Source organism: Aulostomus chinensis, chromosome 17 (genome assembly GCF_037954235.1).
Source record: "Aulostomus chinensis isolate RoL2024-O1b breed Wild chromosome 17, RoL_Achi_v1.0, whole genome shotgun sequence".
NCBI lineage: Eukaryota > Metazoa > Chordata > Actinopteri > Syngnathiformes > Aulostomidae > Aulostomus > Aulostomus chinensis.
The window spans coordinates 17,600,455-17,744,633 of record NC_141336.1 but is presented as its reverse complement, the minus strand read 5'-3'; the positions used below and the strand labels follow the sequence as shown (position 1 = coordinate 17,744,633).

Below are 144,179 nucleotides of genomic sequence, written 5' to 3'. Positions count from 1 at the left end.
TCAGTGTGGAAATTGCACACTTGGCTCTGGTCGATGCAATATTCAGAGTTTTCACAGTAGAAAAAATCCCCACAGTCCACATCAGGTTTGATAACCTGGTGTTCTGCATCTGTGCAACCACAAATCAAATATTCTTTAATTAATAGAGAGTAAAAGCTGTACAGGTTCTGACTCATGCAGAAAAGCACTATTGTATTGCTGTTTTATCCATAGAAAATTGATGTGAACTAAAACTACAAAAAACATTCAAATGACCAAGTCACACTGGTAAGTCTCCAAGAAGGAACAATTGCATTTATTCTGGTTACCGGTATTTCGATTCAAAGCATGTATTGTTTCCTAAAATGAATGAAAGCACAAGTTAAAATAGTAATTCATTTAAACTGATAGCATAGACTGTGGTATCTAGATATATTAAACATGCGTATAATTACATTAAAATAAATATTAAATTGCTGTAAATCTGATTTGAGTCCATTATTTGGTGTTCTTTGAAAAATCCACGTCCCTTGTAAAAACAAACTGACAAGGTTATTCTTCAACAATAGCAAACACCGAAAGCTAAAATGTCAAAAAAGTTAGGACGTCCATTATCAATACAGTGAGCGACATTTTCCTAACCGGGATTAAGGAACTTGGTACTGGAGGCATGGCACTCAGCTTGATCTGGTTCTACCTCCCCCACAGATCACATTCAATTTCCATTTCCAAACACTCTTCTGTCACATCCACCCTCAGACATGGTGTTCCTCAAGGTCCTGTATTTGGCCCACACCCTTGTGATTATCTACATCCACCCCCTTGGTTAGATTCTCATCCTTCTCATTTTATTTCAATTTTCATTGCTATGGATGAGATAAAACTGGAAGCACCAAATCCTTTCCCTGAAACGCAACAAAAAACAAAACTCCTCTTTCATCGGCTCTAAGTCCTCCCTAATATGTAACTCTCATCCTTGATCACACCCTCTCTTTTTAGCCTCCGAAGCACTTGGTATTCAAATCTTTTTTCACAAATTTTCACAATGTTGTTAAGGATCCTTTCCCATGTCCTGTTGTAAAAAATACTCATCCATGCCTTCATTTCCTCCTGTCTATTCCAATTCATTTTCTCTGGAAACTTTAAACCAGATGTGCCCTACCTTGGGCTTCAGAGTGGGGACTACATTTTTTAGTTGGATCATAAATATGTCAATCTCTATGAACTCACCTGATTCACAGTCCACAAGCTTTAGAGAGTCGAGGGCCAGAGTGGATCCACCTTCACTCACACAGGAAGTGTAAAGCAGAGTCACCTGAAAGGGCTCGTCCACCGGTCCAATAACAGTCTCCAGAACTTCCCACTCAGACCTACATGAACCGGAATGGAAAGAACTTCAGGAATTCATCCACTCCTCAGTCTGTGTGTGGTGTTTTTGGCTGGACTTGGTGACATTTTGCCTCTGTCATACACAGCTCCAACCATCTGTGAAGCAGCATTTAGAAATACTTAAAGGGAAGGCTCATAGTTGCTGCCACTGCTATTTTTAACAAAGTTTGCCAATATGATATTTAAAGTCTTATTTTTATGTAATTGACATGATTATGTTATTTAATGTATTCTAAACCTTTTACAATGGCAAACGATTTTGGCTTTTTGAGAATTTGAAACAGCACACCACTTCATATGGAGGAAATGTGTATCACTCCCATATGATACATGAATGTATGAATCCATGGGGTTTTTTTGGTTGTGTGTGTGTGTGTGTGGGGGGGGGGGGGTGTTGCATTGGATTTTGGACAGCACATAATAAACTCTGTGGCGCACAAACAGTGATGAGACATCCAGATTTTGTATCCCAAGATGATCTTCACAAGTGAATAACACTTTTATTCTTTTTGAGGCATGACTGCCATGGCTTGAAGTAGAAAGGCTACAAATGAACAACACAACAGATGCACCAAAAATAAGCCTCATGCATCCTCTGTATTCAGCACAAAGACTTCTAATGTTTGTGAAAACTATGTGGTCTTTTTTTTGCCCCTGTTAGCGAACACTATTTTCAGGAGAGAGAAAAACCCTGTCCATTCAATATGGTATTTACTGACATAGAACGAATTGTTAAAATACCATTAGCTTCTGTTTACCACAGACCCTATTTCAGGCTTTTAAGCAAAAACCCATTAAATTAGAGATCAGGGAAACAGATGCCAATCGGTGTTTGTCAAGAAAAAATGGTTTGTCTTTGATTAGTATGGCTGTTGGCTTCCAAGAAAAGTCAGAGCAGGGGAAACACGCACCGGCACTCCAGTAAAATCTGTGGGACGAGAAGTGTGCTTTAAATGGATAGCGCATCCAGATATTATTGCTACAGGTTAGCATGGGGCGAATAGTGGTTTGAACAAATGAAACCACTGTCTGTCTGTGGTGTATAATGGAATTGCTCAGTCCATTACTGCACGGACACTCACAAAGCCATTGTACAAACTTATTGCATATGCCCATCCATCCTTCTTCTGTCCTCAGTAATTATATTTAATTCATTTCCAGAGTCTGCATCTAGAGATATAAATGCTTTTAGCTGCTCTAAATCAGCATTAGATCAATAGGAAATACCTGTCCCAATTTCCCAAACAATTCTCGGGGGACAGGTATTCCCACGTGATTCCAGTTCTTTCATTCTGTCCAACATAGCAGCAAAGAACCTTTTTTTAAAAAAAAATATAACTTTAAGGTCACAGAAGTAAGACGTATTAGTCTCTATGCCCTTGTTCTGCCTGAAAGCCCCTGTCACCTTTCATTGCATCTGCACTTCATTCTTTTTTTTTTTTCAGCATGGACCTCAAATTGACAAGCGCTTCAGTCAGTAAAGATACAGGTCTTTGCTTTTTGACATGAATCGAATGGATGTGTTGCACTACACGAAATAAGGTAAACCATTAAATGCACAACTGTTCTGAAGCCACGGCCTCTTTGCTGACCTGAGCTCATCTCGTCTCCTGTGGTTGATGGCCGCAGAGTTAACAGATGAACTCGAGGAAACTGGCGTGATCAAGAAAGTGAGGTTGCCCACAGCTGGACCAGTCTCATACAGAGCCACATGCAAAACACAATGCCGCTCACTCCTTAGCAAAACCGGACTGGTTATGTGGTACTTGCATTTCCCAGAGGCCTCAGCGACAGGGGAGGAGGTAAGGAGAAGGAAGTGTCCTATGATAAACAGTGGAGATGTCAAGTTTGACAGTTTTATAGCACAATATTGTCTGCACCATGAATCATTCAGACAAATCTTAGCTTTGACATTGGTAGAAATCCAAAATAAACACTAATAAACAAGCACTATCTGTAAATAAGTCCCTTAAAAACTGATGTACGAGCAGAATCTTGAAGCACTGATTTATTTGATCTTCAGTGACAGTCTGGACTCTCACCATCAGAGCTTCCGACTGAGTGGTCAGTCCCAGGAATCATCCCACCCTGGGCCTTTTCTGGTTGCTGTGGAGACGCTACCGTCCAGTCATTTTGATGACTGTGATTTGATAAAGTCCAGAGGCAGAGAGACTCAAAATCACAAGCGGTTACTGCGGAAAATAAAGGGAAAAAGAAAAGAGAGAAGAGTATTTCAATTATCACAACCTAGAATAAAACACACGCAATAATCATTATGATAAATGAGTGTTTGTAGAAAGAAATTTCATATGACATACTTTCACATTTTGTCATCTGTTTAATTAAAAGAATAAATCTTAAATTTCCAAACACAATGTGGTTAAAGAAATTCTAGAGGGGGAAACAAAAAAAATCTACAGCTGGGATTCCTTACAAATGAACGCTAATGACTTGTGTTTTTTTGCTAAATGCATGATGTCATCCGCCAAGACTGCACAACCCTCAAACTATGTAGTTTATACAGACATCAATTTCCAGTCATGATAGATTTCTTATAGTTTACAACGTAAATGCTTAGACAGTCTTTCTGATCCTGCAAATTACTAAGACTAACTACCCGAACCCACCCCCCAGGCTTACTGCCTAAATTTCGTCCCAATATTATTGAAATGTAAAGCCGAACAGGCGGAGTCATTGTTAAGTCTGAGTGATTGTGTGTCTGTCACTGTCGGAAGGGATGGTGAGAAAAGGATGAGGCCTGCAAACCATCATGTGATGGTTGGACAGGAAACCACCACTAGTGCTAATATGGCAAACAGCCACAGGAATCCCTCTGGGGGATAAACGTCAGATATATGAGACATATCATTCAATTGTTATATCTTTGAATCCCCCTCTCATTTCCTTTGGTTATAAATCAACTAAAAATAGTTTCTTTTGATCACAAAAAAAAAAAGAAAGAAGTTGGGGTTTCTTATTCCACTGGGGCTGGAACTCTGCTGCTTGTGTTGTTACAACCAAAATTAATTTTGTGCAATTTTCCATTTTTGAAGGTCTAAATTGTCATGCATAATTAGCAACTTAGTCATTCTTAACCATGAGCCACGCTTAAAAACTTATTCTGTTCACTGCTCTCTTCAACCAGTGACATCAGAATGTATATGAAGACTACATTTGCACAACCAGAGGAAAAAGCTATTCTAATAAATCTACGCAAATTAAATAATTAGATTACTTTTTAATTTTGTGTCGACAAATGTTATTTATCCGTCTATTTTAATTGTGTCTTATATCTGACTCATGATCATTATAGCTCAAGATGATAATAATAATAACAATAACAATGATGCTAATTACATTATGATAATTTATGTTTGTGTGTAGTGCACAGCAGTGAAACCCTGATAACTCTTACTTGGGCTGTCATCGCCTACATCCGGGTGATGAGGAAACAGCTGATCTGAGATGGTCTCCTCCAGAAGTCTGTCCAACAGCGCGTGGCAAGTACTGCTAACTGAGAAGAGAGAGAGAAATAAAGAGAGAGTGGTTTCTCCTTTTTACTGAACACTGTATCTCACTTTCTTTGAGCAGCAGTTCTCAGAGCGCAAAAGCAACAGGGGGAGGTAGACATAACGCGATTGAAAATCACTTTGGCGTGGCAGAATCACACAGATTTTTTTTTTTTTAAGAGCAAATTGCTCACGTTACTGTTTAAATGTGCAGCAGATCTGAAAGCGAGTGAATGAATCATCGTTCACATGGTCCAAAAACCAGCACTGATTCTGATGTGATCGGTCAAGTAATGTAACACCAGTCTGATCCAAGCTGAGACCATCAGTTTAACACCGAGTTACCACTCACAAGCACATGAGGGCACGAGTTTGATTATCTGATAGACTACAGTCTACTAAACGTAAACTACATTACTATTTGTGGCAGCATTGTCAGATTAAGCTTTTCATTGCAAATTCTACAATCTTTGAAGCTATGTTCAAGAGAAAAAATGATCGTAAATGTTCTATGATATAATTATTCTAACACAATTTTCTTTCTTTTCTTTATACTGTCGGGCACAAGCGTTTTATTGTATTTACATACACATGACAATGATACCGACTTTGATAAATGTCTCTGTCTATCTAATTCAGCCTCTTTGGAATGTATCGCAAATGTAATTCTATCTGATTGTTAAACAGTTTATACGGACTTAATATGAAATGAATGAGAGAGTAACGGTGTTATGATTTGAACATGTGTAAATTGAGTTCTGACAGGCTCAGCCGAGATTTCAGGAACCACTGCCTCGGAGAGATCTTTGATGCAAGTACGTCTCGTGTCAAAATGCCACGATAGTGAGTTACTTGCACTTACAAGATACGGATACGTGACTTTATCAATTTTATTACTTTTTATAGAATCCCTTCTTGCATCAAACATGTACTGAATACATGAAACCTGATTTCAGAATCCCTCACAAGAAGAGAGACAAAAACACCAAATACTGGTTGTTACGCAAGATACTCAACTGAAAGTCTTTCAATGTGTTTTTCCTGATGGCACTTGGGGATCTGTGTCAACCAAACTATCAGTGCATTAGCGCTGCATGAAACAACATGGAGGCAATTTACAAGTTGTGAGCAGTGAGAACCTTTACTTGACCTTACTGCTGTCATCGTTATATATTTGGAAGAGTTTCATTTTTTGAGATCTCAACATCGTTTTGTTTTGGCCGTGATACACCTTCAGAAATGATCAACAACAGCAGATGGGTTGAAGGAAGTGTCATACAGTCGCCTGATGTGGTGATGGTGCTATAGGGGAACAGTAAGGCAAAAAAGTTCACACTGGGCAGGGTATGAATGTATGAATCTCATTTCATGGAACTTATTTTAAATTAAAGCGGTTGTAATCAATACTACCTCTCGTGTGCGTGCGCCGCAGGCAGGAAAGACATGAAGGACTTGAAGATTTATGAATAAAACGTAACCAAAACCTGCAAAGTCAATAGGCCAAACGCAAAGGCAGAGGCAGAGGCAGAGGCAGAGGCAGAGGCGGTCAAAATAAACAAAGAACAGCAGCAGCGACGACAAAACTGAACTGATGAAAATCGAGGAACTGAACTTAAATAGACCAGGAAGAGGTGAGCCAGCACGAAGCTGATTGGATGAGAAACACTGGGAACAGAGCTGTGGCTGATGAGGACTGATTAACTAACGAGACACAGGTGATCGGTCCAAAAAGGTGGGAGACAGACAGAGGCAGGAAGTAACGCAGTAAAAACACATGACGGAAGTATATTTCAGAATAAAACAGGTAGATACAGAAGGTAAAACAAAACTGAGTTTGATTAAAACAAATGAGAGCACAAATCTGAGACAGGCAAAGGAAAAGAAGATCAACAGGAGAGTCCATGATAATCAATCACAATCTAGAAACTACAAATCCAATTTAATGAGCATTAAGTCCTGTTTTAAGAGCTGGGATTGAGCATTGACTCTAAGTGCTCTCATAGCGTTTCTTTCATTCATTTGGACTGATTGACCACGTGGACACACGAGTATTTTAATTACAACTGCTGGAATGTGTAAATAAGCAACTATTTGCTGACAGCTTCACGGCATGATACAAAATTGCCTCCACACATCCAGCACAGGTGGACTACCGCGATTCAGGGATGGAGCTGTTGTCAAGCTTGTCATGCTTGTCAAGCCAACCAAACACTGTTAACAATCAACCCAGCAGAATTCCACAGGCACAGCTTCCACGAATCTCTGGTGCCGTACAAAACTTTCAAACAAAAACGCAACAATTTACTGGCATTTTTTTAACAGCCCAATTGTGCACTTGCTTTAGCCCCTCCACTTCCTCTCCTCCCTCACAGCGTTGTTACACACCTGATCCTGATTTAATGAACACTGTAGTGACCACTCATGTCCCAGTGACATTTCAGCACCCGTAGGAGCCAATTAAATGAACATTTCTGGTTCACTTCCTACATTTCTTTCCTTTCGCTCCTCAAGTGCACCAGACTGTAGTTCACAAGGAAGTAAACTGAGATCATCATTTCGAGGGTGATCCCTCCCTGAGCTTTCACATCAGCCCTAACAAACCAGACCGTCCTATACAACGGACCAGGGTTTGTTTGAAGTGGAGGATGATTGTTTCCGCTGCCCCCAAGTGGTCAGTCTTGCTATTCTCTCAGGTTTCAATATGTATTCAGTTCCATGCAAATGTGCTTATCATAATGTGTTTTATTACATTTAGTATAAGGATCATTTGAGCAACTATCCCTGACAGACTTACAATCAGCAAACGCACCTAAAACCACATTTTACAGACACGTTTTGACTACATCGCAAATCTGTTGCTGAGATGCTTACTGGGTGGGCATATCCTCTTTATTTCTTGTCATTCTGCCATTATTCTTATCATGAAACCGTTATAAATGTGTAACCATAATGTGCTGGGGTGATATATTAATGTGTTCTAAAAGCCCCTTTTGTTCTGTCTCCATGACTAAAACCAAACCTACCCCCGTGGTCGTCTGTCTCTATCCATGAAAGCAGCGTCTGAGCCCACTGCATACTGGGACTGAGGCCTCTCTCACCATTATGACAAATATTAAATGTTATTGAGATCTGATGGACGTCTGAACCGTGGGGTTAATCCAGAAATAGGGTTACTGCAGACTGACCAAACACTCGACAACTAACAAATATGTCTTTGTTCTCCAGACAGAAGTCGGACATGAGTGCACTAACACACTAAGGGAGGACTGACTGGGAGAGAGTGGACATGTGACATGACATTCAACATGCTAATTAGCACATCCAGTAGACAATGAAGAAGATGATCATATCTCAGCGGGTCATCGCAACTTAACCCCTGCTACGGCCTTCGGACAATGATACGACTGTGCTCAGATGCCTGTAAGGCAAGGTCAAACTAGGGCAAGCAGGACAAATCCAATTATTATAAAGGCAGTTTATTAAAAGCAGTCATGTAGTTAATGAGCCATCTATGCTATTCAATGGTAGTTACAGAATAAAAGGAGCTATGGATAGATTCCTGAATAAGGAAAGCGGAAAAATGTAACCGTCAAAGAGAGGGGGATTCAGACCACAGGAAAAGCATTAACAGGCTATTATTAACATGGCAGTTTTGGGGGGAATCCCCCTAAAATCTTATCAACCTCCCTCCACTGCCCCCCACTCATTTTGTCCACTTTGAATTTAAAATAGAAAAACAAAACAAAAGGAGGATCAACATGGTGACATTCTCTTTCATGAAAAAAAAAAGGAGGGGGTACAGATCCACCTCATCGTTCCCCATCAGTGCAGCATGAGGCTTTGATGACTATCAAAAATGTTGGCTGCACCGCTGGAACTCTGGCTTTAAACAAAATGCTTTTTTTCTAAATTCTGTCAGTTCTACAGCTATCAAATGTTGACTTTAGGATTTTTATCAGGATAAAGGTTGTATATAAGATGGTTAGAAACCTCAGACTTTTTTCTTGGGCTGAATGAGGCTGGTTGTTGTTCCCTTTAGCTCAAGGCTGGATCTCTGAAGTTGAAGCGGTGCAGGAAGCAGCTCATTGGCAGAGGATACTGATAGGCCTGGCCACCAGTAATTTTTATCCTCTCCTCAACATTTCAAACTACTCACTATCTTTTATTTTCTCTCAGACTATTAAGTTTACACCACAATGAAATGTGTGACATCTGGGCTAGTTTTTGAAGCTTTATGGAAAATATGGCATGTGAATACCAGCTGGTTGTCATGGAAAAAAAGGCTTAAAGCTATGTCGTGCTATGTTATATGCAGTGCATGCCGCTTTTACATCTGTTTCATCACCTCATAAAAGCGAAATCTTATAAATTGTATGTGACTGAAAACAAAACTTTGCAGCCAGGCTCATGGCTTTGAGAGGGTATATCTGCACGGCAGCATGTGTGAGTTGATGTCATGCCTATAGGTATCTATTTAAAACAAGTCAAAATCCATGTGATTAAATAAAACAAAAAACATTCATACAAGGTCAACACAAACATATTCAAGTCTCAACGAACAAACAATAAGACCAACATGGATGAAAAACAAGAAGGGAGACGTTTACAATTACTCCCATGTGGCATTTATTACACCTTAGAATGTCTAATGAATGTTGCCATGGGAAGGACCAGCATTGCGAAAGACAATTGCAACAATTGTCTCTTTAAGTCACTAAATGGCACAAACCAAACAAGCTACATGTGTGAATTCACCCCACGCTCTGTACTAGCATTTGGTTAGTAGCACAAAACATAAGGGACTGTGGGGATTGTGGCTAGTTGTTTGAAATGTTTATAAAATGTTCGTTTAACAGGTATCCAGGTGTTGAACAGTTTGATTTTTAGACTTACTGTGAGGGTTAATTCAGGGCAATTACGGTAGTCTGATACTTGCGGAGACAATTGTAGCAAAACCACAAATGACAACCTGATGTTGGTGCTAGAGAAGATGCGAAGGCATGACTCTAGTGAGCCCACAGTGTTCCCACTGGTAACCATGAGAGTCTGCACGAAAAGCTGTGACAACCACTTCAATTGTTGTTTAAGTGGGTGACATACTGTAGCTGCATTCACATGGAGTGACACTGCTCGCATGGCTACAGTAAAAGCATTCCTATGATTATCGTATCATTAACACTCAGTGAAATACATGCCTTTTCCCTTTACACCAACTCGCCAGGGTGTTACTTTTTACAGGCTTCTGCAACTGGTGTAAATAAAACATATTGCACATTTTTATATATATATATATATTCTATGAAGTGTAGCTGCCTAAAAAGCTTAGACTCTGTCTCTTGTGAGTCACCTTTTGCTGCATAATTTCTCTCCAACCGCTTCTCACCCTGATTCCCCAAAATCTATCAAATTCTCTCAGAGGACTTATCGCTTACACACTCAGGAGAGCCATCGCTGACTGGGACGCCATTATCTGAATCGTCAACTGACAACTCTATTGCCTCAAGTGTGCAGATGGACAAAAAAAACACGTCAGTGAAACCCATACACTCATACAAGTTATACAAGCCTTGCATTAAGGATAGTGTTCTTCAGAGAGACTTCAAAGGTGAGGCTTCGTGTGTTCAACTCGCATTATGGAATAACAAAGGACTCATTTGCTTATAATGGCAATACGTTTTTCCATTTCCTTGTTAACATCGCTGTCAAGTACATTTAAGCACTACAATTGCTTGCAAGTGTGCAATTACGAGCACAATAAAGTGTGTGAGACAACTATTTACTTCATTTATGAGGAAATCTAAGAAGGAAAAAAAACAAAACAAAACAAAACCAAAAAGAGGGATCCAGTCGTGTACTGACTTCCTTGCAGAGTATATGTTTGATCAAAGCAATGTTTCAACAACAACCACAAAAACTTTTATCTTTCAACAAACTAAATCCAGGAACTTAATGAGATGTCTACTGGGAGAAGCTGTGCTGGAACAAGAACTGGTTACAAAGGGTGAGGGCGATGTGTTGTTAGGAGACAGATGGTAAAATAGCGAGGTGACGTAAAACCGGCTGTAAAATTACAGCAGTGCATCGTTGCCATTTACCAAAGATATTGAGATAAGAGGTGTGCGTAGTCGGGGAGATGTTTTATATGCACTGAATCATTCGCGGTTTTCTGTACGCAAGTTGTAAAGAGAGATAATGAGAGAGAGAGAGAGAGAGAGAGAGAGAAAGAGAGAGAGAGAGAGAGACAGCCTGTTGGACTGGAAACCCAAAAGTTCTCTGCCAGTTTTGCCCACAGACAAAAGAGAATACGTGCTTAAAGCCCAAAATCTGTCTGTTTATTCACAGCTATTCGAATGGAAAGCCTCACCCTTCCCTTTTTAGACAAAAGTTATGTGTTCCAATGCAACAAATCTTCAGTTCTCAAATTTCTCATAACAGGAAATTACTGGCCACAGAAAGGAAGCACTTCAACTACAATTTAACACACACTGTAAACAACAACTACACAGGTATTTGGTGTCGGCAAACAGTTAAAAAGCTGGGCTGCAGGGTGGCACCATCTGTTTTTAATGTAACAAATGCCAAAGCCTCTGCCTCTTTCCTTCCCGTTCTCAGATTTATTTCTGTCTACCTGAAACATCTACAGCTGCAGCTTCGGTGTGTGCTCTGAGCTCCGGCGTTGGAGAATATGATGACGAGAAACCACTGACGAAATGCTGACTGGACATTGACCTATTGAGTTGAATTATATTATTTCAAAAGGTACTAACATGGATCTATAATGAGCATTTGAATTAAATTAAATTAAATTAACTGCGTGAAACACATCCTTGTACAATTCATAATGTTTTTCTGTGGGAAATGAATCACTTTCAGCCCCTGAACTGAGCATTAGCAACAGTTATATAGTTATTTCCTTTACTGCGGACGTAGCGTTTGTAAATAACCCCAATACACCTCACATATGTACAGTTTTGCATTCACATGATTATAATATTGCCCTAACTTTGTTATTTCTTGTGAAAACATCATCGCATTTATTTTGAAAGGAGACGGAAAGGAAGTGGTTAAACAGATGAAAACAAAGGCAGCAATAATCCTAACAAAGACTTGGAGGGAACAATATGAAAAAGGAAAGACATGGAGATTTCACAGGGAAATTCATTGCATATGTTATTGGTGTCAAATAATTTTTGACCTTGTGTAACTTTTCTAACTTTCAGGGGCAAACAGAAACTAAGGGAATGATATGATTTTTTTCCTTTTCTGTTTAATTCTGTGTAGTTCGTACGTTGATCTGTGTTGGTCCGTACACTTGAAATAAACCACACTGAACAATATTAGACTACAAGTCCAGACTGTTAGTTCTCAACCTGAAGCTACATCACAAAATGGTTCATCTGAAAAAATTTAAGCCATTCAGGTTGAGGTGATTACACATGAACGAAAACCTAATAAACCCTATAATAAAAAACTGTCCTTCCAAGGCTATTTGGATAATACACAAACTAACTATAAAAATGACAAGATTGTGGTTATACGCTCAACTAATTCATGGCTGAATTTTTTTCTTCTAAAATATGGTTCTTTACTGGTGCCAGTCTTTTTTTTTTTAACCTTAGGGTGGAGCCAGGGTGGCTCAGCTGAACTAAACAGCTGCAGACTTCTCATCTACCACACAGGCAGATATCCTTTGGCAGAGAGAACAAAATAAACACCATCACTCTTCATTTCCACAAAGAAAGCTTTTACTGCAAGAGCCAAGATTAATTAACTTCAGAAATGGATAATAACGCTTTCAGAAAATACAAACTGAAACTGCAACTTAGTAGATAAGTAAGTTGGTGTGTGTTTTCAGTTACTAAACAGGGTTCAGTTGATAAAAGGCAAATGTTGCATGAAAGTCTTGTTAATACTGGCACATTCACATAGAAATCTGTTAAAATATTTCTGCTTGAGGTAGTAGATAACTCAAAATGTGGGCAAGTACCTCACTAACTCTGACAGAGACAGAAATGATTTGGCTCTCTGTGGAGAGTTGGTTTCCACATCCATCAGGGGCGGCTATCACTATCCTCACTGAGAGGCCATGAAGGGTTGAGACACAAGTCGTACTGAGACAGCCACTTGCTGTCCTTTGAAGAAAAGACTCTTCAAGATTACTTGAAATCACAACAAATTTCTTAGTTCAGTGACTTGCGTGTGACAAGAGCCACTTTTACACGTAAGATTATGCCGCTTTGCTTTCTTCCACGCAACCAAACAAAGCTGGCGTCGCAGGGTTAGCGGCATGTGATCCCAGATACCATGTGGTCGTCTGTAATTAGAGGCCTGATATGTAATCTGACAACCTGTGTGTGGCTGCCCTGCTGTTATTTTGGCAATGTGACCACCTCCGCTGTCCTTTTAAGAGCCAACCGTTTCATCCCCCCCTACTCCAACTCTGTGAATTCAAAACACTACCTTGATGTTTAACAGTGACTCAATTTTCCCACCTTGAACCCACTGTGGAGACGAGGACACAGCTTTGCACCCTTTGTGGTAGAAAGTGCTTAAAGTCTATAACAAGGGCTGAATCAAGAAGATTAAATAACAACGAGAAAGTCAGCTGCAGTTGTCATTTCTACCTCCAAAATTAACTGCTGTTTGCTTGTAGAAAATATTTCACTACACTTCTGTGCACTGATTCAACACGACATTATTTATTCATCCTAAAACAGGAACCTGCTGCTTCTCAGTTAGCTCATTCTTCTTTGCTGCTGCTGACTTAACCTAAGCCTGCACAGGGAAGAATTTATGTTATGTAACATTAGTCAGATGGAGCTAGCAAAATGTGTGTGTGTGTGTACATATACACACACACACACACACACACACACACATATATATATATATATATTTTTTTTTTTTTTTTTGAGCATTTTTCTTTTAGTCTTTTTTTGGGTCCACTACACATTGCAACAGTAACGGGTGAACCGAAGCTCAGCATTTGTCAATTTTTACTCAGTTATTACGTGTAAGTTTCCCTCAGGTCATTTCAACCTACAAATTAAATCAAAATAACAGAGAAAATGTGTCCTAACTAGGCATGTTCTCACGGCAGATATGTTAGCTTGGCCCAGGTGTTCTTAATAATAGTACGACTTTCTAATTATGCCCCAGTAACAGCGAGCCAGCGTGGAGCAGGATGCTCAATCTAAGGCAGCTCAACTGAATTCATCCATCATTCGTTCCATCATTAACATATGTGTTTCTCCAAGTGTAACTGCAATATCTTCAGTATCAAATAACAATAGCTATGTTGTCTTACAGTGGGTACAATCTGTTCAAGGCTAAAAAAAAATAAACAAAAAAGAAACCATGAATTAATAAATCATTAGAATTATTTAGAGAAAACCTGCTTTTCATTTCATGCAAAACTAGCATCCTCAGTCTGGTGATGGAAATGCACAAATGTCTAGTCTGCAGCAACCATTTTGGCCTTTTAGACATTTGGTTCAAATGAAGATATATGACAATTAGTCAATGAACACAGATTTTGTGTTTGTGCAAAACGTGGCTAAAGTTATTCGCTCATGCGTCCGTCAACTCTGTCAGCCTTGTGTGCTACATGATATCCCACTTGACTAAAAGTGTGCATTCCCTTGTCAACTACTTTATATTCTTCTTGACCCCTGAATGGCTGTCTGTATCCAGACGCTTCTAAAGACCCATTCATGTTCAGTGAATCAGGCTTTTGGTATTTCTAAAAGAATTACGTCCCATAACTCAATTTATGATTTAATTGGTTGCAGCCCGGCTTCAGTTAGCTGTCATAGTGTACCGGTATGCAGTGCACACCCTCATTTTTAATCATGTCCTGTGTGCCCCCCCCCCCCCCCCCGCCACACACACACACACACACACACACACGCACACACACTCGCTGATGTTCTAGATATTTTGATTAGAGTCAGCATTACATAAGCTCATATGCATTTTAATGTAAGGTGACTTAGGACAAGTTGGCTCACGTGGATACAGCATGAAAAACCAAATGATTCGATGATCTGCATCGACCACAGGCCCAATGAGCGGAGCGAAGAGAATACGTGAGATATAATGGCTGTGGACTACACTCCGGTACAACACCACTATCCACCATAAGAAGCAGCAGTCATTACCCTTCTGACAACATCCACTACACTGAAATATAACGAGTTTCATAAAAAGTAGAATTCATGCTAAAGCGGATGTTGTCCAATCGCGTTCGGAAAATCGCCTGGGCTCAGTAAGTATACAGTGTGCCATTGAAACCTGTGCACGGTTTCTAGGCAACAGAGACACTCGCTCGGTATCTCACGTACAGCAGTGATGAATGATGTGCGTTGAAAGTGCAGCGCGCCAGCACAAACTGCTGCAAACTAATAGCGGACATTCCTTTTCTGCTGAGTGGAAAATGAATTATTCAAGATAGCTATGCAGTGGTTAAGGTCAGTTTAGGTTCAGACACAAAAAAGAAATCCTACTTGGTTAGGGGAAGAAAAATGATGGTTCGAGTTAAAATAAAAGTAAATAAATCAAAATGGCTACGAACGTTGAAACATCTTTCTTCTGCCTCCTTCTGACACTCAGTTAGACTGCAGAATCAGCTGTAGTTGTTGCGCTAAAGTGGCGCGTCTGCCTAAACAAGTTGGGCATCACCACTTTACAGGGCAGGGTCCTGTGTACGGTGTCAACTGCTTGACACTGATTGACTTTTTTTTTTTGTAGCCAGTTAGTTTAGAAATATAAAAAATAGTCATAAAAATCTGGCTGATCGGGGATAATTCAATTTTGCCACGTGCTCTGTTTAATCAAATGCAAAATCTATGATCCAGGAAAAAAATACATGCGTCACCTCGCTATAACAGGAAACAGTATCTGGTATCACGGGTCTTGCTTTCTTTCTTTCTTTTTCTGACGCTGTTTCTATTGGCGATAGTTTGGAAACATGAAATAATTAAGTGGCCTTCTGAAGGTTTATTTGGATAATGGCTGAATCTGGCTTTCACACAGCCCCCCCCCCCCTTTTTTTTTGACTTACTTACTTTGAACAAGCCTGATTGTGGTGACCGTCCTAACATGATGAATCATAACAAGCGTTGTTTGTTGAACCAGTTGAAACGCTTTCCTGCCAAGAAGGTCTTGTAGTTTTGCAAATTACGACCCGTAGTCTGGCTGGAGTGAAGGCGATGACGTTAACATTGATGAAAAAGACAGAACTAGATGGATGATTTTTATTTTTTTATTTTTTTTTTGCCTTAATTGTCTAAACCAGAGGTGAAGAATAAGAGCCTGGTCTCATTAAAAAAAAGTTGCAGGGGAGGCTCACATGCGAAAAGATCCGTCGGAAAAACTGAGACGAGGCACTGCTGGCCACTTACATCATCGTTTACTTCGATTCTTTGGATCTAGTGCAGTAAGGATCTATATCTTTAAACCCGTGTAATTCTATCCTTGTCACACACAGTACACTGTGAAGATGAGATGAGATAAGATAAGATACGTTTGGATAAGATATGACAAGACGGGACAAGATAAGAGAAAGCAGCGAAAGCACTTGGAGTTGCCTTTTTGGTGTGGAAATTTGTTGTATAAATCAACCTACTTTGTCTTTATTGATATAATTTGGTTAAATATATTGTGAAGCAGTTTCGGGACAAATTTAGAGTTTTTCTTAATAAATGCCTCAGGACAGGCAGTTTTTTTATGCAATATTAGGCTGAGGGGTGAGGAGCAGTAAGGGCGGGGGGGGTCACGTTATTCAAGGCTTTGTTTCTAAGGGTTGGTCTTGACTAAACCTTAAAAGAGCTCTTACCAATATCTGTACTTGTCCATATTTATCTACATTTGAAGCCATAGTCAGCCCTCTGTCACGCTCGTCTGCTCAGCTCTACATTGATTTGCTTACTGTCCGTTTTTTTGTTTTTACAGCCCCCAGATTAACTGCCTTGGTTGACTCACACGTTCTCATCAGCCGGATTTCCAGCAGCAGCTGTCTGTAACTCAGACGAATCAGCTACTGACTGACCAGGGAATGGCAGTGATTCCCTCCCCATGTTCCCAATAGGACTTGAATTATTCTGCCATCTAATACTACTTCCAGCACCCTGACATGTGCATGGATTAGAACCTGGGGAGCTCTTCTCATCTGAAAACACGCAGAGAATAAACCAGCTAGTTGACAAGAGATCAAACAGCAGTGTATGTGGAAAAGGGTGCACACATACTTTACTCATTAAGCACGTCTTTCAGTCCGGCACTGAAAAATAAATTAGGTCATAACATCACTGTGACCCAAGCAGTCCATGCCTGTATGACTCACTGCCTCGCCTCAGCAGGATGAATGAATATGCTTCCCACAGATTTAAGACATTCCTTCTGACAGCGTGCCGCAATACAGGAAAAAAAAAAATTAATTTAACACACAAGGTCAAATGTATTAAATTGTTGCCTGGTAACAAAATATTGTTTGCCCTTTTTTGAGCTTTTTGACCACCAGAATTGTAACCCGTTTTGGATTTCCTTATAATAGAAGACACAAGTATGAATGATGGCTCTGCGTGGCTGCTGTTTGTTTTCAGTCTTCACCAGGGGCCAGGGATCTCCTCTGGCACGGTATCTTTTCATTAACCTGCACCTCTGATGCTTTGCCAGGATTCACAACAACACTCTTCACAAGCAGTCACTGAGCTGATCAGCCCGCTTCCAAACCCTCCAAAAGTCTTGTGATAAGATAACATGTGACGCTTGAGTCTTTTGACGTCGGCCACTCGTTTATTCTGTGCGCTTCCTTCTGACAGCAGACTGTTTTCACCCCAAGCATGTCAAGTCACTCCTAAGTTGTTTGTCACCACATGGAATTTGGGATCCACGAAATGTGAAGCTTGTCATGCCTGTTTACCAACCTGCTTCAGGTCCATTGTGACATGTGCAAAAAGCAAGAAAAAAAGAGAGAGAGAAAACAGCTGCACAGATGTTGGAAAATGGACAAGACAAAGTCATTAAAAATAACAAGATCCACAGACTATTTCACCATATCGCTCATATCCTCCATCCCATTTTATTATTATGAAAAATAACACAGAAACTCACAGCAACCGCAAATAAATCTCACCTGCTTGTTTTTTTTTTTTAACTTTTATATGAGATATTTCAGCTATGATCTAATAACGTCTGGTGTTTACATACGTGGTTAACATCATAACGAGGAAGCCAAAATCTCTGGATGGGTGTATTCTTACCTCTGGTACTTAGCAAACAGGAAGAAACGCATAAAACTCCACAAGAGGATGTTCGTCTCCTGCAGAGCAAAGTTACAATGCTCCCCAATCATCAATTAGAGATGCACAAAACATCTCAAATTAAAAACTAAAATTAGAACCCATCCCAGTCAACTTTGGACAGCAATGCATGTTGAGAATGTCCACTTAAAGAGGGAGGGGTGGGGATGGGGGCACGGGCGAAGATGAAATATGGTTCATGCACAAAACAATAAAGCTTGGGTAAAGCTGTGAAATATGAACCTCTATTAACACGTTCTGCATATAAAAAAAAAAAAAAAAACGGAAGCTTCTGGATTCCGTTTGGGTAACTTTGACCGATCACGTTTCAGCGGGCCTCGGATGCGTCCTCGCTAACAGTCCATGTGGCGTTTAAAAGAGACTGAACGTGCTGGCCGAAGCACAAGATTGGAAAAATGGCTGTAGTCTGATGATTTAACCAGGCTGTTGCCATGGCTTTAGAGGAGTAAATGAGTGTGAACTGGCTGCTACCACTGGAAACAATCCACTCGTATTCTTTGTCTTTCAACTCCACACAATCACCTCTAGTTACTATACAGACGGTAAATAATGAGTGGTGGTTGTAAAAAGGTGTTTTGGATCAGTTATTCGCTGGCTACACTGGACACCCCTCACGCTGGCCCTTGTTCCCTGGCGCTGAGTCGCCAGACATAGCCGATGGGTTCAGAGAGTGGTAAAACACACTATTTGGTCCAGGTCATGCACGTGCTGTGGCCAGAGGAGTTGCCTGGAGGTCTCGTAGTGACACTGGCTGTCTCTCCTAAAGACACAAATGCCTTTTAAGTCATTATCTGATACCAGGGGCCTTGGAAAGCATTGCGAGGACCACGAATGGCAACTGTCTCCTTTTCTATGAGACAAAGACGTTCTAAATTTGATCATCTGTCAAAGGTTTCTTTCTTTTTGCATTGTTCTGATGTCTAGAATCAAATTTTTTAAACCGACAAGCTCGGCTGTGACCCGTTCTCGCCCTTAACCCTGAACGAAACACAGCTGCCCCCTCATCCGTCTGTCGCGGCAGCCAGCAGAGAGACGCCCCTCAGGCGCTGCTTTGATCTGCTGCCTCTCAACCCCCCCCCCCCCTTCACTTGCTGTGGCTATATCACGATATTCCAACTACACCTGAGCGACAAACACATCAGCATCAACTCTCTTAACCCTTCGTCTTGCCGGTTTAGGAGGCGTTTAAGTGCAAAAAGCTTAAAGAAACAACAAGGGAGAGAGAAAATAAGGTCATGTCTGCCAGGGAAATTCTGAAAGGAAGCAGAAAAACATGGATGCAAAGTGGGTGTGGTATTCTCTGAGAAATGGCTGAGCTGACTGATCTCTCTCTCTCTCTCTCTCACACACACACACACACACACACACGCACACACACTTGAGATACCTGGTGATGAAGCAACTCATATGTGAGGGATGGGATTTGTTGTTGTTGCTGGTTTACATATGTTCACGTACAAAACAAAACAAAAGGGCCCCTGGTGGAATTAAGTTTGTTGAGCAAATTAAAGTTTCTGTTATTTCGATTTCAACCAGCTCAACTGTTAGCGAAGGTAGTATCATCTTTTATGGTTCTACTTGAGCTCCAAAATCAGATCACACTGTTCAAATTATCGCAGGCTAAAAACAAACAAACAAACAAACAAACAACAAACAAACATGTTAAATGGCATTGACAGGATTAACTGAATTAAAAGGTTTCAGTGTGTTGAATTTTGGATGGATTATTTGCAGAAACTGAGTATAAAATCAACTGTGAAAAACTATGTTTTGTTTTGGTTTTTTTGCATCAGTTTTTTTTTCCCATTAGCACAGAATTAACCCTTTATCTACATAGGTGGCGGGTCCTCTTCCATGTAACGGGAAATGTTGGATCTACAGTAAACCAGAATGGACCTCAACAGCTTCTTTATTTTTTTCCCCTGCTTAAACTTTAGTCCTAACGACTTATTTAAGACGTGCGCTCTCAAAACATACTTATGGGGCCTTCTGCTCAAGCGCTCCAATGCTGCAGACAGTATGAAACCCCCAAGAAGAGTCAGACAGGAAAGAGAAGGGTGTTGTGACATCACTGCATGATGGACCATCTCCACGCATGAGAGAAATCGCCAAGGAAGATCCAACAGACCCCATCGCTGTCGAGTTTTCCTCAGATGAATCTGGATGAAAAAGACTTTGCTGGTGCTTAGGTGAGACGTTCGTGAACTCAAAGTGTGATCGTGCAGTGAGCCGCCGACTCTGAGAGTTTCAATTTATATCCTCACCACTAGATGTCACTAAATCACGCACAGTGGACATTTATCTAAAAATGAAACAAAACGTTGGTCTGTTTGTATTCGTCTCAAAACATACCAAAGCATGGAGCGTTCACACTGAAACTGAGTCATGGAAGAGATAAGCCGACTCGCTGCTAAGACGTCGTCGTGCGCTCTAATGAGATTCAAATGGTGATTAGGCACAGACTCTCTTTAACATCCACACAGGTGCAAAATAACCACAGATGATTTAGCTTGACAGGGATCATTAATGTTGAATGTTCGCTCTGCTCTTCAATCAGCAATCAAATAAAACCTGGGTTTCAGTAATTACCTGAGTGAGCGTGCTGTCTGAAGAACATTTTTTCATTGCAGTCATACAGAACACCCCCCCCCCCCCCCCCCCGTTATAAGCCCAGCTGATCAGTGTGAGATACTCCTATTCAAGTGCCATATTTAAGCAGTAATCGCTTACGGAAAATAACAACAGGCATTAACTCTCTAAAAGTTAAATACAATTACGTGATTCAGCAGTTTACATTGTTGTTTGAGGGGGAGGAACATGGCTGCATACTGAAAAGGTAATTCAGAACAGACTCAGAATGAGGTTTTGTGGTCTTACCATCTTATCCTCTTTGCAAGTTTTAAATTCATCAAGAGAACAGAACCAGGAACTGGGTTTTTTAAGGGAAGTGAGCAGGGCACTTTCTAGTAAGTGGGACGTGTTGAAGCACTTTCTCTTAAAGCCTAATGGAACAGACGCGTGTTTTGGACGTTCTCTTCTTTTTGACATTTTGAGAGATGCAACTTGGCATTTGGCAGAGGGTTCGTTTCTAATCAGGTTGCAGGAGGTGGGCAACGGCACATACAGAATTGGTTTCTTGAAGTTGTTCCCTGAGGTCTGGGCTGATCACTGACATTAAAAACGATTGTTATTTTTTTTGTTTTTTTTTTACCTCATCAGCATTGGCAAAATGAAGCTGATCAGAACAGTGTTCGTTAAATTTTCATTGAAGTTAAGTATTTCTGAGTCTGATTTTACTAAATTACGAAAAGAAAAAGAAAAAAGAAGTTCAACCTCTAATTTTTATGCAAAGTGAACTAATAGAGTGCAAACACTGACTTTCTAGGCATTTGGAATGGTTTTGGTCTGCCGACACATTTGTTTTTACAAGTTTTCCATTCCAGTCTGGGGCGAACTACAAAAGGAGCCACATGTTCAATATTTTTGTAAAACAAAGCAGAGCGCAGCCAGAACATTCCAGATATCAGGAGCGAGCATTGTGGGATATATGGATGTGTTATTTCATTACAGGATAATAACTTCATCTGGAAACGCTGTCTTATAAACAGGCAGTAAAACACCTCCATGAAAAAATGCCTCGTAGGGATTTATATGGTCAAGCTCTCCTTTAAGGCTCTCCGGTGATTCATTGTTGTGCTACATATTCAGACCTCGTGTTGCCCCTATTCAAGCCAACATTTGTTGATTAACCCTGAAAAGGTTTTTCGTTTGTTTTTGTTTTTTTAAGCAAAACTGATGAACATTTGTGTCATCTCAGTTTTTACACTCTAATAAACTCAAAACCTCCTGTTTTTTGATCGTTCGCCAGGCAGGAAAAAGAAAGAAAAAAAAAAGAAGCCATTTTTCACAAACTGTGTGATAAATTATCAAGTTTTACAACAATTAAATATTTCAACCTCCTGTTTTTGGTTGGAAAACACTAATTAAATCCTTGCTTTATTTTCAGACTTTTTCTGTCTTGTGTTTGTGTGTTCCGAAATGCTCGCTGTTTGAGGAAAAATGATCAAATCAGTCCATGAAATTTGCTCATGGAAAAGTACCACTCGGCTTACATGGCACTTTACCGCTAAGAGAGAATTCTTCCTCACTTTGTGCTAAACTCTGCTGGATCTGACTCCGGATAAGAGAGGGAGGGGAGGGGAATCTCACATAACGCTGTGAGTTTTGGCACTGCTCAACCCTGGGCACTCTCCTGTCACTGGATTGACTGCAGTGAGCGACTTACACCAGCCAAGACGCGGCGGCCACTGAGGCTTAAAGGGTCTCTCGTACGGAAAAAGAAAACAAAAGTGTTGATGGAGAAAAAGCTGATGACGCGAGACGGATCCGGATCCTTCCCTGAGAGGGGAAACCCTTCTCACGCTTAAAATGGGCTCATCCTGATTGTCTGATAGCATATTGTACATCAGCAGATAAAGACCACAAGCTTGCAGTGCCACATTTGTAGCCGAAGCATGCGTGAAATAGTGTGTGTGTGTGTGTGTGTGTGTGTGTGCGCGTGCGTGCATTGATTATAGGGCTGCAGAACAATTTCTCAAACACACACAAGTGCACACATCAGATTTGTTGCTAACATGCCAAAAGTGAGCAAACGCGCTCGGGGGGGAACATTTTGAAACGGATTAAGTCACAGTGATGCTAATAAATCTAATTAATACAAGTGAGATGATCTCAATTTCCATGCCCACTATGCCTCTACAGGACAGAAACACTCACTCCATTCTTATGAACTGAGGCCTGATCAAATATCGTCAGACTTGAATAAATTGCATTGCACTCTAAAACGCCACTAGATTTGACCCAGAAACCAGTCTTTATTAATGAATATTAAGTTGAGAAGAAGCAGCTGTTTTGATTTGCTGATGAACGCCTTCACACGCCGTCCTGTAACAAAGACCAAGCATTTCTGATTTCTCAGACAACCTTCTTCTCCCCCCCCCCCCCCCCCCCTAGATTTACTTAATCCACTCCAACACTCAGGACTCAGTTGCAGCGCTCATTTCTCGCCAAGTCGTTGTGCTGCAGTGTAAATTAATTGTAAATCAAATTCCTCCCAAGTGTTCCTCAAGGGAACCCGAATAATGTGAAAACATCCTGGATGTGTGTCTCTGCTTCCGAAAGGGATGCAATCAAACTGCAAGGGGCTCGGTCTTGGACCGGTCAACGAGTGATTCCTTCACTCGGTTCACAATGGAGCAGAGGGAGCTGACTGATACAAACTGAATGGTCCAAACACTTGGGGGGGGGGGGGGGGGGGGGGGTAAATTAGAGCCGCAGAGGGAGGTTTCACATTTTATCCAGCTTTGGGAAACAATTAAAAAAACAATAACTTCAGTAGTTACTTACTTATCAAAATGACGATAGAGAGAAAAGTGTTGTGGGTTTTTAAATTGTCCATGGTTCCCCTCTTCGGCAGGTCCTCAAAGAGTCCCGAATTGCTGGCACCTTTAGGTCCTCATTGAGACGTTCAGCTGAGCAAACAGTCGCACAGGCTGGAGAGGAAACGCGCGGGTCTATCCTCCGGATAGTATAGTTGTTGCGCCAAGTTGCGCACTGTTACTCATTCCAGTGATGCTGATGCTGATGCAGCTTCCAGTGACGACATCACTCTCTCTCTCTCTCTCTCTCTCTCGCCCCCCAGTCAGAGCAGCTCTTAGGGAGACGCTTGGTCCTAGACACACGCTGTTTCACAGGTTCAATACAAGCTCCTGTCAATGTATATAAAGTGTTCTTTGCTCAGCTGTCACAGTTTCATGTTGCAAAATCACAAATTAAGAATCACACTACACATAGCAGAGACAACTGGCAATGCCAACTATTAAGAGTGCCAAGGAAGCTAAGAACTAATAAGGTGCAGCAGAAATTCAGTTTCAGCAAATGTTAAAATCTAACAGCGATATGTACCCCAGCACAGCTTGTCTCTAAATTAAAGTGTTTATTGGTAACTTTCCTTATCAACAATCATATGAACAGTATTTTTATGTGTGTAAACATTGAACATACTAAAAAACACTGAAGTAATTAATAAGTAATCATAGTATTAAGATAACTCTTCAAAAGCATGTTTAACTCCCCCAAAGTACAGGCAGACACAAGTGGTGTTATGCTACTGGTTTATTTGAAGGCTTCTCTTCACATCCAGTGAAAACTAAACAGCTTCGCTACCTTTAGCCAAGAGCTAACGTTATTAGTTCATATTTTACGTTATGTGATAAGAATAGAGTTACGTTAATGTTATGTGATATTGTACTCGCACGAATATAATTTCTTGGGTTATGTTCACACAGATTTGCATCCAACACTTAAGTGAGTTTCCGGGATTTAAATGAGGATTTTTTTATTGTATGGAGAGGCTAGCAAAACACGCCTGCTTCTGTGGGCCACCACAATTCACGAGAGCTGTAATAATTTGGTTTGGGTGAAAATATTACAGAAATATGTCATGTTATCAGCAACCAGCAACATTAGCTAGGAAGTGGTTGAATGCTAACATTAGCCCTTTGCTAACGGTTGCTAATGAACGATCAAATATGTTGTCTTACCTACAAATATGGCTGGATGTCTCTCCAGATTTTGGCAGTCTATTGCTTTATAAATTGCTTATCAACCACTAAGTGATGAAACAATCATAATTTGTCAGATAGTCTAGTTTTTTTCCAAAGGCAGTGGGATATTACCCAGCATTCAAGCTTCCCATCCTGAGCCATTATATGTTTCCATGGCCTCCAAGTTGTGTATTGATCAGATATTTATAATATAATTATCAGAAAATTGAAAATTATACTGAGATGCCAGATCTTTCAGGAAAATAAATCAACCAACTTTAAGTTTCAGTAATTCAATCAATCAACATTTATTGTTGGACACATGGCCCCTTGAAAATATATTTAAACCACATGACAAGGGAAATACAATGCTTATGCTTAAGCAAATGTTATTTAGTTAGACTTTTTGGAGGGATGACAGTTTTGGCCTTTCAAATGTGACTTGGAGTTGAGTTTCACTTGGAAGGGGCAGCAGCAGATAAGGTTGTCCCTGGCTTGGACATATCTATCACTATATCAGCATAACTTGGGTTCAAAGTAATCAGTGTCTGATGGCAAGAAAGTCTCCATCATCTGTTATTTATACATTTGATTCAACCAGAAACTGTCGCTTACCACATGAAACTGTGATGGATCGGACCACCACCGTCTCTGAATCTCTGAGTCCACTTGTCCACCCTAAACACTGTCAAACATGAGGATGTAACAAGTGCACTGATTGTTTACTGTGTTGTCACCACCTTATCAAGGTCAATTTCCTGTCTTCTGAGCAATTTTGCCGAGAAAATAAATAAGGGGTAGTGTTGAGTTTTCAATTTGTGCGCTGCCAAAGCGGACCTGATTCCAACACATCCCTCATGCCGTCAGCTCTTAAGGATCGTCTGCCGTCATAACTCCGTCTAAAACGAGCAGCCAGAAGAAAATGTTTCTACTGGGAGGTTTCACAACAAAAATGATTTTGATGGTTTCATAGTGCTCATTGAGAAGTTCCTCAGCCTCAACCAAAACTCCCAGATGAACTATCTCAAATTTCTGTTCAAATCTGCCGCAAGCATAGGTGAAATCATTCAGCGTCTAGTGTCTCCACATCGTGTCTTTCAACTCTCCTCCAATATCAGCAGCTCTGGACACGCTCTCCTGCTGCTGCAGCCACACTGAGGAGGTTTCTTTGGGGAGTGGATTCTAACGAGAGCTGTCCAACGCTGACGGCTCCCACCTCTGCTTGTCAGTCTGTTATCATAATATCACCAGCAGTATTAAAAAAAAGAATTCCTTATATAATAGGAGATATTGAACACAATATTTGTCTTCATCGTGTTTTTTTTTTTCTGCTTTCCGGGAACAAATAATTCAGTTTAAAGGGCAAAAAATATTGAAAGAAACTAAACAGATTCAAACAGTTGATCTCTAAAACATGTTTGGACCTGTGGTCTTCTTTTTTCCCACAAAGGGGGGGTGGGGTGGCAATGTCGAAGTTATTTTTGTTGAAGGGAAAGAGCACTGCTGTCACTCTAACTGCAACCTTGCAGAATAACTACACAGGTTATAATCATACAAAAGTTGGATATGAATTTTTAAAAAAATAATTTGAAAGCCAGAATAGTAACGGCCATTCTTTTTTCTTCAGCTCCTTACATTTACCTTAAGTTTTTAACGTTGGACTAAACAAAGAGACAACATTTCTTTGTGTTTCAAACACAACGCAAGTGAACATTTCCTGATATTTGATGTATTTCCACATGGGTGTGATTCATAACACATATGGGGAGTGATTTGGACATTTGCTTCTTACTGCTGTATGGTTTTCACTTCAGTTCTGTTTCATTTCAACTGGATGAATACTGAATGGCCGCGATTGTTTTCTTAAAAAGATTCCGCCAAACAAAGGAAGTCGCTCGTTAAATCAAGAGTGAAGTCCAGAAGCCAGCAGGAGGTGAAATGGATCAGAACACTTCATCGTAAAATGATGGAAAACTCAGCGAACGCCACAAATACGGGGTTTGGGTTCAGTGAATCGCCAGCTGAGTAAACTGCATCTCAGGCTGATCTCATAGCAAATAATGTATGTGAAGGGACCCTCGAACAGCAAAACAATAGAAAGTCAGCAACGCTAACCCCATCCAACGCATGTCAAAAAATGTTATCATCCATCCATCCATTTTCTACCGGTTATCCTGTTAAGGTTGCGGGGGGAGGGATATCGTTAGTCCTGTTTTTATATATGAATGTAGCAAGTTTGGCTAAAAGAAAAATGAAATCTCAGTCCGACTCGCAACTCTAAACGGCTCTGCTATGAAAATGCAACTCTCTAAGCATTAACATGGAAGCACTTTATAACTACACATTTCTGCCCGACAACCAAACATAATTCACTGAAATTATGAGACAACACCACAAACTCAACGGCGTTTAAGCCAAAACGCTGACATAAATAGTTTTCGGAAATGCTGAGTACAAAATTACTAACTAAATTGTGAACCGATCTGCAAAGTTTGATGGATTACCCAAAAATAGAACTTTGAAAGCACATGCTGTTCAACAAGTTGCCAAAAAAAAAAAAAGAAATTTGGGCGCCTCACATACTTAACTAACCCATAAACTATGTCTGCAATATTTCCCCAACTCTTCACATATCAGAGAGCTGTTTCATGAGTTCTTCCTCTATCATCCTTCAGTACTCCGTTAATACACCGCGACGCCCCGCAGGGTTGGTTCCTTTGCCGATATGAGGTCATTTCACGGTGCTCCTCAAAAATCAACTCGCAGACCGTGGACAGTGACGAGCCTCTGGGGGCAACAGCCAGAGTTTTAAGGCGAGATCTCAATCTGCGTCTTGCCGGTTAATGTTCAGCAACTTGTGATGCAAACGACAGACTTTTTACAGGTTTAATCCGAAGTCAGATCAACTGAAAAATATCCCTCATCAGCTGATGGACTGCGAGGTTGCTCTTCAGCCAGTAACTTCTACTTCCTTTCTGCATTCTGTGCAGGTTATTTGGACTAGAACTCTTCCTGTCCCTCGCCCTAGAGAAATCCGTGTTCACATGAAGAGTGTTTGTCGAGATTAAACATCGTGTTAGTCGTCCTGCTTTATGTGTGACCGAGCTGGAGTCGTCCTGCACGTATGAAAGCACCTCGCTGTCGTCGCTCTCTCACCACGCTCACCGTGACCTTTATTTGACTAACATCTCTCAGGATCACCTCAAATCTAATCATGTAATTCGATTAGAAGAACCTCATTACTCTGAATAAAGGCTTTGTTTCAGGTCTCATCGCATGAAATTTGTGCTTGAATCTACAGAGTCTTGGTTCGCAGGCTGCAGGATGGGGATTGAGGGAGAAGTACAAATGCAGGGGGTCTTCATCTGGAGAGACCAGGAACAGGATCCAGCCATCAGGCATGTATCCTCTTGGAATTTCATAACTCAAAATGTAATAACTCATGAAGATTTTCTTAAAACTTGCTTGAAGAATCCCTTTGAAGATCAAATGTTGGATATTTGGTGGAACTGTGCAAGAAAGATGTACGTGCGTTTGTTTCAGAGGTTACTTCCAGGTTCTTTTTTTTTTCAACAAAATATGAAGAAAAACAACCATTTTTCTAAAAGACACTGAATATATATTGACTTAAAAAAAAAAACCAACAACATAATTTAAAAAGTCAGCACACTGATTAAAGCAAAGAATTTTTATTGACATCACATTGTCTGCTTTTGTTTAACGTCGTTACACAACAAAATTTCCACATCGGTTTCAACATTTTATTGCTCATCATTTTTATGATGCGCTCATATGAGGGAAGGTCAGATTTCTGGGGGTCACCGGCAGCTTTTTTGAAACTGTTTGAGAGTTAATGTATAAATATTAGATCTGATATGGATCCCTCAAATATTTAATATCAATTTTGGTGGTATTTCACTAGCGCTATTTTTTGGTTTTTTTTTTTTACGATTTGTGCTGTGCAGGAAATGTTCCCCACTTGGATTAATGATTCTGCAGATTACATCAACAGCTGCGATTTATTACGTTATTTACGAGGGAAAAGTCACGTTTAAGTCCTTCCCAGTTCCTCTTCAAGGGCTTCTAAAGGAGTCCATCATTCTCATGGATCTTATGTTCAAAATTACACTCAAGATGATTAATTTACCTGTGTGCAATCTGGGACTTGCATCTGATTGCGAAGTATTTCCCTTGAGATTTACTGGATTAACACCCTTCTTTTGCAAAAAGATCTGCAATGAATTATTGTTTTATTGTTCCACTGTGTTTCCCCCATTGATTGACTTCAAAAGTTTACAAAAAAGTGCAAAGTGTCTGTAAAACCATACTGATTAACTGTCTAACAGAGATGTACTGTCAGAGGTTGTAATGCAGTGGTGAACATGTTGTTTACCCCATCACACAGGAGGAAACGACTGGCTCTTGATGTCTAATCTAATAAAAGTGAAATACGAATACTGTCTGGGTTTGTCAAAATGGGTTTGCAGTGTGTGTGTGTGTGTGCGCGCGCGTGTGCATGTCTCGCATGACCCAACACAAAGTGTCTCCCCATTTATTGTGTTCCATTTACAGTCAGCAAGTCTCCATGACCCTAATAGAGTTATTTAAATCATGTTGCCTTTTAAAAATTAGTGGACAAAAAACGGGGCTGAATCATTAATTGGCTTTTATTTTTTCAATTACGATTTTGACTTTGAATAATCATCAAAGCATAAAACAATTATTGTGTTCTATTCCGTTTTGCAGTATCTTTTTTTTTCCCAGAATGACAAAGAGACAAAAAAAAAAAAAACTCCAAGAAGTGATCATTACAAAGTCAGTGAGTTATGTTTTTTTTTTTTTAAAGAAACATTATTATTGTTCCATAACCAAGTCTTACAAAAACACACATATTTCATCCAGTAACTCCCAAAGAGGTGGGAAAATCTTCCTCCTTCCCGTCTTGATCTGTGTTGCTGTCTCTTTGGTCCAAATGTTGGATTCGTTGACAGAGCAGTTAAGACCTTCCAGATCATCTTCCCCTCGGTGCAGGTTTGCACAGGAGCCAAATCCAGGCCCATAAACATCACATTTTCCACTTGATTTTGTGCACATTAGCTCAAAGCCAATTGAAACATCTTTGCAGACAAGCATGTGGAAATCTAGCTTTAAAACTGAAAATTCCCCCCAAAAAAACCACCACCCAAATACACACCCTGTATGTACATTTCTGAAACGTTCAAGTAATATCAAAAGAACTACTGTTGAGACTTTTCCCAAAAAAGTGTTGTCTGTTTCTGTTGCTGAATGGCCGCTTGATGGTGCAGAGGATCTTGGCACGGGCGGGAAAGAAAAAGCCTCTGACAGGATTTGATTTCCTACTGGCAAAACATCAAATCCTAAGGCAAATGTTGAAAGAGCGGTGGAGGACCTTGATTCTAGGCAAACAATGACAAATTAAACATTCCTGGACAGTAGGAGGCTTTTAAAAAAGTACTGTATAATAAAGGGAAATTAAGGACATGATAAAAGAAAGTAAAACTCTTTATAAACGTGCGCAGACCCTAACCTCAACTGCAAATCCATTTATCTTAAATGTGAATCTTAACCAGTGGAGCTGTTGTGGTGGATGGCGGGAGCAGGATCCAAATCCAGAGAGGGAAGCAAGGAGGGCTTCAACAAAAACACAAAATGTTCATTGTGCAGCATAAAAAAAAAATGAAGTAACTAAACATACTAAACTCAAACACTCTGGTAGGGAAAAAGGCTGGAGAACAGAGAGGCAGCAAGACAAAACAGACAATCTGTGACATCAGAAACTGGACTTTAATACAAACTCTACAAATCACACAACAAGAACCAGGTGGGAGACACTGAGCACAGCTGTGACTGATAAAGACTGATGAACTGACAAGTCACAGGTGTGGCTCAAAAAAAGGTGGGGAACAGACAATGGCGAGAATACCCGCGAGGGCAGTGCATTTCAAAATAAAACAGGAACTGATAAGTAGCACAAGAAAACAATGAGCAAAACTACAACAACAGAACTCAAGTCCAAACTCAGTCCGTAAGTCCATCCAAAACACAGTCACTTAAAGTGGAGATGGTCCACAAGGGACCATGAGAGGTGTAGCCACAGGTGCGCCAGGGTGTGGCGGTGCCACCAACAGAGGCAGCTGATTCTCCTAAAAATCAGACGCAGAATACATTTTTTTGAATAGACCTACTGCCATGTTTTTTTGTTTTTCTTAATGTAGATCAGAAATCAGCATCCACCATCATGCAACGCCTGCCAACCGATCTGCAAAGGCGGACCTGACTGTGACCCCAGTGAGCATCACGGGAGACTGCAATAAACTATTTTACAGGAACAGAACAGAGCTCCCTTCTCAGTCTTCTAAAGAAACTTCAGCTTTTACGTTCAGCCTGACACAAGGCCTGCGGTACAGCCGAGAAGGATTCCTCTCCCTTCCTGTCAATAATAGCGACTCCTCTGGCACAGCGCGGTACAGGGAGCATGATGCGGACATTACTGAACCAGACGACCCCGGTAACACCGCTTAAGAGGTTGCAGACCCTTTGGCAGTGGACCAGCCTGGACGCAAACCCAAAGTGTGCATTTTTCCAGCAACACTAGCAGTCAGTAAAAAGAGAAGGGCTTTTGCTGAATAGTATGACTGGTGCACTTTGCTAAAATACAGCATTGAAGTGGACATATTCTCATGTTGTTGAAAAAAAAGAAAAAGATTTAGCACACTGTGTTTTTACGGGTGCACACTCAGATTAATTCGTCTGACTAGGCTACTGCTCGAAAGAGACATTTTTAAGACAAATTATTCCTGTAAAAGTCTAAATGATTTCCTCAATGGGTCAAAGACTGTTTTCAACTGCACAATCATAGATATTTGATACTCTGGTGAGTGTGGGATTGTGCAATCAATAAAACTGCAATGTCCATCCCTCATCAAGAAGATGTTGAAAACTGGTGTTTTTAATTTAAGTGTTTGGCTACGCAGACCCTTGTAGACAGAATCAATGAAAAATACCATAATATTGTCCTTTAACCTAACATTTAACACCTCCAACTACAATCTGAAACATAAAAAAGCTTTCTGCTAAAATTAAACAGACAGATGAAAGAAGAGAAAACAAGAAGGGGGAAACACAAAGAGTGGCAATCTCTTAATCTATTGGCTACAGCCTCCTGTCTTCTAGCATACCGGTACTTATTAATTTTTTTAAGTTCCTGTCACAGAGAACAGCATTGTTTCAGTGTTGATTCATGGTCAAATCCAGGATGAAGGTACAGATCACCGCTTTCTGGAACAAAGCGCTTATCACACAACCTTTTGCAACTGTAAGAATCCTGAGCTGAACAGGCAATATTCCTCACAGAAGTCGTAATGTCAAGAAAATAAATGGGAGAAAATCCAACATCTGCAGCGGAAAACCCCACTAACACTCACAAACTCATACATGTTCTTTTCTGAGGGAATTACAGGATACTGCATGTTTGTTATTACCTGGAAATGCCTCCGCTATCAGAAGAGTGATATTCTGTGCAGAAATCAACTTACAAAGTTTTGTATTTTTATTTTCCGATAATGGAATTTGTGATTAATTAGCACTGCGGCAGAAAGTGATTTCTTTTTTACTTGAAACACTGCAAAATATTTCCTGGAGTTTTTACCGATAGTGTGTAGGTAAAGTGTGCAGATTAACAAATCAACGTTGACAATACACACACACACACACACACACACACACACAAACAGAATAAAAAAAAGTAAATGATCATTCAATGAATATAAACATAAGTAAATAATAGCAAATGGCCTTTTACTTCAATCAGTGTTGGTTGACTCTCCAAAAGCCTCCAGAGAATAACCTCCATTCCCCCCATTCAACATGAAACTTGTCAATCTTTTTGTCCTAAAAAAGTGATTTAATTGTTCCCTTCCTCACCATCCATCCATCCATCCATCCATTTTCTACCGCTTATCCTGTTAACCCTGTTAAGGGGGAGTGGGGGGGGGGGGGGGCTGGAGCCTGTCCCAGCACCCTTCAGGCGAGAGGTGGGGTTCACCCTGGACAGGTCACCAGTCCATCACAGGACCAACACATAGAGACAGACAACCATTCACACTCACAGCCACACCTACAGTCAATTTAGAGTATCAATCAGCCTCGTCCCCTCTTGATGTCTTTGGACTGTGGGAGGAAGCTGGAGTACCAGAGAGAACCCACGCAGGAACAGGGAGAACATGGAGACTCCACACAGAAAGACCCTGTGATGGAGCCGAGACTCAAACCCAGAATTCTTGCTGCGAGGCGACAGTGCTGACCACCGCACCACCGTGCCACCCTTCCCTTCCTCACATTGGTTAAAAATAAACCAAAATCAAATATTTGACTTCAGTTTTATTACAGAGGCAATTGCATTCATAAGCAAACATGAAATGCAACTCAGTGTCTCTTTCTTAATCATGATGATTTTCACCTTTTCTTCTTCCATTTTATCAGTAAGCCGTGACTTTGAGGGCGTGACCCAGCATGAGCACAGGGACCCTGAAACTGAGGCAACTAAATTGAATTCATCCATCATTAATTTCATTATTTTTCCTGTGCTTTTCATACTGTGACAAGTTAAAATAAAATCCTATTCATCATTAAATGAAAAGGTTTTTGTCTCCTTTGTAAAACGTCAGCAGAGAGGTAGACGTTCACACTCTAGAATTACGGGGACCAAAATCTAGATCCCGGGACGATAACGAGTAATTTACTGGAAGATCTAAGATCATGCACAGGCTCATATAATGATTGGAGGTCTATTTTATATTCTGGAACCAGTCCAAGATGGGCTTTAAAGCTAAGTAATGCAATTTTAAAATCAACTTTAGAACGTAAAGGGAGCCAGCAGAATGAGGGTAATATTCTTTAAACCTATTAAAATCCTGGCAGCCGAATTTTAAGCCAGTTGTAGGCATAGGTGAGCTCTAGGATCATTGATTGGGGATAAGGTTATTGTCATTTGTAAAGTAGAACTTGGTATCATCTGCATAACAGTGGTAGTTCACATTATGTTTTTGCATTACCTTACGGGAGCATGTACGGCAAGAGAAGGACTGGACCCAGAACAGAGTCTTGTGGCACCCCGCAGGTGATATGAGCAGGGGAAGATGAGGTGCTACCAAGCAGTGCTGAAAATGTTCAGTTAGAAAGAGAAAACTGAAAAGCAGTACAGAGATAACCTCAAGTGATTTAAAAAAAGATGTTTAGATTGCCAATGAAATAGTGAGACAGGAAGCTGTTAATACAGACATCTGCTTGTTAACTGAAAGCTCTGAGGTATGTCATCTAAAAATCAAGACAACTGATGAGGCAGTCTTTTGAATTAGAGTTTAGCCACCGATAAAACTGCCAACTTATAGGCCTGCTCTTGCCTGGATCAACAAGGTTATTTGTTTTCTACTGCATAAACAAACACGAACAAGGAAGTTGCAGTTCCATTCGTGCATGCAAAGCACTCTTTAGAATTGAATTTACTGAAGAACCATACCTCTTACAAGTAACAAGGTGGCCTTAACATTATCAATTCCAAAAGCTGAAAATCTGTCCATTCTTAAAACTCACTACCAGCAGGAGACAGCTGAGGAAAAACACCGCTCGGAGTAATTTTCCACTTCTCTTCACTTCAAACAATTGGCCCACTTTAACACGGCTTGTCTTACATGAAGCAGACTGCAGGATGACAGCGACCATGAGATAAGGACAGAGCTGAAGATCAAGGAGCAAGACACACAGAGGTGATACAGTCAGACTGATTAAAGCTGAGACTTGATCAGCTGATGACCCATCTGGGATTCTCCTCAATAATAGAAGAGTACTTTCTATGTGATTAAATCCCTGAGCAATCACTGCGTTTTTTCTTCATTAGTGTACTCCGACATTCTGTAACTTATACATACATCAGTAAAAAAAAGGTAAATGACACAACGCTTGATCTTCACACATTAAGCTCTGTTCAGTTTGTGTTTCATATATTAAAGGACTTGTAGAGGGGATGTTGGGTATCTTCTGTATTTGTACAAAGTTAAACTAATAAATGTTCCTATCAATTTTTTTTTTCCATTTATGGTTGATACCGTTAGAAATGCGTTTCTTTATCATTGACCTCCCTGCAGATTTGTATCTCCTGTTTGCAGAGCGACACTGGGCCTCGTGGTCAATAGGAAAGCTGTAATGAAAGCAGCCACTGACCTGTTAGGGACCCTGCAATTTTGAACAAACAACTCCATCAAACAATCAATGGGGAGCCATGGGAGCACTTCGTTTCATTGCTCAAACCATGCCACTTGTGCTGGAGCTGTGCAACATAACGCAAAATGCTTTTTAAATCAGCCTTTAACTGCAGTCGATTAGTGCCTTTTGTGCACAAAACAGACATTTCACGGGAATAAGCTATTGTTTTGTATGCGCTAGTTGTTTCCTTCTTTACGCAAGATTTTTTGTGCAGTCAGGATGTAAAAACCACAAAAAATGTACTTAATATTATCATCAGTATATAGTCATACAGTACATGCGCTAGCCCTGTGGATCTTTGATATGTTAGCCTGCCATCTGCTCCAAAGTGAAATCGAATGTTAATAATGTAAACGTTCATGGTACAGAGGATCAATCAGTCGAATTAAGTGATCCAAACAATTGACTCTGACAACATTCTCCATCAGCCTCTGCTGCATGCTGCTCATGCTAATTAGCAAATGTTGATGTGTTAATTGATGTTGTGACAGTAGCAATTACTTCAAAGGGCTGTTGTGTTTGTGATCACCTGTGTCTTTCTGTGTACCTATAAAATACGGTCTGTTCTGGTTTTACTGGTTCCTCTCACTGGTTTCGCACCATAGTCAGGTCCGCAGTACAAAACCCCTGCGTGGACGCTTCACGCACTTGTTGTGATTCTCCCTCCTCCGCATCTACCGTATCATCCTTGTCTCACTGTGGGGCCATCAAATTAACAGCCGGCATCCTCTTGGGATCTGTTCATCTGTACCACACTTGCTGCTACAATACTTTCTGTTAGTGTTTAGCACACTGAATACATGAGTCAGGCTCAACATCTGCCATGCCAGCAGAGGCTCACTTGCGTCAGTGAGCGTGAGTGAAGCCCCTCAGGAAGTTTGATCTCACTCAGCTGCAGTTTTATCTTCATCTCCGGCTCTCTCTCTCTCAGAGCGATGGCAGAGAAAAGCATCGTCTTGGTCTTTACCAATCCCTGGCATCCAATTTTATCTGGATGACGTATTTAGAGCCCCCCTTGACTCATGTGGGATAAATAACATATGACGCATCAGTCAGACCTGGCGTTACCCACGTAGCAGAGGGGTCACACTTAATTAAATCTTGACTCATTAGTGGGTACATGGGGGATTACTCTGTCCGTTATGTGTATACCTTTCACCTGAGTACAACAAAAGGCTGTGTGTCATTGTTTAGCTCTTTGTCTGGTTACACAGGCCTGGTTTGTCGTTTACCATGGCACAGAGATGTATGCCTTGGACACTTTATATCGAGGGGTTGTGACGTTTACTACATTTTTTAAACACTTCTTAAAGAGCGGAGCCGATACAAAATAGTTGAGATTTTCTGAGTATTGGTGTAACCCTCCGAGACTCCCTGCTCCACAGGAGTGTGCTGGAGAAAATACTTTTCTCGGGGAAGAATTCATGTTGGGTAATGGTGATTAACTGCAGGTGAGGGATGAGCACAGGTCTTTTGGGGCTAAGCGTATACTCATAGATCTATTTCAGTACATAATGTTGTAATTACTTGAATAACATGACTAATAAAATACTGGTTCATATTAAAATGAACACATAACTGGAAAAAAAAACTAAATATGTGTGCAGTGTAAGCCTATTTTTTCCTCACAAAAGATGCTGATATTTTATTAGAAACTATTAAAATGTAGACACTCAATGTATTTTAATGGCTGAAGATACACAGCCGAGAGGTAAAAGATGATATCAATTTGGCAACCGCCAGTAAAACTCAAAACAACGTGAACATATAATGAGAGCATTAGAGTCAGACCAGGAGGACAATTAGTATTTGAACAGTATCTGTGAAATCCTGTGAATGATATTCACCCGTACGCATTTATTCTACTTCATTCTTTCACATCTTTTCTGTAAAAACATGCGTTATTGCATAACTATATCTGGATTTCAGGACCCCAGGAGCCAAACAATACACTGTAACTGCTTCAGAAATATCTGTTTTCTATCATTAAAGGAAGCAATAAAGTAATGAGAACGATAATGAAAGTGTTGAATGCAACATAAAGGTTGACCTTCTTTTGGTAGACTTCTCATTCCTCTCCAGGATTTGGCTTCAGAACAGAAGCAACAAAAATATGACTGAATTGGTTGAAGATGTTGCTGGTGCTGCTGCTGATTCCTCCTTGTCAACACAAACTCTGCTCCTGGTGCGTTCGTGTGTGTGCGTGTGAGTGTGTGTGTGTGTGTGTGTGTGTGTGTGTGTGTGTGTGTGTGTACAGTATGTTTTCCTAAGGCAAACTGCAGGGTAAACACAAAATCACACTTTGAATTTGTTTTTCACAGTATGAGATCAATTCCTGGTGTATTTTGTACGATAGGGGTTGGTACATGACATCACGCCTGGTTGCTAGCTGGTGGTTTGTTTCTTTGTTTTTACTCTGCTTCTATTTAATGTGTGTAACAACTCTTTGTAACCAGAGGATGATTTAGATGATAAGCTAGGAGGTTGCAACAGTCAAATTAGAACATTTCTGGCACTGTGCCTCAAAAATCACAATAAAAAACAGAGATTGTAAAAAATGAAAAATGTTGAGAAAACTGGAAACAAAAAAGAGAAAATTTGTTTCAAGTTAATGTGCAAAGTTAAGTCTTTAAAATTGCTCAACACAGATCTGCCATTTTGTTCCAGAGCTGGGCATCATACCTCACCATTTTACTTTTAAACCTGAGGTCAGCGGCATTCATACTCAGGCTGTCAGGCGACCAGACTTGGTAGTTTGTACCTATAAGCCGTTCAGTTATTGATTGACAAGCGGTAGAATTGTCTTTCATATTCTAGCAGTAGAGCTGCTATTCCTTTACATCAATAAGAGCTCCCTGGGCATCTCCCAAGGGAGGAGGTCTATGAACCTCCAGTTGGAAGGAGTTCATGGCTCAGTCCGAGGGATTATATTTCCATGCTGTCCTGGGATCCCTGGTTCAGTTGAGCTGAACTGCCAGACTCTTAAACAACTTCATCCCAAAAATGATACATTTAGTAAAGATACCAAGAAATGTGAGCTTGTAGAGCCTGAACAATCTAGATCCTAGAATCAACCTTTGTGGGACTCCAAAAGTTGTTGGGAGACTCGTTAATGTACAACATAATCTGACTTAAACCAGTAAGGACCATGTCAGAGAGGCAAAAAAAAGGTGTTCCAGTCTATTGACAGTAGTATGTTGTGGTCAACCATCTAATTAGTTATACTCCCTATACTGAGGCACATAAACCCAATGTGGTATTGAAAGAACCTCTGAAACTGGACTCTAAAGTCGCTTTGCTATGAAAAATGCTAAACTTGCTTTGCCTTTATTGTATTTGATTCCATCTGTTTACTTTACTCATACTGAATCAAATCATCCTTCTAAAACCAAACAAGTGGTATGATCCATGACCTAGAAACCGTGTCGAACAGGACAAATGATCTGTGTTTGTTGAGTTTAGAGCAGTCAGCTGATGTTTTGTTTCTTATGTAGTTTGATTATGCTGTTAGCGAAGGGCAAATGCCTGGAATTAGTTTGCTTGACTGGTATGGAAGCTTTTTTCACATTTTTCTTTTCTCATCAGATTCTCCACACAACATGCTCCAGCTTAACTATTGGATCCAAGAGCGTCTGTCTTGACTTATAATGTTATATCATGTATGACTCAGTGGGTAATATTGCTTATTGGAAACAGCAGATTTGACTACTAGTTCTCTGGCGTTGTTGCTTTATAGGGTACCCCCCCCCCCCTGCGCGCGCACACACACACACACACACACATACACACACACACATGCATTTTTAATCTGACAGCTACTTGATGTTGTATGACCTGCATAAATCTCTGTATTTGAGCATCCATGAAAATCAGTAATTTCTCATAAGGAGCTGGACACAAAAAAGGGAATAAGCAGCAACTTTCTTACACAACGGACAAACAAGCTCTGATTAAACAACACTGAAATAGATCTGCTAAACACTGACAAGATACTATTTGGACAAACAGTTTTATTGTTGTTGTTAAATTCTTAGCTACAGTACGCAGAGCCTCATAAGAGGAGCTCGTAACAGGTACTCAAATCTTGGCTCTTCTAAATGTACTCTGAGCCTCCATAAAAATGAATATAGAAATTTCTGGAGCTTTAAGCTTTACAGCTGGTGTCCTCTGAGCATTTTACCTCCGACTCACAAAAATAGGTATTTAATGCTGACTTTCAAAAGGAGCCATTGCTATTTTTGGATGGATTAACACTTCAAATCATCCTTTTGCTTTGACTAAGGGAAGATGTGCCAACATGTGACATTGCCACGTAACATGGATGCCAGCCCGTAGCCTCAGACCAAATTTATGTCACGCAGACCTTCATGTATACAGAAAGTATAACACTAGTTTTAAGCTCCTTCAGTATTTCTCTAATTGTACCAATTCAGGGGCCACATCCTTTAAAGACTGATGTAGAGAAACCGATGCATCACAAGGCTGTCTTATTTCGAGGGTTCCTTGAAACAGGGATGAAATACATTGCCCTCCGTTCCCAAATTGTGAGGATCCAGCAGATGGACCGTTCACTTTTCCATGCTTGCATTGACTGGGTTTTAAAAAAAAGAAGAAGAAAAAAAAAAAGCAAACATGAATACTCCTCAAATGACATGAGTAGTTTTGAGTTTCAACTCATATAGTTCAGGATAATCATCATCAGTGTCCTTGAACCTTTTATTTTAAACCATCCTATTGATCATCCTTCACAGCCTTTCATGGGTTTTCTGGAATTCAACTAATAATGTTTTTATAACAGCTTGTCACTAAACCCCACCTCCGTGTCCAATGAAGTTAAGGCAAGTAAAATGAATTAATATTATTCATTATGTATTTCCAGGATGAACAAGCCTGACAGTGAATAACTTTTAAATTCATACCCAGAAACACAAACACACACGCGCGCGCACGCACGCACGCACGCACACTCTACTCAGTCCAATCGCTCATTCTATCTGACTCCAGGTCACATCTACAGCCCTTCACACAGAAAGTGGGACACCATACTGATTCCACAGAAAATGATGAAAGTCCACAAGAAACTGAGTCTCTGATGTGCAGCCAGGGGTGTCCAGAAACTATAAATTCCTGGGGGGGTTGATGATGTTGTTTTTACTCATGAGAGCAGCAAACATGCAGCAGCTTTGAGGAACAACCTCTAAATGTTTTCACCGACCTGAAATCCATACCTGGACCTCTTTATACACACGAACAGTATTTTCATCGCCATACTGAAGACAGGGTATTAATTCAGAGAAACTGATATGATGTCTCTATCATAGCTGGATAATCTGACAGGACGCGGTGCATAGACATCAAGTGTGGAGTGAGAAGCCATGTCTCTCTCTCTCTATGTCAGCTTCATGTCAGGAGGCAGGGGAAGAGGAGAGGAGGATTTCAGTCCTAAAGGAAACAAAGACGGATTTCACTGAGAATCCTCTGAAATGAGAACCTGTGGTTTGTCCATTGGCTGGGATTCTACATGGGTCTTACATGCTACAGCTTTTTATTACTGACATTTGCGGAGGATGATGGATGAGTAAGTGTCATAAATTTGTACAAGTATTATTCTTCAAGCGCATCGTCCCAGTTAAGTCAGGGTCTGGAGAGCACTTGTTCAGAGATTATTCATGAGCTTGTAGTTTCTGACTAAATCCAGCAATGAAGAATATCAAAGGGAAAAGAGGTCATCGTTGTTCAGAGGAACCTCTGCCATTTGAATGATCTCAGCCATTACAATTTTTCAGCCTGTTCATCCTCAGTTGTTGTATTTCAATATGCAGTTAGTTGACTCATATAACCCTGGAGCCTGGTATCAGATTACCAATCAGGGTCCAGAGCCCATGGAGAGGAATCAATGTCTCTGTGTGGAGTAGTTTAGTTCTATTACATATAGCAGATTATCAGAGAGATGGCTGAGGTGCCCAATGGACAAAATGAAGAACTATATTAAGAAGACCAGAACCAAAGGCCACAGAGTTTATCAGGCATAATGAACAAATGGATCCAACAATGAGAGAAACCAACGTGAAGACTTTTATTCAACTTAACTAATTTGACAATGAACAACAGGTGAAAAGGGCAGAGAAGGATAAGAAACACTGAGAACAGGGCCGTGATGCTGACTGACTGAAAAAATGGTGGAAAACACACAAAACACAGTAGGAACTGACTAGAAGACCTGAAAACAAGGAGCAATGTAAAACAACCCACAACTGAATGTCCAAACTGAGTGCTAAAGTCCACAACTAAAAGGGACACGGTCCAACTGGGACCACGACAGAGCACTTTTTCCTTAGTATTTGGACCTGTCAGATTAAATCCAATACACCACCTGCATCACCAATCAGTTTCCAGGATCAGACTGGTCGTCTGGCTGGATAGGTAAGGCTGCCACCAGGCCTCAGTCCCCAGTCCATTCAAATAATTATTGCAGTGAAATGAAACTATGATAATAGACAGTTTTATCCCACCTTTCTGGGTCATTCTGGGAAGTTTCTTTTATATTTCTGCATGTTTTTTATTTATTCCAGTGAGTGTAATTGGTGTTCATCATTTAAAAATTTAATAAAAAATTTGATTTGTTTCCACAGTGGTGCAGTGGTTAGCACTGTGTCGCCTCACAGCAAGAAAGTTCCAGGTTTGCGCCTCAGCTGGAGCACGGGATCTTTCTGTGTAGAGTCTGCATGTTCTCCCTGTTCCTGTGTGGGTTCTCTCTGGTACTCCAGCTTCCTCCCACAGTCCAAAGACATCAAGAGAGGACGAGGCTGATTGATACTCTAAATTGACCGTAAGTGTGACTGTGAGTGTGAATGGTTGTCTGTCTCTATGTGTTGGCCCTGTGATGAACTGGTGACCTGTCCAGGGTGAACCCCGCCTCTCGCCCGAAGGCTGCTAGGATAGGCTCCAGCCCCCCCACAACCCTAACAGGATAAGTGGTAGAAAATGGATGGATGGATGGAATTTGCTCTATTTCTGGTGTTGTTATAGAAAGTGTATATAGAACCTTAATCCAGTGGCTTAGATGGCTTGCGGTCACGTAGCCTTTAGAAGTATAAATGCTAACCTCTATGGCTTAGCACACAAGGTTACAGCTTACAGGTTACTGGTGCTGCAACGGCAGAAACTAAATGATCAAAAGCTGCCTAAAAGAACTCTTTCCTTTGATTTCAAAAGTCTGCTTCAGTGAATTCCCTCCAACCCCCCCCCCCCCCCCACACACACACACACACACACACACTTCAGTGAATACAAGGTCATATTGACTTACATTCATTTCCTAAAATTCATTTAATAAAAAGGGGTGAAAACAACTTAAATTTGATTCATAGCATTTGTGCCTCCAGGATATTAATGTGCGCGTGTGTTTGTGTGGATGTGGCTGTTTAAGAGTTAATGGTTAATTCAGATCTCTTTTTCCAAATGATCACTTCAGTATTGATGGGTTTAATGGCATTATAAACACACCCATGCACTCACTGCCCTTCACACACACACACACACACACACACACACACACACACACACGCACACACACACACACACACACACATTCAAGTGGCTCTAATTAATAGTGAGTTACTTGCTCCGACATCATGTTGTATACCACTAATGCTCTCTTTATTGTAGGTTAATGGCTATAATGGAAAAGTCACATTTACATTTCTGCTGTTTCCAATTACTTGGATGTGCTTTTAACACACTCGTGTTGTACAAACAACCCACTAGTCACGGGTCCAGACACGTGGATGCAATGTTACCTACCTTGTTTAACATGTAAGGTAAATAAGAATTATTTAGCATCATGCGTGTGCCAACAATTCATTTGAATTTCTCCCCAATTATAGATATAAGCCTCCAGGAGGCCAACATCAGTCATGAACACTTCTACAACTATCAACAACAGTATTCATCGGCTACAATGGAGGTTTTAAGTAATAACCACACAAAGCAAAACCGCTACAAGATACTGTTCAACTGTGCTCAAATACCAAACTGGTAGCTTAAGGGAGTTCCAGAAAATGCGGTTAAGTTGTTACGGTACATTACCTCCTATTACCTTCTCCGACATTGATAGTTCGCGTTCCATCTGTTGTTTACACTGTCCAAAGTCTTTTGTGTGCCTGTTTGCATCAAAGTACTGATTGTAGGAAGACGATCAGTTTCAAATAAAATGTAAAAAATACATTTGTGTCACCACTGGAACATAAAGTTCCTGAACTGACAACAACATGGAACCACATATTCAAAGCGCCAGAGTCAAACAGGAAATACATTCTCACGTTACACTGACTTGAGGAGCTTTTCGTCCATTTTAGAATATCTATTTAGTCGACTATTCTTTATTTAATTACGATTTTTGTTTTGCGCCTCCTGTTCATGCCTTCATTTTGTTTCAGTATCTCATATTTAAGGGTAAAATTCTTGAGATAAATGTATAACAAAAGGCTTTAAGTCTCACAAGGAGAAATCTGACACTGAGCATCACTGGGTTTATGCTGAAAAATGCTAAAAAATACAAATAAATACAAATAAAAACCTCAGAAAAGAACCAAAAAATATGTATTTATTTGTTACCCCTGATTGTAACGTGGTCATATTAATATTGTCATTTAAAAGGACTCCCTCCAGTGGGCTTATGTAGTGAGTATTTTATGCTCAGCTTTAATAATTAAATGGGCAAAATATTAAATGTGGAAATACAAATTCTTTTCAGTTCCAACAACTGGTCAGAGGTGTCTCTATAATAAATATGAATATCTCAAGTCACCGGCTGATCCTAGATGACGACCATGCAAATCAAATCAATAATTTGTAGTGAATTAGTATCATAGGTGGCAGATACTGTACATACATCCACGTTCACTGGTGCAGAGAGGAAGAGGAGCAACATTACAGCTGAACCCACAGGGAAACCACACACATACCAGTTGGAATGGAAGGGGATTGTCTCCAGCAGCCACAACAAATCCAGATGTTGTGAAATTGCTGTCAGTGTAAAATTACTACTTCATATAAATACACTCTTATCTAGTACAAGATATTTATCATTGTATCCCAGCAATTCCAACAGCTGGGCTTTTGTTAAAACTGAACTGAACTGTGAAACACTTCATTGCATTCACTGAATATATGACATTGAGCTTTATGAGGCCGCGCGTACAGGTGCAGGATGAAAAGACAGATCTGTCCAACCGCCCTCATGAACCTGGACAACTTATAAAAGAAACTCATGTGGAAGGAATCCTCAAGCTGCCTCGATCCATCCTGTTTGCAGATAGAGGGTTCCGGATTACCAAGGTTAAGCAAGGATGGATCTTTTGTTGCTGTATACGTCGTCTTCATGTTAAAGCCACAGAATGAAATGTTGCAGTTTTTCCAGTAGCAAAAACAGTAGTACAGCAGTAAATTATAGCATGCTGGTATTTAGCAGCAAGGGCAGCAAAGTCAAGATGGCACCATTACTGTTGATATTGATTTTGCAACATTCGGACTGTTAAGTTTAGCCATACTCGGCCACCACGGCCTCCCAATGATTGGCGCTACATGCAATCATTTCATGTTTGACTGCAATTTGATACCAGCGGAGATCTTCAGATCACAAGGATCACTCAGAGCTGTGATCCCAGGAGGAAGGTGGCAGCCCTGGAGCGAGCACTGAAGCAGTAGTGGTTGCAGCCAACGCTGCAAATTCTGATTCATTTTAGTTCGAAAAATACAGAGAAGTCGAGGCTGCTCAATATGGATCCTGACAGCTTTTACTGGCTCTTGGCTTTCCTCACACCAAAACTGTGGAAAGCCAGAGTTAGTACACATCAGAATCCACCTTGGTGAGCACAGGATCTCCACAGGTCTTTACACCCTGTAGTTCCCTCAGCAAACTCGTGACTGCTCCGCTAGATTAAACAATCACATCATAAAGTTGCAGACGACACCACAGGGAGAGGCTCATTAGTGAGGAGAGTGAATCTGCTCAGAGAGTGGAGGTGGAGCGGCTGACCGCCTGGCGTAAAACTCAAGATCTGGGCCTCTAACTCTGGCAAAACCATGACGATTGACTTCTGGGGGTCTGCAAATATGGTTATGAAAATCTTAAGAGGGTAATTAGTTTTAAAGAAAACAATATTATCAAAAGTCTGGTCTCGAAGCTCCGAAGATGGAAATTTCTATTTGGGAACTGAGAAATTCTGACTTCTGAGTTCAGCTGGAATGCAGCATCAAGGGCACCAAGTTCCTGAATGATGGCCTGACTTGAAGCAATAACACCTCAGCAGTCATCAAGCGGCAACTCAACCCTCCCTACAGATGCATGCGTGCACACACACACACACACACACACACACGCGCGCGGGCGTACACACACAAACCTTACCTCCATCCTTCCGCTCATCTTTACACATATTGTCTTGTAAATGCACTTTATGGATTTTTATATCTGTTTTTATTATTATTGCTTTGGTTTTATTACTTGTTTTCTTTTTTATTACCTGTTTTCTGTCATCAATTCATGGATGTTTGCGTGACATTATTTGCCTTGATGTTCAGAGCGGAAATTGTTTTTTTGTTGTGTATATGGCTTGCACACATCCATCACACTGTATGTTTTTGTGTAAAAAACAAAAACAAAAAGCAAAAATGGCAAATATACTAATCTTGAACATATTTTCCATGATAAAAGAAAATGATGCCATACTGTTAGAGTTTTTCATATAAGTTGTTTAACTCTCATAAATGGCCTCACGAATGGGATGAAAACAACCACCCACACTGTTGATTGTAAGCATTCGTACAGGCAGAGTTTCTGCTTCATGTCTGACTCAATATACTTGCAGTAAATCAGAGTGAGTGATCGGTTCTAACTCCCCTCGCAACAGTTGGTCATCTGGCAACATCGTACTGTCTGTGTTTTCAAGAGCTTAGCAATTTATTGAGGTTTATTGTGTATAATTTTATCCTTTTAGTCACACTGAGGCAGCGCAATAAACTTTAAACTCAATATTGGCCTCATAAGCAGTTGGATGTTTGCACAGCAGTCATGGCAACCTAAGTATTTGGACTTATCATGGGAGACAGAAGAAATATTCACACCTTTCAAATGATTCATTTAACAAGAGGAAAGTGTGTCTGTTTCTAACTTGTCTGCTTTACCTGTACAGTAATGTTGTTGGCTGGAAAACCAAAACAATGACATGTAATTTTGTCAAACTGTAGGGTTGAGCGGAAAAGCAGAGTCGAGTCCGCCGGACTGAGGTAGGGACAAAATCTTAAGAAAGTAATTTAAAGTGATGCTTCCTCTTCCCATAAAATATGTTCACAGTGATGCCAAATTTTGATGACAGCAGCTGTTGTTGTAAACCGATTTGCCCCGTTGCCAAGTTGTTTCAACCGTTAATTGTATGTGTGTGTCTGTGTGTGTGTGTGTGTGTGTGTGTGTGTGTGTGTGTAAGAAACTCCTAGCAAAAACCGCTATTTTCATTCCAACACAATGTAATATATCACACCCTCAAAGCCCTTCACCCCACTGTCATTCATAACCAAACAGTCGAAATAGTCGACAGGTTCAAATATCTAGGACAAACATTAGACAACACACTTCCCTTTGATCAGCACATCAGGGACATTCAGAAAAGAGGCCACCAAAGACTGTCAGTCTTTCAGTCAAACTCAAAGGACCTAATGTTGCTCCACATCTGTTACTGTGACTGTATCGAAGCTGTATGAACTCAATAGCCGAGCCATTACATGCATCGCAGTTTCAGTAAAACAGGATTCAATGAGCATCCAGGCCCATGGCCCTCAGGGCGCAGGTACGGGGCTCCGAGGTGCAGCAGGGCCCGCTTTGGAGCCTGATTCCCTCAGCCATCATATACCTCAACTGCAGACCCCGCTGCGTACGAGTACAGCTGTTTTTCCCTGTGATAGAGTGCTGGGAAGTGTTGTTTCTGTGTTAAAGTACTGTCAAGTCTACTGTCATGTTCTGTTGAGTTTTTGTTCTGCCGTATTTTTTGTATTTATGTCAAAGGAGTGCAGTGCTGTAGAAAAGAATTTCCCCTTGGGGGACAATAGAAGTCAAAGTCAAGTCAACCTCTATTGCTTTACTGGGATTCCTTTTTCAATTACACAGATATCAGGATGTATCGTATCGTTGCAATACACCGATGATGGCAGAGTCTTTGTGTCGTGATATTGTCACTATTGCAAGCAGAATGGCGTGAAAGTGTGAGACACGCCTTAAACATTGAATGTTGTTGTTATGTATTTAGTGAGTGCAGCGTTAAGTAAATTAAATGTGAAAAATGACTGAAAAGGTGGGGAAAAGTACTGTGACAAATTCGAATAAATAGAAATTTTCTTTTTGCGCGATGGTTTGTTTTCCTGGCTCAGTGGTTTCAGATCTGCATCATACACACATATTTAACTCTTCACCCCTGCAGTCCATCCATCCATTTTCTACTGCTTAGAAGGGGGAACATGCAGACTCCACACAGAAAGATCCCGTGCTGGAGCCGGGGCTCGAACCCGGAACCTTCTCGCTGTGAGGCGACAGAGCTGACCACTGCACCACCGTGCTGCCCACCCCGGCTGTCATACAGTTGAATTAAAACCTTGTAAATGAAGATATAATGTACAAATATGTGTCTGGAACACTGCATCAGCTCTGCATGTCAAACAGTTAACAGTGAATGCATGACGGTGGTCATCAAAATTCTCTGTGTTGCCTGTTTGTCAGTAAGAAAATGTCAATACTGTGGCGTCGTTCTATTGACAATATTCCTTCCTCTTCTCTTTGTGCGTCTCCAATGTTTTCGCCGTCTTTCTCTCTCTTTGCCGCATGCATATCACAGATGGAGGAAGTGGAAGAATTCCCAGACGGCACTATGCTAAAAAAAAATCCCTTTCTTTAAATTCACTCGACAAGGCCTTTGAAAGTGTAATCTGATGAATCCCAATGTCTCCCTTTAATGGCGCGACACACAGACACCCCTCAGTTTACACAGCTCAGCCTGGCTTAAGAGGCACGGCCCTCATTAGCTCGGTGCTGCCAACTGCAAAGAAAGAGGACAAGAAAGAGATACGAACAGCGAACCTGACACAAACACACAAGTTTCGAACATGTACCCGGCAGATGACATAGTTTTCGGATGCTTGAGCACACTATGCTTTAAGAGGAAAATAATATACCCCAAGTAGACTCAGGCGACTGTTTCCTGTCCCCTTTCTATCTGGTTTGTTTTGCACTTTTTATGAATGAACTCACCAGTTCATCCATAATGTATTTAGCATGTTCTTTTTCTCTGAAATCATAATGATTGCAGTAAATGGAATGCATAAACCCACATTAATGAATAAAGCTGTTGTGGGATGTACTTGAATAGATGTTGTTAGTTCACAAATTGCACAGAATGCATTAACAGTCAAATGCATGTTTATCATGAATGCCAGCGTGATGAAAATATCCCATGCGATGTTCGGTGAAGTCTCCAGCCTTCTCACTATCTTCTTGTTTTTCAGCCGGCCATGCAGCTGAAGCCTGAAGGCAGGCTTTGTTAATGGGACATCGTGAGAGCATCATGTCCTCCCTGTAATATAATCAGTCTCAGCAAATTACAACAGCGCCTAATGGCATTAGGACCTGGTGACAGTCATTTAGTCCACTTAGTCTCTGCATGTCCCAGACTGGGGAGGATGAAGCAGTGAATGACGGCTGCCTGAACAGCATCTCTCTCTGTTGAGATGGGGGAATTGCAGCTGTCTTTTTTTTTTTTTTTTTTTTAATCCAAGTTTGTTTGGGGTTTTTATTTATTTTATTTTAATTTTTTTTACATTGAAGGACTCTTGAGCTTAAACTCCAAAACACAGCCTAATTCTTCAAAGAGGATCTGTTTTTGACTTGAGGCACTAAATGAATTTTTAGCAACAATAATCCATCTGGTGGGGTTTTGAAGGACTTACAGTGAGAGTTTAAAATTCAAATCAAACATTAACAACCTCAATTTTTTTTTAAACGTTTTCCCCTCATTAACACACAATGAAATGTTTGTGCTGCTGTTTGTTGCCCGGCGATCAAGAGGCTGCAACCATCAAATGTTTGGCTAGGTAAAGACGGCGGTGCTAGCTGGCTCTGAGGCTAACAGCTAAATGCTAAATTGACTAAATGTTCTTATGCACAAATTTGAGTTTACACTCACACACTCACACACACACACACACACTCACACACACACACACACACACACACACACACACACACAGAAAACAGGGTGTAGCGTGTAAGGACAGGTTTGTGTGGAAGAACCTCCACTGATGAGGCCTCATGAAGAAGCTTCAATGCTAGCATACAGCAAAACGGTTGGTTTAACATGAGCAATGCTAACATGTGGTAATTACTAAAAACAAAGCATTCTCATCAACTGAGGTTGTAATCAAGTACATTTTGGACTACAGGGGGAAATCAGTAATCTTCTGCTCCCAAAATCTGTTCTTTTGCCAGCAGATAGTGCAGACATCCAGAGATGAATCACAGTACAACTTCATTTAAGGGGAATTTATTTATTATTTATGTAATTACCAGCCTACAATCACCTACATGAATTATTAGGGCCTGAGCCCGGAGGTACTCCGGGGCGAAGACCCTATTACGTTTGCTCGTTTCTTTTATAGCTGTTGAAAGACAATTACTTTTATCCCCCCAGGAACGGATACCTGGATTTGAAGGTAATCAATCTTTAAAGGTGAGATTACTTGAGTCAAAACCCCAAATATGAACCAGTATATTACATCAATGGTGGGAAAAGAAAGAAAATCGCTTGAGGCAGGACTGAAGACACGGTTCTTGATCTTACTAAATTTCTGGCAAAGCGTGAAGGAGATGATATTTTGCTGGATGTGTGAAAGGTTTGACTATGATGAGGATACAAAAGTCAGATTAATCCTGGGAGATCTTGGGTATCAGTGCCAAAATACATAACCCACTATTAAATAATTGTGGAAGAGTGATATGTGGATCCACATTTTATATTAATTAAATGATCTATCACTTCATTCCCCAAACAAAATATTATCTCCCACATATTTTATTACATATATATTAATTTGACATGACACGATCGTATATTAGGTAAAAAGACCTGTTGCTTGGGGTTTTTTTTCACTCTGCTATTATCAAAATATACTCATCCCTTTTTTTTCAAATAATACCCAACTTGAGGCGAAAAAAAATGAAAACGCAGCTCATAACTTTCAAAAAAGGGAAAAAAAAACGGATTTTAATTTACAGGTTTTTGCTTTCATGTCTGATTTATGAGACTCATATATGAAATGTTCTCACCATGAAAGACTGTGCTACAGTAAAGTCCTACACACACACACACACACACACACACATATACATGTATATTGTTCATTAATGGCATGTTCCAGTAGGGTGGGTGGTATAGGAGCGCATACCTCCATTGAAATATTTTCATAATTTTTCTTCAAAACCATCAAAAACAAGTCTTTGGGAACCATTTTCCAGTTCTATCTCCAGTTATGTGAGGAGAACAGAAGGTTTAGGCGCGTTCATTATGATTTCCAAACACCAAAACATTTTTCTCTTAACTGTTTTACGCAGACTGGAATTCCTCTGTGAAACGTCCAGAAAACCACAGCTAACTCAGCTCTATCCTGCCAGTAGCAGAGAACAATTTTCCAGTTCCAGGATCTACACTTTGATCCAGAGTACCTCCATAAATGAATCTCTTGTTCCTATTCCTGTTACTCATCTTTCTGCTGAATTTAATCAAAATCCATTTATCAATTTATCTTTTAAATATTCTTCAGTCACACAGAAGCCGGTGATCACATGACCCCATCTTGGCAGGGTTGATAATAAAACTATTTCTGCTTTATTATTATTATTATTATTATTATTATTATTATTATTATTATTATCATATCATTTAATAACGGATATGGAACCGGAGGAAGCTGAGGTTTAACAGTTTCCTCTTCACTCCCCGGAACAGAACTGGCGTAATGATTAAGTTCTGCAGAACTTTACAGGCGTTCAGGGTAAAAACTTTATCGTCATACTTTAACCTCCCCAAATCCCACCAAAAACCTTTGCTTGAATGTTATGATCATCCTGCTTCCTTTCCAGTTATTTTAATTAGATTTAACGTAATGTTTTCACTGATTAAATTTCTGGAAATCACCTTGAAGCATCATTTTTATTACAGTAATTAGTCCTCAAGATATTGCAGCCTTTAATTTTTACCAAATTGTTTTGTTGTTGCTGTTGTTTAGCTTCCCCTCCAGTTGGAATACAACCAAGCACCCGCTTATTCGCCAATTGTTCTACCTCGTCCTTCCAAGGATTTATCTCTGAGGTACTTCTTTAATTGCTTCTTGATTGTTTTTAATTTCCTGAGTTAAAGCAGCAAATGGGGGAAGAAAAAAAAAAAGAAGGAGGGTGAATCAGAGGAGATTAGTTTCAGCAGTGGGATGATGGAGCATTGAATAGGCGTTGTCTGGTGTTCAATGTGTTAGCCGGAAAATCCGTAGCAGATTTACGAGCTAATAAAAGATTGAGACCTGCCTGAGATCGATTGTTGTCATTTCCCGGAACGACTTTTCTGCGTTATTTTGAGATTAACTGTTCTCAGATGAATTATTTCAAATAAGAGGAGCGGGTTGGTTTGACATTCTAGTCATTGCTCGGATGCATTTTTGTAAACAGAAACTATATTTGTGTGTGTGCGGGGGGGTGGGGAGTAGTTGGGGGGTTCTTTCCACTTGTCAATCACAGCGTAGCCGCACCTTAGCATAGCCTGCTTCATCATCAAAGTCACCCTGAATAAACGTGATGCTGCACAGAGACTTCTGAAACACAGGAGGAAACACAATACTGAGGAAATAAATCAAGACAGCTGGTTTCAGTTTTCTTCTCATAACCTCTCCTGTCACCACCTGCTGGTCATTAGGGAAATGACAGTTGGAGGAGTCAGAACTAAGCTACAAAATTTTGCTTCTTAAAAAAAGTCCATTTATTTGTTTCCATTTTCGAATTCTTTCGGCACGTTTAGGTAAATGATGATGCCCAATCCACTACAATGTGAATGCTAACGATCTATAATAAGGACACAGTAACAACTGTTAGTTAATACTTAGTAAACCACTAGGTAACGGTTAACTAATGTGTCTAGCAGTCATTTATAGATGGCGTTCATCTTAACAGGTAACAGGAAATGTGGATGGAAAAACGGAGGAGGCTGGGAGTGACAAGTTACTTAAATGGTACACCAGATGAGGGTAATTGGCTCCGGCCCCCACGCGACCCTGAACAGGATAAGCGGTAGAAAATGGATGTGACCATTTGAAAGAATATTTGTTTTCTATTTGTCAAAATCAAAAGTGGAATGTTGCATTTGCTCCATCAGCTGAGACGGCTACATCTGGTTAGCCGATGATAATTTGAATGTCAATAAATCATGCGGCTCTAAAACTTTCCCACTGGTACCAGAGGAAATGGTTGAAGCTTTGACAGTGAAACCGTCCATGTGATGGCAGTTGAGCGACGCTTTTGTGTCCTCCGTTTCTCCGCTGCACCAGTAATGATGAAGTAGCCTGCAGACGAGCCTGTGATGTAATGTTCAACACCCCCGAGCCTCAAGTCTGATAAATTGACAGATCGCATCTTTTGTCAGTTTTCTAACTGCACTAATGAGCTGGGAGTATCTCATACTGTAGATTGCTGGTAGTTGCTGTCTGAAAAAACACATTTGAGCCAAACATGTTGCGAACATGCAGGAGTGCGCGCCGTTACACACCGGAAAAAATGCATCAAGCTCTCCATGGAATAGGAAGCATGTGGGAGGTGTAGGAAAGGGAAGACAGCAGAATATAGGAAGACGGAGTGAGTGTAAAGAGATAGACGCGTCCCAGATGAAATACAAGCCACGCTTATGGACCATATCATCAATCATGGCCTAACAACGGCAGGAGCTGGTCGCCAGGTGCAGCCGAAACGTAGCTCGGCCCACTGTATCATCAGTCATCAAAACATTTTCCAGGGAACACAGGTATGTAATCATTCTGCACCGCAATTCTCCTCGTGTCAAGATGGCAATTCGTCACGATAGTACAACTTCAGTCATGCAACAATTAAGTCTGTGAATTTGAATGTACAGGCCTTTAGCCTCAATGGAGGAAAAGGATCTGGAGAACGTTCATTGCAGACGATGCAAAGACTGAGATCCAGGAGGAAATTCAGGAAGACAATCTCATCAACCAGCTGGTCCACAACAGAGACATCAACACACAATGTGTACAGTCATGTCCTATGTTTCCCTTCCATATAACTGATGTTGCAGTGAAGGACACAGGTCATGTGTGTAATTGTAGGACAATTTTATGTGTGCTTGGCCTTGTTGCTGCTGAATAATGCAACTGGAAGGTAAGGAGATTCCTCTCGCTCCTGACCTGTGAGGTGTCGGGCCGGCGTGGAGCAGAATATCAACACGTGTCATAATTCATGAGGAATACAAGAATGTTCATCATTCGTCATACAATAACCAGCTCTCAACCCTGACGATGACAGACTTAAGCCTGTTTTTATCACTGCCTGGCATAACAACAACAACAACATTTTGGGTGGCATTTGAAAAAAACAACTATGATTTCTATTTCCATAGCCAATCTCAATCTCAGTGTGTGTGTGAGTGCTGTCCACTTTTATCTAGGTAACACTCATCGAACGTAGAAACACAGTGTGTGATTCATCCCAAAAGAGTGGTAATGAGACAGCGCCGTGGTACAGTACCCAACACACGAACAGTTCAAACTAGTTCCACTTAGCCAGTCAGTAAAGATTTAAGACAAATGTTTAACTTCAGACAGCATCATTGTTTCTGATGTCACGTAATGAGCTGCTCCACAGCCCGGGTGCCAGCTCTCACCGTAGTAATGTCATCCGGTACTGGCCGATGTCCTTCTGAGGAATCAATTTCCGCATGAAAGCATTGGATGATGGACCAGAAAGTGAGACGTCTTAGCTTGCTGCAGCTTGTGATGACATCACAGCAGAAGCACGCAAAGGACGCTTGCAAAGGAGACCAGAAGGTGTAAGGTCAACGTCCAGTTATTCCCAGTGGCGTGACGCTAAGTGTTACTGAAGTCAGATACAGCGTGTCGCTGGCCAGTTTCCCGTTTTGCTCTGGTCAGCGCTGTGTACTTTCTTCTTTTGACTTTTTATTTTTCTGTTATGTAATTTGCTGTGAGCCTTTCAGGAATGATGACCTGTTTTTCCTCAGATTCTATTCAAAGTAAGCGATCTTCCGTTTTACGGGGGGGGGGGGGGGGGGGGCGTGGGATCTTGAACTCATGAAATCGGCATTTGACACTCACTTCGAGACATGACAGCAAACTGCTGGCTGCATAGCATTTTAAAAAACAAACAACTTTCAGCGAGCGTTTTCCTTTTCAGAGTCATTCTGACATCTTCCCATTTGAACAACCTCGGTTTGACATACCAATGAAAACTAAAAAGCATGCAATCCTTCAAAATAAAAAAAGATAAATACTCCCACACTTACATTTCTGTGCTTTATCAGTTGTCTGTATGGACCTTGACCAGGATAAAGAGTTCAATGTGACTACCTTTTAAACACCAAGAAAAAATGTATAATTGGATACTTCACTTTGGAGCCACTGGCAGTAACACGCTGCCTGAATGAGCTGTCTCAGGAGACACATCGGTGCTGAATTGCGCCAAAGCAATTGACAAAAATCATAATCACACATTTAAAAGCCAACTAGCAAAGTAAACATCTCGCCGCCGAGCCAACGCTTCCATCCCTTCATTTCCTCCACTGATTTTAGGGCAGATAATATGAGTGAGAAAGGCATGTTCTTAATCAAGAACAATTCATCTTCCAGGTCCAACATCATCATCACGCAAACCTCTGGGATACAAGACAATCAGTGGTAGTCCCATTGAGCCGTCAGCCGATCCAAAAAGTCCACGTTTTTTGAGGTCCGATGGCTTAGAAAGGTCTAGAAGGTTTCCAGATCTGTCTTTTCTGGCCATAAATAACCCCATTTACTATCAATGTCTAAATAAACAGTGAATTCTGCTGTCACCACTAGTCAAATTGTCAGTTTAAAAAAAAAAAAAAAAGAAGAAGTGATTTTTTTTTCCTGTGGATAATTTAACTTCGAAATTGTGTTCGTCAATTTCGCTTAAGTGAAACTGTTTGCACATTGCTCTTTTATGTGAGCAGAACAGTTCTGCATGTTTCCCCATGAATGAGACCAAACACAGAGCAGATGTGGAGTTAACCTTGTGACCACCATTAGAAGCCCAAAGGAGGTGCCATTGTCTTTCACAGACTAATTACATACCCAAGATATTTGACAGAGAAACAGTGCAGGCGCTAGAGCAACAGCCTTTTATGTTGTGGAAAATTTTTGAAAAATGGGACCAGGTTAGTGTGGTTAATCAGAAAAAGCCACACAAAGGAATGAAATGAAGAAATAAAATGACATGAAACTGCCCAGTGCCAGCCCGTGTCATGTGAAAATCTGTACTGTGTTGAAATTGTAAAAAGGAAAACAAAACAGTTTAATCAGAAACAGAAATTCACCTCAAAAACCTTATCGTTACATAATAGGACCGAAGCAGAGAATGACTCAGGGCCCTCAAAGTGAATGTTTCATAAGGAGTTTGTGTGGTTTGGGATGTGGAGGTGTCATCTTAAACTTCTCACTTCTGTTTCATTTCTGTAGCTCTAAATCCGATCAGCAGTCACCTCGGGACTCTCCATTCAGAGCAGGTCCACACGACACCCGCCTGGTGACAGTCACACACCCTGTCACTCGTACGTTGCAGGGCTCACATACAGAGGCAGGCAATCCTTCATATTCACCAGTTTAGGGTCTCGCCTTCATTTTAATAATCTGAATTTTCCATTTCATGTGTTGTCATCATTTTAAAACTAGTCACATATTAATCTAAAAACTTCTGTTGATAGCAAAGGATCAAGAATTTGATTTGCTTGTGCTGTTGTTCCAGAGGTGTGCAACGGTTGCTCAGTTCATTTCTTACAAATGGTACGAATACGGTAGCAACCAACCGCCTGATGTGTTTCTCCCCAGAAACCTTATTAAAGAGCCTTATTAAAGAGCACACATTCAACCAAACCAAAAAGCCAATTAGTGGTGAAGTCAGATCCTGGATCAACTCCAGGCTGGAAACGAGCTAACGGCTGATCACGTTAGACTCCTAGCTCTCCATCGAGATACCCAGGTGGAGGGTTTGAAAAATCAATCATTTTACTAACAGGGGCCGCTGACTGAAGCATTGCATGAAAGAGCAGCAATCAAGCATTAATGAGGTGCACAATCCTGTATGTTGTGTGACAGTGGAAGCTGGAAACGTCTCCCTCACCTCGATAAACGCACTTCAACCGGTGCGAGGATCACATGACACTTTTCCATGCGCCCGGTTATTCACTTCACTGGATTTAATAACAAAAGACTGAATGAACAGTTATGAAATGCAATGTCCATGTAGCCAAGAAATCAACTGATCTCATTCCAGAAAAAAAATGTCTCATTTGGAGATGTGACGAGGGGAGCGTGGCTTTTACAGCTGCAGTGAAACCCTAATGTGTTGGGTGGCGGTGAATCGGCTTTGCGATCAATCACGAGAACAAATTGGGAAAAGGCTTTTTGTTTTCTGGATATCACCGAAAACTCTTGTTGCTGGCTAAAAAAAAAAAAAAAAAATGCAGAGAGGATCCAGATCTGGTCACACCTCATTACAGCCCAGTTGAAGGAATTCATGCTCATTAACAATGAGGCCTGTACCAGTAATCATTATTGGTGACGGCCTCATCGAGCCCAGCATCCAGCCAATTATCTGCTTTTTCTTCAGATCCTGGCAAGGTTTTTCTCCTAAATTACTTCCTGTTACCTTTACGGGATTTTATCATGTTATTTTGTATTTCAAGCCGCTTTGCTGGGGTCATTTTGAGGAAAGTACAGCAGTGCAGTTTTCTTTCAAAATAAAACCTGGCATACAAGGTCGTCGGGTTAATGGATCTATATCAAGATCGATAAAAACACACACAGCACAAAAGCTTGATGTCTCACTCCATAAAGTTATGAAAGCCATGTATCGGAGCTGGCAACTGACGGATAACATCTACAAGAAACATCCGTTAAACTCTCCAGCACATTGCCTGGTAGAACCCACGGCTCCTTTATACATCTGGATGCTCAGTAACCTACTGACATTTTGATTTGAGCTAATCACAAACTGAACCACCATGAACGGCCTGAGTGAGTTCCTTCAACTTGACTGCACCAGCTGCTTATGCTCAGATCAGTAATCTGAGCATAAGCAGCTGAATCAAGACGATGAAGGAAATATTTCAGATGATGCATTTAAGACTTTTTAAGGTGACATTTGCTGGTAGTTCTGCGGGGTTTTTTTTTTTTATAGTAGGTGGCCATGGGGTACTATTAGCTTCAAGCCAAATACATAAGTGACTGGTTATTTCTTTATTCGGGAGTTCCAAGGAAGTGATGCAGTACTTGAATGGCTAAACACATACTTGATCTTATCTGAGATGAGCCAGTTTACACCTCTGCAACCGTTTCATCTTATCGCAAGTCTTTAGCGTAAACTGCTCTAAAATCTCTCTTTGGTGCAATATCTCCCATAGGTGTTCAGCTGGGATGCTGTCTAGAGACCCTGAAGGTCTGAGCTTCTGCTTCACATCATTTTAATACCATTTAGTGACCCCGTGCATGCATGCAGCCATCCTGGAAGAGCCCACTTCTATCAGGATCGTGAGAGAGGTGATCGCTATCGTAGGCTTCTCTCAGTGTTCCCTACACATGCGCTTATCCGCTTGTCCAAAGACATGACAAATGACTCCAGCAACAATTTCACAATTGCTTTCAATTCACTGAACTCTCAAGTGTGCATACATCTATAAAACAAGCGGTTTCTGCACTGCAACCCATCTATGTAATTGCAGACAGACCATTCCTGCCGAGTCTGATCACGTCCCCAATTCACATCTTTTAACGTGCGAGCTGCTCGTCTGTTTTTCCTCACGATCATCACATGTTGTTGTTCCCCAAACCTATTAACTGCCTTTTTCTCCCCGCAGACCGAACTGCTGAAGCTACCGGATCACTTTTCCCATTGGGCCACTCGTATGCGCTCGTTACTGCGGTTCCCGCCCCGATAGTGTTTCAGTCGATTACATCTTCTTGTCATCTTGAACAAAAATCAAGCTCAAAGTGAGCCGGCTCAGAGGTTGTGACGCATGCTCCACCTGCGTAGAAGCATCTGCATCCATGATGTTACGAAGCTCATGTACTTAATTTTGTTGGGTTTTTTTTCATTTGTCTTGTGCAAGTGAAAATATGTTGCTAGGCAGATGGACTGGCTCCATTCCTGCAAATTTGGGTTTTTTTTTTTTTTTCAAAGCAAACGAGAAGGGGATGTATGAGCACATGTGCAGGAAACACACGGCTCGCTCAAGTGCAATTTCTGAATCCCTCACTGCCAACACTAAGGCTTGATTCAATGGAAAAGTGAGTTCATCTTAGTTGGTAAAGGATTTCAGTGCAAGTGTTACTGATTGACAATATAAACGAACAATGTATCTTTCTTAAATCATTAGTCTCAAAACTGAATCTGGATTTTTTTTTGGGGGGGGGGGGGGATTGAATAATTAAAACCAAGAGAAACAATCTTCTTTCATTGTCATAAAGGGTATTTCGATTGACAATTACCAAAACCCTTGGTGGTTTATCATTCCACAGCTTAGCATTTTCACGGCGATGAAGGTGCCAAAATGTAACACATACTTAGCATCATGTTTTATTCAGTAAAGGATTATTCAGGCACTTAAAAAAGTAGGACATGTGTCCTCACTCTGAGATGCCAAAATTATGTCTTGGACCATTTTTTTAAATCATAACAGACACTCTGTAAGGCTGGGAAAAAAAAAAAAGATAGAAGAAAAAGCTCGAGTCGAAAATTCCTCCTCTGTTTGCCGAGAAGGAATGTTTTGTGGGCTCCACGTCCCACTGCATCTGTGCTTGTATTTAAGTTTTGGTTTTGTTTTTTTGTTGGTTGTGTTGCAGTCCAGTCAGGCTGACTTAACCAAAGCGGGGGAGGGGGGGGTGATTGTTTCCAGTGAAGGTCAGTAGTGTGACATCGGCTCTTGATGACCTTGTCACCTCTCCATCTTCTGCTCTCCTCCTGGGAGTGCATCTTTTACTTTGGGTCACAGTTTTTTTGTTGTTGTTGTTGTTTGTTTGTTTTTAATCTCCCAGCTCCCCTCAGTCTCCTTTATTACTGCTGCTGTCCTGCAGTCCCACAACACTCTGTAGGCGCTTCGCTCTGGTGGGAGGCAGCTCTTCGTACGTGTTGAATCCCACGTCTGAGCGCAGTTGGGGCAGGCGGAACAGCAGCAGGTGGTTCCTTAACACCTGAATGTGAGGCAGGTGACGAGAGCAAGAAACAAACAGGTAAACAACCACATAGGGATTATAAACTGTATTGAGACAAAAGATTCAGGGGTGCAGAAAAGATTGTTGTAGATGTTTAAACGACAGGAGCAGGGTTGTTACTGAAATCACTAAAAAGAAAAAGAAAAAATGAACAAACAGAAAACCTCTTTATTTCATGACACATATGAGGATTGGCAAATACTGAGGGAAGAAAATTAAAACCAAAAAAAAAAGAAGGAGACGGCGCAAAATAGGGCTATGTGTTAGAGGAATATGGCATTTTTAGAGCTGTGAAGAAAACATCATCAAAAAGTTATGCGAGAGCCGAGGGGAGCATCGAGAACGAACAATAAACACCTCTGAGCGTACATAAATCAAGAGGGCTGGGGGGGAGGGGGGAGTGGTGGATGCAAAACAAACCAAAGGGGTACCTCATCAGTCAGGTAGTAGATTTTCCTCAGCATACTGTGCCGAGCTGCTTCAACCTCCTGGAAAGAATGAAGGGGTTTAAGATCAAAGGCTTCACTGATGTCCTGCGTTCTGACACTTTATGTCTTAGTGCTTATAAAAGAACCAAAAAACAAAAAACTCTCCGGTTGCATTTATCAATGTTCCAGCCTCGCTCTTAGGAGATGATGTCTTTGTGAAAGGAGAACATACATTTAGAAGGTTGACAACCTCAAATGTCACGGAGAAACAAACACACGAAAAATAATAGTAATTACATAGCGTGACTTAAATCAATATTTATGAAAGTGGAACAGCCAAGTAGAGCATGTGAGACCAACTTTCAGGCTAATCAGTACCATGACATGACATCAATAACATACTGGACTGAGGCACCCTTCCTTTTTAGCTTCCACTCGTATTTGACTCAGGAAATGTGCATTAATTACCATAAATCCACTGAGCCTTCCATGTATGCTAAATCGTTACGTGTGTGTGTGTGCACTCAGGGAGGCCTTGGGATTAATTTTGGCTGATGAAAAACATCACACAGCTTCATATGAGCACATAGGAGGATCAGAAACATACTTGAACCATTATCCATCTGTTTTTAAAGGTACCAGAGACTATACATGTCTTGTACCTGTGCAGCAGCATCCTGAGAGAAGATGAAAGCATTGACGTGAGAGAGGGCGACCACATACAAGACAGGACACCAACATGGCTTCAGGGTCCCCGTTACAAGAGAGCGAAAGTACAGGCGAAGGAGAGGGAGAGAGTCTTCGGGAGGAGAGGTGAACCGCTCGATAGGAATAGAGAGCTGCAGGTAACAGAGAAAGGTATTAAAATAAATGTGGAGCTGTAAAAGGACATTCACGATCATGAAAAAGCATCCTGGTCCACACCTGCTCCAGAGTGACCCCCAGTGACCTCAGCATCCCCACGTGTTCCCCAAACACAGCCAGCCTCATGGTAGCGCTGTACTTCCTCTGCAGGGGTAAGAGAATCCAGCAGCCAAAGAGCCGGTCTCCAAAGGACACGGCTTCATATTGAGCCAGGAGAGCCGAATACAAATCCTGGAAGGAGGCGAGACCCGGAGGAGGGACATTCAGATCCAAAGAGTCCAGCCTGGACCACCTGTGTACACAAGAACGCTTGTTTACCAGGAGATCAGCTGCATTTCTCCATCCGATAAAACATTTAAAATATTTTATCAAACCTGGTCAGCAGTCTGAACAGACCCCAGGTCAGTTTCTGAACTGGTCTCTCCAGGAACAAGTCACTAGAACACAGGAACACACAGGAGAGGCGGGCCAGCTTTGCAACAGGGAGGATCACCTAAAAACAGAAATGCATATGCTGAAAATATTGTCCAGGGAAAACATGTCAAAGTCGTCTGTGTAGGTTCTCATTCATCCAGGTCATCGTAGATCGAAGCGAAGTAAAATCTGGTCAACTGGACCTAACGAGCACCCCTGCAGCAGATCCCACTGGAGGTGTGCTTAAACCCCTCCAGACCTCCAGCACCAGCAGCTACTTACGTCCAGTTGACCAGATTTTACTTCGCTTCGATCCATGTCAAAGTCCAAATATTAATAACCTAAATTCACAAAAGAGATTTATATCATATTAAGAGATCTGGTATCAGTCTAGCTCTCTACATGACAGAACATGAGGCTTCTATAACAGCGCCCGGCCAGCCACGCCCCCCTCCACCTACTTCCCATTCCCCTAACGAGCACCCCTGCAGCAGATCCCACTGGAGGTGTGCTTAAACCCCTGCCCTTCACCTTGTTCGCCGTGAGAACGCTGAGTTATCTCACACTTCTGAAACCTGCGTTCCCTATTCCTGCCTGACCTGCCTTCCCTGTTTGTCTTCTTCCCAACCTGCTGGCCCCTTGTTATCCCTCTCCTGTCTTCCTGGTGTCCCTGCCCCTGTGTCTCTAGATTTCCTGGTACCAACCTACGCCCGAACCTCGGCCAAGCTCCTGTCTGTCCCTTCCACTGAATCTGTTCGTATGAAGACTATTTTGCTCCAGTTGATGCGTTTGGGTCCTGCTTCACAGATCTTGTTAGCTTCCGTGTGTCTATGTACCTTTAGAGCTTCCTCCCTCCAGACCTCCAGCACCAGCAGCCACTGCAGACAGTGGGTCACCACCTGTAGAGCCCCCTGAGGGAGCTCCTCCACAGCCAGACCACCACCATCAGACACCCCTGTTTGCTCATAAAGGCTGACGATGGGGAGAAAAGGCCAGTCAGACGGCAGGGTTGGACCAGTGAGCTCAGGGAGGAGATGGGAGTTGATCCAGGGGTTGTAGCCCAGGTGAGCGTCCCGGGACACCAGGACGGAGGACTCCAGATGGGCCAGGTGAGTGAGAAAGCAGCCCCGGATGGACGGCAGCTGGATGCAGGCTTCTCTCAGAAGAGTCCCAACAGTTTGTAGAGATGGAGCGCTGTTGTTGGGTGTTTCCTCATGGAGTTTCAGCTCCCCCAGCTCGATAGCCTCGGGGCCTCCGCTGTGGCTCTCTCTGGAAGGAAAACACGCAGTCACGTAACACACTAATAGAACATGTGGAACATGTTTGGTTTTTTTTTAATGAAAATGGGTCATCTACTTCTTGAATGAAGCTCTACAGTGAAATACTTAATATCATCTAATTTTTTAAATCGTACTAGTTGCAGGCTCTGTTGTTCAACCATAATATGTCCATTACTGTACACACAAAAAAAACCTCAAGATACAAAATAAGATTACCACCTTTTTTTGGGTTGATTTAGAAAACTTCATACAGGTACCTGATGTCAGCTTATTACATTTTCTGGAAACTTACGATATAAAGTCCTTGCTGAAGATGATGGTGGAGAGCAACTCCTGTGCCAGGTACTCGCTGCCTGGTAATAACCATGGCAGGAGAACCAGTGCCACCTGGTGGTAGAGTGAGGCATGCTTGGCAACTTCAGGGTCAACGGGAACCTGAGGACAGAGGTTTGTGAGGTGACACATTTAATTTAAAAGGTAAAAACACAACGTTCCAGGAGAAGAAGATAAGTTGAGGAAATCAGACTCAACTCATTATTGATTGCAGGCCTTTAACTTAAGTGGCTTCAAAGAATGGAAATAAGTTGTGATTCATCATTTAAAAGCTATAAATATCTTGGAAGGGTTGGCTTTACCAGTCTATGAGCCAAGCGCAGCAGCAGGTAGACGAGGTGGTGTTCATGACGGAGGAGCCAGGCCCTGGTGTGAGACAGACTGGGCGTTGCCTGACTGCAACAACGCAGATAACTAATCACAGGTTCTGACAGGAGTAGAGCGCTGAACTAAAGAAAGAAAAAGTGAAATTTTAGGCAAATATATGGCACTTTATAAACCCTATGACACCACCTTAAACTTACCTTGCAGCTGAGACCTTTGTGGATGCCTGTGATTGTGTCCAGGAGGAGCCCCAGGCCTGTGAGAAGAGGGAAGGGAGAGACGGGAGCAAGTAGCCCTGGACGCCCCCTCCATCCTGGGCAAGCCAACCCAGGGAGGCTGGGAACTGTGTCCAGACCCCGAAGAGTAGAGTGATCATTGCACACTACTGAAAAAGACCTGGAGAAACAAAAGTAGAAAGAAATATTTCATTTCAAAAATGAGTATGATGATGATATAAGAGGAACTAAAATGACTACATGGGTTTTACAGTAGATAAACGTACTTGAGGTTCTTTATCATGTCTTGAACAACAAAGTGAGACATCAGGGGGAGAAGAACTTCAGACGCCAGCAGCTCCAGTTCCTGAAGGGTTTCTACTGGCTTGAAACAGCTCTGAAGAAAAGAGATAGGATTTTTATCATAGGACAATACCCATTTGAAATATTTTATATTTAATAATGATAAAAAATGACAGTTAATCCTATTTGAGAGGCCAAACGTACTGAAATGTTCTCTGTTTTGCAATATTGCAGATTATCAATGAATGTAGTCTCACACCAACAGGGGGCAGTGTTCAAAAAGCTATGGAGGTGCGCAAGTTTAAACTTCACCAAAGAACATTGAAGGAGACATGAATATACACTAACATGGGAAACACTGTAGATTAAAGGTGTTTTTAAATTGTTTGACAAAACTGTTGCGGATTATTTAGGTTCTTAACTATAATTTCTGGACTGAATGCATTCTTGTATTTCGCTGTTAAAAAATTAACTTCCTATTCACAATATTTTCCTTTTCCCCTTCTTTGTTCTTAATCTCTACATTTGCAAGTACCAACTTGCGCCTAGGATGGTTTTCTTACCTCACCTGCACATCAACTTTGATTAATTCTATATCATATCTTTTTTATAAAATGAAATAAATATACTAACTGCTTATGTAGAAAATTTAAACCAAAAGCACTACCCCTGTGATCCAGGTTATCCTTGGAGGAGCAGAGAGTCGTACCTGTCTGGAGAGCTGATGGTAGTGGGCCTCCAGGTAGAGCAGATAAACTGGTATCAGAGTCAGGCTGGTGTCTCTCTGAAGTGGATTATCAAGACTCTTAACAAAGCTCTTCAAATGGCTCAGCAGTGATGGCTGCAACCCTGTGACATGACCCCACGACACCAGAGGAGGAGGAGGACATTCGTCTCTCTCAGAACTGCAGGAAAGACAAAAAAAATGTGAGCTTGATGAAGAATCAAGCAAATATTGGATCTTGAACATTTCACCTGCAGCTTGGTAGATGAGAGGTTTTATTACAGAACTATTCTGTGTACCTGACCATGCCAGCCTGTAGCTCCTGGTGGCAGCCGGCAGTGTGTGTGACCTGTGTGAGCAGGGAGAGGAGGGCCAGAACACGCTGGAGCTGCAGAGGCAACAGAATACCTGAGTGGGCCACAATAATGTGAAGACCCTGCAGCGCCTTCACCAAGGCTGGATACAGGTCTCTGAGGAATACAGTTCATCAGTGGATTAACGAGGTGGAGGCTGTCAGATGCAGTTGCTCACATAATCTTTCCAGATTTAACTTACATGTATAATCTGCAGGCTTGTCCATAGCCGGCTGCTACTGCCCACAGCCTGTAGGCCTCCGTGGTGATCCTGAGAGCCTCAGTTGGCTCCAGCAGCAGCTCACTGGGTTCAGCACTCAGCAGACAAGACAGACGCTCCGTCACACCCAGAGAGTTGAGCTGGAGGGAGAGGAGGGAATGGCTGTTACATTCACCTGAAGGATGAACTGGATGGGCTGCTGTCCTCTGCGCAGTCCCCTCCATCATCCATTAATTCCTGATAAAGAACACCTCATCAGGCATATTTCAAAATGGACCCACCAATCTGGCACAGGCATGTCTCCCAGAGGTAGCCAAAACTCTTATGAGCTTGACGGCACAGGATAGTGGGAGTCCATAAACTGACTGAGGGAGGGGAGAAGACGGCGTGGTCCAGGACATGGGGAGGAACTCTGACATCACAGTCTGCATCAGGCGAGGACAGTCCAGCACCTGAGAGGGCAAAATGAACGAAATGAAATCTGGTGACCGGAAAAGGACAAAAACATACAGCGCCGACCTCCGTCAAGGCAATGTTTCCTGCAAATTCCTAACATCCTGATCTGACTTCCACATTTAATTGGTTAATTTTTTTTGTCCTGTTTTCCTGAATATGACTGAAAACAGTACTCAGATGTGGCTCCACCCCTAACAAGGTAATAATGAGACATGTCCTCGTAAAACGGAGCGCTTGCTGACGTTACCTGAGTAGCAGATGAAGAAGAGTGCCTAGCGATACGAGTCAGGAGCTCTAACACATCCTGGACCACCCGTGGCGAAGGTCGGACCACCTCGAGGATGTAGCGTAGCCTAGGGAGCAGTTTCATCCTGAGCAGACCCTGGATCAGCAAAAAAACAATAGGACCAAAGAGCCAATAATTAAACCTTGAATAAAACAACTTCTTTGAGCAGATCTTTAAAGCGTGTTACAAATCACAACTCTGAGGGGGAACAGTTATTTTACTTTGACAACATCCTGACAGGCCACATCAAAATCTGTCTTCCTCTCCTCCTTCTCCTTGGCTGTCTCCTTTAAAGTTTCATCCAGCCCTTCATCCTCCTCATCTTCCTCCTCCTGAGCAGACGGCAGCATTGGGAAGGCGGCCAGGCCACGAAACCAGGAGAAGGTGAGGTCCAAACACTCCTGACAGAGGTAACAAATACTTGAAAGGCTAGAAAATGGATTTAGGCAGTCCTATAACAAACCGCATCTGTGTCTATAATATTTAATAGAATACATGTTCAGTCTTGTTGCTATGAGACAACAAGACTTTCCTGATTTATTTCTGGCAGGTACTTGCAACAACAAGCAGTGGAAATGTGCAGGAACTGAGTGCAATTTAACTGAAATACATTTGTGAATGCAAAGCACTGAAGTTTCCCTACTTCATCTTCTGCGCACACTAGGAGTGCTCTGAGTGCGTGCACGGCTGCAGACATCACTCCTTCCACGCTGTCATCCAATGCAAAGCGAAGTAGGAAGAGCAGGCCGGCATCGAGCAGAGTGGAAATAACGCTGCCTTTCAGAAGCAACGAGTATTCCCCAGTGTGCGCCTGCAAGTTGAGACACTATATGAGTGACTGCAGGTACCTGATCATTGTCCCGTTGTGTGTGTGTGTGTGTGTGTGTGTGTGTGTGTGTGCGTGCGTGCGTGTACCTTTGCAAGGACGTTAGCTATGGTGCTGAGGGCCAGACTCCTCTGCTGGATGACCTGACTCCGAGCCAATAAGAAGAGCTCCTGCAGAGAGTAACCTGCCCGCTGAGGACAACAACCTGCCAGATTAGCATTCCAGGAAACAACCCTCCTATAATTTACTCCAGCAAACAGAAAGACTCTCGCTAGACATGTGGAAGTTTTCAGCAGCGCTGCGAAATCTGGTGAAAAACTCAGTTTCTAATTTCATTATAATAAACAAATGATATCATGAGTCTACTTGCCTGATCATTAAGAAAAGGAACACAAATTACTGACAATTTTAAAACGGATTCTATTGTGCAGTGCTGTTTTCAAAATTAAGTTTTACTAAATTAAATATATAGCAACAAAGTAAATCTATATTTATTTATTACATAACTGCACAGGCAAATTCAATTACAGGCGATTCTGTAACTGTCCAGTGGTCTTAAGCCACAGAAGTCTTTGTCAAAAACGGCCAATTGGAAACTTTTCCATAAAATGTATTACAAAAATTCAATTTCAAAAATCTAAATATGAGCAAAATATTAGTATTATAATGAATAAGACATGAGGTTAATTTACAATCAATTAAAAAACTATATATACTATATCAATATTAATATCATGAGCAACTGAATTTGCAGTATAAAGCTAGGTAGTGACCTCAGGTTCCTCCCCATGGTGGTGCAGGCCCAGGTGGGTGGGCAGGTCCTCGGTCGGGGAGATTACAGTCCCGTTAAAATCAAAGCGGGCCTGCATTGCCTATGAGAACATAAAACCCCAGAACATGTTGGCTCAAGTTCACAAAAGTTTCAAATTGAAGAAAACTTTTTAACACAAAGGTTTGAATGGAATTGAGTTCCACATTTGACCAGAGGGATCAACCTCTTGGTACCTGCTTGGTTCCGGTCTTTCTGGGTGCAGGTAAGTCTCTCATCCACTCCAACTTCTCAGGCTCCAGCTTGTCCATGTGGACCCATTCCTTCTGAGGCTTCACTGGCAGATCTTGCTCTGAATTCAGGCACAAAAGTATATTTTCGATAAGAAACCACTCAAATTACACAAAATCATTTGATGGAACGACAACAAATAAAGCAACAGGTCCAGCGTGCATGTAATGCAACACAACTGGAAAAAAAACATGCAGATGACAAAGGGATTACTCTGTTTTTGAGCAGCGGACTGGTATAAATGATGTGCAAGAGCTGTCCTAATATGATCCCTTAGCATCAGTTACTTCAGTGTGAAGAATTTAGCTTCTGAATAATCTGCAGTGAGCAGCAACTTGTGGCTCAGCGCAGCTTCTCTGCTAATCACACAAAGTGAAGGCAATGGTTAGCTTTATGTTCAGAATTTCGCCGTGCAGCAGAATCATCCCACGTTACTTATACAATTACAGGATGGATGCTTCGGAGAGCAGAGGGGAAGAGTGGGGGAGGGGGAAGGAAGAGCTGAGAGGGATAAATCAGAGAGAGAACACACTGCATAAATGAAGTGGGTGTAGTTGATGCAGAAGGTTCTTTAACCTGCGTGTTGCAGGTTGGCCAGCAGGGGGCAACTACTCTGGTAGGATTGTTTACAAATCTATAAGAAAATTCCCTCTCCTAACTTGATGTATTACCTCAGTATACATTTCCCTAACAGGTTTTATTTGCTCTATTGCCAGTTTGAAGTCTTCTTTGCATGATATTTATGTAGTAAATAACAGGCCCATTTAAAGTAAAACAGGTGATAAATCAGAGCAAGTTAATTAAAATCACTTAAATGATGTTTGTTTAAATCTCCAGCAGCAGAGACCAAAAGCAACAAACAAGTTAGAGGAACATAGATTTGTTTAGAATTCATTGTACCCAGCAGAGCAGGCGACGGTGACAGTTCCCCCTCTCCCTCCATCTTTACTTCTTGGCTTTTCTGGAACAGCACAGCACCGCTGGAGGAGTCTGACTCTGTGCTGAGGTTTACAAGTGGAGCATTTTCCCTGCTGCTCTTCCCCTCCGGGTGTTTGGATGAAGAGGAGGAGGAGGACGGAACACTTTGGGCTTTGCGAGACCTAACAAACTCCACCAGTCTACGATCTAGGATGCAGAAATAATTGTGTCACACACACACACGCACACACACAGACAAGAGGAACAAAATGAAAAACAAAGATCTGCGTGTACTTGTGAAATACATGATTGCTTACCAAGCTGAGCTAAGAGTCTCTTCTGTTCCTCCAGTATCTCAGCCTGAGACATCGCCTGAAGCTTGGCCTGGTTCTCCTTGTGGATCCTCATGGACTCTCCTGAGCTATCTGGACCCCTAAGCCCTTCACCAGACACCATCCTGGAGCTTGAGACTGCAGCTAGATCGGTTCAGCAAAGAGCAGTGAGGAGATAGGAACAATTTGAGAAGCACTGGACATCATTCAAGAAGAATTACAGTTAATTGAAGAAGTACAACAACATTAGCAATTGTGTGTAGGACACAGAGTAACAGAACTGAAGTACATACCATGAAAAGCAGGATTACACTGATCTGTATCCATACTAGCCTCAGCAGGGGGCATCTGCTCTCTGGGTTTGTCTTTCTGGGATGATTCGGATTCACAATGCCAGGGTGTCTTTCCCTCTTTCAGTCTCTGAGTTGCAATCTGACGAGCAAAGATGCTTTTCCTCCCACCAGCCGAGGACAGCGGCTTCTGCATGACAGACCAGCTCGTTCAAATCTTAGACGAACGCTACACCACGTCACTGCGCGTACGGAGGATCACGAAAAGAAGCAATCTGTCCTTAAAAGTTAGTGAAATTCAAACAATTTCAGAGAGAAGGAGAGACTTTTTTTTTTTTTTTACCTGACTGTTTGCAGAGCGGTGCAATGCTTTGGGAAAAGCCATGCCGGTGATTGCTGGTAGAGATATTGGAGTTGAGCTGGTATCTCTCTCCTTCCAAAAAAAAAAAAGAGGAATATTTAGATATATGGAGACATTTCCAAGATATTAAAATTTTAAAGATGATCCTAATTATGTTTATTATTTGATACTGTTTGCAAATTGATTTTACAAGCCACTTTTATTCACCGCATCAAAAAACTTATTGCATATAGACACTAGACTGAAAATGGACACAACATGTTGTTACAGGAAAAATTATTAAAAATATGAGGAAGTAGCTTGTTAAGAGAATAGTTACTTATAAAATCAGGAAAAGGCCCTTCCATTTGGTGATTTTATATAAACAACTTATTCACTGACTTCATAGAAAAATTAACTATTCTGGAACATGTAGCATTTCTGAGATATGAGATTCCGGTTGCATCACAGCCCTACAACAATCAAAAATATGTTTTCACAGGAGACTATCTTTTGACGAATCATGTGTATTAATTTCTCAAATGTCCTTATAGCTTCCTAACAATATATAATACTGTGTAAAACATAATTCTATATGCTTCTTATAAATGCCAGGCGGTAACTTCAAGTGCTGCCAGCTGCTTACTACGATCCTGGAGAGAACAGCACTGATGTGGGTGTCGTGTTGGTCCAGCCTCTCCTCGGCGTCCTCCTCCTCAAAGGTGACGCGGCTGCCTTTAAAACGGGACTTTTTAGGAGGTGCAGGCGTCAGAGAGGGGAGGTCATCTGGAAGATCTAAAGACAACAGAATCCTTGAGATAAATCTACATCACGTGATCTCACTGCTACGAAACATTCTTCGTCTCCCGCTGAGACAAGATGAACCCCAAAAATCTCCACCAGCGATGAAGGAAATCAGACATGTATTTTACCTTCTATGGTTACTACATCCCTCTGGCTTCCTCCATTTTGCCCGACGTGTCCCCCATCTTCTCCTCCTCCTCCTCCTCCAGCCTCTCCTCTCCTCTTGTCAGGACGGCGGACCACATTAGCGGCAGACTCAGCACCGGAGTTTAGAAACCGCTCCTGCTCCCTGAGGAGGTCCGCCTCTGAGTCAGTTGGCTTGGGACGTCGCAACATCCCTCTAAAGGACCCCAACAAGGACACAATGATGTTGTAGTTGTCCTTCACACTGAACTTAACAAAAAACTTTTATTAAAAAAAAAAATCTCTGATTCAGACAACAGTAGAAATGCTGAATATGGTGTGTGACAATTGGACAGGCAGATTATTGGTTGACCCTCTAATCGAATGATGATTCCAGGGGTCTACAGCAGGATTGAACCCATAAAAACTACAGCTACGCCACTGGTGAAAGCTAAAGGACGAGACTTTAACCGCCACTTCACCTGTTTATTAATAATTATTATTATTATTATTATTATGCTCTTAACTGGTAGCAGTGCCTGTCAGACGGACAATAGGATTATTGAGTAATTCATGGCAATACTCAACATGTCCCACCTGCCCACCACAGACTGACGTTGTTTCGTGGTTAATGACGATAAACGACAGTATCTGAGAAACAGCGATGAAACGAAAAAATTAAACAAAACATCCCAAAGTAAACTGTATATACCGAGCTAATGCCTCACTTGTCGTTACACCACAATTATCCTATGTTAACAAACCAGTTAGCTTAACATTAGCTTAAACGAGAGGACTTTTTAAAAATGTAGCGTCACAAAAACACACGAGATACTATGAAATTGGCAAATAAATAATTTAGATGTTTAGCTAGATAGATAAATGTTTTATAAAGGTGTTAGCTACCTTCAGTGGTGCGGCAAATGGCTTTTGAAATTACTCAAAGACACGGGAGGGCACACGGACGAATTTTACTGTAACACTTTTCAAAGTACTTTCAAAATAAAAGCTCTGCCAACATACACATAAAGGAAGGTAAAATATTCAGCGGCTTTCTTGGCTGCACGCTATCTTTTCCATTCCTACAAAAGGACCGATGGTGTTGCTTTTATTTTTGGAATTGCTTCACAGATGTTTAGGAGTCTTGCGTTTATACTCGCCAGCACAGAGGACGTCGCCACGGCTTCGCTTCGAACGTGATGGCCGTAAAAAGATCGATGTATGGCGTTATTGGTAATTATAAACGACTGCATTAAGATGGGGTCTCACTGACTGCACCATGGTTAACCTCTGCTGTCTCTGCTGCGGTGAAATCCCTCAACCCCGCCCACCTCAGTCGGGTCAGTCGGGACCACCGCGGGATCCCCGCTCCGTGCAGCAGCAGCAGCAGCAGCAGCAGCTGCAGCCTGCTGGCTCCAGACCAGGCGGCGAGGGGCTGAAGGGGGAGCAAAGAGGGGGAGCAAACGGAGAAAGCAAGCGGATAAAAAGGAGTGACTGTGCAATGGTTCTCTGACATGCAAAAAGTGCAGGATGCTGTCCTCGGATCTGGACTCTTCTGCGGAAGACACGGGGGGTAGTGCTCCTAATGATGCTGAGGGAGAGGAGCAGGAGGACTCTCCAGCTGAGAGTGAGGTGGGGGAGGTAGGTATATATCTTATGTTATTAAAGAAAAGAGAAAAGCTGCAGAAACACTTGCTGGATCGAGATATAATGACTTAATGTCATGTATCAGTAACACTGTTAGCCATAAACTTCATAAAATTCATCCTGCAGGTGGCAAGTTCCCCTCTTTGCATTACAAATGAATCCACTGCTGCAATTGCATTTTGCTTCTGAGAGGCTCAGTAGAAACTAATGGTATCCACCTGCAGCCAAGCAGCATCTCTACTTGCTGAAATGTCCGAATGATCCATTTGGCAGAGAGGCAGCAGAATCCAGTGATGTGGAAGAGAGGGCTACTCTCACTGACACACACTCATACACTGTGTTCTGCAGATACTTGTATGCAGAAAGTCTGCATTGTTTACAGTTATATTGTAAAACCTGTCTATATCTGTGTGTGTGTGTGTGTGTGTGTGTGTGTGTGTGTGTGTGTGTGTGTGTGTGTGTGTGTCCTTGCTCCACCACATCCTCTGTCTTATCCGTCATGAGGTTAACAGCTCTACTCCAGGTTGGGAAACTGTCCCTGGACGGATAGGAAAATGACTCTATCTCAATTCTAAGAAAACAAAGGGGTAGTTTAAGTTTCTCGGCTGGTAATGAGGTGGAGCAGATGTAGGAGAATAGGCATCTGATTAAGGGGTAATGTGAGGCTGCGCTAACCAGCTAGCTAAGCACAACCAAAGATGATGACATCATTCATTTTACGGGTATATATCAAAATTTTGGATAATGCAATACTTCCCTCATAAAATGTCATTTTTCAAATACTGACTTGAGCGTGCAGAGGTTTTTTTCCCCCTGCATCACTTCTTTGTGACTTTAGAATACAAAAAGCACCAACAACGTATATTTAACTTGAATCTAATGGCAACTGAAATGACCAACAGCAAAATTGGTAGCATTCATTTTTGGGGTGAGGTTTGAATCACAACCCATTAGACTGATATAGGACGACCACTAATACTTATTTTCTTCATCAATCAATCAATCTGCAGATTATCTTTCCAAATTAATTGATGAATCATTTAGTGAAGAAAACATCCGTCCAATTTTCCCAACGTGACATGTTGAAATTCTTTTTTCTATCGATCTAAAAAGTAAAGACTCTTCATTTTCTGTTTTTGATGTAAAAAAAAATCTCAAAAATCAAAAGTCTGGAACCAGCAAATGTTTCACATGTTTTGCTTGAAAATAGACAAGGAAAAAAAAAATCAAAATAGTTGTCAATGAATTTCCTTTCATCAATTCATTGTTGCAGCTCTACTATTTTGCCGGGTAAGTAAACATGTTGACCAGCTGGAGGCGCTACAGGAAAGGTCACGGGGTCACATGACGACTCCTCTGGGTATAGTCACAGAATCAATTTTCCTGTGTTGCTCTGGAGATAATTTCGTCTCTATCACATCGGTGGACCGACTCCGTAGACGGTTTGTTTCGGTAAAAGACGGCAATCTATAGATTATAGATTAGATCCGGTGAGGAGAAGTCTGCCCTCTCTGGTTCCCCTCAACTGAATCTGTTTGTTCCATAAATTACCGAGGTTGATCCAGCAGAGTGACATCTCCACGCCTGAGTCAGTGCAGTAATGGATGGCTGGTTGTCAGCATTAATCCTTTCACTCCATAAAACACAAGAGGTTGGCCGCAACGGAGCAGGATCTCCTGGGAGGGAACGTCATTGCAGGACACCACATAAACATCAGATGTGATCGAACTATCAACCTTTCAGATACACAACCTCGAGTATCAGCTGCATGCACGAGCATTTTTAGTGTCCGACTGATGGAACAGCTTTGTCTTTGCTGAATGGGACGACTGGTCTTCAGTCCTACAAATGTAAGCGCTTCTTTCTATTTGTCTGCTCTGAGCTGGCAAAAGTTAGAGCAAAGAGTGTGTGTGTGTGTGTGTGTGTGTGTGTGTGTGTGTGTGTGTGTGTGTGTGTGTGTGTGTGTGTGTGTGTGTGTGTGTTCGTGTGTGTGGAGTTCCCTCGTAGGGACCAAAACAAGTCAAATTTCAGAGTAAAGCCTTGGTTAGGTCATGTAAGGATATCCTGTCAGTCAATGTAATTACTGGAGCTGCAGCAATTATTCAAAGGACAGTAATCAATAGTTTCAGTCTTTTTTCAAGCAAAAGCATCAAATGTGTCCTGGTTCCAGATTCTTAACTATCAGGATTTGCTGTTTTTTTTTTTTTAGTCTTTTTAGTCAAAAGAATGAGCATCAAACTAGAGATGAGCATTTTCCACGTTTCCTTGTCATCTTACAGACTCAACAACTCATCTCGAAAGATGCGAGAATTAAAATTTGCTTTACAAAGGATATGAAACTCTGTAGTACGCCTTCACATCGGTGAAACGAAAAAGAAAAAAAAACGCCAATTATCTTGATCAATTTTGACCAAATGTCTCATGGAGGGGACATTTTATATTGACAGGTTAGATGAGTCTTTTAACCCTCGGTAGCGGTTACATCATTATGGACGAATTTACATAATCTACGCTGTAATTTCAGATTCATAATTGTAAATGTCAGTATGTAAGGGCGCATAAACATGCAGTTACCATGTGATCACCCGCAAGCACATTTGTCCCCCACGATGTCTAAATGATATTAATCTCAGAGGCAGACGTGTGAAAACAACTCTATAAAGTATTCTGGTCCGTCAGCTGTATTGACGTGCAGCCTCACAGGAACGTTTCAAAGTTTGATTAAACTCCTCTTTGATTTACTCTCTGCTTAGCTGTGGAAAAGCTTTGCAATTTATAGTGCAGCTGTGGTCATTAGCATTTCTGCTACAAGTCATGATACCACTGCCATGTTTTAGGGGCTCATTGCTCTAAGTGCCTATTCCTCATTCTCTCTCGCTTTCCCCCCACCCCCCTCTCTCTCTGCAGCAGCGTCCAGTCAAGCAGTCCCTGGGTGCTTGTGTCTGCCGGGAGTCTCACTGGCGCTGCCTGCTGCTCTCCCTGCTCATGTACAGCTGCCTGGGTGTAGTGGTGTGGTGTCAGCTGACCCGGGTCACCAAGATCAGCTTCAATTCAGCCCTCACCTCCACCTTCACGTCCTCCTTCACCTCCTCCCTCCAGGGTGCTTCAGGATTGGGTGTTGGAGGCCACGCCATGATCTACCACGACAGCCCGTGCTCCGATGGCTACATCTACATCCCTCTGGCCTTTCTGCTCATGCTCTACGTGTTGTACATGGTGGAATGCTGGCACTGCCGCGCCCGCAGTGAGCTGCAGTACAAAGCAGATGTGGATAGCGTGTATGAGCGTGTGCTGCGGATGCAACAGGCCCAACCTTGCATATGGTGGAAGGCCATCAGCTACCATTTTGTACGGCGGACTCGGCAAGTCACCCGCTACCGCAACGGGGATGCCTACACCACCACGCAGGTTTATCACGAGAGGGTCAACACACATGTGGCAGAGGGCGAGTTTGACTACAGCCAGTGTGGGATGAAAGATGTATCACGTGACCTCAAAGGATTGGAGGGACATCCGGCAACTCGCCTCCAGTTCACCAAGTGTTTCAGCTTCACCGAGGCCGGACCAGAAAATGATTACCTCAACCAGCGAGCCCGCTTCTTCTCTGAGATTGAGAGTTTGGATGATTACATGGAGGCGAGGGAGGGGATGCAGCTGAAGAATGTGGACTTCAGAGAAAATCTCATCGCGTATTCACACCCAGATAAGATGCCATGGTACACCTCCCAGGTGGCCTTCTGGCTGGCAGCACTCTTCATGCTGTCCTGGCCTCTGAGAGTCCTGATAGAGTACCGCACTGCCTATGTCCACTATCGCATAGAGAAACTGTTTGGCTTAGAGTACAGCTGCAGCAGCCCCTCCCCTCTAGATGAGGACAGGCCTGCAGGGAGTAGCAGTGGCTGTATTGTTCCCAGAGTGGACACACTGGACAGCACTGAAATGGAGTGGCACATTCGCTGTAACCGCCAGGAGATTCCCAGCTACTCCGAGGCCGTGCTGATCAACACAAGCACAGCAGACTCCAACTCCTTACACGACACTGAGTACACCACATCCTCCAACTGCTACCTTCTGGACAGCAGCCCAACTACTCAGAGTTACGGAGCTCTCCAAAGCCAGGTTGAGTGCGAGCAATGCGGTGAGTTGAACAGACGAGGAGACGGATGGGGAAGGAGAAGGACCATCACCAGCTCCAGCTGTTCCTCCATCTTCTCCTGCCACGGACCACTCTTCCGCTCTCGACTCTCTTCAGATACGTCTCGTTTCTCCCTCTGCCGTATGTACGGCTCCCACCGTACCGTGGCTCTGTGGAGGAGTCGTAGCAGCAACTTGACGGAACCGTGCTGCGTGGACGAACAGTGTTGTCGCTCAGACTCCAGCCAGCTGGCGCTCAGTGACAGTCCACCCACTTACAGGGACGCCAGGTTCTTCCCTGTTCTCATTGTGCATCGGCCTGAGGGCTGCAGCAGCGAGGACGGGAGGGAGGTGCGGCGGTACTACATACGGAGGGGGTCGTCCTGTGTGGAGACAGCCCTGTGAAAGACAGATATAATATTATATTGATATAATAAGGTGTTAGAGAGTTGGTCACTGTTGCCTCACAGAATAAATTACATTAATGAAGATTCAAATGCGCTTTTTCAGAAAATGCCACTATAATTTAAAACCACAGATGCAGGCCAACTCAGAGCAACGCCACGGTTTCCCTCTGCCAAAAGCTAATGGGGTTTTTACTTTTAATTTTAGTTCACTGCCAAAAATGAGCTCTGTGGCAAACAAAAGTGAAAAATATTTACACATTTTGTTCAGCATGATAATATTCACAAATTAACACCACTCTTATGCTTTTTGGAGTGTAAATGCAGTCGCTGGAAGTGCGAAGCTAACGGCTATGAACGAATATACCACAGATGTATGATTTCATCATCGCCACGACGAGCTTAAAAACAAAAGCACTTCAAAATTCACAGGTGTGGAATTTACCGTCCTATTTTATGCTGCCAAACAAAACCTTTAAATGTCTTAAACTTGTGTGAACCACAAACTTTACTTTAGCCATTTAACCAAAAACCCACTGACTCGAGGGATGTGGGAACTGGTCGTTTTACAATTCCAACCTACTTCCAGATCCTGGACTCATTCCTGCACACAAAATACACTCAAACACAGACTTTATGTTTTTGCATCGGGTCAATAAGTCTTCCAGTTGAATTGCACATATCGATGTTCTTGTTTTGTTGTGTAAAATGAAACCAACTACAGGTGGGGGGACACTGTGACATGTATGTTAATGTTAATACATGGTCGACCTGCTATAGTTACTAACGGTAAATTAGTAACTCTGATCTGATGACACGGTTCACACCTGCCTCTGGTACACAAAACTGCACGACTTAAGCATCCTATATGTTTGTTTCACAGACTTTTCCTGAAATGTTTTGCAATGAGAAACAACGATATACAGCCTGCTAGAGGCATATGTAAGTAACAATAAAAATAAAAAGTTGCATGTTGTTACCGAAGCTATTGTCTTTTAATTTATTAATAGACAATGAGGTAAAGCCAAATCATTTTTATTTTTTGGTTTTCTTTGTTTTCCTCTCTAAAGCATTGGATGTGAGCCTACATTGTAACGTTCGAGACGCTGAGTGGAGAACATGAAGGAAGTGATAAACTGCGAGCATTAAAGTTCATTCTCCATAGCTAATTTACTGTACTTTTTCAGAATGAAAACACATCAAAGTAGTGTTAAACTTTGTGTGTGTGCGTGTGTGTGTGTGTGTGTGTGTGTGTGTGTGTGTGTGTGTGTGTGTTAGGTGGCTGAAAAGGGAATCAAATTTGAATTTGAAAATACTTACACAAATCATATTATAAAGGTCACAAACTGTCCTTCCTGAGAATCATGATCATGAGTCAGGCACTTCCTATATTTCACTTTTAACTTTTTTTTAACCTGGCCTTGACCCTTGAGAGCATAAGCTACGTCAAGGATGGATTTCATTGTACTGACCACAAGATGGCACAATTTTGCAATTCCCAAACACTCCATTTATGTTTATGGATCCTCCTTTTTTTATTTTTATATATATATTTTTCATATTTGAGCTTGTTTTGATTCAAACATTTTCTTTCTTGATTATCTATTAAAATGTTTACCGCCCTCTTAAAAAGCACATAAAACTTCATTCGTCATTTTCCAAACAATCAAGGAATGACACAGTTGTCATGGAAACGCCTGGATTATCTTGTGGCGTGTTGTATTTCCTGGATATTGAGCTGTAAAGTCTGAACATGAGAGGGTTTCTTCTTCCATGTGACGGCACTGCAGATGATTCAAACTGCGTCACTGGTTTTGATGTTTGTGCTTAAAACCACATACTTACACAAATCATATTATAAAAGGTCCCAAACTGTCCTTCCCAAGAACCATGATCATGGGTCAGGCACCACCCACCACATGATGTAATGTTTATTTGATTAGAAGAATGTACATTTGACGCTTTTCACCAAACCTTATTACAAATCGTCAACATACATGGTATCAAAAGAAAATGAGAACAAAAAGAAATCAACATAAATGTCTGAATTTGAGTAGATCAGGTATTAAAAGACAAAAGTGCATGGATACAACACATCACAGATCCTACAAACATTTTTTTGACAGCTTATTTTTTTGTTAAAGGGAGAGATTGTTGATATGTATCTTTCCATTTACTTTTTGAATACAAAGCCAGGTTTTGTTTTTTGTTTTTTGTTTTTTTTTTTGTAAAATTCCATTCAGGAATGTAGAACCAGCCAATTATGCGAGATTAACTGGTAAGGCTGCATTGCTGTCTTCATGACTTCAGCGGCCAGATACAGTAAACAGGATATTGTTGACTGTGACATTATTTACGTTTCAAGAACTTTATTGAGAACTTCATATATTACAATAATGCAAACAAGACAGACATATACGAAAAGGTCATTAATAAAGATACAGAAATCAACACCTGAGCCATGGGGACTTCTTCTAAATAACATTAAAGGGACATATAAAAGCATTCAGGGAGAAGTTTGCCCTGAAGCTTATCTGACAGAAGGCACCTTTAGACTCCGCCAGGAGGCATTTCGGTTTTTTAAACGTCAAGGTTCAGGACAGATTACGATAGAACCTTTCACAAAAGCTCTCTGCAACAAGTCTGTCTAGCAAAAATCCTTCAGGGCGAAACTTTTGTGCTGCATTTGACATGGTCTCACTCGCGCTAAATTACCAAGCGTCACCCTGACGTCACTTCCCCCCGCGCGGGCTCTGCCAGCGGCTGTGGCGGTAGCTAGCCCAACTGTCTGCTATCATCAGAAAACTATCAGGACCTGGACTTTGTCAAGAGGCTGTCAGGTAGACTGTAGAGCTTTACATTGAAGTACTGCGATCCGGGCTGGCTATCGGGTGTATTCGGTATCTTCCGTCAGCGTTGAGATGCAGCTCCGGTTGGTGTCGAAGGCTGAGCTGTTGTTGACATCCAGCGCGGAGGAGGAGGATCATGGGGCACTAGCAACTTACTAACTAGCTCTGCTCGCGGAAGTTTCCACCTTAACTAGTCCGCCCTGACTCGGACCTGATTCACTGCCATGAAGCTGCAGTGCGATGTCGAGGTGGTGAATCGGATGCTGCCCTCGTTTGGGATGAAGAGTCGCGGAAAAGGAACCAGAGCGGTTCTCAGCATCGGGAAACATTTGGACAAGATGAGTCAACGCAGCAACGTTTACATGATGATCTGCACAGCTAAAGACAGAGCAGGCTCCAAGTACAAGGTTCGTACGACGATCACCTTTTGACCCAGAAAATAAGCTGCTTGGAGAGTTTGTGTGAGTGTGAGTTTGTGTGTGTGTGTGTGTGTGTGTGTGTGTGTGTGTGTGTGTGTGTGTGTTAATATTTAGGTTCTTCGATACTTTCAGAACATTTAAAAGCTAGTCAAGGTCAGAAAATAGAAACATCCTCTAATTTCCATGAACTTGTCATTTGAGGTTCTGCTTATGTTGTTGCAGGAAGATGATTGACTTCTGTCCCAGCATGCATTTGGGCATGGCAGTATGGATTTTTTTATTAAATTTTTTGTAATTAGAGCTGTTTAATGACAAATAATCATTCTAATTTACGATAATGATATTTGCAAAGTAGCAAAACTCACTATTGCTGAGTACCATTTACTGTCATACTGGCTCAGTGACCCACTGTACTACAACTGGGTGAGATTACCTCAAATTAATATCCCGATTATTCCAAACTTGTCTCTGTCATGATTAATGAATGAGTATTTTATTCACTTTTCTTTACCAAGTCTCCAAAAGGTCTGTAAATATATTTACCGACTAAAGTATTAACCCAATTACTGAGCAAGAGTTGGTGAGAGGCTCTAAATGTTGGTGGTCACCATATTTTCTCTCAACTGAATCATAATAACAATTTCTGGCTGAAATATCCTTTAAAAGTTACCCAAAAATTCTGTTTTCTCAATCATGGTTAATCTCTATCAATCTGTAATCAAGCCCAGCCTAACATTATGTGTCCTCATCACTCTGTCGACAAAGAAAAGGACATCAACTAACGTGAAGAAAACCGTTTGACCGGGCTCTAATCTCGTCTGTGTTCATGTCTAAACTTGATGAGTGGGTGAATCACTGCCAGTTGGCTGCTGCTTACACTGTTGGATGGATTTTTCCACTCCTGACGTTTGCCAACGTTGTCTCGCAGCTCAAAGACAACATAGAGAAGTTCTTCACTTGGTTCGTGGAGGAAGGCAAAGCCACGGTGAGGTTAAAGGAACCAGCTGTCGACATCTGTTTGAGCAAGGTAAATGACGTGCGGTGTGGTGTAATTGCGGTCGGCTCATTAACGTATCCAAGTGAAATGTGTCACTCTTGATTTCCACAGGGATTGATGACAAGTTTTTATTGCGCGGAGAGAGGAGAGAGTCAAAGTGCCCACTCATTCATTTATCGACTAGACAGATTTACACGCGTGTGTTTTGACTGGACAGACACCAGAGCCGCAGCCGCCGCTGCTGTTGCATTGTTTCCAGTGGCTGCTGAGCCCCTGCTATTATGGAGCCTGGTGACCTTTCTCCTATATTCTAACACAGTTCAACCTGCCACACTGACAAAAAGCACACACCTACAATATTCTGTCTTTCATCCCGAGTCCCCATATTCATATTCCCTCCAGAGTAAAGTTTTCTCTCAGATGAAGTGGGTCAGGATATTTCAGGCCAGTTATCCAGGTTAGATATTTAAACCACCTCGCCAGGCAGCTGTCTGTGTTTACTCTGCTCATGAAAATCAATAATCGCATCCATTTGCAGGCTGACGCCAACAGCTTGAAGAACTTCCTCTCAGCGGCTCGACTGGCAGACAGAGGAAGTGACACCAACAGTCTCCCTCTCTCCACGCTCACGCCCGTTCGCGCCCGAGATGTTGAGCAACCCAAGAAGAAGCTCAGCATCGTCTCTAAAAAGGACTACCCCCTCACCTCCAACTTCCCCTACTCCCTGGAGCAGCTGCAAGTCTCCTACTGCAAGCTGTCCCGCGTGGACATGAGAATGCTGTCGCTCAAAGGTAGAGTCGAGAGTGCGTCGGTGATGGTTACGTTTGCAGGACTGAGTCCAAAAAAAGTGTCCCTGTTAGAAACTTACTGCAAAGACAAAGTTCAGTCCCGAAAGCAAATCGTTAAAGAAAACCCTCTTGAATGGGAAAGGGTTGTTTCAGTGAATATTATGAAAGTGTTCAAGCAGTTCAGTGCCGAACATGTAGGAACTCCTCTGGCCAGTGAACACCCGGCATCAGGTTACTTCATGTGTACTGTATTTGCAGTATGTAAAAACAAAACAAACAAACAAAAAAACTGTTTTGTTTCTGCAGCTCTTCGCAAGCTGGACCTCAGTAACAACCACATCAAGAAGCTCCCAGCCACCATCGGTGACCTCAGCTGCCTGTCAGAGCTCGTCCTCCATAACAACCACCTAGAGGCCTTCAGCCAGGCCCTCTGTCTGTCCACCCTGCAACGGACACTCCAGCTCCTCGACCTGAGCCAGAATCGACTCCACTCCCTTCCCCCTCAGTTCTGCCAGCTCAGGGAACTGGTCAACCTCAAACTGGACGACAATGAGCTTGCTTGTTTGCCGTTCCACATAGGCCGACTGTCCAAGTTGAGGTTCCTGTCGGCGGCACATAACCAGCTAGCCGTGCTTCCTGGTGACTTCCGCAAGCTGAGATTAGAGAACCTGGACTTGTTTGGAAACCCGTTTATCCAACCTAACCCTCTGGATCACACTATGCAGCTCACATTCCCTCTTCCACTCCAAGAGTTAGCTTCCAGAGCCATAGTGAACCTCAGGTTAGAACTCTTTACCTTTTGTTCCACATCCAACTTCAAACATGTTCTGGCTCCTCATCTTCTTCTTCTCTCGATTTTGTTCCAGAATATCATACGGACCTCACATCATCCCTGCACACTTGTGCCGAGACCTGGAACTGGCCAAGACCTGCAAATGCAACTGCGTTTGCATCGGTTTCTACATCAAGACGGCGGTGAGCATGAACCTGCACCAGGTGTCTCACACTGTGGTGCTGGTGGACGACATGGGAGGCACGGACGCTCCGGTGGAGCAGCACTTCTGCTCTCTCTCCTGCTACTCGGAATTCTTGGACAGTTCCCTCCAGAGAGGAGTCAGATGAGGACTATGAGGAAACGTTCGGTTTGACAGCGAGGACGCCGGAGTCGGAGGTTGCCGTGATGTTGGAATGGTTTGCAAGTTGAGAGAGCGTGTAGGAGCAGTGAATAGCTTTTGACTTGTAATGCACTCGTCACATATCAAGAGCGAGGTAGGAGTCAAGTGAGCGCCACCGACTGTAAGTGGTCATGGTGGACCGATCCAGAATGTTGCCAGTGAGTCGCATACGTCGTGTTTTTATGCTCTGCTTCCCGTAGAAGAGAGAATACAGAAATTCGATGCATAGGAGACGTCTCCTGTGTACGGTGCCTCCGAGTTCATTAGCGCTGGTTGAAATTTGAGTTTACTGTGCTGATGACCCCCGCCCCCCTCCATTTTTTTATAATATACATGTGGAAAAATTCAATAAACATTTTGATTTTCTTGTCCTTGGTAGATTATTATGACACATCATTGCCTCTGACAAGGAGTTTTAGGAGAGATAGAGGAGCCGTGCAGTGGTAGGGATGCACGATAATACCAGTAGCAGCTGATATCGGTCAGTCGTCAACGTATCGAACTCCATCTGATCCCGTCTTCTTCGCTCATCATCTGCTGGAAGTAGAAAAGAAAACCGGATGACAGGGAAAAAAAACAACTTGGTAAATAATAATGTAATTTATTGGCTTTTACATGAAAAGCGTATTTTTCAAACTTAATGGTTACAGGTGTGCTGAATTAAAGGTTCTGCAAACCATGATTGCCGAGGTTCTAAACGAAAGATAGAACAAATCACAATATCTTGGCTAAACAAATCATGAATCCACTCTTTAAATCATGTTAAATGTGCCTGAATCAAAGAAACAAGAATAATAATACTAATAATGATAAACCAAACACATCGTCTTTACTGTTATTTTAAAAATCAGATCAAATATAACAAATTATCCATTAACCGTCATGTCAGACCCACCATACGACAAAGGACTGTGAAGAAATTACTTACATTGAAGGTCAATTCAAGAGACACATGACAAACACCCGACAAGCATTTGGGTCTGGGAATAAAGAAGAGGAAGTGACCATCTGGCCTCCATTTATAAAGTGGGAGGTGCCACCACACTGAGCCACCTCTGAGTGGCTCCTCCTAGTGGAGAGGAGGAAACAAACTGGCACTGTATGTTGTCTGACAAAGTGTGAATAACATATGAACTTGTTTTGTTCAGATTCGTCCCAAATCAGATGCAAGATATCGTTTTTCGATACCCCGCATCCGTACAATCAGGTTTTTTTTTTAATTGCTAAACAGAAGGTTCAGAGGTCACACCTCACTTCCACTCTTCACACTGGCTGCTTTTGCATGTGTAGCGGACTACACACAGACACACACTCACTCATTCTTCACTGATTATGTATTATGTTTCGTTGAGATGATTGGGAACAAGAAAGTTGATGTTTTTTTTTTCTTTATTAGACATTCTTGTGCAAATCAAGCGTCAAGAACAAATTGTGAGCAAGATTTTACAAAAGGAGAGAAGAATCAGTGTGATAATCCAGCTCAGTAACTACGGTGTAGCTCCATATTTACTGAGCAAATACACTTACAGGCCTTCACCTCTGCATCCTCCAGTGGACTCAGTCCAGCTCGAACACCAGGGAGTTCTGGAAGACGACCCCCGCCGACGTGGAGTGATCACTAATTACTGTTTCATTTCCGTCTTTGTCGATTTCTCGCAGTAAGATAGGTGGGAGGTTCTCATCAGAGGTTCCGATGATCTGCTCGGTCGGCAAGTCATCTTCATCTTCCTCATCTGGTATGACCGTGTTGTCTGGGTCACGCGGTGCAGGAACTTTACTGGACTCGCAGTCATCCTCCGTATTCAAGTTTGTTTTTGTCACTGTGGGCTTCTCGGACTCTTCACCTGCATCTTGTTCCACCTGTAGAAGCAAACAGGAGGAAAATCCAGGTGAGTGTGATCGCACGTCTCCCTTCAATGCTGATGGTTAGAACTGATCTCTCACCTTCACCTTCTGGTCGTTGATCTTTTCACATGCGTCTATTACCTCTTCATCTGAAGCCCTGATCAGACTGACCGCTGTTGACTTGTCGTCCACTTCCTGTGATGCCCAGTCAGACCCAGCCAGCTCTCCCAGTTCTTCCTCGTTTTCCTGCTCCTTGCTCTTCTCCTCCTCCACTTCATTTACACAAGTCTCATCTCCTTCTTGACCCTCAGCTCCTTTTTCCGCCTCCACAATTTCTCGCCCCGTCACTCTGTCCTCTGCATCCATCCGAGCTTCCCTCGTCTGCTCCTCCTCCTCCTTATGATCTTCATCTTCGCTTCCATCCTGCTCCTCCTTCTCATCACCAGCCTGAGCACTGAACACAAACGCCTCATCAGGAGGAAGAACGGGCAGCGTGACGGTCAGCTGTCCTTTCTTTTTGTCAAACTTGGCTTCTCCTCTCTCCTCATCCACAGGGTAGGACAAGGGTAGCTCCAGCCTGTAGGCCGGGTCCTGGGACTCCAGTAGCAGGCTTTTCTCCTTTACTTCAAGGTTGGTGTTTCTGACTGACTCCAGAAGCGGAACCTCAATAGTCACCACAATCTCTTTGGGTCTAGGTGTCTTTCCTGAGTCTCTAGAACACCGGAAGTCCTGCAGATCAATGAAAGATCTATATTTTACAATGTAGTTTGGTTTGGTGGGCTCATCGCTTTGGCAGACCTTTGCATCAGTGCCGGTTTGTGTTGCGGGAGAGATGCTTGAGGATGTTTTGTCATCTGGGAAAGGGGGAAACAATGAGGGACCCACAGGTTGATATCCAGGTATAGGTTTACGAATGACACAAGGCTGGGGCACGCCTTTGTATTTGTTTTTCATCTCTCTGACATTTTTTTTGTCGAGCGTGACTTTAAAACCATCCTGGATCCCCTGGATAGCTGTGCTAATCACCACATCCATGAACTGAGTGTTGTTCCTGGCTATATGGAGAGTATCAGGGTGGAAAACAACATCATAGATCATGATTTGGTTCCCTCTTCCATCTCTGTCTTGTCTCCCAGGGTGCAGACTGTAAGGAAGGGTCCAACGATGTCCTCTACGACCATCCTCAGATTCCCCCCATTTACATTCAGGCTTACCAACTTTTTCATTAGCACAGATGTTGACGTAACACCTTTGTTTGCCGTTCACACTCGTCTTCAGAGATTTAAACGGTTCCGGGTGGATAAACTCAATGTTGTTCCCTCTCTCTTTCTCCAGGATTGTGATGTCCTCCTCGTACCTCCTCTTGTTCTCAGGATCTGCTAATGCTTGAGCATAATCGCGCAACATTTCCCTGAATTTTTCATCTTTAAAAGCTTTTGTGAATCTGTCGATTTCATCCGCTGTCATGTTAAGCCCTTTTAGCTTTTCTCCGACCTCCATTGCGAAGTAAATAAACTTGCCACTTAATTTTCCGTATTTTAAAATGATGTAAAATATTTCAAACACTTCTGAAATTAAAAGCTGGCCTTAAAAAAAAACCCGAAAACATACGAATTTAGCGTCGTTCCGAGTCCACTAATGTGTTCGGCGAATTTCGCTCGGCCACAAACAGGAGGCGAACTGTGTCGATGTAACCATAGCAACACCAGACTCATTGGTGCAACAAGAAAACCCGTCCCTGAGAAACATGGAACTGTGTTCAAGGAGGGTGTTTTTAATTTGTTTCATGAGTTTCAAGAGTCCATCTGCTGGAATTTTTTTCTTTTTTTTTTTCCTTCACTGTGACACACCAAACACATGAAGGCACTGAGCGCTTAAGACCACCGACCTTTGACCTCCAAAATCTTTCCAATACATCTAGGAGTCCCACTGGACATTGGGGTTATATTTGAAGAACCTCCTTCAAGGTGTTACTGAGATATTGCATTCAAATGAAGTGACGGTGACATTAGACAGCCAAAAGCTTCTGTTCATCCTTGAATCCCAGCAGGCATTTGTGGTGCTCCTGAGATATTGCAGAAACAAGAATAGGATACACAGGCTGACAACCCCCAAACAGAAAAAGTCAACAGTGACACACGCACACAACACACTAATGGGGAAAAAAAACATCTTTTAGTCTGTGAGAGGTTTTATATATATATATATATATATATATATATATATATATATATATATATATATATATATATAAGAAATGATACATCATCTGTAACGTGCACAGTTAATATGAATGTTGTGTTCATTCAAGGTCAAAATACTCAGAACTCCTCTGTGTTTTTCATTTTAGAAAAGCAATTAACGAAACATAAACATATTTAGGTAAAGTCAGGGTTCTACAGTTACATAGTTTTATATCAACAAAGTTATTACAGTGCAAATCAAAGTGGAACTACATCAACTTGGAACTAACATAATATCTGCTAGATTCTGTTGGCAAATGTCTCCTTGCATATTAAGTTCCTAAACACCTCATATTAGATAAAAAAAAAATACAATCAACCATGTTCTTTTGTTTTTGACTGTAAATCACTAACCTTTTACACTGTCATGAATCTGTTGGAAACTAGAAAGTTTAATTGTTACAATCCCGCCGGCAGGTGTCGCTGTCGACCACAGCTCAAGTGGCACGCTGCCAGCGAGTATGTCGGTCAGTAAGGCAAAGGGGCGGGTCCGCAGAGGAGGGACGCGATTGGTCGCACCCCCAACAGTTCATATTTCCTTCTGTCTGATTGGAAGCGCTGTGCTGTTACTAGGTGTGGGACCACCGATGGTGTACGTGTGTGACGGGAGGGATGCAAGCATCAGTAGACAGCCAGTCTCGACCCCTCCGAGCACCTCTGTGTACTTGAATATAGTTGTTTTCTCTGTATTATTATATTAATTTATTTTTTTGCTCACATCCTTTTTTGGGGCTCTTTTTGTCTGGCTATTAATTCTTTTCTTCCTGTTATTTCTTTTTCAACTGTTATTTGTTTTCTCGGTCCGATATCTTTGTGTCACCATTTTTTTTTCTTGCTATCTTATTTATTTTCTCGCTTATTCTTTTCTCTCTTCAAGTTATTTCTTTTCTGTTTTGTCTCCATATTATATCTAACGGCTTACTGGCAGCTTCTCTGATCTGTAAGGGAAAAGAATTCCCACCTCCTGCGTTGCAGTCAAACCATGTTTTTTCTTTTCTCGCTGTTATTTCTTGTTACTCAGTGGTTTCGCTTCTCGTGGCATTATTTTTCTTCCTCCGTCAGTCCTTTTTATGTTGTGTTGACTTACTCAGTTTTGTCTTTTCTCCCTCTATCGTGTTTCTAAGGCAAAGCACCAGTACCTGATCAACTGGTAAAAACTGCACAGATCTTGTTTTGAATGAAACTGAGTGGTGGTATGTGTTACCGAAGACACCCCACCGCCCCTTCTCCTCCTGGTTCCCATGTGACAGCGCTGAATGGGCCCTAATGATGTGTTCATGAGCTGTAACTCTGGGCGAACACATCTCAGCTTGTTGTGTCTGCTCTGACTCATCCAGCATTCTGGCTCTAAGCTAATAAACAGGATGCAATTGTTCTGCAGATGGTCTCAGCAAACCAGCTTTTATAACACGGAAAAAAATTCACTCAGCCAGCAGGAAGCTACCCACAGCCTATAGTCAGCAAATTTGGAAGGACACAGTTTGAGGGTGTGTGCGAGTGTGTGCGTGTGTGTATGTGGGGGGTGTAAGAGTGACACATACAGGATGTGGACAGACATCACTAGCAGAGAAAGACTGCTGACAATATCAGGATCCCACGCTTAGTTTTTCCTTAGATATAAGACATGTCACAAGTAAAAGACAGACAAAAAAGAATACATGAGTCATCTTTTTAATTACAAATATGTATTAAATAATATGAAAAGTTAGACAGACATATCATGTTATGATCATAGTTGATGATTAATATTCATATTTACAAAGTTTTTCATGCCCCCCCCCAATAAATGCTTCTTTTTTTTTTTTAATAATACAACCAACAATACATTCACATAATACCACGACAAAGGAAAGGTGGAGAAGATGAAATGTATACGACAAAAGTCATACAAAGGCTTTGGCAACAGTGCATACATATCGTCAAATAAAGTAAACAAACGTATGAGACACTGTACTAATGAGCAGAAGAGAGGGAAGGTCCAGTGCATGGTTTTTGTTTTTTTTTAACAGCCTGATGCACCCGGCTGTTCCCCATGGTGCCCTGGGAGCGGTTAAGGCGTTCGTTGTCTACTTAGAACCGGCAGGTACCAGCATGCTTATTGTGGTGAGGCCAGTTTTTGAGGCAGGTGTTTTGCCAGCAGCCATTTTGTTCAGGCTCCGAACATCAGCTTGCCAGGAGGGAATTTTCTTTGTTGTCATGTGTCGCCGGGCGTGTTTGGTGAGGTGATCGCTGCGCATGAATCGCCGCTCACATACAGGACATACGAATTTCTTCTCACCGGTGTGTGTCCGCCGGTGACGGGAGAGCTCGTCGGAGCGGGCGAACCTCTTATCACAGCCGTCCCAGCTGCAGCTGAATGGTTTCTCACCTAAAGGAGAGAGGAAACAGGGAGCTAAGTTAGTCACTGTGGCGTCATAAAACCTCATCATGCTTGTCTTGGTTTCAACACTCTTCCCATCAAGGCTGAGGAATGTTCTACAAACAGGATGCAACTGGGTTCCACATCCTCAAAAGTCCCATAAACAGTGTGCTGCTCACCTGTGTGTGTTCGTAGGTGAGCCTTCAGGTGTGAGCTCTTGAAGTACGTCTTCCTGCAGCCGGGGAAGTTGCAGACATAGTTTCTCCTGCGGGAGAAGTCCATCTTTGTGGTTGCCGTGCTGCCGCTGGGCCCCGCAGGCACATAGACGGGGGCTGGAGCCAATGGGAGGAGCTTGGTGTTGCCCAAGGTCATGACAGTCTGAGAGCAGTGAGGGGCCTGCGAGACCGAGGACTGGGGGAGAACCAGCATCACTGTGCCCTGAGGCACTGCTGAACCCACAATCAGGGACTGCTGGACAGGGGTGGTGTTGGCTGAGGCAGGCTGGGGGAGAATGGGAGTGTTGCCAGTCCGAATTCCAGCGCAGGACGTGTGAACCGCACTCGGGATTAATGCTGAGATTATACCTGATTGGCTGCTGACAGGAAACATCTGGCAGATGATTTGAGGGCTGGTGACTGGAGGCGGGGATAGCGTTGCAGGAGCGAGGGGAGTGGGTGGGCTGTTTTGCGGTTGGGTGTTGACAGGAGTGGGTGTGGGGACACAGTCCAAACAAGGCTTTGAGGGACTAACCTCTGTTTTTGAGGTGGGTGTGAGAGGAGGAGGAGATGGAGGTACAGTTTTCTGCTCAGTGGTTGTGATGCGTTGCTGCTGGCAGACTGTTGCTACTGTGTCTCTAGTTTTCTCGGAACTAAGGGCCACTGGAATGTGGTGCTGGAAGGGGGAGCTGTCTGCTGTATGGCGGATGACGCTGGTAGCCATGGCTCTACAGGGCTGCAGTGGAGGGGGGAGGGAGGGGGTCCTCTTAGCAATGGAAGCCAGGCCGGGTTGATGATGCCCAGAGACTGTAGACTGCAAGGACACAACAGTGCTGGACGTCTCCACAAAGCTGGGGCTGTGAGGGGGGGTCATACACTGTTGAGAGAAGGGAGAGGAATTAAAGAGTGTAACCTTCTCCTTCGTGATCTTAACAGTCGTAGTGGGTGGGCTTCTCTTCATCTACCACTGTTTACAGAAGTCCCAGGAGGAATGGAGAGTGATGATCACTGAGATTTTTACGGCCCCGAGTTTGAGAGGAGGAACTCTAACGAATGCCTCCTTTGGTCACAGTGTTCTCTTCAGACTTTCACATCAACAAACACCCTCAACGCTCAATAAACTGAGTTACAAAATTGTTATCATTCTGATGTCTCTTACCAAAGAAGAGAGAGACATAAAGTCTTTCTGAGGCTCTGGGAGCTCCGGTGGAGGGATGGAGTCACATGAGTCTGAAGCCGGGGTGAGAGGTCTTGGCTTGCAGGTGGTCACTCTGTTGCTGCTCAGAAAGTGGCCCTGGCCCCAGGAGCTCATACACACCAGCGCCTCGGCCGCCTCCAGGTCGGTGTACTCTAAACCGGGGGAACAGCTGCTGATTCCACTAGAGACAGAGTGTTCGCTGTCGTGCCTCCTTCGCTTGGACCCACGGTGATCCATGTACTCTGTCTGGAGAGGAACAAACACACATGGGCCATGAGACTTTGTTTTTCGTGCAGATGTGATTCAATGCTCAATCATGGAAGACACAGGAACACAAAGAAAATATTCAGAATTTCCAGTCATCATGCTCAGTCACTCTTCCTGTAGCTAAACTTCCCGGGCCAAATTAAGTAAGCCGGGAGGAGGGCTGATGATGACTACACCCCAGCCCAGCATGCACTGCCTTTGGCTGAGAGCCAGGCCGCCTCCCACAGCCAAATATAGACCAAAGAGTGACGTGCAGCCCAAGATGAGCCATGTGAAATCCCCACAAAGCAGGTATGAATCAGGAAGTCGCCTCACAGGTTACAACTGAGCAATAATGATTTAATTAACCTAAACAGATGACGGAGACGGATTCTCACGTGAATGCGGTTGGCGCGACTCCCGTGACTAATTACATGACATATTTTCATACAATTTGATTGTCATTTATCATTATCAAAGGAACGAAACATAGCGTACAGAAAAGGTGTGCGCATTTTTTTTAATTCATATGGTAACACTAGGATGGCGACATAATAATAAGCATAGTGATAATATTAACAACAATGTAGTTTTTTTTTTTAAATGAATTAAACGTTAACTTTAACTGCTGACTTAGCAACCATAAACAACAAGGACAGATGAAGACAACACAAAATAAAGACTCCGCTTGGCTAAAGTAACTAACTGAAGAATTATCTTACCCCGTGTGGGTCCATTTCTGTATATTTTCGCAGTGGCATTGAGAAGCAATAATATTTCACTATGACTTTTTCGCTGTCAAAGCCAGTGTAGAACAAAGAAACGGCGGTTCCCGGTGCTGCTGCTTGTTCTCGGGTAGGGTTGAGGTGGTTTTTTTTCCTCTGACTGGCTCCCTTTTCTCTCAGCTGTGTGTGTAAAACATGGGGAGGAGGGACGAAAAAAAAAGAAAAACAAAACTCACAACACGCACCGGCGGGTGGCAACACTCAGCCAATCACCTCCGAGTGTGTGCGGAGCTTCAGCCAATAGGAGAGCAGAAGACGCGTGAACAGTGCGTGCTCGCTGGGCGGTTGGAGGAAATGGGGTGCGTGGCCGTTGATGGGCGTGGCCTCGAGAGTCAGCAGTGTCAGGGTAAACCCGATGAACTGCCATCCGTTAAACTAGGCGAAAGGTCGATCAAGTCTATGATGCCTTCACGGGCTGTGGGAATGAATCCTACAACGAGACCCCCGCGCTGCAATGTAACACTTTGTCAGGCTTGGCTGTTGGGCTTGTTTTTACAAAACGCGTTTACAAAATTTAAGGGTGTTGTAAATGTAATGAAAACGTACGTACCGGTCGTTTTGTATGATTTTGAAAACTGTGGTGACTCAAAAGCTTTTGTGAAATGCAGTAGGAAAACCACTCGAGGTAAATGTATACATCAATAAGTATATTTTTATTTTCATAGATTAAACTGAGACTGCTGAACCGTTGTTTAAAATACTCTCCATAAACGTATTAAGATGAACAAAATACTACATGTCTGACACTGTTAATACAGAAAATCGAACAAGATCAATCCATTAAAACCCGTAAAATGACACATAATCTTCTCCCTCATTAAAAACAAATTAATTTCATTCGAATATACAATTATTTTTCACATAACATGCATAACTTACAGACGTTAGATGTTTTCTACTTCCCTATAAAGTCAGTCCTTCCTGTTAATGTGATCTGGAGGCCTCATGTTTCTATATCTGCTTTGTAGACATACAGTGCATGAAGTCTTTAGATAAGACAGTTACGTATTTAAAATACGAGCAATAAATTTCTCCTCGAGCTTGAAACAGCTCACTTTAAGATTAGTTTATATCTGACATGATTAAAGCTATAAAACATTTATTCAGGGTATTTATTCATGAATAAAATGGAATGGGTGGGACACTCGATTCCAGTCCTGCATTACAAATGTCATTAGGTATAAGTGAAGACACACCAGCAGCCCCTGTCAGTGCTTTATCAAGTGTACTGTACATAACAATTAATTTTTGGTTTGTTTGAGTTTTTACTGCTGCATGTTGATGTTTATTTATCCTTTTGAAGTTGGCAGAAGTGAAGCTACATAAACTTAACATGCTGTCGGTAAAAAAATTAGTAAAAATCAGTCTTTTAATTGTATAAACTAATATTATGTAAATAAATTTAAAATAAAAAGAGCATGAAGTGGGACAATCCCTTCAGTACCAGTTTTACTTTAGTTTATTTTCCAGTACTTTTGAGAACAGTTCTTTTAAAGAGCAAATGATATTTAATGAATATAAATATTGCTTTTATATATCAATTGAGTTTCATTTAATAGAAAGTAATGATAATTTTCAATAATTGGTGTATTGCATGCTGAACTCTGTGAGTATTTGACATGGATTATTTGTAATGTTTCTGTCATATAAACTTCATTCTTCAAGAAGGTTTCATTGCTCACAAATGGGAATTATATATTTTTGTCATCATCTTGTGGTACTTTGCAAAGGATGTCTATAACTCTGCAGGGAATGAATTACATGCATTTTTAGCTAAATATATAAAACTTCAATTCTTACAAAATAACCTTCTATACAAGAGTTGAGACAATATGTGGCATAGCACATGGTTGTTTCAATTTTTTATTGCTATGATTTATTAGATAGGATTTGATTATCTTGATTTTAAAATAAAGGACATTGTAAATATACATATATATCATAGTTACGTAATAATTGCTTTGCTTGATTAGAGACTGGAATTTTTTTTATTTTTATTTACAGGCAACTTATTCACTACATTGTCTACCTGAAAGCACGTAAACCTACAGGAATGCCGTATTTTTTCACATTTCCTACAACAAGTGAACGCAACACCGGCGCCAGATGAAGTGCAGGGCGCTGTCTTGTTTTGTGTGTGTGTGTGTGTGTGTGTGTGTGTGTGTGTGTGTGTGTGTGTGTTGTTGTTGTTGTTGTTTGTGCAGCTTTCTCATAGAATAGCAGAATAATCAACATGTAGCTTTCTTAAGATCGATTTTTCCACATTAAAAACACAAAATCCTGACATTAAAATGTGAATAAATGCTTTGTTTTAATCATGTTATTTTCACAATATTTGTCACTTCCTCTGGAGGAAGTTTATTTTTGTGTTTTTGATGTAGTGGTTGTACGGCTGGGACATGTTTTGTGTTGTAGAATGATGTGGCAGTGTCACTGCTATGTACCTCATGATACTTTTTGTGTCTGAGGAGTTTGGATTGGACAATCTCGGTGCACCATTTTTATCCATACGGCCCATATCAGCCTTCTGATTTATATTATTATTGCTACATCTGAAGGGAAAATTACAGACTTGTCCCACAGGCATTCAAGTCTGCAGAAGAACTGAACAATTTTCTTCTGTAGGGAGAAAAGAACATTGTCCTTTGTTCTGCTGATATATTCTTATAACTGTGTGTAAATATTAACATAGGAAGGCTGCTATTCTTCTGGCCTATTGTCTCGAGCATGTCTGTGAGATCGTTCCCTCAAATACATATCAGAGAATTCAAGTTGACCTATATATAATGTTACATCACCAACTCTCTGCATTTGAGCAAAGGGGAACATACTTGTGGGCGCTGTGAAATTTAAAAAAAAAAAAAAGAAGAAGAAGAAGAAAAAGAAATGAAATCTTTTAGAGGAATATAAAATACAACCGAGATGCTTTGACAGAAGAATAAAATCAAGTGAAAAGTGATTAAAATTCTGTTTTTTCCTGCTCACTGGTGCTATGACCACACCTAACCTGATGTGACTCTTGGATTAATGTTTGGTTGCATCTTGCCTGCAGCAGAGGGAGTGTAGCAGGTGTGTGGGCCTGACTCTGGCAGCGCCCGGCTGCCAATGCAGACCTGCTCCTCAGTGTGACTCACGTAAGCATGACCTCAGAAAGAAGTGACGGCTCGGAGCTGCTGCAGGGCAACCTTGGTGCCAATGCTTAGCAGAGGGGGTGGGGTGGGGGTATGGAGAAAACGTGTTAGAGCGCAGGCATGACAGGCAGCCCAGGGACTAAGTACAGTAGTCTGTTTGTGGTATTACAGGGGCAGTCCGCTTCAACTTTGTTAGAGAATCTGGAGGAAAGGTTACGCTGGCCCTATCTGGGCCTCCGCGTTCATGCACACCTCCCATGTCCAGCCAACTCCCCCATCTCAGGAACTCCAGGAGCGAACGCAGACGGGGGAGTAGCCTTAGCAGGGTTAAATATACCACCCAGGGGCTATATTTCACAACCGGCTCTTGAGCTCTGAGCAGCAGCCACAGGCAAGAGTCAAGTTTTTCCCTTTCAAAAATGTCCCCCCCAAAAAAATATATGAGTGGGAACAGCTCTGAACATGCATCGACACATTTGTCAAAATCTTGCCAGAGAGAAATCGTAAGCTGTTCATTCTGTTGCTGTCTATGAGAGTACACACACACACACACACACACACACTTGCACAAATAAAGCACAGCAGTCACAATCTTTGCAGTGATTAAATTTTTAGCAAATGGTTCATGTCATACTGGCGACCTGTCCAGGGTGAACCCCAGCTCTCACCCGTAGATGCTGGGATAGGCTCCAGCCCCCCCGCGACCCTTACTAGTAAGGAATAAGCGGAAGACAACGATGGATGGTTCATGTCGTATGGAGAGGGGGTGATTTGTTTTGTTTTTTTTAATTTACCATCTAATAAAGTTGTGTAGGCAAAATAATGGGACTCATAATTTCTGTACTGCACTTCATCACATTGAAAGTCAAAACCTCAGCTGCGTGTCACAGAAAGAGCAAGATGTCAGTGTTGCAACAATCCTCTGCTGCTCTTATCAAATGGTTTGTTTTGCTGCTGTCAACACTTCTGATTTACTGCCTTAACCAACTTTTCTTTTCTGAGTTTGTTCAATGACAATAACGTATTAACCACTTTCTTATAACAGGATTCAACGAGAGTACCGTTAGGTGATGATCGAGATGGAACCACTTGTGGAAAATGTTGACCGTCAGGTGATTTCACTCTCCACTGTTGCACGTTGTCATCTGGGTGAAAGGACACGGCGTGTAAAAGAATTCCAGACTGTGTGGAAAACCTCTGAACGAAGCCCCCCCCCCCCCCACACACACACACACACACACATACATCAAACCCCCTCAACCCATCTTCCCTTTCATCTCTCCATTTACTACTTACTTTGATCAAGTTTATGCAACTGCTGGACATGGAGAGAGGTTAGTAGGGGGGAAAAAATGTCTCAATGTAGATCCTGTGTTGTAAGTATGAAAAACCATAGAAGTCTTAGATAATTAAGATAAATAAACGAGTAGATAGATAAACAACATAACTGAGAATTTACAAATGAGATGTAACTCATCAGCTGAAAAGTTGATTCGATGATTTACTTGAAAATAATCTTGAAAATGCAGTTGAGTACGTGATTGAAGTAACAGGAGTCACAGCGTGTGTCTACGGATCGTTTTGAGCAGATTTACATCAGTTTGTTGTTTTATCCGACTTCATTTCCATTTCTCTTCTTCTTCTTCTTCTTCTTCTTCTTCTTCTTCTCTTTTTAGCTTTTGACATGAGTGTTGCATCATTTCAATGTGCCATTGTTAGTGAAGATGGCCAGACAACAAATCACTGGTGATTTGTTGTACATACGAGCAGTAAAGATGCTTTGTGCACCACACAACACAACGCGTGCCCCCCCCCCTCCAAAAAAAACAAAACAAAACAAAACAAAACAAAAAAACAAAAACACAAGAGCAACAACAGGGATTCCTCTACAAGCACCTGGCTCCTGATTGGTCAGAACAGAACGCTGAAGCCAATCTGCTGCTATGAGACACTGACTTGTGCGCTGGCGGTGTGTTGTCCTGGCAACATGAGGAACAGGAGGCAGGCTGGAGGGCTCCCTGGAGGAGCTCCCCTGGAGACGCTTTGAGCATGTGTGGTGCCTAATGATGATGCTTACGGCTCCAAAATCTGTGATGTTGATAAATAATTCACTTTCAGTAATATTCCGTCTGCTCGTCTGCCTGCGGGAAAATGTTCTGCTGTAGCTCCCCATTTAATGCTTGATGAAATGTTCATCTCAACGGAAGAGAAACATTCAGCATGTTCTTTATTTGTTTTTAAAGACCCACAGTTATTGAAGGTCTGCAGAGTTTGATTCATATCTACATCCTGAGGTTTCAGATGACTATAGATACGCGGAGAGTAGGTGGGAGCATGTTGAGGATGGAAGGGCTATTTACGGTTTAGCATGACTGTCAGAGAAACAATGAAAAGAAGCTCCTTTCTGTTATATCACCAAGACACGGTAAGGTAACAGCCTGGTTTAAAAAAAAAATTTAAAAAAAGATTCTTACTTTGAAGAGTGTTTCTGTAAAATTAAAAATTAAAAAAAAAAATCATCTGATGACACACTGGAACATCTCAAACAGAGAGGCCAGTGTGGCCGTTAAATAAAAAATAATCCTTTGATTAAGATCTGGAGTCAATTGAAAAACTAGATTAGTGGGAAAAAAAAAAAAAGGGAACTCGCTGAAACTATTTATTTTTTTTGTTCCGTCTAAGGAAGTAAAGGTCATTCAGCCATTTCAGCAAAATTCATGATTCATCAGAACAAGCTTTGAGTTCCAGTGAATTTTTACTTTCTGATTCCAGAATCAGCATTATTGGTCAAGTATGTGAACATACAAGTGATTTGACATATTTATTCATATTCATTTATATGTCTAACAAAAACAATAACTGAGATAGGTGCACCATCGTGAAATCATGTCGAGTTCTGAATTAATAACAATAAATATGCAATTAGCTGTGCGACACTGAGCTGTAGGTGGAGTGGGTGCTCAGTGCAGGTTTTTTGAGGGAAAATTATTGTGACATTGGAATATTTGTTCATTGGCCTGTGTGAGAAAACTGTCGTCTTGTTATTTCGGTCCTCGGAGCTCTGGAGCGCCTACCGGAGGGGAAGACTTACGCTTTTGTGCTGACATGTCACAAATCTTTTTATGTATTTCAGAATTTCTACATATTCCTATAGCAAACTTTTGTGTCTCGTATCGAAGTTGCTTGGCAAAGATGTGCTAAAATGGAGCAGTTCTTCACTGCTGATAGACCGTTAGTGGCAGGCTGAGCTCTGCTGGTGCTGATGAAATAGGAACTCAATGTACATAACTTGGTGGGGGGTGGCGGGATATGGGGGGGGGGGGGGGGGGCGGGGAGAAGTAATCCAACGATCGAGCAGCAAACATCGCACAGAAAAGTACAGAGGCGTTGATCTAATCTGACACCATAACAACCACAGTCATAGTTTAACACGCCAATGCCGGAGTTAATCCGGTAATATGATCTAATCAGTTATGTTACATAGTTACTTGAAGCTACAGTAACTCATAGCACTGAATATTTTTTATATTTAAAAGAAGATTTTCCTGTTTTACTGAGATATGTCAGCATTTTGAGACTTTTAGATTTTGTTAAAGGAAAAATCTTGTACAATTGAGATATTTTGGTGTTCAGTAATGACCGGAAAAATTGTCAGGAGAACAAGAAAAACCTCTTACTAGATGAAATTGATGGAAACGGTGCCCTTCTGCAGTATTACATTGCTGTAGAAGCCTTAGTGAGGTAAGTAGAACGTAGGAGAGATTAAGCTGCATGTATAAATGTTTATTTAGACTCTAGTATTAGGAACATCGTGTATCAAAGAAGTAACATAAAGGGGGGGGTTGGTTGGACTTTCAAAATGTAAAAAACTATTGGACAAGAGATGTTTGAACAGAATCAAAGTAGGTCAGTTGCGGTTGAGCTCTGAGCTGTCACAAGACTGTGCAATTTGAGTGGGCACAACCCAAATTGTGACTGCGTTTAACCTCAGAAAAGTACATCTTGACAGCAGAGAGTTTTAAGTGTGACTCATCTGTTTGGACTGAATAGAGTCCATCTAAAAAAGAAAGAAAAAAAAGAGTGAATAATCATGTCATGAGTTTTAAAATGAGATGCAGAGAAGGTGCAGAACAATTACCACCAGCATTTAGCAACAGCTTGAACTATGACTTCACTCGAGTCCGTGGTGTTGTCATGTTCATATTATCTTAACCTTCGCGGCCGCCACCCTCTTCCCCTCCGGTTCTGATGTTTTATATTTGACTAAACTGTTAGTGGGAAAATATGATGGACAACAAAGACCATATGCCTGAGCGGCGTGCCAGCAGCTCCCTGTCCTCACTTGGAGTCACATAGTCAGACACCAACTGCCGGTTGAAACGAGGACATCGTAAACTGTTGGATGGAGGGAGAGAGAGAGAGAGAGAGAGAGAGAGAGAGAGAATGATGAAGACTGTAAAAAGACAGAGACCAGATGGCCTTGCACTTAAGGGCAACAGGGCAGCGTGGTATCATCAGCATGGCTGGTGGGTTAAATTATAACTAAATGAGGCTTTAGGCTTGTCTGTATATCCACACCTCAACCTTTAGAAATAGTGGTCATTGTCATCTTTTATGATACTGCGAGTACGAATATTGCCGTGGTGATAATCGGTGCATCAGGAGTCCAGTGCCTGACAATGATAAATGCACGCTATCACTTTACCAGAGAGCCAAAGAGAAGAAAGTGATAATTAACTGTACAGGAACCAGGTTTATTTGAATCTGTTGTTAAAGTTCTTCTTTCTCTATGCTCGCGAGCGACTGAGCTAAATGCTAATATTAGCATGCTGAGGTAGTGATTGCGAATCTTGTTATTTGATAAGAACCAAATTATCTTTGAAGGCATTTGGTCAAAAATATCCGACCACTTGAAAAAAACATCCTTCCTTTTCCAACCAAGCCAGATCCAGGACCAGTGTCTGAACTTGACCCAACGCTTGAACAACAATGCAAACCGCAAACGCTGTGCAGGTTTTAAACGAGGCACTTATTAGATCAGAAGCCTGCCTTATTTAAAAACTCGTCAACGCCTCAACATCATTCAGTCAGTCTGTGATTCTTGAAATTCCCTTTATCTATGAATGTGAAGGTTAAACACACGACTGAGCGATTAAATACTAAAGGAAGTGGTAGTGCAGGACCTGAAGTGAGACTTTGACAGACAGGCAGTGGAAACATTTTTATATCCTCACTTGGTTCTCATTGACAAGCCATCATTCCAGATGATTGGTGACCTCGAACTAAAGGAACATGGAACAAATTCGCACAGTAGTGAGTTAGGTTCCATCTGCACCAACGGGCTGGCCAGCGTCATTAAATAAAGCAGCATTAAATAAATGGACATGGCAAATCTCAAAGGGCGCAAGAGGTCATCTGAATACAAAGTTGGGAGGTGGAATTGGCGTCCAGGTTTCCGACAGAGTGGCTTCTCGGCACCCGCCTGCGCAGTCATGCCTGTTTCCTGCCCACAGGGTTGGGGTCGATGCCCAGACATCTGCTCCTGCGGACAGACACACACACAACACTGGCACGGGTGATTTAATATCTGTTACATCCAAACGAACGTCACACTTCCTGTAAGATGGAAAGTGTGACTGAAGACTAATAAATGAATGAGACCGCAGGACAGCTACGGCAGAGCTTTTATTGAGCACTTTGTGCATTAAATCCTTTACGAAACTGAAGAACATCCATTAGAACATGTTCATAACTTTTTGTCCCTCAACAATGTCATGTAATAATAACTTCATATAAAAAAGGAAGAAAACATTACATCAGGAATAATAGAAATCTGGTTATATGTACTGTAAAAAAACAAAACAATAACCCACAGCCATTCTCTTAATAAATATATACACAGTAAGTACTGAGATACAAAAAGAGGATCATACAGATCCTTGTAGCATTTTTCCAGAGGATATATACAACAATATTGCCACTAAAAATTTATTTATCAATTAATATGCATTACATACTGCATTATGGCAATAGAGGACTTTTTTTCCTGAATGCATCTGAAACCAAATATCATATTGCACTTCCAGAAGAGTGAGTGTGTAACATTCAGAACATTTATCATTAATACTCACAAAGAGGCCATTATTTAACTTGATCATGGAAAATAATATATTTTCATTCACAAACAACATGTATCCAATTCTTAAAAAGACAAAAAAACACAAAAAAAAACCAATGCTATCCTAGTTGTAGACTATGGAAGGAACTGTATACACTAAATACTGCCACGTTGTTTCGTATTAATACACTGAATGGCTGGGGCCCAACATTACAGAGTTTTGTCATCAGTGCTATGGCTTCACTAAAGTCGAGACAAAGTGTTTCCCCTCATAATAATCCAATATAGGAGAAACACTACTGCTAGCATAGCATGAGGTATAGCAGCGCCACAACGCACAATATATGTACAAACGTCAGCACTAATATTTGAGGCGTCGTTGCATCCTCTCACTTGTTTATTCTTTAAAATTGAATCCAAAAACGTATAAGTTCAGAACTAACCTTATGGTGTGTTAAGAGCTATGGCTTTTTAAATACCTCTTGTGACATTTCAATTCTGTTTTGCTACGGCACAACGTGATTTCAATTCTTAAATCACTGGACATGCGAGACGTGTAAACCGCCGCTCCATCCTCCGTCTTTCTACCGCGGGGGATGTCGCTCCCTCTCGTCCAATCAGATTTCTGTGAGGGTGAGTTTGTACATGCCGCCCAGCTCCTCCATGGAGATCTGGAAAGTGTCTTCATTGGAGTAGTGTTTGATGATGTTGTCGTCCATGTGGACTAGAATCCTGTTCGAAGAAAAACACAGTAGCAGCTAGTGCTTGTTTTAAGAAGATTGACGAATTAATGCACCAAAAAATGCGCAGATAAATCATTCTGCTGCACGTGTGTGAAACAGTTACACACTTCGCTCAAAGCCACGGTTTTATGATTATTATGCAAATGCAATCACTGCGCAATTTGTGTTTAGAATCAAAACGACGGCTAATCAAGCCCCTACAGTCTGTCTACAGCTCACGATTGGCTGATGTTGATTGGTGAGACTCAATTCACTCACAAATAACCATCTAAAGCCCCATTAATAACAAGTGTACACATCTATAGAAGTAGATTTACTGAAGTACAGATCAACCTTTTATTTTAAGTATTTCCATTTTAATCATATCTATACTTCTTCAGTACATCTACGAGGGGGGGGGGGGAAGTCAAATTGAATTAACTCAGTTCCTTATAACATATAAGTGCATCGTATTTTCATATAAATGGGGGCAAATTACGTTTAGGCTGAGTTCAAATCACCCTCATCATTGCCACCACATCAGTCTGTATTTCACAATATGTTTGTCTAGTTGACCAACTTCCGGTGCTGCAGGGAGGATGCTTACTGAGCATGCTCCATAGGCACAGCATGTGTACCAGAGACTTGAGGAAGCTATACATGATCAGAGGCAGTAAAATTGCTCTGCGCTGGTTCTGTCATATGGCGAGGTCGGTACCGCGACCGCTTGAACCTTCTACAGAGCGCAGCGCTCAAAGCTCAACACAAGTAAGCAGGGGATGATGGAAGTAAAGCCAAACCTGTACCTTTCAGTTTTCCTTCGAAATGTGCGACACTACAGTTACCAGTAATCAGGCTCTTGCCGGGAAAAGCAATGTTGAAAAATGTCAACTGTTGTTTGGGGCAACCAGGTTTATAAATAGGCATAGGCTAAATCCCACGCTCAAGGTAATTTCATAGTTTATGGAGCCGTCTTTGTTGCCTAGAAACCGTTCACAGCTGTTGATGCTGATCCCTCCGTTTTGCCTCCGCACTGTTAAATTCTGCACTGGCCTCAAGGAAAGCAAAGTTATCAAAAAGTCTCTTATCACATGACAGTAACTTCACGTTGTCTGAGCCAGCTGCTCACTGGGGGTAGCTTCTTCACTCATCTTATCATAGAAAAAACTAAATCTATTCATCCAGAGTAGGTTATGCTTATGGAACTTATACCAAAAGCCTGTTGAAAGTTGTTGGTAATGCCTTGCCACTGCCAAATTATTGCTTTAAATTCATACAGCAATGAAACACATGAATATGTTTTCTCCCACTACGAATTGAGAAAAGTTGTATTTGCACCTTTTTAATTGCTAAAATAACTCACAGTACGCTCCAGTATTCATCCTTTTGTTTGGGTAAAATGTAATTTCTGACTTGAATGAGAGCTGGGTTTTTTTTAATCATATTTTGTTCACAATGTCTCTATGTAACAAGGGAACGCATCAGCCAACCACAATGCTGCTAAAGCTGTAGACTTGATCGACACCCTGTTATTTGCAGCAGGTTGCAGGTTCGGTCATTTCAATGATTCAGGGGCACAGAAGAGTGAGAACGCTCATGAATGATACTCACCCTTTCTTACACTTCTTATAGACCTTGCCAATCTTATCCAAAGGTAAGTCATACTTCTCTGCAATCTGAAAAAAATACAAATTGGTGTTAAATCTTTCAAAAAGGGAATTAAAAAAAAAATTAGTCGCACAAACTTGAAAATAGATCCCTTCATGCACTGGAGACTCTAGTCCACCTAATTCATCAGCTCTACTGTACATGATCACTGAAGTTTGGCCTTTTCAAGCCAAAATGAGGCAACATTAAATTTGACATTTCTTTTTCATATATTAGACACCGTTGCTCCCACGTCCTTCTCTTCTTCTTTCTGCTATGAATGCCCCTGCAACCTCCATTTTTTTCTCTTAATTTCTTAATCTGAATTATTCAAACTCCCCCGGTCCTCTCTCCAACTCTATGTCCTGTCACCTCAGTTAGCCTAGCATGACGATGCCTACAAGTACTGTGCAGGTGTCAAGCTGCAGTGTGAGCAAAGGTCATGATTACAACTCACAGCGTCCACGAGGCCTTTTAGCGTGGGGTTCTTCAGCATGACGGCATCAAATACTTCCTCTGTCTCTTTGCGCACATACAGCAGGACTGTGTGGGGTGGAAAAAAGAAGAAGGGAGTTAACATAAAAACAAAGTACCTATGTATGCTCATGAACTGAACAGCAACAACCCAACCCCCGAAAACCACAGACAAAAGGTCTTCTGCTTTGCTGCAGTACAGACAAAAGTCACTGGCAGGCACTGAACCATTACTCGCTGTTAGTTTGGTTCATTTGAGGATGTGTATGTGTGTGTGGTGTGTGTCTTGATTTTGAAGTAGTGGAGCCCAAGCACACGTCTAATCCATTTGTAAATATGCAGACACGTAAGGCTGCATGCCACTTTATCTGCATGCACCAGACATCACGGGCACTGATCCAAATTCAGAGAAGTGGCAAAGGGCCCAGACAAGGCACACATAGCATCATCACGCGTGGCTTTAAACACGACATTGATACCTACCCTAAATAGATCACCTCCCTAAATTAGCTTAAATTTTCCAAACTGCCGCAGGCATCAAAATACTGCATACACAGTAGAGCTGAAAAGGCTGGAGTCATTTTGTGTTTAAATCTAAAAAAGAAAGAGGTGAAGCAGTAAGGTAAATAACTCTGGGGTGATGTTTGGCCTTCTAATTCTACAGCATGTGCTTCACTCATTACGGTCTTCAGTTGCCAGGAATAACTTTGTTTTAGGCGAACGTCATTTCAGCAAAGCCGTGCAGCAGATGATTGACAGGTTTTTTTTGTTTACTCAAACAACATTATGATCCCATCTCACGAACCATTACAAGGCTGCTAATTTTCTAGCTAAGAAAAGAAAATGGCTGTTGTTGGATGGTTATGAAACTCACTTGAAATAGTCTTTCATGAGCTCTAAAAGTCAATATTTTAAAATCAAATTATGTCAACTCTTGAAACCTCATCTGAGGTTGTGAGCCAGGGATCAAAACTCTAGTTGGACTCAAGTCGCGCAGACACACACACACACACACACACACACTTCTGAAGACCTCAGACTTGACTCAGGGACTTTTCAACAATATTCCTTTGGTAATTTCGTATTAAGCAACTATGAGTCAAACGTTGTTCCCTCCAAGGTGTGTGTGACCACAGAGATACTGCAACAACAACACGACAGTGAACAGCAACAGCAGCAGCAGCAGTAGGCTATTTGTCAGTGGCTATAAAAATGTCCTGCAAGCACAAACTAACATCCAGACAACAGCTGGATGGCTCCCGTCAAACCAGATCAGGCACCTGAGAAGGCACTGTCTAGGCTGACCACTGGGCAATTTGAAAGTTATCTTTGAGGTTAGAAAATATGCCCTTATGTTAGCTAAACTGCATTCGCTATGTGTTAGCTCGCTGCTAGCTTTGTGGGATGTTATAAGATCAGTAATAACAAGAGAAAGACATCATCAGGGGAATTTGCATATAACAACTACATTTGGAGAAAGGGGGGGAAAGAAGAGAGAGATATTTGTCTTGGACTTGCAGGAAGACTGAGGAGCTTCTTCAACAAAATTGTAAATTCACGTCACGTCGAAGGATTACATTTGAAGGTTTTTAGTATTGGTAAGATATACATATTCAGTCTTAAAAAAAGGCAGAACTCTGAGGATTATCTGTCAAAGTATAAAGTTCTACTGAAGTATCTGGTGACCTATTAATTCTTTCCATTGGACCTCATGAAGAAATCTCTGATCTAAAAGATTCCAGGTTCTGTTTTTTGAGTGAAATGCTACACCAAAAATTGCTTATGATGTGTTCTTTGAATCTGTTAAAATACTGACTGAACATTTTGGTTTTTAATAATGAAGGCAGTTCCTAACTGAATCACTGCTCCAGGCTACAATGCTTCTCCAGCATGTATTTACACCCGTTGTATGCCTATGAATAGGATATAGGGGAAAGGGCAATGTTGTTTGCATGAGTGTGTCCACAGAGTGATCAATGGTATTTTGTTAGTGGAGGTGGAGGCCAGAGAGTTGAGGCCTCAAAGTGTGTGTGTGTGTGTGTGTGTGTGTGTGTGTGTGTGTGTGTGTGTGTGTGTGTTTCACATGCTGATTTAGCCCCAGAGAAAACTCGCTGCAAAATCCGTGATCAGCTCACATACCTTTTTTCGGTTCCTCTGTTCTTGCAATCTTATTTGGTGGACACCCAAACTCATCATCACTGAAGGGTAATCTCTTCATGCCGGAGCTGAAGTGAACAAAGGTACACAATCGCTGATTAAAAAGCCCTTAATAGCCAGCTAACAGGCTATAAAAACACTTCCAAGCACAGACACATGCGTGCCTACAAAGTCTCCCGGCATTTCCTAGAAATAACAAGTGTAACGCTGTATGGCTTTTACTGGGAAGGTGCCAAAGGTCGTCTCAGTTCTTTTACTGAAAGCAAATGTGAAAAGAACATCCAGGCTTCGCTGAACTCACCTGTCTTCTCCGTCTTCTGTTGAAAAAGCCTGCAAAAGACCCAGAAAGAGAGCATTAAGCCAACATGGATTAACATTAAAAAAAAATAATTTAAAAACACACACCAGCAATGGTTGTCTTAAGTATCAAGACCCTATGATGAAACTGACTGATATTAAAATCTATATCTAATCTGTAGGTGAAGCAAACCTGTACATTGCAGTTGAGAGAAAGAATTCTTTTTAAAATACGGGATGAAAACGATCTCTTCATGAGTCAGTGTCGTGCACCTGAATTCCTCTAACTGTAGATGACAACTCTCCTGCAATGTGTTTGTTCTTTAAAGAAAAATACAAAAACCCAGATCAAAAAACTGGCAAGTAAATATGCGCCAGTTCTCAGGTATTTGATGTTTTGTTGTTTTTCAGAAGCTTTAGCCTTGCAACTGTATTGATTGCAGGCGTTGCCCTTAATAGAATTCTATTCTGAGCAGGAACCCAGTAAACCCAGAGTTTATCAGAAAGTGATAGCATAGAGGGTTCAGTCGGGTTCAATGTCACTGCCATCACCAAAAATAACCTCCTGTTGCTCCCTCAGTGCTGTATAGGAATCTTAGTGAGAGAAAAGAAGGGGGAAAAAAAAACAAACTTTTCTTATTTTTTAGGGGGGCTCAGCAAAGACTGTGTAAAGTTTAACCAGCAGGGGGCACTAAACATTCACAGTCAAATTTATCAATGAGTGAAAACCCTGTCCTCTGGGTGTGTCTCACTGAACAGACCCATTCACATTTATTGTGAAAAATGCCACAGAATAGAGAGTATATGCACACACAGACACACAGACACACACACCTCTGCAATTGTCACGTGATCTGTCAGGGGGTTGCTGCAGGTTAATGCTGATAAATTCAACATCTGAAAATGCGACATGGTTTTTCTGAATGTCTACTGTGTATACACCTCTGTTTTCTCTTCTTTGTTGATTTATTATTGACACGTGCCCTCTCTCTTCAAACCTACCCCTGTCCCCTGCTCAGAGCACGTGAGGTAATGTCCCCTTAACCTCCAGGTTTGTTTTGAAGCGGTGATAAATTATTCATCCTGTGAGTAAGCAGTCTGAAATACAGCCAACAGTATCTGAAACTCCTATCAGAACTTAAAACCAGAACTCTCTGTCCCTGCCAACCGGCAAGCAGGTCACTTCGACCCTGCCAGCAGACGAGGGGGCGGGAACAGGAAATAAACTGTTTACGAACCACCTACCAAGTCACAAGTTGGACATAAATGTAACTACAATCACGATTGAGGTTCAAACATGGTGGTCACTCATGCATTTGTGTCTATTGGTACTCACATGACGCTGGAAAGTGGAGAAGTGAATGTCAGGTATGAAGAGGACAGGCTGGGTCTCAAGGTCTGCCATCATCTTGAAGATGGTCACGTCGTTGCGTTTCTGGAGGATGGGCACTTTGACGTCAACAACTGGGGGGGGGGGGTCGTAAAAGGGAGCATTTTAATATGTAACACAGGTGGGAGCAGCAAATTGCGCTGTAAATGCAACACCAACATACGGTATCATCACCTCATTAAGTTTCTTAGTGGCGTCATATTTCTGGCTGATGTGTCTGAATTGAATTTCTTTTCTTGTTTTAGTTTCCAGTAACTGGTAAAACTAGATGGAATTATCAGAACATTGCAGCACTTAATGTGCAGTGAAAACTAGATGGTAAAACTCAAACAAGGGAGCTGAAAGGTATTAAAATGCTCTGACACTGCTGAGGAGGGCTCAGAGGGGCTGTAAAAGTCAGGCGATAATTGCCTCCGCTAAAGCAGCCAGTTTTTAATATTTCACCATAGAACAGGAAACCTGTTACTGACTCCACAGGGTCAGATCTTTTCCAAACATCACACATTTGAAGACTCAGGAAATCTACAAGTCAAGCGCCGCCAAGTGGTTGACAGGAACTAATCCAGATGTAGCAGTGATTTACATAAAAATGACCCCGTGCTGGGCGGCAAGGTGCTGCAGTGGTTAGTACTGTCTCCTCAGAGCAAGAAGGTTCTGGGTTCGAGCCCCAGCTCGGGCACGGGGTCTTTTTGTGTGAGCCTGCATGTTCTCCCTGTTCCAGTGTGGGTTCTCTCTGGGTACTCAGGCTTCCTACCACATTCCAAAGACATCAAAAGGGAACGAGGCTGATTGATACTCTAAATTGACCGTAGGTGTGGCTGTGACTGAATGGTTGTCTGTCTCTATGTGTGGGCCCTGCGATGGACTGGTGACCTGTCCAGGGTGAACCCCACCTCTCGCCCAAAGGGTGCTAGGATAGGCTCCAGCCCCCCGTGACCCTTAACAGGATAAAGTGGTAGAAAACGGATGAATGAATGACACTGTATTCTCTTTATGTTGTGCGCAAAATGATACATGGCGCGTTTGTCTTATCTCACGCCACCTATAGTGGGTGCAGGAAGTGATATTAATCTCCTCCTTCATGTAAAATCGAAATATCAGGTCCCCCCACCCCCCCACCCCCCCCCCCACTTCAATGTGTACGGGGGGTTGAAGTTCTGCTTGTTGCCATCCTTCTCTCTGGGGTCAACACAATGGACGGCGCCTTCCCTGTTGTAAACCTGACCTTTGTTCACAAATTAATAGTGAGGGAAAGAGGCGACACATGACTGAGTTTAATCACTGTGAAAACACATCCAGAGTGGATGGAACAGGGAGCGAGCCACTGTGACTGTCTTCAGAGGGACTCACAGGACAGACTGGGGTTGAGCTCGGCCACCTTCCCTTTCCGACGGGACTGCTTTCTCTCCTCGTCTCGGATCTTCCTCTCCGCTCCCTTGTCACAGAAGACTTTGATCTGGCAGTAAGCTCGGTGGATGGGCTTGTTGCTGCGGTTGTTGTAGCTGTACGTGTCGATCTGCAGGTTGAGAGGGAGACCCTTCACACCCTTCTGAGAAGAGAAGTCTGTACTCAGACAGTTGACCGAGATGAAGATCTGGAGGAGAGAGTCGGAGGGAAAAAAGGAGAGAAAAACCAGCATGAAGATGATGCATTAAAAAAAAAGATCAAATATATTTAAAAGAAACTTTAATCTTTTTTAGTTTTTTTTACTGCTGCTTGAATCATGCACAAGTTATAGTTTTCACTGCAGCATCAATGTGAATGAAAAGCTGCTGTGGTCTAATTCTCCAGAGCCGGCATTTGGTGTTCTGTGTCGCCCCCTACTGGTCAACGCTAGTGATCACATGCTCATGTCTTACACGAAGTCCTCCTTTGTTCTCCTGCTGCTTGTATTGAAAACAGTTCATCATTGTGTCATCAAAACACATCATTACAGAGCAATTGAAAACAACAGTGAGGACCCAAGGAGTAACAATAAAAAGGCATTTATTTGGGGGAGAATAAGTTTACCTGTGCAAAATTATTGGTGCTTAAAAAAAAAAAACAGCAAATTTAATTTTAGGAGCACGGATCGAGAAATCAAGTGTGATTTTTTTTTTTTTACAACATTTTAAGTCACAATTGGTCGTATTGAATCTTTTCAACAATAGAAATGAGGATACAGAATCATGACAGAGATAAAAAAAAAAACATCAATAAGGTACCCTTCTAAATCATTTCTGGACATAGCCTCAAGAAAGGTAAACATAAGGGAGGGGCTGCTCTTTGCAAATACATACATGCTGCAGGGGAAATCGTCTGGACACACACACACACACACACACATCTTCATCAAACAACCTGGTGGGTGGTGCTTACAAAAATACACACACAAGGATGAACATCCTATGGATACAGGCCTGGAGTCATGAGACAGTTAGACCCACATCCTGGTCTGACAGACATTTGTGTGTGTGTGACAGCATTTATGTTGATTTCAGCCTCAAAGATCTACCACCAGAAGCGGCGCCATGCTGTCTCCTTGTTGTGGACCTGCCACAGTCATCCTCCATCTCAGAGAGCAGAACAACGCGAGGGATGACAACACACTAAAACTCAGGAGGAGAGGAAGAAGAAGAAAGCTCCACCTCTTTGCCACCTCTCCTACCCGTCAAACAGGATCTCAACGAGTAGAAGCGTAGCGTCGTCCCCTGCTGAGTTTCCTCATTCCTGCACTTTCTTTGTCGCTCCCACAACATGTAGCCACTCAAGTAGAGGTAGCAGGCAGGTTGGACCAGTCAAGACCGCATGAGCTCAAGTTGATGTGCAACTTGACGCTACACGTGCAGATGCAGATTGACAACATCTTCCTTCCTCTACCTCAGGTAACCTTTTTCCACGATGACTTGTGCAGAATCACAGTTTAAAAAGTGGATAAAGGGGGTGTCACCAGCTGAGATCTTAATTTTAATTTGCCCAATAAACAAAACAAAAACGAACAAGACTTTTTAAGTCTACAAGTAAGGCCGCGTCGCTACACAACATGAAGGCAGCTGCATGAGAAATCCACTCATAAATTTTCTTCCCAAACAACAAAAGTAGGACCTCTGGATAACTGATCCAGATCACAATCCATACCAGCCCAGAAACTGAATACTTAAACTCCAGAGATGTAAAAGAATCTATCAAAAACACGCATAAGATCGAGATTACTTCTGGGAGCTGAAACGTTCTTTTCAGAGTACGTCTGACACGGATCTACCAATATCATCTCTCCACCTAATTTCATCAAAATGAATGAATGAAGTTTGGGAGATACGGACACCACGGGTCACTAGTATCATGCCAACTCTTACATCCAAACTGGAGGGGAACCAGTCGTCTTTGTGCATGCGTGTGGTCTTTGAGTAGCAGCATTGTGATTGGTAGATGCCGTGTACTTGCATTTATTGTTTTTATTTTCACATCTTACTTTGGCCTCCTCGTTCGTGTCCCAGGTGAAGGAAATGGCGTTATAGGAAATCTCCTCAATGTTGCCAATTGTGTTGAAGCTCTCCTTGTAATCAGCTGTCAAAGAGAGAGAAAACAAATTCCATTACAAACATAAATCGCTTTCTCTGTTACTTTAAAAACTTATATTTTCTTTCCCCTCCTGTCCAACCAAATGATGCACTTTTACTCAGTTAAAAACAAGCCAATCAGAACACCGTCATTCTTACCGATATCGAGACACCTCTGCTTGGCAGTGTGCTGCCTGGAGTGCCAGTACTTCCAGTGTTTCAGCTGATCCTCTCTGCACTTCTCCTCTCCAAACACCACCATCACCACACTCTGCAAAGATCATTCAAAACCATATCAACATGTATAATCTTGTGTATTCATACGCACACCTTTGTCAGTTATGTTTGCGTTGATCTGGTGGAGTCTTACTCTGACTTTGGTGATGGGCTGCTGCATGCCTTTGCTGTCTATCTCCCTCAGCGTGATCGGGTAAAACTGGCCTTTGTTGAGATACGTCATTGTGCCATCACCCGTCTTCTGACGCAGGGATTTGGAAGCCTCAAGAGTGTATTCAAAATTATTGCTGAAATACGGAAAGCAAATGTTAAAGAATAGAAAGGAAAAAAAAAAAACATTTTAAATTTTTACAATTCAAATTTAAATGGACTTAAGATAAATGACAGTTTGTTTTATTTGGGCCTAAAAAAAAAGTGACCTAAAAATCAGTGTGTGCCAGATAACGCCCGTATGTGCAGCGTCTTGTCTTTCCCACAGAGGGGAATCTGGTGTCTCCCCTGTGACCGCAAAAGAAAGAGGCCATTCTGCCAGGTTGTGTCAAAGCTGAATGGCGACGGCGGCAGTGGAAGTCGGGCGGTGGGCCGGCAGCAGCGCGACTTACCCCGGCATGGTGTCAAAATGAGTGTAGTCCTCAGGCGTCATGGAGGCCATACGTAACTGGAGATCCCCTGGGAAGGAAAACACCTGCAACACACAAAGAAGATAGAAAAGACGTAGTAAGACATGCAAAAAACAGCTGCTTTTACACTTTAAAAAGATGATAAATTCTTCCCACCCAAAAGACATTTTGATTTGTTGCGCCCTTCATAAATTTCTTTCCTTTTCTTTCTTCTGTCGCTCATCAGTCTATTAACTCCTCCATCCTCATTTACTTTAATCCAAATGTCTCCTTCTCCTGCACAGGGGTTTAGCTGGGTTACTCTTTTCTAACGTAATTCCCCTCCAGGTTAAAAAGAGATGGGAGAAAGAGCTTTGGCTATTGTAGGAGAATAGTACAGCACTTTATTGTGTTGGTGAGACAATGGCATAATAACACACTGGCCGCTATTTTGGCATGTTCAAATAAAACCAGTGAAGGCTGAGCCCACCGCTGGCTCCATGGGATCAGGTGAATATCCTATTGTCTGATGGGAGAGATCTGAGAGAGGAGAGGAGAGGAAGGGGGGGTTGTTGTAGCAGAGCATTAGTGGGATTTAGAGAGAGGGGGTATGTTGGATCGAAACACTCACCTCCTGGGAACCATCCTTGAAACTCTCGGAGAAGGTGGAGTCGGGGGGCGTGCGGGACTGGGTGCTTGGGCTGAACTGGACTGAGCTGTGGTTAAGCTGCCGGTCAAAGACGCCCACGTGGCTCTCAGTTTCGGCGCAGTGGTTTGGCACGGTCACAGAGAAGCCGTGAGTGGGCACCTCTGTCTTGACGGGTGGGTAGTTTGGCAAGGCGGCGATTGAAACTGTAACGGTTGTGTCTGAATGAATCACAGATGAAGTCAGTGAATCAGGTCTTCAAGAGACGGGTTTCTGATGAGTGAACGCCATGAGCTTTGAACAGACCTGGTGAAGGGAACTGGGCCCGCTTGTCCTGGGCCAGCTGAAGAATATTGAAGGGCCCTTTGAGGACCTGGATCCTGTTCTCCATGCTGGCATCTTGGAGTGGAGGGATGGGGTGTCCTGTCTGAATATGGTGTCTGCTACACAGCACAGAGTAGAAAGAGCACCAACGCCATTGAGGGTTAGAAGTACACCTTTAATACTGCTTTTGTACTCCAAAAACTACCATCTGTTAAACTTAACTACCTCCCGAAGCTAAAATCTACCCAACGCCTTCTTTCTCATTTAAATCTTGACTTGCAGTTACAAAACCTCTTTATTTCTCTGTGAGGAAGCAACACAAGCGTACAAATCCATTTGAAATCAAAATATAACTTATTTTGACTTCAATTTGACTTTTTCTATGATCTTGTGTTTCATGTACACAGCAACCAAATGCACTTTGAGGGTAAAATAAGGAATGATTAAGCTTTGATAACTTTTAAGATTTTAGAGCTCCGTTTGGTCATTCAGCTGTTGATTATCTTACTGTCTTTTTTTTTTTTTTTGGGAGGTGGGGGTTGTTTTACTTTCAGGTCACATGTGAGAAAACACTTCCTTAAACTCAATTAAATAACATGATTAAATGAATTTAACCTAAAAATTGCGAATCTTGTGTTTGTATTTCAATCGAAGAAGAAAACGAGTTGGTTAAGCTTATTAACATTATGCACTCAAATATATTTAAGTATGTATTTCCAGTAAAATCGTAGATGAGAAAGGAACTTATCATTGGCATTAGATGGCTATTAGCTCACGCAAGCTCACTTGCTAACAAGCGTGGGTAAATTACTTAACCCTGTTCCTTTTCAGACTTTCCTAATTTTACCAGGCAAAATGGAAAATTGGGATACAAGTCAGTTTGCCATGGTTGTTTAACGCTTAAAACAATGTTTGACAGCTTCTTCCTTCACTAAAATGCCTTGCCTCCATTGGGTCAACGGACTGCTCAAGTTTAGCGTACATACACAACAAATGTATATGTGCTGTTTTTCGATTCTGAAGTGTACCATTATCACTTTCAATCTGGAATAATTGTGACCGCTTGTGACAGTTGTATCAGGCTTTGAGTTGTGTAATGGCATTTCGCCTTGGGCTCGATCCCTTGGTGACGATAAAGGCAACTTGTACTTGTACTTGTAAAATCTTTGGGAAAAACCCAAATGTAACAGGATGGGGGGGGGGGGGCATTCTAATTCGAAAAAGCATTTTCATGACATGGAAATTTAGTAAATGCCCCTCAGAGCAGGATGACTACTCAAATGTTTTAAAATGTTTTTACACGAGGAGAAAAGATATGGATTTGGTGTAAAAGTACAGATTACAGCTGAAAAATGTATATTTTGATTTCATGGGATTGCAAAACAAAAAAATAAAACAAAACAAAACAAAAAAAGGACATTTAGTAGAAAGAAGCTGCTCACCTGGACCAAATGTGAACGTGTTTAGATGAGCAGCGAAGGAGGCGACTGCACTCAGGGCCCTCGCACACGCACCAAACACATTTGCGCTGTGCTTTTATTTTTAAAGGGTGAATTAGGTGAAGGATGCCACTTACCTTTTGTTGGGATCCACATCAGAGACCAGAGCTTCTGGCTTGCTCTGGGGTATTGTTCTCTTTTCCCTGGGTACCTGTATGGGAGGGTAAACACAGCCGCTCAGCGTCCCGACCACATCACATCAGGTCATCCTGCCGTCTACATGAGCAACAAGATCAATTACATGATATGTGCTCTCTGCTTCACAGATGCTGTGGAGTAATTCTTCCTGCAGAAGAAGGAAATCATTCTCCCGCTTACCTTGTAGTAGTCGTACAGCAGACCGAGAGCTGCAGCGCTGTCCTCGTCTCCGTTGATGCTCATCATGGCCTTGGTGGCTGCCGTCAGCGGGTTCTCCAGGAATGATTTCCAGGCTTCATCCTCTGTGGTGAAGGAGCGACGTTGGCCACCGTAGCTTGGGTCGTTCTGCAGAACCAGGACCGCACGCTTGCTGCAAGAACATTACCGAGATGTTTAAAAACAATTTTCAGCTTTTTATTAGAAGCGAATTTTTAGTGGTGTCAGCAAGAGAGGATGGAAACCACACATATAAACATTTTCCTATAATGAAGAAAGGAATTTCTCCCCGCATGAGCTTCTCCATGAGAGCATAAGCTCATTTCAACCTCGTTCAAAACAGGTAGGAAGACAGAGATCCACTACGCAGGTGAACTGCAAGACCAGTTGTTCAAGGTTTGAAAAGATTGAGCAACAAATCTCAGCCATCAAACGGACAAGAAAAGATGCTCTACAGGCTGATCCAGCGCGACGACTCATAGGCGATCCCTCATTGGTCGAAACGCTCACCGCAAGTGACGCACCTGACTCGACGACATTCCTGCGTTTCAACAGCTCCGTGCTAGAACATTTTAGTTCGAAAACATGTTCGCCGAGAACGGAAAACAAGTGTTCTGATGCTTGCTACTTCATCCTGCTCCTCCTCCAGATGTGAGGTCACTGATTTATGAAAGAAACAGACAGCTGGAGCTGGTTTGTAGATTAATGGGCATTCCGGTGCGTCTTGTGGTATTAATATGATTGTTTCAGCTCACTAAACTTGGAAAATTCCTTAAATTTGAGAATTAAGCCCCCGATTACATAAGAGATAGTGAGGTTGTCTATTTACAGTAAACATTTGCACAGCCTTTATTTACTTCGACGATTCGAATGACTAAAGTAGGCCATCAGTGGAGTTCTTGCTATTGACGTACTTTTCAAATTTTTTGGAAACTACACACCTCCATGACACATCCTCCCAATCTACTAATTCTCTGCCATAACAAAGTCATTATGAGTGAGTGTAAACGGACTGGCTTGGTTTCCAAGTTGAGTCTCTACAACAAATACAGCTTTTTGTTTTTTCCAGGCAGTGGTCAAGGTAAAGTGATAATTAGTAATCCTACACTGCAACCTGATAAGATGCATTATTTACTGGCCATCAAAACACTTAAGGAAATGCAACCAGGAGGGAAAAAAAAAACAGAGTTTGGTCGAATTCAGTCAAAAATGTGTATTTGTATAATTACACTGCATGCAGCAGACACTTTGAAGTTGTTGTTGTTTTTTTTAATACGTGCTCATAAAAAGGTGTAGGATTTTTGAGCCACCATTTTGACAAAACATCTGGATAATGTGAGTAAAATCCACATCACATTGCCCCGTGCTTGCTTACATTGTCTACGTGGGCCAACGCCTTGCAGGTGTACAATTTCACTCCGGTCAAAAGTCTCCTTATCATTGCCCTCGATACAGCCATACATATAGGTTAAGCATCTCTTATATATATTACATATATTTATGAAAACAAGCAAAGGAAGGCTGATTATGAAAATGATCACATTTTACAGAGAAGAAGAAAAAAAGACCCGGCAGCTCCAATGTGTATTCCTGAACAAACATCATTAGGACTATGCACATAACTGTTAGAGCTTAAAGCAAAATCAAACATTCAAAGTGCCCATCACGGGACAGGTTTTATTCTAACATGCGCCTGAGCTCGCACGACAGGTGGAGAGACACCTGTGCGGGCTTGAACATGACAGGTGAAATCAGCGGTGTTACGCCATGGGAAACTAACAGATACGATCAGTTTCCCATCACAGGCACAAAGGCTTACAAGCATTAAAAAAAATAATAAATCCTTAAACAATACCGACTAAACTTTTAAGAGCACAGTTTTAAATGTCCCGCAGCAGCAGCTGCAGGTCAGACGCGGACCGCAGTGGCACCTTCAAATCCGCCTGTGCCATCAACTCCAAAAGAGAAATAAGTTTAAAAAACAGTGCAACAAATTCCCAAATGCTTTTAGTGTCAACCTGTTTGTTGTGCAGGGTACAAGTGGAGAGTCAGGACAACTTACTTGTCATGCTCCTGTGACATATCGGTCGGTCGAACTGGACTTTCTAGTTGGTACTGAAAATCCGACCCGTCTTCTTTACCGTGAAAAACTCTACCGCCAACACTGGATGAGGGCCTCGGCAACAAACAAGGTGTCCCCTACTGAGAGAACGGGTTTTGTCGGCTTTTCTCGCTTTTTTGGGGCAATGCTAAAAATTGAGGCCGGTTTTACCTGTGACGGAGCCACGGATTGGATTACAGGTGACGGGAGGGCGGGGCTACGCTGTCAATTACCCCCCTCTGAGATTGGGATTGGCGGAGCTGCTCACCTACCTGAGTAGCAGGGAGTCTTCGATTACACTAGTGAGAGTTTAACAGCTGTGATTTGACAGTGTTGAGCCACATTCATGTCTTATTGGGAACAAATTGTGGATGTGAAGTAGTAATTGTCAGAAAAAAAAAAGATTAAATGACGCCAGAGTGATTAAAAAAAAAACACAAGTTAAAGCTCAAAAATGTCATAACTCATCAAAGTTTTCCAATATTTTTACTTTGTTTGATAATTAAAAAAAAACATTTATAAAGAAGATGAACAAAGACTGAGATTACCGTCATAAAAAAGTATGAATTTGCCTTCAGACAAGAACTGCAAATTAAAACTTCCAGGTTTCTTCAATATAAGATTCTGGTTAATTTTTTTAATAACTCTATTTTTTGAAATTGCAATGAACAAAAAGTAGTCAAGGCTGATTGATACTCTAAATTGACCGTAGGCGTGGCTGTGAGTGTGTATGGTTGTCTGTCTGTATGTGTTGACCCTGCAATGGACTGGTGACCTGTCCAGGGCGACCCTTAACAGGATAAGTAGTAGAAAATGGATGGATGGATGCAAAAAGTAGTCACTGAGTTTGAATATAAGGCCCACCATGTATCATCTTTTAAAGTGTGCAAACAGATGTGTTTTTAATCACTTCTTTTCAAAAGTTCATCAAAGAAGACCAAAAAACTACTTCTCAGTATCTAATTTTAACAATTTCATGATTTTCCTCCACATCCTTTCCATCCTGATTTCATCCATTTTTAACTGTCTGGAAATGTCTCTCATCACTCATTATATGGTGGTGGTCCCGCCTGTGTCACTCTTCGTGGATAACGACACAGGCAGTTGTTTACAAGCTCTCAAGCGGCAGGTAAGAAACAGGCAAATTAGTCCTGAAACCTCCAGAGTATAAAAAAACAAGTGTGCAAATAAAGTATTAAATTGGCATTCAGCCAAATCCGTGTGGGTACTGTAACGGTAGGCAAGCGCCACCATCCACCAGCCACATGAAGAATCCGTCCAAATATAAAGTGTGTTTAGAATAGATACCTTGAAGTATGAGATTAAAAAAAGAAAAAGCTCCATGAGTAAAACAAACAGCTTAGTTAGACAGGGGGGGCTTAAAAGATGCTATCAGCAATATTCAAAGTTTCTCCCTACACACACACACACACACACACACACACACACACACACTAGGACAGAAACTAACGGTAGCTCTCCCCTCCCCCCACCGCCTTGCTCTTCTTTTTTGTACACACACACACACACACACACACACACACACACACACACACACACACACACACACACACACACATTTGCTCCTTGATCCTGGTTTACTGTTTATTTATCCCACTGGAAAGACACCTGCTTCTCCAAGAGCTTGTTTGTGTTTGCACTGAGGACATGAGATAGAACCGTGTCTGTGCGTGTGTCTGTGTGTGTGTGGTTGGGAATATATGCTTGGGCTGCTGGTGGTGGGTCTGAATAGATGCTGACTTGACAAAGCACACAGACTACAACGGGAAAACTTAAAAGTTTACTTTACAGCATGAGCTCAAACCTGAGAAACATTGGGAGGGGAAACCAGAGATGAAACAATGATCTCATTGACATTAAGCTTCGAGGACTAAAACAATTTTCTGAGAAGGAGGTTTTGTAGATGTACATCAACATGGCTTCCTTCACAGCCCATTGAAACAGCACTTCTCACGGTCTCAAATGATGTATAGATACAGGGGGTGTTCTGCAGATTTTGACTGTGAACAAAACTGAAACTCAGGGTCAGTTGGTGTGCACCTCCAGGTAAGCCCAGACTCAGCACCTACCTGTCATGAGTTTGCAGTTGTTGTTGATAACGGTTCTCATCTGCAAATTTGTTTTGTGAGGTGCCTCCAGGCACCATTCTGGGTCCTATCTTGCTTACCTTAAACAAGTATCACACTGAGAATCTGAAAGTTTTGAAAGTATATTTTCTCAAGAAGAACTCCTGGTTTCAGGAGTGCTTCCACTGATTCTGTACTCCCATTTGATGAGCAGATATTGGAAGCAATGAAAAAAGGTAGCAACAAAGCAAGTTAAGGGGAATGACAGCTCTACAACCTCTTACAATTTCAGTCCGGAAGAAACTCGTCAATTAAAAAGGGTCTTAAATTTTAATTTTCAGACAAAATTCCATCACATACTGCTGGCAACTGAGAACATTAAAGATGAAGAATAGAGATACTGCTATCCCTAAATCAAGATTTTGAGGTGCTTTGGCAGAAAGGTGTGGCTCTAGTTAATGTGTTTCAGGATACTTTGGATGATGTCTTTGCATACATTTACTTAAGTTGCCTCCCTTGTCTCCAAACCCTTCTGTTCTCCATGAAGCTTGTGGCGTCTCTGCTTTTATTCATATGTGCCACAGAAGTATTTCCAACAAAGAAAAGTCACATGGTCTGGAGCATTACAGTAGGACGCTGAGAGAAACAAATACATCCATATGCAGATGATATAATCTTCATCCTCTCAATCTCATTAAAAAAAAACGATCTAGATCTTATCAATATTTGGTTATTATACAAAGTATTCAGTAATTCTATAAGTTTGAATATTCTTTGGAGGGAAAAAATGCCCACGGATGTTTGCTTGCAATCATTTTTTTTTCCAATTCCTGTTCTCCATTCGCGTAACTCAACTTGTTTACAGTAGCTATAAGCAGAAATTTAAACGTATAACTGAGGAGGACAGCCTGCTTAAATAGAAGAACAGACTTTGCATTTACACTTTGATATGCATTGAAGTATTTTGGATGACATTCTCTGACAATTTTTTATTTCTTCTTGAGTACTTTCTTTTTGGAAAGTGATAGCATTTTTATATCGCTTTTTTTTTTTTTTTTACGGCTCTTGCATGTCACCAAAAATAAAAGGGATGGGTCTTTGGTTACGGGTGAGTGGCTGAGTGTGATCAAACCCTTCAACCTCAGGAAAGTTTCATGCCTATCAAAGCAGGCACCTCACCTTTATGGTAAGAATGAATGGGATTTAAGTATAGCTCCTTGTTCTCTACATCTCTATGCAGATAACATTCAATTATACATCTAAATCTAAACCAAGAAATATTAAAAATGATGAACTGAATGGTTTTTTTTTAAATATAACCAGATCTGTGAAAACCACAACCCAACCTCCATCCATCCCTATCTTATGCATTGTGTTTAAATTATGTCTTCATTTGGTCTTCATTTATTATCTCTTTGTCACATCTGCCACATGCTCTTTTACAACAACAAGAGGAAAAAAATAATCCAAACTGGAAATAAAAGTTCAAAAAAAAAACAAAAAAAAAACATCTGATATGTAAAATTTAAACCTGAGTTTGTTTTAAACAAAACAATAATCCATTCTTTAAGCCTTTTTTGTGCTTTAATTAAAGTCTGTCTACCAAGATAAAGGAACCCACACCCAGGTCAGGGTTACTGTAGTTGCTGGTGTTCAATAGCCTGAGGCAGTCAGATGATCTCATGACTGTTTGGAAGAGACAGCAAGCGCTATTAACAAGGGAAAGGATCTGCAAAACACACACACACACACACACACACACACACACAAGCAGACAAAAGAGTACTTTATTAGGTGCAACCAAACAGCTCGCAAACCTATCCATGACACTTTCTCTCTTGCAGCCCTCATGTCTTTACTCTTACCCCTGCCCATCTTAACTCACCTCCCTCAACCTAGAAGACAGTTAACGCCTTCCATTCTCACTCCAGGCACCGAACTGGGATGTAAATAAGATGCAAATCCAATCCTATGTTTGCAGCATGTAAGCACTTGTTTGAGCTGAGAGAGTAACTGCACTGAGGTCTGTTTGAGTCATGCTAGATTGTCAGTTCCAGGGAAGTTTGTGTGGTTTGCCGTTGTCCTTCAAACAAGGGACGAACCTACATGAACAATGAGACAGTGAGGTGATGTATTTGAAAATGATTACCATGCTGGAGGTTGTTGTCCCTCAGCATATGTATGCACATGGAGGTGATGTGTCAGACGATTAATTACATCTGCACCCCAGTCCGGATGACTGATGTGTGTCTGATCTGCAAACATGTTTTATTGACATTGTGGGAGCGTCCTCTCTCACTTGTAACTGATTATTTGTGGTTTCTTTTCCTACTAGAGGAGGGACTTTCTTGCTCTACCCTTCCTAGATTCTCAATTTCGGGGCTTTAATGGGGGGCGGGGGGTATTCCAGCGTTGAGCTCAAACTGCTTAATGGAAGTGATGTTTTGCAGTGTTTTGCTGAGGTTAGGGTTAGATGGTATCATACTGTTCCCACTGATGACAGTCAAAACAGTCAGGTATTGAAAGCACGGCAGACCCGCATGCTGCTCTGAGACTCACACCATCGCTGACACATGCACACAAATGCACACAGACATACACACACACACTGAGAAGGAAACAGGTCAGGGGTTTTCAGGTGTTACGGGATTCTGGGATTCTTCATGGAGTGTTTGTGTGTTTTGCTTTACAACACTGCTAATGTTTTTACCCCAAGTGAGCTGTGAATATGACTAGTCATCCAGAGCAGCTGAAGCAACTGTCTTTATTCTCCTTTGTAGTAGACAGAGCTCCAGTAAGTCCAGTCCATGTCTTGGAGCTGTTTGTTCATTTCATAACACACAAATGAACAAAAATGAAGAATGATCAGAAACTTTCACTTTCTCCATCATGTGATCACCGTTATTCATTAGCAGGAAAGCTGAGAAATTGATTTATGGATTCCAATTAAATGTATTAAAAATATTGGTAATACTACAAGGACCAAATGTTTGACTTTTACAGGTATATTTAGATGAATTTCATTGAGTCCATGCAGGGATAGTACCATCGGTGACTGGACAAACCAAATCACGCCACCACATTTTGCATTATGTGTTATTTCTGCTTCAGTTACATTACATTATAAGTAGATCAGACCAAAGGTTGATTGAACGGAAACTAAATAAAGAGCCGCAAGGTGTTACATGGATCGAGTCAGATCTAAACTCCAATTAAGGTAAAAACACTTTTTTTGAGAGTGATAAATAAATAAAAAATACAGTTTGAAGAGAATCTTTCTTGCCCACCTCCATGAGCGATCAATGTTAAAATTACAATTCATATAACAACTCCCTCCTATCTCTTTTACCATCTCATTACTTTTATGAATACATTGAAGTTATACAATTACAGTAAAGGATAAAGATTTCCATCCATCCACTTTCTACTAATTATCTTGTTAAGGGTCGGGGGGGCTGGAGCCTTTCCCAGCATCAACGGCCGAGAGGCGGGGTTCACCCTGGACAGGTCACCAGTCCATCGCAGGGCCAACACGTAGAGACAGACAACCATTCACACTCACAGTCACACCTACGGTCAGTTTAGAGTATCAATCAACCTCGTCCCCTCTTGATGTCTTTGGACTGTGGGAGGAAACTGGAGTACCAGAGAGAACCCACACAGGAACAGGGAGAACATGCAGACTCACACAGAAAGATCCTGTGCTGGAGCCAGGACACGAACCCAGAACCTTCTTGCTGTGAGGCAACAGTGCTGACCACTGCACCAACGTGCCACCTGGATAAAGATTTCAAAAAAGAAAATGATGTACAAATAAGTAACCCATATAGATTAATCTGAAAAATTATATTTTTGTTTGAACACAACACAATTTTTCACTTTTCTCGGGATTCTCCCAGGCATCAGGATCTCTATACGCTTTTACCAATACAACAGCTCAGGGTAACGTCTAACTTTGCATTAAAATTTGCAGCTTGCACATAAAATGAAGCAGAATATTTATCAGCCATATTTCATAAATTAAGTTAGCACTGGTACATGTATTTGCTACATATATGTTAAAAGAAAGGGAGGTCTGTGACAGTAGCACAATTGATCTTTGTGGAGGTAGTGAGTGGATGTTGAATGTTGTAAAGAAGACCTGTGGGAATGTTCACTAAACCTGCTCAGTGATTTGATTTCAAGGCACAGTGGCAGCTCTGTGGTAAACCAAATGAAAACACAAGCAGGGATATTGGGAAAATATCGCATAGTTTACACTAAAAAAACTGAATGAAATCTACGCTTTGACTTCCTTCCAATTCATTAATTCAGAAGGCCGATCATTTTTGCTTTTAACTAAACTAGAACAATTCAGTGAAAGCTACTGACAAAATAAGTGTAAGTCAGTCTTTCAGTTTTTGAGTGTACTATTGATAACTATGGCAACGATCGCTGGGGGAGCCTACTTGAAGTAAACCTGCTGCTTGATATAATTTCAGTCCTAAAAAAACAGAAATCACTGGAAAGTCTGGTTCCCTAAAGAACAAACAGACAAACTAAAACAGGTTCGCTGTCATTGAGAACGAGTGCAGATGAGCAGAAGTGAGTCTGCTCAACTGAATGCGCCTGCTGGTCTCGCTCTGCTCCACCGTGAACAATCACTGAGCCAGAAGGGTTGTCGTCTGTTTTATTTTTGGGACAACAAAGTGTTTGTGGACAATTAAGCGCACAGCTAGAATGAAGATGTGGATTATACCAGACTGCGTGCTTGAGAGTTCGTAATAGACAGTTTGGGGCAGCTTTGCTGTTGTTAGCCGACAGTTACCATTAGCCTCAAGCTAAATGTACATAGCTGGCTCTTTCTACAATCTGGGGTCACAAAGAAGTGATGCAGCACTACGACTACACCTACTGTGTTTGTGAGTACGCAAAAGGCAAAATGCACTTTTTGGGTGGTGTATCACTTTAAGATGTTGGGGGGGGGGGGCTTTTCTAAGAGCTATCTGTCTGGCCAAGTATCTTAATCCACTGCAAAATGAACATTTTGTATTTACAGTCAGCTTTACGGGTAAGTGTGAGGTCCTAACCTGAAGGCAGGCTGGTTTATATGTTGGTTGTTTTAGGAATGCAGCCAAACAGAACACACAACATTCCTGCGTTATGATGGGTGCTTCAAGGCGCTATTTTAAGGTTCCATGGGAAATGTTGTCACATTCATTGCAAATGTATATAATTGTACATCTTTCAAATGTACCTGCAGAGAACAGATCATCCTCTCTGTATCATCGGGGCGATGTTTGTGCAGTGAGACTATTGCTGCTGCAAGTTTATGATTTGATTAAATGTCATTTGGTAAGATTCTCCACAAACTTCAGTTAATTTGTCACAATTTGCTTCGCTGGTTGTACTTTTTTTTTCTGGCAACAATCTTTATAGGGCTACTCGGTGGTGCAGTGGTCAGCACTGTTGCCTCACAGCAAGAAGGTTACAGGTTCAAGTCCTGGCTCGTGCACGGGATCTTTCTGTGTGGAGTCTCCATGTTCTCCCTGTTCCTGCGTGGGTTCTCTCTGGTACTCCAGCTTCTTCCCACAATCCAAAGACATGCAATTGGGGACGAGGCTGATTGATACTCTAAATTGACTGTAGGTGTGAATGGTTGTTTGTCTTTGTATGTTGGCCCTGTGATGGACTGGTGACCTGTCCAGGGTGTACCCCGCCTTTCGCCTGTTGACGCTGGGATAGGCTCCAGCCCCCCGCGACCCTTAACAGGAATAAGCAGAAGCCAATGGATGGCCATTCTTTATCTCACCTTTTACCTGAATAAAACGCTGAAGATTTAGTACATCGAAACAGGAGGGCAGCAGATTCTTCCGACTTACTCATCTCACTCTTTCACAGGTACCTTGAGACAACAGCGTGATTTATATGTCACAAGGGGGTTGAACAGAGAAGTTTACAGATGAGACCGGTGAGGTCACTTTGCTGAAAGAGAGTGTTGTTGAAAAAAGCGTGAGAGACTGCAGAACAAGCTCTGCCACTTGTCACCTGGTTCAGCCTCCCATTCTGCCCTGTCAAGTTTTGTTTCTTTGGAAGTGATTTTGAACGCACCCGTATGAACAGCAATCACAGCCTGCCCACTCCTTGTCGGACGAAAGAATTATCCAGATCTTTTACTCATTCAAAGTAGAAGTTAAATGTGAAAATTGCACCGTTGCTCCACTGCAGCGCCCCGGAAGCTCACGCAGTGACGAGGTCTCTGCAGCGATGGTGAGTTTGATTCCCAGCTGCGGCCCTTGACTACACGTTGCTCAGAGATTCTCTCTCTTCTTGCACATTTCCCATTGTTCTCTTCTACATTTTTAAGTAAAAGAAATCACTCTTTTGCGTGTAAAAATCCATCCATATGAACAACATACACTGTATTAGCCCACATGAACTTACAAATACTCATCATGGGGGAAAGTAGTTCCCATAAAACCTCTTTAATAAAGGTGGCAAAATGACCACAAAGCTGTTATACCATCCTTTATTTTTTTCCAAAGTCTGAGACAAAGAAATCGACGGTATGTTCTCAAACATTTGTGCATCTATCTTTTTTCATAGTTTGAAATAAAATAATTGACAACTTAAAAACAAAATATGAGGATTTAATTTTGTAGCCGGTAATACCTAGAAGAATTTGGGTTGGAGGATCAATGTGCTACAGCCAAATTCAATGCGCGTACCTAAATTGTGCAATTAATCAAATAAATGTTACCGACCCTTAAGCCTCACAAAGCCACGCCGCTCAGGCAGGAACGCCTCCTGAACAGATCTGCTATCAAACCTGATCTGTGTCTTGAAGAGGAAACAGGAAATATATGCAGAATCTTTTAGTATGAGAACAATGAGCTGACATTCACAGTTGTTTAATTGGGCTGGATGACTTCTAAAAGCTGCACTGTATTATCACGACAGGTGGATTCCAGTTCCGTTGGCTGCAATATTTCCTTTCCACTGTCACACTATTTTGATAGAAGTATTACTCTGAAATTACTTGTACAGAACCCTGGAGTGGCCACATATACATCAAACATATTTTGTGGCCACGAGATGTAACTTATTCTGACAGTTTCATTCATTTGTGTCCAAAAGGTTATTCGATAACCTTTTCTCCGCGCTCAGATTAATTTGAGGGAACGAGTTTTAGCTCATGGCTGTGAATGACAGATATTGAAAAAAAATAATTGTTTGACTTCCAAGTAACTAAATTCAGGTCAAACAAGTTATATCTCAAGGCTGTCAAGAAAACTAAATTTAGGGAACAAATTATTTCTCATAACATATGATAACTAGATAATTATGTCTTCCAAAAACTACTGAATTAATTACAGGGAACAAGTTATACTGGTTTTCCTAAAGATGAGTAGACTGAAGGAACAAGTAAATTAAAGTGACATTTTATATCTCATAGCTACAAATTTAAATTGAGAGCACAATTTATATCTTGGGAGTGGGGTTTTTTCACAATACAGGGTTCAATCTCTCATACGTCAACATCTACAGTCAGTTTATAAGAGTGAGGACATTTGGTCTTCGAACATCCGGGATTGAGATTACACATAAGAAGCGCAAAATAAACCACCTTCATCTGTCCTTCCAGGGATGTGAAGATGATTTAAGACAGGTTGGAAACCAGATTCAAACACAAACACGCACACACACATGCACAGTCTCAGATTCGACTGCTCCGCGGTGATACAGTCATGATCTCAGAGGGCATGTACGAGCTTGCAGGAGTTTCTGTTGTCTTCAAGCTAACCGTCGCTCCTTGGCGATTATTGTGATCTTCGCATTGTGAAGGAACGGCTGCAGTTAAACCGATTTATTCCCCTCCTCCTGTTTTAACCTCAAGAAAAGTTGCACACCTAGCAGGCAAGTGGGACTGATTTGAGTTGTCTGTTGAAAAGTAAAAGGTTCCATCCCTGATATGAATACAAAAAAAGAGGAGGCTGAAGGCAAGTGACAAGACAAGACAAGTGTCAGGCCCGACAGCGGGCAAGGACAAGAAGGGGAGTTTCACTTGAACCAGGGCCAAATGTCTGAGCTGGAGGGGTTGAGAAACAGGCCGATATTACAAAATCCACTCGATGTAGATATTCTTAAAGATGATTAGTGTTACATTAATGAAAGACCGTGAGAAAGTGCTTCCTCTGAAGGATCAAGTTACTTTTTAGTGAGGAGTTTTGGTGTTTAAGCAACTTTTATGTTGCCTTATCTTTCTTCCAAGCATTCTAAACCCTGCCTCTCATATTCTACTCTACATGAACACTTTACTATATAAATATATTTAAAAAATCAATAACTTATTCATTTTCTTGCCAATTTAATTAATTTATTAGTTGGTATAAGTTATATAGCCTCAAAATAACTAAATTTAGAACAAGTTTTACGTCGTAGCCACCAATAAATGAAATTGAGGGAACAGATGATATCTTGCGGCCTCAAAACGAACAAATGAAAAGTAAAAATGTGTATCTTGCAGCTTCAAGAAACTACGTTGAAGAAACATATTTTGTGGTCACAAAAAAATCTAATAAATGGAAGGGTCAAATGTAGGCTCTGTAAGTTGATTGAACATGAGCAAACTAATTACACTGAGGGAATTAGTGACATCTTGTGGCCTCGAAATATATATTTTTTCTCTCTAAGGCCGCTGTGGGGTTCTGCATCAATCATTAAGTAGAGGTAAAATAAAAGCTCTCTCTAGCTGTGTGGATTCCATCTACCTGTGTGTACAGAGTTCAGGGTCAGGGAGAGTGTGAAACCCTGCTAAAGCAACATCTTTGCATAGATTTCTATTGTCAGATGATCCACAGACCAGTCAAACCAGCAGCACCTCTGTCCCTGCTCCATAAGGGTGGAGCAGAGAAATCACTGCTCCGGTGAACAGGTCGGTTTAGGCAAACCGTCACCTTTGGTTTTTGTTTTAATGTAGGTCAGAGTTTCACTCTGTGTGTTCAGATCTGTTCCTGTATACAAACGCGTGGATACTTTTTCTTTAAATTCAGCTGTAAATCACTTGGATAGGACACGAGATTGGATTTTAATCACCTCTGATTTAAAGTTATTTTCATTTTTCAAGAGCTAGCATGTTTAATTTGAAACAACAGGTGCAGCACAGTTTCACAGTTAAAACTACAGACATATAAGTACTTTCACAATCCCAACGTCCATACATACTTTATCTAAATTAAGAAATAATGTTGGGGGAAGTGGAAAGGGGACTTGTATGGAGCTACCGTTTCCATCTGGACAAGAAAAGTAGGAGGACGGTGGGGAATGGAGGTGATAAATCAGGCTCACCTGAGAGCTGGAGAGAAGGGGGGTTTCACAAGGCTGCTGACAAGAGGACAATGGAGAAGTGAGGGCAGAAACAAAAGGAAGAGATTAAATGGAAGTCTGACTGAGATTTGGACAAGATTAAACTCCTAACTGAAACCAGTGAACTGTAGACAGAGTGCCTGTGTTTCCGTGACAAGCTGAAACTACTGAAACGAAATGGACAGCAGTGGTGGGTAGAAATGAGCTGATCTCAGGAGACGGAGTGGATGGAGCTGCTTTGTTGAACCTGTTTGGATGCAGCAGCAGCCTCTCCTTTCTTATCAGCTCTCCTGGCTTCTCCTATCCTCCTCCCTCAGACACCCCCCCCCCCCCCTTGCATTTGTGTATACTGTAGCAGTGTGAGCTGACAGGCAGAAGAGGGCAGTGTGTGTTCACATTCTCATGTCTGAGTTCATTTATCCTCTCAGTTGTATAACATTGCTCCTTTGCAGTTAGTTTCAACACGCCTTCTTCTCTTGCTTCAGGCAAGAGCCTAAGCTTCACACACACACAGACACACACACACACACACACACACACACACACTTTCAGCACACACACACACACACACACACACACACACACACTTTCAGCACACACACACACACACACTTTCAGCACACAACTGAAAGGGCTTTTTATGCACTCTGCTACTTCTGACCCCTTCATTTTCATGCAAATGTCTTCCTGTAGGACAGTGTGTAGAATCTCTTGGTTGTATGAATTAGCGGGGGGCTGTAACGGACGCCTCAGCCTTGATAAAAGACCACGCTGGATAGGAGGCCTCTGATTGGGGTAATGCCGTACTGCTGCACTTCATCTCTCTACCCTCTCACAGACATGTTCATCCTCTCATGAATATTTCACCATTTTCATTCCCTGTTGAGTTTCACTCTTGCTGGCTGCAAGAAGGAAAAAATCCTCCTTCTGTATCCTCTTCTCCCCTCCTTTCTTCTCTCTTTTATCTCTTTGAGTGTGTGTCTGTGAGTGGGGGGTGTGGTATTGATCTGTTTGTGTGTCTGCAGTCCTAGTCAAAGCAACAACAAAAATTAGCACAGATTAGAGCTGCGGAGCTGCGGGTGGAGGGGCAGCACTTGCAGGGTAATGAGCTGCCTCGACGTTCAGGTGAAGGCTTGATTCATCTTATGTGACTTGATGCATCCTGTTCCTTTACAGAGTGGCTTCTAAATCCTCCACTATATAGTTCTGCAACTATCCCTCAGATGCACAAAACACTGAAGCTGCACTCTGCAAAGTATGTAGTAAAAAATGTTGGAATATTTGAATTTTGTCTGTTTATATGAATTCAAGGAAAACCTCAAGTTTGGGAGACTAATTTGCCCTCTTCCTCAGAGCCTGACAAGACAATAGATGCCTTTCTCTCCTCTCTGTGTGTATTCGGGAGCTGAGACACACAGACACTGCTGAGAAAGCACAATGAATAGAAATGGATGGGCACGTTAGCATTACTCTATCAAAAGAAATAAAATACGTTTTTCTCCAGTTTGGATTTTGCATGAATGTATTGAGGGTTCTCTATAATATTCACTATGAAATGACCAATTAAAATGATGCAATACTGCAGTTTTCTGATTAGGACACATCGTCGGAACTACTTTTCTGATTGGCTGCAATGATTTGATGCAGCACCTTCAAATTTTGGCTAACAAAACGAAGCATTTCTTGATTAGAAGAGCGACTGCTACTTTTAACACTGACTGAATCTATAGGAGAGGATGAGGATGATTACTTTTGGACAAGATCCTGAACTTTAACTGAGGTATGCTAACCTGCCCATTCACTACCATTCCTTGTGCTTAGCTACATAGTGGTGAGGCATTCTCTGCAGGTCTCATCTCCCTCCTGCACACACTGAGGAGAGAAAGGTATCCATTTTCTTGCCTGGCTCGGGCGAGGATGTCAAGTAAGCATGTTTCTCCAAAAAATTGTTGCGTTCATTTAAGGTTGATTATTAGATTCTATCAAACACAAACTGTATTGTTGTGAAAAATACAGTAACTTAGTTTTGTGCCATAGTGTCAGTCTGCCGATATTGTAAAATTGGCTCAATACCTGAGAGAGATAGCAGTTTGTAAAGGAATATCTACAAGACACCACATATTAATAAAACAAACCAAAAAAAACCTCTCTAAATGACAAGTGAAACATTGACAGGTGGACCTGTTTAAAGCAGTGGGCAAAGGAGGGAGACAAAGAGGATGAACAGACATACGGGGAACTACCCTTCACCCACAAGAGGAAACAGATATAAAGACAGGAAGTGCAACAACAACAACAACAAGCGATCCACTCCTCCTCCTCCCCCTCTTCACACACTCACACACAGATGTTCCCATATAAATCCCCTCCCTCCAAATCCTCTGCACTTGTCATGCTGGCATGCCACCGGTAACTATGGAAACCGCTGCATGCCGGCTGCTTGAAATGTATTCACAGTAATCTAGCTGTGAAAACGGGAGTATTCCATCGCCTGAGAGGAAACGAGAGGCCAAGTTCAACACGATGACGAGAGCAGTTCTTGGTGGTGATGCGGTCAATTTTACTGTCCCCGACCAAGACTAACATTTTATCCTTTTGTTCCTCTGACAGCGCAATATTCACGTTTGCTGCTCCTTTTCTATGTAACATTTATGTCTATAATGTCTCAGTTAAATTAACAAAGCATTAAATGGGAAAAAAAGAGCAAATAAAGAAGCAGCGTAAAGCCTCCGCCTCTCAAGATTCAGTCTATGTTTATTGTTTTTTTTTAATTTTTTTATGCAAGTTTAAGTATCATGACCACTATGCTTGAGAACAACAGGGATGGCTTTGTGCTGGTTCCGTCATTGAAAATGAACATTGAGAGGTGGGAATCCAGCGTGTTACAAAAAGCCGTAACACAATGAATCTGATTCATGAAATTTTCTTTTGCACAAATTTGTTCTTGCATACTTCAGGACTTTTTAAGAGATCAATTCAGTCTTTCAGACATGAAGCAAACCCTGAGGGATATTTGTAACCCATTTGCTTCTGACATCTATTGTGTCATTTTGCACGAGACACACAATAGATATCAGGAGCGACGACTTACAAATAGCCAACAGGCTTTGCTTTTATTTTGTAAGACAAAATTCAAGGGCTAAAAAAGTCCTGTACCGTTTAAGAATAAATTCAGGCATAAAGGCATTTTTAAAGACAACAATAAATTAAAACACAAGTTTGTATAATGGAAAATTCCCCTCTTTGTTTCCCTCCAGGAAATCTCCCTCATGATTCAGATCCAAAATGTTACGAATTCTTTGGCCCCATCAAGTTTGCATGAAAGTTGCTGGTTTTTGGATAATCCTGTTGATGGACAGAATGACAGACAGAGATGACAGTGAGGATTATGGATATCTTTAATCTGTCTGTTTATAGGCGACATTGTGAGTGGATGGCTTGGTGATAGGGACAGAACAAATACCTATTGAAATCTGCACAGATTGAGATGACAGTCGGAACGACTAAGATCAAGGTCAGAGACTATCAGGAAGGTTTTATGACATCACACAACATGTGACCCTGGCCCTCAAACAACAGGCACTTTGGACCAGATAAACTTCCTAAATATTCTCTCGTGTCCTCTGAGACCGATGTGTCTGCATTATTTTGGCGCGTTAGATATTTTTGGACGAATCTGTTTGCTTTAGTGAAATGAAAACCTTGATTTAGCAAAGAATTACCACAAGAAAGTACCAGGAAAGCTACCAGATCACTTACATCAAAATTATAGTTTGACTTTACTGGAACAACAACTTAGAAATCAAATCTTGATTCATGATCTGTTTACTAGCTAATTCTCAGCCTTTTCAACTACATGTTACAGTATATGTAGGTTGCCCATGTTATTCATGACAAAGGAACACCATCCTGTTGATAAAGACTCTACAATGTGGGCTGATAGCTCCAGAAAAAGGGCTCACTAAATATGTTGTGCACTGTTGTTTATTGCTGTTTTTTTTAAATCCATAATCAAAGATTTCTTCTTCTGGTGGTGTAATTGCCAATGTAAGCATGTATTTATACAAAAAAAAAATCAAAAATCAAAAATCTCCTAGTTCATCTCTACTCTGTCAGAAACAAGTTATTGGGTTCCAGCCCTCCCTAATAAACACACACTGTCATAACTGGCCAGCTGAGTTGGAAATGCCCCCCCCCCCCCCCCGCCCACCCACCCACCCACACACACACACACACACACACACACACACACACACACACACACACACACACACCATCATAAATGGAGTTGACATCCCAGAGGAACCTTAAAAAGAACACACCTCTGTGGGCGGAGCATACACAGAGAAAGATGCCTAGGCTATGACAATTGATTATGTATGCACAAGTGCTGAAAAAGGGTGTTTTTTTGATAAAATGATCCGCATTTAAAACAAAACAACAATAACCGCCCTCACTCACACACATGGACCTTCATGTCTTGGCTTCTGTCTTGTTTCTCTCATTGTGTGTTCAGGAGGGATCCAGTTCCCACCCTGACCCCTCGCACAGTGTAATGTAAACTGAACTGCTGAAGCCACATGAGATTTAAGAAAATATAATCAACACAATGAAGATGCAGACCCGCCCTTTATTCTGTCCCTTCCTTTGTGTGTGTAACACCAGGTGCCAACCAGCTCACTGACCAGTTTGTGGTGACACTCATTCTTGGAACCCTCTCCGTCTGCTTCTGTCTGACTCTCTTCATCGCTTTCTTCTTTCTTTCTCTCTCTTGCTCCACACATCCTGACTACCCGAAGATCATGCAGCAATGCCAGAGAGAACGTCACTCTGTTTTTATTTTTTTTACCCTCCTTTGTCTCCATGGCAACAGTCAGGGTGTGGGAGAGAGAAAACCGGAGAGAAGCAGGTTTGCGGAGATTAATCATAACAGGATGCAGACCATTTAAGGCTTTTCGTATGTGACAGGAAGTCTTTATAAACTGCTGCGCTCATTCTTCAGATGTTGATTTCAACTTTTAACGGTCAAAATGGCTATTTTTTCTTTCAGGTACATACGTACTAAGAAATAGTCACGCTTACACTGATGAATGATGTACAGAGTTCAAAGATGAACAGCAAGGGAGGATAAGGGAGGAGGGGAGATTGCTGCATCATCATTGAACGGGGTCACCTTGGGCAAGGTGAGGAGAGGTAATGTGAAGTGAGGAGGAGAGGAGAGGAGAGGAGAGGAGAGGAGAGGAGAGGAGAAAATAGAAACGAGAGCAGAGTGCTCGTCATCAGAGCAGAACGTGACCTGAGGCCTGGCACAGATTGAAACCTCTCTCTGTCTCTCTCTTCTCTGCCGTCTGTGCTGCTTCTCAGCCTTTTAGCCACATTACTGCAGTGAAACAAAGCTGTTGTGTTGACAGTTTTGTGCCTGTGGAAGAAAAAAATCTTCCATCACAAGTGTAAAAACTCAAGAGGACTCCATCTGTGTGTGTCTGACATTGTTGCATAATTTCCAGCACAGTTATGAAATAGTATCACGCTTAGTGTGATATTGCTGCAAATCCAATTGAGGGAAATGTTGAACTAAATTAAAAGAAGGCTTCATGATATAACTTATTCATTAAAAATTCCTTTATATTTGTCGGATTTTCCATATTTGGGAAATGGATATATCCTGTTGAGGCACAGTTTCCTGCAAGGCAGTGTGGCAGTACTTCCTTTAGGGATATCCTCTGTGTGTTTATAGATACAGGATATTTGTATCAGCTCTGGCTGTATGCCTGTTGCAAATATAGCATTTACTACAGTGCAGGAACACAATAAGCATCATCCACTGGTTTACTCAGTCACTCACAATAGAGTGACCTCTACGCAAACACAGAACAAACAACATAATCCGACCATAGTGGTGTTAAGATACCCTCCTCTGTTGTCTGTCCTACTCTGCTCTACGGAGTCACTGTTTCAATAATAGCAAGCGTGGGCAGACAGTTCATATCGCTATGGTGACAAGACCAAGGTTGGATGCAAGAAAGGCAAAAGAGAAGGACTCTGATAGATGATAGATAGTAAATTCAAGGAATGATAGTAAACCACATTAGATGGAAAATAAAACATAAAGAGGCTCCAGATTGTCCAAGAGGTTGAGAAAAATCCTTTGGCATTGACTTAATGAACTTAATTTTTCTGTCAGTCTCGTTTGTGTGTTCTCCTCCCTCTTTACTGAGATTTAATGGAAAGATTAATAACAATACAAGGACCAAATGATGAACTTCTATTCACAATCTGGATCAAACCATAGATCCTGGACACGGAACACTGTTCTGGACCTTTCGTGAGATGTAGCTTTTAACATTATGGACGGATGTAATTTTGGTTCGAAGGAAAACTTACGAAGGAATTTTGCTGATACTTTGTTCATATTCTGTATGTATTATCATTATTTTGATTTTCGACAGAGCCAGGCAATCTATATGCTAAGCTAGGTTAACAGGTAGATGAAAGTGGCATTTCAGTCACTAGAGAGCTTCCTGAAGGCTCGACATGTTCAACATGACAGCTGTAATAATTTGCAGACTAACACGTTCTGACAGTACAGGCCATCGGCGTCATGTTCTGAGTCATAGGCTGGGATTAACCTTATCATCACACTGACACGACGACGGGTGAAGCTTCATTGGGGGTTTTACCGCGCTTGATAATCTCTATTAGTGGCAAATCAAATAGAATTTTCTTTATTGCGGAGATAACTAGGACAGTTACATTGTACAGATTTAAATGGGGACACCCACACAACTAGGATGTCTGGACAAACTAGCATATAGGAAACTGACGTGAGAGAGATATACATTGTCTAAGTCAGATAAAGCAAATACACAAATATCTTAAAATGTGAAACAAAAGTGTCTGGACAGAACGGAATTTCCTCATGATTCTATTGTCTAAATGGTTTATTTTCTTAGTTTCAAAATATTTCTATTTCATGTCAAATAACCAGCAGAACTGGCATGACGGTAATTTCTGTGCTGACCTGTTTTACCTACTGTGTGTCTCGTTCTGGTACACACTGCCCCCCACCCCCAACCGGGCTAGCTGTTACTAACTTTATCTCTGTGCCAATCTGTGCCCCAGAGGCATGCAGAGGCAACCCAGAAAAGACAGGGTGCACTGTCAGGGAGAATAATCAGGGGAGGGAGGAGGAGAGGAGGATGGCATGAAAACTCATGATGGCCTACTCTGCTTTACATGAGCTACATGCTGCAATCTGCAGAACAAGGGACGATGTGGGCGAGTTTATGCGTATAGGCGAGTGTTTTGTTTTTTTTTCAGCTCGTGGGTGTGTGTGTGTGATACTGAGAGACCCTTAGAGTTGCTGAATTTGCTCTCGCATTTGCATTACATAACAGCAACATATTTGCTGCAAAATGATAGCAGGGTGGCTTTGAATAGGTCGGCTCTGTTCTCAGTGACTTTTACAGTCGTGGTTTACAAAAAAGCTCAAGAATCGGCACACACCAAATATCAAACTATTTCATCTGACCATAATAATTACATACATGACAATCAGAAAATCACAGTTTTGTGTTATGTGTTCTTGTTCACGTCACAAGCTTCCAGTCAGACATGTTGTATCTTTAACGGCTATGTTTAAATTAAAAACTACTCTACTTCTAAAAACTCAGAGAACGCAGATACTTCCACCATGGAGGATATGTGGATACAGAATATAGTATCATAAACTATATTCCCAACCACCAAAAAAATAGGTTTTTGCATCACCAATCCAGAATGCTATCCGTAGCCTCTCCGGGAGCTTAATACTTATCAATACATTTAATCAAACTATGCTATCTTTTTTTTTTCACAGTTATCAACCATTACATCAAAAATTGGTCTCCTGGATCACACAACATGAGCAAGATGATTTTCAGAGGTTCAAAGTTCTTTTCACAACCATTCTATTCATTCTTATGTCAATATGAGACAGTAACAATGGAGTTAAAGCAGATCCTATGATGTAATGTTCCACACTACACCTTTCAGCTCTTTAATACTTGTGATTTGCACAAGAACCTCAATATGTAATGAGTATTTATGGTCCAGAGCATCACAGCAAGCACATGACCCCACTGTTAAAGTTGGTGCCCTGGAATATACACTCAACCTTTCAGTCAATATATTGATCCAAAACAAAGCATGCTTGTGAATAATTGAGTTTGTGACCTCTGTGCAAGTAAGCTGACATCATCACTTTGGCTCTAGAGCCAAAAGCCCTTCTGGCCAGGACTGGGAGCTCTCAGTCCTGCTGGTGATGCTGGATCAGTCCTCACTATGAACATGTGATATACAGTACAGGCACACAGACAAGGACCTTAATACACACAAATACTTAACAGTATGCCTGTGTCTTTCTCTGACACAGTTTAGAAAATGAATGACGAAATTCATCCTTCGATTACATCATTGGTGACGTGAGGCTTCAAAAATGGTGATTATATTCTCCTGCTCCTGAGTTTATTACCAGCTGTTTTCTAAAAGCTTGACAGTCATACACAAACGTGTCTTTAATATCAAACAGTCCGAGTTTTCTCTTTGGACATTTTGAAGCAAAGTCACCAGTCCGATGGCTTATCCCTGCCCACTGATGATTCATAATATACTTTAGACACCAAAAATACAACATTTGCACTTTGAAATCATGCCAATCTCTTGGATGCAGTTTTGTTTGTCATAAACACAGTTATTTTTCATTAGTTGCTCATCAGCACTGCAGCCACACAAGAGGCACGCCCGTCACATTACAGCACACCACTCATCTCACCTTTGGCTTAGCCACAGGGAGTGGCTGACAAATCGTGAAAACCAGTTTTAGTAACTTTCCATTTCAGTCTACTTCACCACAGAGGAGGAAGGGAGAGGCTTACATGGTAGCTTGAAACCAAGCTTGAGAAGCACATACAGCTCAGCAGTTTTGGAGTAGTAGCATATAAATTTATGTGCTTTTTTTGCTTCCTGTTACCACTACAAAAGACAGAGCCACCCTACTTCCTCTCAGTATATATATGAGCTTTTCACTGTCTCTTCCACTTTCTTTCTTGGCTGCTGTCCTGTGCAGTGCTGGCTGCGTCTCATCTCTGCAGGTTGATACAGGAGCCTATCAGGTGTCTGATCTCCTGACAACATGCACACAGAGTGTTGGTATTAGGGTGTGTATCATGCACACATAGAGAAACAATACCTATTACAGATAAAGGTATGTTTTCTAATAATGACACTGCATATTTATGGAGAATGAAGTCAAGGTGATTTTTATCTTTACAGCAAAAAATCTTCTAAAGGAAAATTGGAAATGAAAACAAAACAATGAGAGATAGACAGACACTTCTTCAGCCCTCTTTGCTTCATTTGGCTAGGATTCTAGTACTGTAGCACATTGGGTGGGAGTATTGGAAGCCCACTTGTTGTGTAACACCTTCTGCCTCCTCCATGCTATCACCAAACTCTGCAACAATAAGGTTGAATCACAACAGTTTTCATGTTCTGCAGTGGGATGTTTCAAAAATTTATGTTTTTGTCAAGTTTGTCCACACTTCAGTTATGCTTACAATTAAATATGCAATATTCAGTCAGTTAATATCTGACGACAATCATTAGCTCAGTTTACTCATAAAGGATTTATGGGATTATATGGAAGAGTCTGAACAAGCAAGCGCTGAACCATCCTGCCTAGCAACACCTCTTGTTCCTTAAGAGATGATAGTGAGTCATAGTAGCAGTACCAGATGGCCACACCTATACTCACAGAACATAGAGTTACAGTAGCTAACTAACAATCTGTCTCTCTGGAGCTCTTCATCCAGCGATAGTGAGTCATGAGGGAGCAGCAGCACAGGACAACCACCCTCAGCCACTCATTCTTTCCCATGCAACTGCCTACCTATGACATTTGGTAAAAGTGCCTACACACACTCACACACACACACACACACACACACACACACACACACACACACACACACACACACATACACAATTGCGTGAGACTGTAGAGAGCAAAGCAAAGAGGCAGCTTAGCACATCAAAGCCGTGAAAAACGATGCAAGTTTCAAGGGGAAAAAAGGGACAAGGAGAAAATTAATCCTTCTTGATAATTCAGTGGCATTCTACAGTGGATTTAATTAGAGTCTAGACCTGATTTAAATCCTGGCGTGTGCTTGCATCTATGTGTGAGCGAGAGTGACAGGAAGACTAAGAGTGTTTTAATTACCTCTAATTAGAACCAAGAGATGAGCTGTGAACTGGAGTACAGAGGTCTTCTTGCTAATGTGAAGACCTCCCAACACTGCACAGCGTGGAGCAGAGACCACCCTCTAGGCAGGGTAAAACTATTTATATAGAACAAATTCATGCACATGCAAACTCAAAGTGCTTTGCAGATCATAGAACAAAATAATCGAAGTACAAAGAAATCCAAATTGAAACAAAAAAACCATTTGAAATACAGTGGAGCAATACAAGCAGCATAGATCCAGCCCACCTATGAAGTCCATATCAGTTCAGGAGATCAGAATGAAAAGTGCTTGTTTTTGCATTCTAGTGGATCAGACAACACTGAGAGATGGCCTGTGTGCTATTGTAACTATAATGCATTTATGTTCTCAGTCAACAATGGAAAAATCAAATAATTCTAGTTCCTACCAATAACTGTTTATCAAACACAAAGGAAAATTGACCGGAAAATATTAGCAAGTGTTTTTTCTTTGCACCAGAAACATTAAGTTTGGTTTTATCTTCATTTAGTTGAAGGAAAGCTTGATGAATCAAGCTGATTTCAATGCAGTGCAGAGCTATAACTGTTTAGTGACCCAGCGAGCTATATTTTTGTGTTATCGCTATACTTGCCATATGAAACCATAATATTTTTTAATTAAAGGGAGTATATAAAAGTTGGATAACAGCGGTCCGAGAATAGATCCTTGTGGAACTCCACTCCTTGTTAGGAGATTCTCTGATAAGAAGCTAATTATTTCAAAATAATCTTTTATTGAAGCTATTACTTTATCATAGAGACTCAAAAAGTTTTCAAGGCTGTTAATGAATAAATTTCAATCAATCGCGTCAAAAAAAAAAATCATGTCATGTCAAATACAGATAGGTTACCAGAATCAGCAGCAAGGTTGATCTAATTCACAATTATGATCAAAGCTGTGTATGTGCTATGATGGGGCAAGAAGAAAAATTCAGATATTATTTGTAAGCCATTTGATTTTTTTTTTTTAGTTAAATGGCTTGGTTGATTATCTGTTGTTATTCAGTAGTGATGGATTCTGATCACTTTGAGAAAGTTCCAAAGAATAGTGAATTATTGATTACAAATAACTAAAAAAAATTAAAAAAAATCAGCTTAAACAAATAAACCATCTCTGCCAGATTAGTTCAGTTTGAATGAGAGGCATTTTAATTAATTAAAGTGAGAAAGCACTCAGAGCTGACCTAATCTTTCACAATTTTCTCTGTGAAAAAGAAGCAAAGTTATTACGCCACTCTTTCAGTTAAATTTCAGAAGCAGACTTGTGGGTTGACAGGTTTATCCACAGTGACAGCATGCAAGCTTTAATATTTTCTGAGTTATTGACATGAGACAGAGGAGATCATTTTGCATTGTAAACTCACAGTTATGAACCTTCTTTGAAGATACCATGATGATGTTTTTACCGCAATTTATGTTGTGCTTTTCAAAATATTCTCTCATGAAGTTTGACCTTTGGGGTGTTCTTCAACTATGCTTTATGCTTATCAGAAATTACTTTAACTCTAACTGGTGCGGTGTCATCAGCAGCAAGTTTAGAATGGAAGTTATTCAGAATCTCACTCTGGTGCTCACCACCTGACTCTGAAAGCAGCTCTTGAAAAGCCATGACCATTCCTCCGCCCCGAGGACCCGGGGATGTAACTAATATTCAGTTTATCCTTGCAAGTCAGTGAGTTAGCAGTCACAAGCCACCAAATAAACACACGATATATGCTTATAATTGTCCAAAAAATAAGCAATCACTCCAGCACTGTATTCATGATCATTCCATCATTACAAAATGAACCCTACTGCCATTAAAAACCATGGATTACAAAGACATTGACTCTTATACTGAAGGAGAATCTTGTAAGGTTCAGAAAACAGCTTCATCTCTCATCTATTATTCAGCCTCTTGCCATCAGCAGCTTGAAACACACACACACACACACACACACACACACACACACACACACAAGCTTTAAATGTAATGTTGGAACTTGCAAAGTCCATTTGCAGTAGCAGAGGAGATGTGGAAATGAGGGCTGAAGAATTCAAATGTAGAAGCAGAGTGCAGACATTTCTTCTTTTAAAAAGATATTCTTAATTGTGCCATCTTCAGCAAATTATAATATGATATATCTATGAAATCAGTGCTTTTTCCTATCTATTCTGTGAAATAAATACATTTGTTATCCCTTGAACCTGTCTAAGCATGCTGTTAGCTGTGTATTTATTCTAAATTTCCATTCAGATCACGAAGACAAGTGCCCATGATTTTATTGTTACAACCCTATTAAAGCCCCTGAATCTTCAGTGACGTTGATACCGTTACGGGATCATTGTGAAAGTTTCCTGTAGCTTTTCAGCATAAAATTATCAATCCATAACAGTACCAGACAGTAAACCCTAACCGCTAATTACAAATTATTTTATGATGAAAATCTATAATAATGCAGTATTCCATTTATTATTCTAAACTTGTATATGTCAATGAATCTAATCAGTGGTCCTTTTCTCTGTAAAAATGGATTTATCAAAATAAGGAGTCAAACCCCAACCTTAACCGCGAAATCAGCAGTAACAACAATGGTACCATTCCCAGCTGCCATATCTTTTGTTTCATGTACCAACAAGGTCAGGGTTTATGTGTATGCGTTGAAATCAGTTTTCTGTTTATAGGTTATTGTTGTTGAGTGTGTGTGTGTGTGTGTGTGTGTGTGTGTTTTTTTTAGAGCTCTGCAAGGTAACATGCGCATGAAACAACAGGAATCGTGAACATGAAGTCACCATGCTGTTCGCTAATTTCAACAGGAGCAGCTCAAAACTAGAGCTGAAGCCATGGGATTTCTCAACCTATTAACCACTGCTATTTATAGCCATCTAGCCTACTGTGGACAACTTCAACCGAGAACACCATTTCTGATGATAGAAATACATGCAGGGGTGTAAATATGGGTCAGGCCGGAATGTGCATTTGTACTGGGTGGGGAAGGAGCTGCTACAAGAGTGGAATACATGCTTAAGAAGGATCCAGATTGACATGTCAGAATTGCACTTATCATCAGCTTTGATTTAGAGAAATTTATATCATTTGTTAATAAGTCTTGAAATCTGTAATAACATATCAATCTGGCTCTACATCTCATGAAATTCTCTGCTTATTCTACATAAACTATAAGAAGCCACCTAGAATTTGCTTTATTTATTTGATATTGATATAATATGCAGATATGCAGTGTTGATTGGATCTTTAAAATCGTGCGACAAGACGATATACCATAAATAGTTTGGGTGGAAAATTCTGTCAAACTGACAACCTGAGCTGCACATCTCCAAAGCTGAGCTGAGCCTTCAGGCCTTACAAACAGAACAGCAAAGACAAGATAACGGAGAGAGGGCCTTGTGCTCCCTTTGTTTGAATCTTTTGGCATTTATACCAACAGTTCCTCGTCAATGGACAACCCCCCCTCCTAGCAGCAATGCAGCACTTCATGTATAGCTAACATGGATAGCAAGCTATCATAGTCAACCTCAATTCTTTCTTGGACTTGAATGACTTGTTTCACAGTTGTTGTTTTTTTTTAATGTAAGGGATCTAAGATAAGATAAGACAAGATAAGATAAACCTTCATTCGTCCCTAAGTGGGGAAATTGGCATCTTAAAATATGAATGAACTTGTTAGTTTGTCTTGAATTCTTCTGAGTCAGTAGAAGCAAGCGATGACCTGTCAAGTGGTTTGATTTGGCTGCGTACAGGATGTTAAACTTCAAGTTCCTTCCTGTCGAGTGCAGCTCTCATCAAGTGCTGACAGCAGTCGCAGTCTCAAGGTGGGTCCTCATGCACTTCTGATGACACCATTGTAACACGTGCTCAAGAGCTGGATCTAGTTCATGATGAGCTCTATGGGAAAACGTTCACATGGCTGATCCCACTCGCTATGAATAGACTATTCTGCTACAGCATAAGAAAACATATTTTCTTCCACACATACCTTGAAGCAAGTTTGCGTTTAAGCAATTAACACAGTCTTTATATCAAACACTGTGGTTCCAAAGTGTTGTTAGCAAGCCCTAAATTGTATGAGAAAATACCAATCAACATGCTACTCTGTTATATATTTGCTTCACTGGATAAGACACTCTTTTACCATGTTCTTTTAATCGCTTTCATGCCCATTTTGAACCACTAATTTAAAATTAGTAAACCTCAGATAGAATTTGTGCTTCCAACTCTATGGCTTGATTCAACTCTGAACTCCTGACACATTCTCACACCCAGCAGGCAGGTCTGAACCGTTCATTCAAGCTTTGAGGAGTTTTGTGGTTTGGTGGTTTTAGAACAAACACTTGTTTTCAGACGAGCACCAGAACAGACCATGTGGAAATTCTGTAAATGAAGGGCTCAGAGATTCATTTGCACCTTTTTGCCTGTTCTCTCACAGTCTTTGTGTGATGTCACCCTCTAAAGCCTCTATTGTCCTGTCAATTAAGTGTCCTAACTCACAATAATGACAAAAAAAACTGTAATGATTCTGATTTTCTCCAAAATTGGATGGGTTCTTCATTTTGGCTCTTGCCCAAACCCTCCTCTAAATTTTGTGAAAATCATCCTCACACCCTAATCTCACTAACCTCGATGACGAATTATTCACTTGTGTGTCGTGACTATTAAAACCTCTCCAGACTGCATCAGATGTCTGGCTTTGTCATCAGGGAGTCAGTACACGAGCAGACCTGCAGTCAGCTGTGAAGAAAAAAGGGAGAAAGGCTTCCTTTTAATTACTTTCATAGCTGTTATCCAGATAATCTGAGGCAGCTGTAGAGAGATGTTGCAGAAGAAAGTGAAATTGTCTTTTCGTCCTGATTACCTCCAGCTGAGGCTTTGATTAAAGCTCCCATTAGTTGTACTCTCTCAGGTATGGTAAATAATGCATCTGAGGTTACCTTGGGGATTTGGCTAGGCACACACAGTCTGGAGGAAATGATAATAGTGTCAACATAGGAAAACTATGTTAATGTTTGCATTGTTGTTACCATAAATCCTCTGCTAGTGGCTGATATTCAGTTGAAATAATGGCCAAGCATGTGATCGACTCAAAAACTCAAAAAAAATCCGCCCTCTGTTACAGGATGCTTGATGCGCTTGACTTTTGCGCTGTGTTTACAGAACCAGAGTTGGTATTTTAGTAACTAAAATTGTAAACTGAAAAGGTAAATGTTTATGCAACATTTTGCAAAAAAAAATCAGAAAATAGTGGGATTATTTATGTCCATGATCGTCTCCTTTTAAGAACTGAAGGGGAGATGTTACCGGCAAGACATGTTACAGTGGAAACAGTCTTTCTGAGGTTTATGTTAGGAAGCCAACGCCTTTTCACAACCTGCAGCTT

The 144,179-nt window shown here is 41.6% G+C and overlaps 7 protein-coding genes across 9 annotated transcripts in view; 2 read left to right on the top strand and 5 right to left on the bottom strand.

Annotated features, from left to right (window-relative positions):
* ltk (leukocyte receptor tyrosine kinase) overlaps positions 1–6,435 on the bottom strand; it is a 38,026-nt gene extending 31,591 nt beyond the window's left edge. The window contains exons 1-7 of the mRNA XM_086183749.1: positions 6,288–6,435; positions 6,157–6,179; positions 4,784–4,882; positions 3,411–3,560; positions 2,961–3,189; positions 1,210–1,349; positions 1–109 (exon numbers count right to left, since the gene is read on the bottom strand). The exon at positions 1–109 is cut by the window's left edge and continues 35 nt beyond it. Coding sequence (XP_086039875.1) covers positions 1–109; positions 1,210–1,349; positions 2,961–3,189; positions 3,411–3,560; positions 4,784–4,882; positions 6,157–6,179; positions 6,288–6,322 — 785 coding nt within the window. The 5' untranslated portion in view covers positions 6,323–6,435. The remainder of the gene's footprint in view (positions 110–1,209; positions 1,350–2,960; positions 3,190–3,410; positions 3,561–4,783; positions 4,883–6,156; positions 6,180–6,287) is intronic.
* Positions 6,436–57,348: 50,913 nt separating this feature from the next.
* Positions 57,349–71,960, bottom strand: rpap1 (RNA polymerase II associated protein 1). Of its 2 annotated transcripts, none has more exons than XM_086182644.1 (27): positions 71,865–71,960; positions 70,539–70,750; positions 70,253–70,401; positions 69,610–69,699; positions 69,270–69,456; positions 68,962–69,120; positions 68,627–68,851; positions 67,672–67,787; positions 67,440–67,538; positions 66,756–66,857; positions 66,484–66,651; positions 66,062–66,241; positions 65,802–65,936; positions 65,380–65,550; positions 65,081–65,238; positions 64,825–64,995; positions 64,511–64,706; positions 63,786–63,895; positions 63,484–63,679; positions 63,262–63,408; positions 62,919–63,061; positions 62,183–62,615; positions 61,307–61,425; positions 60,993–61,224; positions 60,731–60,907; positions 60,072–60,128; positions 57,349–59,619 (listed from the first exon to the last, which is right to left on the bottom strand). In XM_086182644.1, exons 2-27 carry the CDS (start codon positions 70,744–70,746, stop codon positions 59,470–59,472), a joined length of 4,278 nt encoding a protein of 1,425 aa, XP_086038770.1. In that variant the 5' UTR covers positions 70,747–70,750; positions 71,865–71,960; the 3' UTR covers positions 57,349–59,469. The 2 variants fall into 2 exon arrangements, with proteins under 2 accessions (XP_086038770.1, XP_086038769.1); XM_086182643.1 differs by lacking the exon at positions 71,865–71,960 and adding an exon at positions 71,440–71,508.
* A 57-nt stretch (positions 71,961–72,017) lies between these two features.
* Positions 72,018–77,690, top strand: LOC147246551 (transmembrane protein 151B). Its single transcript, XM_086182645.1, has 2 exons — positions 72,018–72,174; positions 75,088–77,690. Exons 1-2 carry the CDS (start codon positions 72,064–72,066, stop codon positions 76,717–76,719), a joined length of 1,743 nt encoding a protein of 580 aa, XP_086038771.1. The 5' UTR covers positions 72,018–72,063; the 3' UTR covers positions 76,720–77,690.
* A 1,758-nt stretch (positions 77,691–79,448) lies between these two features.
* Positions 79,449–83,319, top strand: lrr1 (leucine rich repeat protein 1). Its single transcript, XM_086182338.1, has 5 exons — positions 79,449–79,974; positions 80,915–81,013; positions 81,522–81,774; positions 82,078–82,552; positions 82,638–83,319. Exons 1-5 carry the CDS (start codon positions 79,792–79,794, stop codon positions 82,891–82,893), a joined length of 1,266 nt encoding a protein of 421 aa, XP_086038464.1. The 5' UTR covers positions 79,449–79,791; the 3' UTR covers positions 82,894–83,319.
* Positions 83,320–83,850: 531 nt separating this feature from the next.
* On the bottom strand, positions 83,851–86,476 carry dnaaf2 (dynein axonemal assembly factor 2). The gene is made up of 2 exons (XM_086182546.1): positions 84,891–86,476; positions 83,851–84,806 (listed from the first exon to the last, which is right to left on the bottom strand). Exons 1-2 carry the CDS (start codon positions 86,289–86,291, stop codon positions 84,504–84,506), a joined length of 1,704 nt encoding a protein of 567 aa, XP_086038672.1. The 5' UTR covers positions 86,292–86,476; the 3' UTR covers positions 83,851–84,503.
* A 2,217-nt stretch (positions 86,477–88,693) lies between these two features.
* On the bottom strand, positions 88,694–92,049 carry klf11b (Kruppel like factor 11b). Its single transcript, XM_086183243.1, has 4 exons — positions 91,775–92,049; positions 90,768–91,052; positions 89,573–90,485; positions 88,694–89,402 (listed from the first exon to the last, which is right to left on the bottom strand). Exons 1-4 carry the CDS (start codon positions 91,811–91,813, stop codon positions 89,101–89,103), a joined length of 1,539 nt encoding a protein of 512 aa, XP_086039369.1. The 5' UTR covers positions 91,814–92,049; the 3' UTR covers positions 88,694–89,100.
* An 8,592-nt stretch (positions 92,050–100,641) lies between these two features.
* On the bottom strand, positions 100,642–117,224 carry grhl1 (grainyhead-like transcription factor 1). Of its 2 annotated transcripts, none has more exons than XM_086182851.1 (16): positions 117,034–117,224; positions 114,936–115,125; positions 114,695–114,768; positions 113,101–113,237; positions 112,780–113,015; positions 112,152–112,234; positions 111,683–111,836; positions 111,472–111,583; positions 111,225–111,319; positions 109,124–109,367; positions 107,720–107,847; positions 106,388–106,416; positions 106,069–106,154; positions 103,913–103,998; positions 103,420–103,484; positions 100,642–101,818 (listed from the first exon to the last, which is right to left on the bottom strand). In XM_086182851.1, exons 1-16 carry the CDS (start codon positions 117,051–117,053, stop codon positions 101,704–101,706), a joined length of 1,854 nt encoding a protein of 617 aa, XP_086038977.1. In that variant the 5' UTR covers positions 117,054–117,224; the 3' UTR covers positions 100,642–101,703. The 2 variants fall into 2 exon arrangements, with proteins under 2 accessions (XP_086038977.1, XP_086038978.1); XM_086182852.1 differs by having other exon boundaries at positions 113,101–113,234.
* Between the last annotated feature and the right edge of the window lie 26,955 nt (positions 117,225–144,179).

What these genes read in the sequence shown, in the direction of transcription:
- lrr1 (XM_086182338.1), top strand. Translation starts at nt 79,792, where the DNA reads ATGAAGCTGCAGTGCGATGTCGAGGTGGTGAATCGGATGCTGCCCTCG. An exon ending in TCGACATCTGTTTGAGCAAG is followed by an intron (nt 81,014 to 81,521) that starts GTAAATGACGTG and finishes ATCCATTTGCAG; the next exon opens with GCTGACGCCAACAGCTTGAA. An exon ending in AGAGCCATAGTGAACCTCAG is followed by an intron (nt 82,553 to 82,637) that starts GTTAGAACTCTT and finishes ATTTTGTTCCAG; the next exon opens with AATATCATACGGACCTCACA.
- dnaaf2 (XM_086182546.1), bottom strand. Translation starts at nt 86,291, where the DNA reads ATGGAGGTCGGAGAAAAGCTAAAAGGGCTTAACATGACAGCGGATGAA. An exon ending in TCAACGACCAGAAGGTGAAG is followed by an intron (nt 84,807 to 84,890) that starts GTGAGAGATCAG and finishes TTGCTTCTACAG; the next exon opens with GTGGAACAAGATGCAGGTGA.
- grhl1 (XM_086182851.1), bottom strand. Translation starts at nt 117,053, where the DNA reads ATGTCACAGGAGCATGACAA. An exon ending in GATGTGGATCCCAACAAAAG is followed by an intron (nt 113,238 to 114,694) that starts GTAAGTGGCATC and finishes TGTGCTGTGTAG; the next exon opens with CAGACACCATATTCAGACAG. An exon ending in TAAAAGGCCTCGTGGACGCT is followed by an intron (nt 103,485 to 103,912) that starts GTGAGTTGTAAT and finishes TATTTTTTTCAG; the next exon opens with ATTGCAGAGAAGTATGACTT.
- klf11b (XM_086183243.1), bottom strand. Translation starts at nt 91,813, where the DNA reads ATGCCACTGCGAAAATATACAGAAATGGACCCACACGGG. An exon ending in CAGAAATGGACCCACACGGG is followed by an intron (nt 91,053 to 91,774) that starts GTAAGATAATTC and finishes GTTCCTCTCCAG; the next exon opens with ACAGAGTACATGGATCACCG. An exon ending in TTATGTCTCTCTCTTCTTTG is followed by an intron (nt 90,486 to 90,767) that starts GTAAGAGACATC and finishes TTCTCTCAACAG; the next exon opens with TGTATGACCCCCCCTCACAG.
- rpap1 (XM_086182644.1), bottom strand. Translation starts at nt 70,746, where the DNA reads ATGTTGCGACGTCCCAAGCCAACTGACTCAGAGGCGGACCTCCTCAGG. An exon ending in GAGACTCTTAGCTCAGCTTG is followed by an intron (nt 68,852 to 68,961) that starts GTAAGCAATCAT and finishes TCTGCATCCTAG; the next exon opens with ATCGTAGACTGGTGGAGTTT. An exon ending in GAAAGACCGGAACCAAGCAG is followed by an intron (nt 67,539 to 67,671) that starts GTACCAAGAGGT and finishes ATGTTCTCATAG; the next exon opens with GCAATGCAGGCCCGCTTTGA.
- LOC147246551 (XM_086182645.1), top strand. Translation starts at nt 72,064, where the DNA reads ATGCTGTCCTCGGATCTGGACTCTTCTGCGGAAGACACGGGGGGTAGT. An exon ending in CTGAGAGTGAGGTGGGGGAG is followed by an intron (nt 72,175 to 75,087) that starts GTAGGTATATAT and finishes CTCTCTCTGCAG; the next exon opens with CAGCGTCCAGTCAAGCAGTC.